This window comes from Dermacentor albipictus, unplaced genomic scaffold (genome assembly GCF_038994185.2).
Source record: "Dermacentor albipictus isolate Rhodes 1998 colony unplaced genomic scaffold, USDA_Dalb.pri_finalv2 scaffold_30, whole genome shotgun sequence".
Taxonomy (NCBI): domain Eukaryota; kingdom Metazoa; phylum Arthropoda; class Arachnida; order Ixodida; family Ixodidae; genus Dermacentor; species Dermacentor albipictus.
The window spans coordinates 350,458-494,636 of record NW_027225584.1 but is presented as its reverse complement, the minus strand read 5'-3'; the positions used below and the strand labels follow the sequence as shown (position 1 = coordinate 494,636).

General features: G+C 46.9%; 1 protein-coding gene and 1 long non-coding RNA gene across 5 annotated transcripts in view; one reads left to right on the top strand and one right to left on the bottom strand.

Moving 5' to 3' along the window:
• Window positions 1–45,110: 45,110 nt before the first annotated feature.
• On the bottom strand, window positions 45,111–116,367 carry LOC135908442 (peptidyl-prolyl cis-trans isomerase-like 3). 3 transcript variants are annotated; one of them, XM_065440214.1, is made up of 7 exons: window positions 116,226–116,367; window positions 116,032–116,106; window positions 114,755–114,848; window positions 87,077–87,144; window positions 79,294–79,414; window positions 61,773–61,891; window positions 45,254–45,274 (listed from the first exon to the last, which is right to left on the bottom strand). In XM_065440214.1, the coding sequence occupies exons 1-7, from the start codon at window positions 116,226–116,228 to the stop codon at window positions 45,266–45,268; spliced, it is 489 nt and encodes a 162-aa protein (XP_065296286.1). In that variant the 5' UTR covers window positions 116,229–116,367; the 3' UTR covers window positions 45,254–45,265. The 3 variants fall into 3 exon arrangements, with proteins under 3 accessions (XP_065296287.1, XP_065296286.1, XP_065296288.1); XM_065440215.1 differs by lacking the exon at window positions 79,294–79,414 and having other exon boundaries at window positions 45,111–45,274; XM_065440216.1 differs by lacking the exons at window positions 45,254–45,274; window positions 61,773–61,891 and adding an exon at window positions 73,508–73,579.
• A 25,308-nt stretch (window positions 116,368–141,675) lies between these two features.
• LOC135908441 (uncharacterized) overlaps window positions 141,676–144,179 on the top strand; it is a 7,541-nt gene continuing 5,037 nt past the window's right edge. For both annotated transcript variants that reach the window (XR_010566333.2, XR_010566332.2), the window contains exon 1: window positions 141,676–141,855. This is a non-coding gene — a long non-coding RNA (uncharacterized lncRNA). The remainder of the gene's footprint in view (window positions 141,856–144,179) is intronic.

The window sequence follows — 144,179 nt, the reverse complement described above, 5'->3', positions numbered from 1 at the left end:
ACTTACGAGCTGGTGAGAGAGAATCTCAATTGTGACAAAGTTTGGGCCTCATACCACTGAGCTTGCTATCTGTTGATAGAAATAGCTCATATTCGAAAATATTTGCTGCTGTATGCATCTCCATTTAATTCATACTTGAGAATGTCCGACTCGATTAGAAATTTTGTTCGAAGACATTTTATTTGTTCTGCATTTTACTAACCCCTCCCTTCTATTCTCTTTTTTGAATAACAACAACACTACACCTTAGTATTCAAATTGGATTAAGTCGTCTTTTTTTTTCGCATGCTTACTAGAGAGTGACAGCTTCGGGCGATATGGTTTCAGCCCGTCTTGACATAAATTATAGTGCTGCATCACTCAGGGAATTCTGCAAAGGCACTCAGGGAAAACCTGGAAACTCAGGGAATTTGGAAATGTCAACTTGGTAGACACCCTGCTAAAGGAAAAATTCAGCTTCGAGCTATGGCACTTGCCGCATAGATGTGGGGGGCCTTGCATCAATAGCTGTAGTTGCCATTGCATTTAGAAATTGAAAGCATTCATGCAGACAAGGATGATTCCTTATATTTTCGGTTACCACTTCAAGTGCCTCCACCAAGTGTTAAAATGCTGCACGCATCCATACTAAGGATCTGACAGCAACACCTACAGGTAACCTTACACCTTTGACTGCAAAAGCAGTCAAAGTGCTGGTGTATTCTGGACACTACCTTTGAAAACTTTTAGGCAATAAGAGTGCAAGAAGCAGACATAAGAACTGCATTTATTTCCATAATTCCCATTTGAATGGCCTTTTCTTTCTGCTTAGACAATGCCCACGCCTAGCCACAGCAGCTCCCTCATGCAGACACCGCAAGCCAGGCACGTACCCAGGATTTTTTTTCGGGGGGGGCCCACCACCTCCATCATCATCATCATCATCATCATCATCATCATCATCATCATCATCAAGATCAGCCTGTTTTATGTCCACTGCAGGACGAAGGCCTCTTCCTGCGATTTCCAATTACCCCTGTAGTGCGCCAACCGATTCCAACTAGCGCCCACGAATTTCCTAATTTCATCGCTCCACCTAATGTTTTGTCATCCTCGATTGCGTTTCCCTTCTCTTGGTACCCATTCTGTAACCCTAATGGTCCAACGGTTATCTAACCAGCGCATTAAATGACCTGCCCAACTACATTTTTTCCTCTTGATGTCAATTAGAATATCGTCTATACCCGTTCGCTCTCTGATCCAAACCGCTCTATTTCTCTCTCTTAACGTTATGCCTAGGAATCTTCGTTCGATCGCTCTTTGCGCGGTCCTTAACTTGCTCTCAAGTCTCTGCCCCATATGTCAGCACTGGCAAAATGCACTGATTGCGCACCTTACTTTTCAATAATAGTGGTAAGCTTCCAGTCAGGAGCTGGCAATGTCTGCCGTATGCGATCCAACCTATTTTTATTCTTCTGTGAATTTCCTTCTCATGATCAGGGTTCCCTGTGATTAATTGACCTAGGTAAACGTATTCCTTCACAGTCTCTAGTCCTAATCTCTTGTTTCTTTGCCCGGCTATTTATCATTATCTTCAACTTCTGCATATTAATATTCAACCCCACTCTTACACTCTCTCTGCTAGGTCTCCAATCATTTGTTGTAACTCGTCTGCATTGTTGTTGAATAGAACAATGTCATCGGCAAACCGAAGGTTGCTGAGATATCTGCCGTCGATCTTTACTCCTAAGCCTTTCCAGTTTATTAGCTTGAATTCTTCTAAGCACGCAGTGAATAGCTTTGGAGAAATTGTGTCTCCCTGTCTGACCCCTTTCTCTACAGGTATCTCCCTGCTTTTCTTTTGCAGAATTAAGGTAGCTGTAGAACCTCTGTGGATATTCTTACGCGAAGGACGAGTCAGTAAGACGAGAAACTATTTACAGAATATATTTACAACAACGGTTGCAGCGCTGACCGGTTAGATTCACAGCGCGAGCCCAGTTCGTTCTTCCTCCTCTTTTCTGGAGTGATGGCGCCTACGCGCCTCGTTCAAACAAACAAATACCACACGCATGTAGCAATATTTTCCAAGCTTTTTACGTAAGCGTTCTGTACTCCTTGATTACGTAGTGCCTCTATGATTCCTGGTATCTCTACTGAATCAAATGCCTTTTCGTAATCTATATAAGCCACATAGAGAGGCTTATTGTACTCTGCAGATTTCGCGATAACCTGATTGATGACATGGATGTGATCCATTGTAATGTATCTCTTCCTGAAGCCAGCCTGTTCCCTTGGTTGTCAAAATCGAGTGTTGCCCTTATTCTATTGGATATTGTTTTGGTAAATATTTTATAAAATACTGGGAGCAAGCTAATGGTCCCATAATTTTTCAGTTCTTTAACGTCTCCTCTTTTGTGGGTTAGTATAATATCTGCATTCTTCCAGTTTTCTGGAACCTTTGCAGTCGATAGACACTTCGTCACTTCATCCGCCAGTTTTCAAAGCATTATGTCTTCTCCATCTTTGATTACATCAACTGTTATTCCACCTTCTCCTCCCGCTCTTCATCGTTTCATGTCTTGCAGGGCCCTTCTGACCTCATCGCTAGTTATAGGAGAGTTTCTGTATCCTGTTCATTACTAAAGGGAAAATGAGACATCCACCTGTTTGTAGCAATTGCTACAAACAGGTGGATGTCTCATTTTCCCTTTAATGATTACTTCTCTCCACCTTGCGGGTTTCCGCAGAACTGCTACGTCAAACCTGTTCATTACTGTTTCTAAGTGAACTATCGTGACTCCTCTGGGTACTGTATACAGGCAAGCTTAGAATTTTTCCCCTGCTTTTACTATATCTTCGAGATTGCTGATGATATTATCCTTCTTATCTTTTAGTGCATACATCATGTTTTGTCCTGTGCCAGGTTTCTTTTCTACTGATTTCAGGCTGCGTTCATTTCTTACGGCTTCTTCAGTCTTTCTCATGTTATAGTTTCGAATATCAGTTATTTTCGCCTTGTTGATCAGTTTTGACAGTTCCGCGAATAGCGTAACGCTCTCCCATACAACCGCATAGAGCGCAGGACTCTGCGATTCTAGACGTACTGCGCTCACCGCGAAAGGTTAGAAAAACACCCACATAAGCACAGCAGAGAAGTGGCTACGTGAGGCGGTTCCACCGATAACTGTAGAAGCGTCATTCAAAATCAGTTATTGTTCTCCACTTCCGGCGGCGTTTTCCCTACTTCCTTTTTAAAAAAAAAGGATGTTGATCCATAAATATTCTCATAAACAACGGTTGACTTTTTTATTATTCGCTTTTGCTTGCAGTTTGGTTGTTGCCTTGGCTCTCTCCCTTAGTAGATCGCCTAATTTCTCAACTCCTTGCGATTTTTGTTTCCAGTTGCCAATTTTGCACGAAAAGTGCTATACAATTAGGGAAAAACAGACGAGGTAACGGGCGACAGCCATGTTGCTTATGGGTTTAAGGGTTATTGCAGGGTTTCATGATGGACGCTCTTTCACATTATTTTATTTCCCACCTTACCTAACCCATATCACGTGTATATGATTCCGGGCATCTGCCAGCGTCGCGGCGAGCCGTAACTCAAGGAAACAATGAAGCAAAGGGATAAGTTAAACGGAATTGGCGTTTTCTCCGGCCGCAACTCGTTCCATGAGAGTACAGGCCAGCTGAGTAACAGCCGCATCCCTCTCCTGGTCCCAGGATCAGCCTAGACAAAGAAGGTTGAACTAACAAAAGCAACAGCTATGCGCGTGACGGTTGAATAGATGGTGACAACTGAACGCATCTCAAGTTAATCGCGCCGGCGCAGAATTTATGAGAAAACTGTCCTTCACATTACAAGAGATGCCGATAACTACCACCATCTAAAAGGAGTGAAAAAGGCAGCATAATGCTGACCGATGAACAGCTGCCAAGTCTCAACATTGATCTGGCGGCGCTTTAGGAATGTGTGAGGAGTGGTGGCGTGGTTGGGAAGGGGGGGGGGTGTATGCCATTTGATTTCGGGGGGGGCCCGGGCCCCCCCGGGCCCCCCCCTGGGTACGTGCCTGCCGCAAGCCAAGAGGGTGTGGAGGCAAATGCAGGTAAGAGGCAAGAAGCAATGGCACTCGTATTGACATTCATCTAATTTCTTTCTTTTTCTTTCGTTTAGGCAGCCAGCACACCTCCAACAGCCACCTTGACTGCGGGTGTGTCACCTTAGTCGCCAAGGAAAGATTTGAGCGAAAGCGACAGGCAATGTCAGGACATAGAAACATAGAGCATAGAACAGGACACATAAGAAGAAGAACCAACTTATAAAGCCCCAGACACACGGCTGCACGCACATCACCTCACCACACTACACGCGAGACGCCATGCTGCTACGCTGCTACGGTTGCCAGATTAAAACTGACTACTGTCACCAAGTCTAGCAAGCTTCTCAGGAACTGGCAGCCTCGGCGCGTAGTAACATGGCGGCGCTCTTGCGGTTCCCGATTTCAATGCATGGCTGCAGTGTACTAGAATAGGGGCAATGAGTTCAGACGGCGGAACGCGCCACGCACTGCTTTGAAGCCAGGAGCGTGGACAGGTCCCGGATGTATGCGGCGGCGCTGCAGTCGCACGGCCTGTACGGACGCGTTCTGCATGTGGGGCTGCCCGTTGCAGCGTGCTTGGTCTGAACGAATTCGTCGAGTTTCTGTCTCGTTGGGAGTCACATGCAAAAGGTCTTTGCGGCTTCTTTAGCCAGTTGATGGCAGATGGGCTCAGTGTGACATTGTGCAGCACTTGGGCTCTGTTAGAATACTTGTAAGGAGAGGGCTTTAAATACCTTTTGACATCTAGACTATAAGCCAATATAAGTTGGAGAACTTCTTGTGCGGTAGTCGTGCGGATCCAACGGTCACCGAACGCCGTCTCAATTTTTTATTGTTGTGAATTGCCTGTATTTTTATAACTTGGCGAAGGCAATGCAAAGAGGGAACACAGAGGTCAGTAAAGATTTCGTATCCCTACTTCACTAACCTGATAATTCTGACAAGGAAGGGGACAGTGCGCCACTTGATGAAGCTGGAAATGTGACGCTGGTAGAGCAAAGGGTAACAGTACTCCGGCAGAGCACCGGGCTTGTGTGGAGGAAAGGAGAGATGACCGCCTCATCCACTGTATATGGCAGGGTATGTCGCGCAGAAATTTTTGCTCGCAACAAATGTGAGGACTGCCGTTCCCTTCTTTAGCAGAACTCTTGTGTCAGTAGCAGAGTCTCAAAATTCACGAAATTTGTGACAGGGAAGGATTGCTGTATTGCTGCAAGTTGCTTTTTGAATACACTAAAGAAACTTCAGGGATTATGTTTACAACCTTCTTCAGCAAAAAGGAGCTTTACAGCGACAGCATAGTTGATGTCATGATTCTAGTGAAAGCTTTAAATTTGGCTGTGCCCTAGGCTGCAAATTGCATGCTGATGACTTCACATCAGGAGTTGTGCGTTCTTATATCCTAACAAGGCTGTACTTTTACGATAAAGGTCTTAATCAGTGAAGAGAAGCACGACGGAAAAAGAAATTGCACTTTAAAGTTAGCTATACTGTTCTTAGCAGGCTGATGCAACATATGTATGCTGACCCTTCTTTGTCTTTTTTATCTGAATGCACAACTTTTTCTGATGCATTCATAAAGCTAACCTTGTGAATATGATTAAGAAATGAATTAAGGTATTCGTTTGCGCATAATTCCGCTGTAGCTCTCTATTGCTTGGGATGGAATGTACTCGCACTCTTTTTCTGTGTTTTGGCATACTGTGTGTAGTTTTGCAGAGATGCGTTTTACCTGGCGTCTTTCCTACCTTGTTTATTCCTTTCATAGAAATGTAGGATATCAGTGTGTCTCATACTCGCACATGAGCCTGACGTTCGGGAGCACTTCATGATGTAAATAAAAAAATTCACGAATAAACTGTGGCAAATGTAGTTGCGGGGGGTTCGCGAAACAGAATGAGAGAACGAGGGACAAATGTTCATCGCGAAGGAAGGTAAATGCCAAGCAGGGAATCTTTTTGGCTTTGGGCTATATACGTACATATTGCTTTGCCTTCTCTTCTACAACAGCGGCTGAGGAATTAACGAAGCGCTTGACGTTGGGTCGCGGATGCCGCGGCCGCTTATTTATGAATGCGAACCGCAAAAGAAAATGTGTGCACCTGGAATCCGAGTTGGTTTAAATCAATTCGATGGCCTTTACTTTCGGCGTTATTTCCAGCCGAGTTTTCCGTCCGAATAATTTCTGGTTACGTGGCAGCGTGGCTCAAAACAAATTTAACGGCTTTACGCCACTACTTCGGTGTCTGCAAAACCTTTGCTGTCGGGTTAATAAATCCGTCTAATGGGCGTTGAGATGGGCTAGGAGTGCACATATAATTAATCTGTTATATGAATTGAGTTTCGGGGATGTATCATAACATCCGCCAAGCTATATGATGAGTTCGCGAAACAACGTCTATTTGACTGCGACAGAAAATTATTATCAAAACATCAACATGCAGCGCTGGCACTGCGCCGTCCGTTCCATACAGGATGGATGGATGGATGGATGGATGGATGGATGGATGGATGGATGGATGGATGGATGGATGGACGGACGGATGAATGGATGGATGGATGGACGGACGGACGGACGGACGGACGGACGGACGGATGGATGGATGGATGGATGGATGGATGGATGGATGGATGGATGGATGGATGGATGGATGGATGGACGGACGGATGAATGGATGGATGGATGGATGGATGGATGGATGGATGGATGGATGGATGGATGGATGGATGGACGGACGGACGGACTGATGGATGGATGGATGGATGGATGGATGGATGGATGGATGGATGGATGGATGGATGGATGGACGGATGGATGGATGGATGGATGGGTGGATGGATGGATGGATGGATGGATGGATGGATGGATGGATGGATGGACGGACGGACGGACGGACGGACGGATGAATGGATGGATGGATGGACGGACGGACGGACGGACGGACGGACGGATGGATGGACGGACTGATGGATGGATGGATGGATGGATGGATGGATGGATGGATGGATGGATGGACGGATGGATGGATGGACGGATGGATGGATGGATGGATGGATGGATGGATGGATGGATGGATGAATTGATGGATGGATGGATGGATGGATGGATGGATGGATGGATGGATGGATGGATGGATGAATGGATGGATGGATGGATGGATGGATGGATGGATGGATGGATGGATGGATGGATGGATGGATGGATGGACGGACGGATGGATGGATGGATGAATTGATGGATGGATGGATGAATGGATGGATGGAGGGAGGGATGGATGGATGGATGGATGGACGGATGGATGGATGGATGGATGGACGGATGGATGGATGGATATATGAGCGTCCCCTTTGGAACGGGGCGTGCAGTGGCGCCACCGAGCTCTTGCTATTATTCTGCCTAATGGCCTACTTAAGTTAAACAATAAAAAAATAACAAAAATAAACACTATGAACTTCCACACCCAAATTTTCTGATCCCCTATTGCAAACTGTGCTTTTGTACGTCTCCGTTTTTTTGTCGTTTCCCAACTAGCTTTTCGTCCACCAATCCTCCAGTCCCCTCTTACTAATGCCTATTGCGGACATGTTTACTTTTCCGCTGCTCCCGCTGAACCCAAGGGCTTCAAGGAGGCCAGTGGTGCCTAAATCGAACGCTGGGTAGACGTCATCACATTTTAATAAAACATGCTCCATAGTTTCCCTAGCTTTACAGCAGCAAGCACATGCTTCTTCTTCCTTCTTATATCTCGCTTTATAGTTGCGTGTTCTAAAGCATCCCGATCTTGCTTCGAAAAGTAATGAGCTTCCCTTTGAGTTATCATAAATTGTTTCTTTTCTGATTTCGTTTTTTCATCTTAAGTAGTTACTCATGACAGGTTTCCTTTCCATTGCCGCCCCCCATAAGATTATTTCAGCCTCTCTGACGTTCCGCTTGACCGTCTTTGTTGCTGTGTAGCCCACCCTACAGGCCACATACTTGCTGGTAAGCTTCCTAGTTCTTTTCCTCCAATGTGAATCAATGTTTTTTCTGTACAGATACCTGAACACTCTCCCAGCCCATTTACTTTCTTCCATATTCCTCAGCCGTTCTTCATACTCAATTTTACTGCGAGCTTCCCTCACTTCAAAAATTGTCCAGCCCATATCACCCTGCACAGCTTCATTTGTAGTCTTCCCGTGAGCGCCCAATGCGAGGCGACCCACTGACCTTTGGTTCCCATCGAGTCCTGATTGTACCCCTGATTTAAAGCAAACAACCGCTTTTCCAAAAGTAAGTCCTGGAACCATTACACCTTTCCACATACCTCGGAGGACCTCGTACCTATTGTATCCCCATAGCGCTCTGTGCTTCATTATGGCTGCATTCCTCTTCCCCTTTACTATTATGGTTTTTTCCTGTGTTTCCATATATCCATTGCCTTCGTTTATCCATATACCAAGGTATTTATATTCTGTTACCCGAGGTATTTCCTGGCCCTGTATCTCCACTGTATGTTCACTGTTTTCAATGAATACTATAACACCTGATTTTCTAACACTAAATTTCAAACCTAAATTGTTGCCTTCCTGTCCACAGATATTAGCCAGACGTTGCAAATCACCTTGCTTGTTAGCTAGCAACAGAATGTCATCCGCATAAAATAAACCTTGGAGCTGCTGCTCAACTACTGTACCCGCCTGTTTGTATGAGAGATTAAACCCGATATTACTTCCTTCTAGCGCCCTCTCCATCCTCACCATGTACACCATAAACAGCAGCGGGGATAAAGGGCACCCCTGCCTCAGTCCCTTGTTGATATGAACTTTCTCCGCGCTCCTCATCCCTTCCCAGTCAACGCAAACGGTATTTTCTAGGTAAATCTCTGTCAAAAGCTGTAGACAATCGTCACCTAAGCCTTCCACCTTTCAGAACATGCCACAAGATGTTGCGGTCTGCGTTGTCATAGGCTGCTGTAATGTCTAAAAAGGCCACATATAACGGTCTGCTTTCTACTTTTGATATTTCAACACACTGACTTCTTCTTAGAAAACTGTGTTTTCGGCCATTCCACTTTTATGTAGCTTTTTAATACTGTGTGTACACAGTGATCGCGTCATCCTTCGGGATGGTGGGCACACGTCCCGTGCAGCATCCCGTCGACACAGTCGACCCAACTGCTGCTCGGCTGGTTGATGCCTTCTATGCTACGGCCGTCACCGACGTGGAGCTTCCAGATTCGTCAGATGACTCCACGGTGACTGAGATGGATTCCGACGGTAGCAGCTTCACGCCTGTTGAATCGCGCCGCCTGAAAAGGAAGTTGCGCCGGACACCGACAGCTGGTGAGTCGACTACAAAGACTGTTGATAAACTTAGTGCGTTACGCCGGACATCAGCAGCGAGGGAGTTGCCTACAGAGAATGTTGACGCACCTGACGGGTTCTGGGTGGCTTTCGTAGCCACAGCGGAGACGGCTAATTTGAATACCATCAACAGACAGCGGCTGTCCCAATTTTTCGACCAGCTGATTCCGGGACAAGTCCAAGAGGTCAGAATCAACGCTTGGAAGAATGTCCTTACGGTAGATGTGAAATCTCGGGCGTCCGTGGACAAACTGAAAGAAATTGGAGTGTCCGCCTCTATCTCTCTCACGGAAAACGGACTTTCGCTGGAGTTATTACAGATGTAGACCCTGAAATAACGGACAGCGACCTGCGGACACTCATCAATTCTACGGCCAGGATAGTCGACATTCACCGTTTCGGCCGATCAGAGTGTGTTAAAGTAGTTTTTGAAGCCGACTCTATCCCATCCCACGTCAAGGTGGGCTATGTGCGGCATCCTGTCCATCTGTATGTTCCCAAGCCTGTTCAATGCCACAAATGCAACAGGATTGGCCATGTGAATGCTGTTTGCAGAAATGAAATATCCTGCCGTCGATGCGGTGGCTCACACCAGCATGACACTTGCAAGACGGAGACAGTCAAATGTACGAACTGCTTCGGCGCTCATGAGGCGACGGCTAAGGACTGTCCAAGGATGAAGAACGAGAGGCTCATCCTGAAGAAAATGGTAAAAGACAACTCAAGTCACCAACAAGCGGCCGCGTCTATTTGTCGCCGCAAACGTCGTTCCCGACGCCGACGCCCAGAGTCACAGCAACTCTTAGCTCCGTTGCCTCAATGTCTTGAGCCGCAGAATGATAAGACGCCGCCTGCTGCAGCGCCCCATGTTACCACGGTGGTTCAGAAAGATGCGGGTATATTATCCACCTCCTCTGATGTGGAATGGCCTGCTCTGTCATCCAAGGTGGTAGAACCAACGCGTCCATCATTCCGTGCCGTTCCAGCGGACAATAAGGAGAAGCCGGAAGGCCAGCAGGTGAACGTTCTTCTGAAACAACTTTTACATTCCATGCGCACGCTGCTTGCAGGCCTCAGTACGCCAACAGCAAGGGTTGTTGTTCAGTTTTTGGACGCAATTGAGCCGCTCTTGGCGGCACTGCAGTAATTAATTATGGCGCTACCACACAACCCCTCCACTGTGTCGATGCACATACGTCACAGTGTAGTGATGCAGTGGAATGCCCGAGGCCTGCGTGGTCGCCTAAGTGACTTCCGACAGCGCGTCCAGAAATACCGCTTCCCCGTGATTGTAATACGTGAGTCCAACATGCCTTCTGCTTTCCGCCTTTCCGGATATGTATTGCTGTGGTATCGAGAAGCTGATGAAAGCAGCAAAGTATTAGTGTGCATACGCCGAGATATGCCATGCTACCGCCATGTCCTCCAGCCCCATAACACGAACCACTACATTTGCTTGACGTTAAAGCTTAAAGGACGGGTCTTCTCGATACTCAGCGGCTACATTCCACCCAGAGATCACATTGATTTCTCGTACCTATCCTCAGCAATCCAGAGTTGCACTGCTCCTCATATTATTGTGGGTGACTTCAATGCTCATCACCCCCAATGGGGAAGTACAGTAATGAATAACCGAGGCAAAGCCTTGTCCGACTTTATGCACTCACAGGATTTCGTCAATATTAACGATAGCTTTCCTACGTTTCTGCGTGGCACGTCCTATAGTAGCTGCTTGGACCTGACGTTTGAATTTCCTCACGACTACAGTCCTCTATTAGCTGGTTCAGTGATGTGGAAACACATGGCAGTGATCACATACCAACGTATATCTGCGTAAAGTGGTTCGCACCTACCACTTCGTCTCATGTGCGGTGCAGACTGGCCCACTTTTAGGACATTCGTGGAGAATTCCTGTGCGAATCTCGAGTCACCAACCCAAATAGAAGACGATCTCGTGCTCCCTCGTTGAGGCCACGCAGAACATAGGTGCACCTACACCGGGGTCTCCTATCGACGTGGAATTCGAGAGGTTGCGCGCAGTCCGACGGCGCGCTGAAAGGAAATATAGAAGGACGAAATCCACGTACAATGTCGCCCTTTGTCGCCGAGCTCAACGACAAATAAAGCGCCATGTCGAGAAATTAGGAAGGAAGCGCTGGAGAAAGTTCTGCTCATCACTGGATCCTCGCAAGCCGCTGTCACGTATTTGGCATGTAGTCAGGAGCCTACGTTTTCCCCCACAAGAAAGGTACCCTTTCAGTGTTCTGGCCCTTTACCAACGCCGCAATGATGTAGAGGTAGCGGACGACTTCTGCAAAATGATTGTGGGCACAACTCAACCAGCCTCAATCTAATTCGAAGTTTTTGCGCCACCTTCCTCAAGTGACCACTACGACTTGCTCTTTACGATGCCCGAATTAGAGGCTGCTCTTGCGTCATGTCGGCATTCATCTGCTACTGGCCCTGGCGGGATCTCGTACTCGTCTCTCTTTCACCTTGGCAGGGCTGGTCAGGCTGCGCTGCTCAATTATTACGACGACACATGGATCTCCGGTATTGTTCCGGAGCAGTGGAAGATCAGCCACCTGGTTGCTTTCTTGAAGCCTGGAAACTTATGAGCTTACCTCATACCGGCCATTTGCATTAGCCAGCTGTGTTGGAAAAGTTATGGAACGAATGGGGTCCTGGCGAGGCTCGAATGGTTTCTGGAGAAAAATTATCTTTATCTGAACATGATGACCGGTTTTCGGCGGCGTCGTTCTTCGATTGACCGCGTCATTTACCTCGTTACTGGAGAACACGAACGACAGTGGAACATGAAAAACGTCGACGCCGACTCGTCCCCGCTGTTTTCCTAGACATAAAAGGGGCCTATGACAACATCCTTCATGAAGTCATTCTCGATGCCCTAGATGATTTGGGTATTGGCGGCCGGCTCTACCTTTGGATTGTGAGCTACCTCAGCGGCCGTTTCGTTTACATGTCCACGCCTGACAGAGAGACTAACCGTCATCAGGTATGCCGTGGAGTTCCTCAGGAAGGAGTTCTCAGCCCAACATTATTTAATGTGGCATTGATTGGCCTGGTGAGCGAACTGCCACCTCACATCCACATCGGTGCATATGCAGATTACATCTGCATCTGGGCTTCTGGTACAACACGCCCACAACTACGTGCGAAATTACAACGGGCTGTGTCATCTACTTCATGATACATACAGAGTCAGGGTTTGCTCTTAGCTGCCGAAAAATGTGCTGTGGTTGCATTCACGCGCAAATCCGTCTGCCGCTACCCGATCTCCATTAACGGTGTCATAATACCTTATGTCTCCCACCACAGATTCCTGGGCATTATCATCGACCGGGGTTTGTCATGCTCGAGGCATGTTAATATGTTGAAGCAAAAACTTAATCTGTTTTACCATGTTCTTCGCTTCTCAGCAGGCATGAAATGGGGCCCCACGGAAGGCTCATTACTAAGACTTTATCAGTCTCTTTTCATAGGCTACAATCGATACAGCCTTCCGATACCCTCAAACTTGAGCATTTCCTGCTTACGGACATTAGAGAGCGTTCAAGCGCAGGCACTCAAAATATGCCTCGGGTTGCCACGGCGTGCCTCCAATAAAGGCACAATTGAGGAAGCCCGCGTATGCCCATTATCGATATACCTGTCCCATGGACCACTTCGTGTGTATTTACACTTACTGACACGACACCATTGCCATCCATTGACGTCGGTTCTACGTGAACGGCCGGACAGCAGTTTCGCAAGTGCACTCCGCTGCCATCTACCCCACATAACATCAGGCTATGCCGTTCCATATCACCCCGTCAATTAAACCACCGTGGGTGATGGTTCAACCTTCCGTATGTGTACATGTCCCCGGCATACTAAAGAAATCATTGGTTCCCGTCAGTGGACTACAACAACTTGCTCCTGCGTACATCTGGTCAGAATACCAGACATATGTTCATGTTTTTACACAGATGGCTCTGCGTCACCAAAGGTACCGACAGCAGCTGTGGTGATACCAGCCGAACAGATGACTCGAGGTTTCATACTAGACCATAATTCTACATCAACCGCTGCAGTGCTTGTGGCTATTCGGGAAGCGATTCGCAACGTCTGCGGGGAAAGACATCAAGAGTGGTGCATTTTCACGGACTCAAAACCCGCGCTGCAAATTTTGGGATGCCTCCTGCGCCACACAGCATATCAGGTTCTGGCACTGCAGATCACCGAGCTACTTTCATGCGCTCAAAAAAAAAAAAACGCCACCGCATAGTGTTCCAATGGATCCCGTGACACTGTGGGCTCAACGGTAATGAGATGGCCGATGCTGCAGCAAGGCGCTCCCGCAGCAATGGCCTGCGAACTGTAGTGCCATTCTCCAGACCGGACATCACATGCCTCCTGTCGGAATTAATGAGGAGTGCGACGAGAAGATACTGGGCCCAGCCACACGCTCGTCACGTCCGCCTTAAATGTCTAGATCCCGATATGAAATTTCCTATTCTGCGTGGAATTCCACGCCCTCATACATGCCTGATACACAGACTGCAATTAGGCGTCGCCTTCACGCGCAAATATTTGCACATTATTGGACGGACAGACTCCCCGAACTGTTCAGTGTGTGGCGCTGTAGAAACTATAGAACATGTGCTCGTGGTGTGCCCTGAGTATGCGCGCGAAAGACTGACAGTGACAGATACCTTGGGACATTTACACAATGGACCACTGTCGGAGGACCTCTTGCTAGGCGCATGGCCACAGAGTTGGCAGACGACAGAGACAATGCGTGCTCTTTCACGTTTTCTAGGTGACACGGGCCTGGACTCACGCCTGTGATACCAGTTGTGTAATGTGGCCTTCACCTCGTTCCTCCCATTATCATCCCCCATTGTGACCCTTTTTCTTCCCCTCTTCCCTTTCCCTTACGTAGAGTAGCAGGCCAGATGCTCCATTATCCGGCCGACCTCTCTACATTTTCCAGTCATTAAAATACTTCTTTCAATACACTGAGTAAGAACAAATAAGTTATCTAAACGCCTACCTATTCTGAAGCCATTCTGAAGTTCTCCCAAAATGCCATTATTCTCTGCCCAAGCTTGAAGATTTAATTTGATTGCCTGCATTGCTAGCCAGTATATTACCTATGTAATGGTCAACGGTCTATACGAGTGAATTCTATCTTTCTCCTCCTTGCCTTTATAAATTAAATTCATTCTACTTTGTCACCAACTGTCTGGTATTCGTCTATCTTTTAGAGTTTGTTCCACTGCTTTCACCAGAGCTTCCTTACTTTCTGGTCCTAGTTCATTAATCAGCCTAATGGGAACCTCGTCTAGCCCTGTGGCTGTGCCCTTTTTTCTTCCGCTTTCTTCCAGTTGAAATTTGTCAGCACGAGCTCCTTTTCCACTTGGGTCTCTTTCATGCTATTTTTACAACCTCGTCATTGCCTTGGAAAGATTCTGCTGTTATTTTTCGGATGTATTTTATTGCCGCTTCTCCTTCCAGTCTGTTTTCATCTTCGTCTAGGATATGTTGTATTGTTGTTGACTTCTTGCCTAATAATTTTATGTGGTTCCAAAATATTCTAGGTGCGGCCTTTTTTTCTCACGTATTTCTGACAACCAATGTTCACTTTCACCTCTTAATTTTGCTTGCACCAGCATTTGAACCATAGACTTTTTTTCTCCCGGTATATTTCCCATTTACTGGTTACTTCATCCTGCGACAACTGCGCCTTCTTTGCCTGCCTGTGCTATCGAGATGCTTTCTGTCATTCTGCGATCGCTTCTCGTATCTCCCTGTTCCACCAGCTTTTTGGTTTCTTTCTTCCTTTCCACCGAATATGTTGTTTCTCTTTCCGTATTTCTGTCGTTATTACACTTAGAAGCTCACCATATTCCCCCTCTTTACTTGGCCATTTGCCAATTTCTGCCTTGACACTAGTCACTATATTTGCTATTTGTTCAGCCTTCAAATTTGGACTGGCCTTATTGCGCTCCTTACTCTCTTTCCCAACTACATATCCCATTTTTAAAATGATGCGTTTATGGTCACTCTCATACCCTTCCTCATCAATGACCATTCCTCTCAACTTATGAATTCCTTCTGTCATCAGACAGTAATCAATGGTCGATTGCCGGTTTCCCACTTCCCACGTGATGTGCCCTTCACACTTAGGCCCTATGTTCACGATAACAAGGTTATGTGGCTCACAAAGGTCTAGCATTTACTTCCCATTGTTGTCAGTATAGTCATCTAAATCCTGTATGTGGGCATTCATGTCACCTAATAGGACAATTTCAGCACCATTCCCGAAACCCTTAATATGAGCGCTTACGCATTCCACTAACTCTTTATTCTTCTCTGTGCAATTATTTCCGGTCCACAAATACGTAACGCCCAGCCAAGTTTTTCTCCCACTCATTGTACCTGATAACCAAAGATTCTCTTGACATTTTGAATTTATTCTTTTCCATTTGGCTCCCTGATGGATGAGCATTCCAACTCCCCCTCCCTTTCTTTCCGACTTAGTTCTGTTGCACCCTTCCCAAACATAATTCTCAATAACTGGCGGCTCTTCTGAGTCTCTAAGGTGCGTTTCTGTAACCGCATACACCCCTATTTGTTCTCTATTTAACTGCTCCTCAATCTCTGCCGACTTTTCCTTTCTTGTTCCTACAGCCCATGTTCCTACAGCGCCATCTCATGCTATCTACACAAAGCGCATCAACGGCGAGCGCTTCCTGAACACACTGCCCCTATTCTATAATTATAGTACACTGTAGCATGGGCCCTATGGCATAGAGTTTCGTACAATAATTACTAGAGGGAACTCTGGCGCTGCAGTCGTTGTACCACCATGGGAATTATGGGATGTACATGGATTTGTCTGATCTTCGTTCTTGTGAATTCAGACGTTCTTGTGGATTTGTATATTACGCTATGGGCGTCTTGCGCTGGAGTTTAAGGTATAGTAGCGGCGCCTGGTAGCGGCGCGCGAAACGTTATCTGGGTAGTACCGGCTTGGGTAGTATTGAGCCCTGGCTGTGGCGAAGCACGTTTCTAGCCCGAGTTTTGCGTCGATTCGCACTTTTTTCTGCCCTGTTGCGAGTGCGAAAAAGCTCGTCACTTCTCACAGACCATGCCAACCACGCTGCGAGCTAGCCGCAGCCTATAGTTTAACGAAAACGGACTCTCCGTGAGACGTAATGCTGGAAGCAGAAGGAATCCGGAGAGCCTAAAAAAATCGTCACCGTCGTTACTTCTGCGTCGTGGGCTGCCATGAACAGGAAGGCCTGAATCCCCAACATCAAATTCTACTGTTTTCCTTCAATGCCTCACGAAGCGGAGCGTCGGGCGCGCTGGATAGCTGCAGTTCGTTGCGCTGGGTAAGCGAAACTTCGCGCCATGCTGACTGCCTCGCCTGTCTTGAAGCTTGCTTGATTATCTGCTTTTTAAAATTCGGTCTGTCGCACGTACAGTCGCGACGGCAGACCGACATAGCAGCAGGCGTGGCTGGTGATTCACGATTCGAGACCCTGCCACAGCGACAATTAACAATTCGACTGGTGCGAAGTGGTGAAGTGACCAGGTGTGTGCATGCAAATGACCACAAATGGTCGAGCTGATTCGGTGACATTTCACGACCCCACTACGAGCAGCACAGGTAAGAGAGTTAAATGTGCTTATCCTTGACCTCAAGCCAGCACGTTGAGGCAGCGCAGCAAGGTAGTATTGATTGCAGCACATCGATGTTCGAGCGCTGTCATTAAAAGCTACATCAAGCGAGCAGCGCACGAGCTCGCGCTGCAGCGCGATTCGCACGTACAGTCGCGGACAGAATAAAATGGACCACGGGATCTCCGAAAACGTTCAATTCCCGAGCAGCCTGTAGCAGTAACCAGTAAAACTGCCCACGACAACATTGTTAGCATATTCTAGACGAGGTCCAAAATGCAAATACCAGATTGCGTTGTGAGGTTGCGGAGATATTCAGCTTTTTCTTAGATTTCATGGTCCATAATATTCTGTCCGCGACTGTACGTTACTGCGAGCTCATATGCATTGCATCAGTTATTTATCAATTGCTAAAGAGACAGATGGCCGTTACTACAGTGCAGCAGGCATAACTACTTGTCTATAGCGGCATGCAGTCAACAATGACTGCAGGAGGCCCGCCGTTTCGCGGCATGTCGAAAGACCGCTGCCGTCGCGGCGCGCACCGTCGTGCGCTCGAGCAGTTCCGTACACATGACGTCTGCTTATCGCAGCGGTGGATTCATTTATAGCAAGCATTTCGTCGCGTTTGTGCGCGTGGATCTAGCAGCGTGCAAACCTTACTTGACGTTCAACATCGTACGCGACTCGCTTCACTTGCGATTGACACCGCGCTGAAACTTCGCCGCTTATTTCTTGAACGGCGTACACGTATTCGGCGTTGCATAATTTATTGCCTTTACGCAGCGTGCCACCCCTGACAAGAGTATTCGGCGCCCGATATTCGCTGCAAGCCGTGGTACAACAAAACCGAGAGTGGCGTGTCCGTATTGTAAACGTGCTTTCCAAAGCAGACGACCGAGCTTGGTACTATACCCAGTTCAGGACAGAGGGCACTTTTTAGCACCATTTTCGCAGCGCCCCCTGGGCAACGCGAGAGCCCCATATAAATCTTATTGTTGTAAGTTTCAGCGCAATCTATACTCTTCCAAGTGCAGAAGACGACGTGAACACGCACAATCGCTATTATTTGCAACGATTGAGCTTGTCCAAGTGGCCAAATCGAAACGTGCCAAGCGTCTCAAGACATGGCATGCCCGCTATAAATTCATAAGGGCGTTTCATTCTCGTGTCGATACATGCGTCCGTGGCTTAAGGGTTTCAATATCAGGCTTCTGTTTTAGAGTTCCTGTATTCGAATCCTGCCTTCAGGCAATTTATAGATGTTTATTTAATTGTGTATTACGCAATACACTGTTGAAAATGACGAGTTTACAAAGTCATAAAACCGTTTGAAGCCAAAAGAACCAAGGGTGCTATAACGTAAATTTATTCCAAACTTTTCTATTCCAATTCTGCTATCAGCCCTCCACGATTGGTCAAAAACTTTTTTCGACCACACCCACTTCACCTGTATGTCACGCGACCTCACGAAAACCGCGATACCTCCCCATCTGATATAATATGTACACACTGATTATGCATGATTTGACAGTAAAAAAGAAAAACAGTTGTTTCTGATTCAACCCCTTTTCACCATTAGCCCTCGGCTATTGGTAAAAAGCTTCCGGGCTGCACCCACTTCACCTGCCTGTCACGCGACGTCACAAAACCGCAAGAACTCACCGCGTCAAAGTGACGTGTACGCAATAAAGATGCATTAATATGCCGAACAAAACTGAATTTTGTTCGGAATAGCCGCAGGCTGCCCCGTTCCGAAAGAAATAAAAGATGGCTGCCACCGATCGCTCAGACGCTGGCTACTCGCACCTGCCGGAGAGCATGGGTGTTTTTGCGTATAATAAAGCTTCCTATGTGGCCGTGTAACGTTTTCGAGCACTTTCGGCACGTTTACCCCCTCATTCTGCCAACTCTTCTTTGCTGAAGGTCTGTTTTAGCGTCATTCTTGAGCTTCCGTTGCATACCACCGCGATTTTCGACCGGCCACCGCAAGCTAAGTATGGGAAAGCCGACCAATTGTAGACGCCGGCACCACCCTCTTCATCCGGTTATCACCTTTCAGTGCAGTGGCTCGGCCCCATCGAACCCCCCTCCGCTTGAGCGTTCTCCTCGCCTCTTGTCAGCCAATTAGATACGACAAGCCGCTCAGTGTAGGCAATGTTATTCGTTTTTCAAGCAAACAAAAGTGACCGCCTATGAACGAGGAAAGTGTTTGATTGGTCTGTTCAGATAATCCTGCGGGTGACCGCCCAGTGCTTGCGTTGGTGGTTGCGCAAATTTGACGTCAGGAGATTCGAATAGAAACATATTGGAATAGTTTTACGTTATAGGGCCCCAAGTTCAGGCAAATCCATGTACTTACCATAATTCTATGGAGGAAGTTTCCTTCCTCCATGCATAATTACCATGCTGGAACACCCAAGGTTACTAGATAGGATGGGTACAACCGCTCCCATTGCAACTCCCGTAGACACTAGCGCCAGAGTTTCCTCTAGTAATTTGTGTAGGAAACTCTATGCCCTATGGGTCATGGAGTTTCCTACAAAAATTTTTGTAGGAAACTCTATGCTATGGGTAGCTTATGCTCTAGAGTCAGTATTGTAACGCTATGGGAGAACCCCTGTCGACACTAGCGCCTCGTTTCCCTCTAGGGTATTTATTGAGAGACTCTATGATTGTATCTCATGGAGGAAGGAAACTGAGGAGAGGCCATGGAGGAAGGAAACTCCATGGGAGAGGCCCTACCCCATGCCCTACTTGCCCTACCCCTTCGGCGCGCTAGGAGTAAGTGTGAAGGAAATGACGTAGTAGTTTCTCCTTTTCTTGCTGTCTTTTAAAAATTTCTTTGCTGTAGCGGCCACGCTTTTCGGGCCACAATGGCGGCTTTGTTATGGTTCTGTGCGTTCACACGTGTTGCTCCGTAGGTTTCGTACCGTGGCAAAGGCACCGTGCCGCCACGTTTGCGTCGGTCTCCGTGTTTTGTTGCGCTGTGTTATCTGGACCGTTCTCTCCCGGATGTTGCTGTGGCCAGGTGGGATGTACGCGCATGCACTGCTGTACGCAATGTACCACGCCACGGCAATGGCAAGGCATGAAGGAATATCTGTGGGAAATTTTGCCCTCTTTGGCGGAATCATGCATGCTAACGTGCCATCGCAGGCCGAAAGCGATGCGTTTCAGAATCTGTACAACGAACGCCTTGCAGGTCAGCGATTCCTGCTTTTGACAGTGCATGATGCATTTGCGGCACGTCGAACGTGCGTTATGAATGCTTAGTTCGTGTTCAGTAACAACTTGCTTCTCAGTTCGTGTTCAGTAACAACTTGCTTTTGTGCAGCCTTAAACACATGTTGCTTAACTGTTGCTTGTTTCTCTCAGTACTCGCGACAGCACGAAGTCTTTTAAGCACAGCGCGTTCGAGGTCCATGCACACCTGCACAGGTGTACCTCAATACACGTGCTGATAGAGCGTTACGCAGAATATGTGCATTTTGTTGCCCTCGGCACCGTGCGCCGGCCAACCGACGTTTCATCCTGGAAGATGGGAAAGAAGCGGCTGCTTTGACTTAAGGAACGAATCCTCCCTACCGCAGGCGTATCTTATCTGTGCGCGCGAGAAGCGCAGGGAAGTGAAGGTTAGCGGAGGCAATGCAAAAGTCGGCAAGGCTCACAGAACGTACGTACGCCCGCGAACACATAAAATGGCTGTTTCATGGTCGCACGTAGGCCGATTCTATGCGCGCGTACTGTTCTGCACCGTGCGGCAGAGTCTGAGGTCTATAAGACCTCAGACTCTGCCCAGGCGGCGCTGCGGAAAAACCCGTCACCAGCGCCCCATCGCCGCCTTGGCGCGAACTGAGTAGTGCAAGGAGAGCTGTCCGCAAGCGAAGGTGCATAGGCCACAATGGAACCTTCTCTTTCGTTTGTGTTGAGGCACGGTTTCCTAAAAATCAAGGACCTGGAAAGCTTCTTCCGCCCGTCCACACTTCCGGAAAGGAAGCTCAGCAGGGCGAAGTACGTGTACAATATACAATAATGTCTCAGGTGTTATTTCGGCGCGCTGCAACTCGCAAGTACAGAGAGCATCAGGTTTGTCTATCGGCATATCAACCTAAAAATCTAAGCATTCCAAATTGGTTCATATTGAATAATGTCTTGAACGCAAGACTTAAGTATCTCCTATATTTTTATGTATTTTATCGTAATGTTTTCTCTCGCAATTATTTAGAGAGAGTAAATCCTTTGATAGCCTTTTCCAGGGCAGCAAACAGAAAACGTTTTCCAAGGCAGCAAACAGCGTGCGATCATAACGAAAGTAAGCTTCCTACAGTGCCTACGCACTGCATCTTTCTTTCTCGCAGGAGCTACAGCATCGCTCAGTACCTTAATTTGAACTTTTCGCAGACGCTTCGAGCAACAAGCGCGCACAAATAAATGCAAATAAACGCGACACTTTTTTCTTTACACACGTGCGTTACTTCACAATTAGTCATCCAGTGCTCCTACAGCAACTTTCTCGCTCACATTTTAAAAACGCAGTCGAGCAGGCTCAGCACATTGCGAAGCATGCTTGTTCTGTCAGCGCAGGACATACAAAATACCGAAAGTAGAAATGAGCTCGCGATACAACGATGCTCTAGAACAGGATTTGGAATTCATAAACGAGCCAAAATATTTGGTTAAGCTGACCTTCCAAATCTGTCCGTTCCACTTGTTGAGTCAAGCGGAGACGGACGTCTGTTAAAAGGTGGAGATATCGATGGCACATAAGCAGGATGCAAAAGGATAGACAGTTGGGCGAGTTGGTGCGGTAACATGATTTTGGCTTCTAGCGCGAAGTGAAACACGGTCACAGAAAGGAGCAGACAGGACGAGCGCTAAAAGGCGCTCGTCCTGTCTGCTCCTTTCTGTGTCCCTGTTTCACTTCGCGCTAGAAGCCAAAATTAAGCAGGATGGTTCGCAACGTTGTTTTTTCTGTTACCAACCAAGTGGCGGATGCAGGTTCTTGAGTTTTCGCTTGGTTACCACGGTCCTCCGTCAGGGCTACGCAACACAATTACAGAAGAACAAAACTGCCGCACTTTCTCATGCGAGCCGCTGTGTTGTGGGGAATGCAAGTAATTATATTACCCAACAAGATGAACGGCCCGTATCCAGCGCTCTCGCCTTTCCCCTTCATACGATCGCTATGGAAATCGGTAAAACTGAACGTTGTTATTCCGTCATTCACGCTCATTGCAATTTACAACACAACAGCAGCGTCGATTGCGGCGTTTCTTCATATATCGCGCGGAGCTATTGCGGCTGCTGTCGTTCCCGCCATCAGTCTGAAGAGTGAGCCAGCAAGCGCTTTATGGCAGTTCGGCGGCGCGTCCGACTATCGCAGAAATTCATAGCTCTCTGTCTGGGTGTTAAATGCGCAAAACACTCGCAATATGGACCAAAATCTAGTTAAACTCTCGTTTCGCAGTCGCCAGCTGCATAGGCAACTTAGCAAGGGAGTCGGGCTTCGCACTACTCAATTACTGCCTCTTCGCACCGGCAGGTGGCGCTACGAGTCTTGCAAACCTCCAGAGTCTGACGTCCATCGCAAAACTTGGGTTCCGTGAAGCTTCACACACCGCGGGAAGAAGGCACCCCAGGTCGCAGTCAAATGCTGAGTTGGAAATGACATTCTGCCTCGTCGCCGGCGCGCTGTCGTAGTGATGCGCGGCCACCCGAAGTTTGTTCAATAAAGCACGACGATTCCTCAAGCCACAGCGAGAATATGTATTTGTGCTCATAAACTCCAAATGGATCGATGTGTCGTACGTGTCTCCAGTGCGTTCTTGCAGTGCAGTGAGAATGCGCACATTTTTTTTCGTATCGCCAGACGTCTAGCTCGCAAGACCATCTGAGAGCCCCAGGAAGCCCAAGCAGAGAAAATCAAGTAGAAGGCAGCGATAAAGGTGACCTTTCTTTTAGAACCACGCAAGAACTGGGCAGCGGCCCGTACGTGCGCTTGATGAGAACAGTTCAGTTGGCTGGCCTTATAAGGCATGTTTATTTTCATAAGAGCAGCCGATTCAACCTCACGGCCCAATTTGCGAAGTTCATTATGAACTTCTTCCAACATGACTTCGGCAACGGTAATGCAATGAGACATCGCGATTGTTTGTATTCCTACGGAGCGCGCACGTCCGAGCAGCCAGGTGGCGCGCAGCACGGCGTGCTTTCGCGAGAAATGTAAAGAAGAGAGGAGAGCTAGTCCGTCAGCTGGAGCAACTCCATTAGTCAACACCCTCTAGAGAACTTAAGGCCTTCTGACTGTACCCTCTCCTCTTGAGCAAGATCACGCAAAAGAGGCCCACACGCGCGGCCTCCCCCGCGCGCGTCGGAGGCCGCGGAGGTCGGCAGTGTCGACAGAAGCACGGCCGCGGTCGAGCGCAGCGTTGCAGTTGCATTCGAGGATGGCCGTGCCTGGATTAGCCGGAGCCACGCAGTCAGATGGATCGCGTTTGCAGTTTGCTTTCCTTTTTAAACCATGTGTGCGTGTTTCACTCTGTTATGAGATAACGAAATGCAGAGCTCATATTCCGAATAAATGGGGATCATGTGCAGTAATGGGATGAGGTACAGGGATAAATGAATTGCGAGGCATAATTAGGGGTTAAATAAAAGTTGGCAAACATTTGTTTTCCTCCTTTCTCAAGGCGATATATTGAATGCTAACAAAATTTCCCCGATGACCTAATAACGGCATCAATTTGACATTTTGGGAGAATGTGGGTCACATTATTCGTTAGGTGCGGTACATTTTTCGTAGGTTAATTGTGTGTCTTGAAAATATTTACGGAATAGTCGTTTCCTTCCCTATGTGTCATACGTACGCCTGAGATGTAGTTGGTTTTCCAGCTCCCCTGGGTGAATAAAGCAAAACACACTGTTTGTATTTGCATGGATTAGGAAGCATGTTATCGGTTGTCTATGTCTTCGAGCTCACGCAGGTTTCCATTGTCACATGCCTCCAATCTGAATGACGGTTCAACTGAGAGCGGGAGCGTTGTCTTTCATGACCGGCCTTCATCTGTTGCATACAGCGCTGGATTAAGGCGGGGGGGGGGGGTCTAAGGGGGCTGCAGCCCAGGGCCTCACCTCGGACAGTAGGAGAAGGTGACCCATTTATTCTAGCCTGCTTAGTATATGGAACCATGGGCAACGGAACTTCAAGCGACATGTATGAACGAGAAAACCAGAACGAACAGACGGGGCCCTCCGTCTCATGTAACAGCATGCGTTAACCTGATCATTTGGGGAGAGCTCCAACGAGGAATTTACCGGCACACGTACAACTACGATCAAAGTGCACATTAAACATCCCCAGGCGACCTAAATAATGTTATCCGGAGCCATCGACTACGACCTCCCTCATATCTTCAGTCGCTTCGGGACGTTAAAAACGTTAGTCACCACAAACCAAATCAATACACTCGGGCGTACATTCGAAGCTAAACGACGGCATCCGTTAGTCGTAGTGAACCTTGCAAAAGCGTCGAGAATGTGCTAACTTCTGGTTGAGCTCAAAACAGCATGAAGTCGCTTTTATGTCACAGGCCAGCTGCAGATGCGTACTTTCACCGCAAGACGAAACTACATGAAACAGAGAGCACAAACGAAAAAAGAGTCAACTTAAACGCACTAAAAGCACGCACAGCATGAACACATACACTTTTTCGAAGCGGCAGGCTTGAACTAAGCTCAAAAGAGGAGGTTGTGAGGAACCTTGGCACTTTACAAAGCCGTGCGTTTTTTGCCACTTTCTCGAAGTCAGCCCGCCCGATCCTGTGGATCCACACTTTTCTTCTTTGTGCGTTGCGCTCGCCGGAGGGTAAAGAAAGAAGCCTTTTGCCGTCACAGTGTTGGTTGCGGTAACCGAAGGCGCAGCAGCACGGCATCCCAATTAAGTTCTCATCCCTAACACATTATATTCCGCTAACGCACTCGATCAGTCCGTCTGCCGTACTTTCGTCGCGCAGGGCCAACAATGGTGGTCGGAGCGCGCTGGAAAGAAAAAGATATACAAAAGCGCGGCGCCTGCTTTCGCGCTGGGAAGAAAAAATATACAAAAGCGCGGCGCCTGTTTCCGCGCTGGAAAGAAAAAAATATACAAAAGCGCGGCGCCTGCTTCCGCGTTAGAAAGAAAAATATACAAAAGCGTGGCGCCTGCTTTCGCGCTGGAAAGAAAAAAATATTCAAAAGCGCGGCGCCTGCTTCTGCGTTGGAAGGAAAAAATATACAAAAGCGCGGCGCCTGCTTCCGCGTTGGAAAGAAAAAATATACAAAAGCGCGGCGCCTGCTTCCGCGCTGGAAAGAAAAAAATATACAAAAGCGCGGCGCCTGCTTCCGCGCTGGAAAGAAAAAAAATATTCAAAAGCGCGGCGCCTGCTTCCGCGCTGGAAAGAAAAAATATACAAAAGCGCGGCGCCTGTTTCCGCGCTGGAAAGAAAAAAATATACAAAAGCGCGGCGCCTGCTTCCGCGTTAGAAAGAAAAATATACAAAAGCGTGGCGCCTGCTTTCGCGCTGGAAAGAAAAAAATATACAAAAGCGCGGCGCCTGCTTCTGCGTTGGAAGGAAAAAATATACAAAAGCGCGGCGCCTGCTTTCGCGCTGGAAAGAAAAAATATACAAAAGCGCGGCGCCTGTTTCCGCGCTGGAAAGAAAAAAATATACAAAAGCGCGGCGCCTGCTTCCGCGTTAGAAAGAAAAATATACAAAAGCGTGGCGCCTGCTTTCGCGCTGGAAAGAAAAAAATATACAAAAGCGCGGCGCCTGCTTCCGCGCTGGAAAGAAAAAAAATATTCAAAAGCGCGGCGCCTGCTTCCGCGCTGGAAAGAAAAAATATACAAAAGCGCGGCGCCTGTTTCCGCGCTGGAAAGAAAAAAATATACAAAAGCGCGGCGCCTGCTTCCGCGTTAGAAAGAAAAATATACAAAAGCGTGGCGCCTGCTTTCGCGCTGGAAAGAAAAAAAATATACAAAAGCGCGGCGCCTGCTTCTGCGTTGGAAGGAAAAAATATACAAAAGCGCGGCGCCTGCTTTCGCGCTGGGAAGAAAAAATATACAAAAGCGCGGCGCCTGTTTCCGCGCTGGAAAGAAAAAAATATACAAAAGCGCGGCGCCTGCTTCCGCGCTGGAAAGAAAAAAATATACAAAAGCGCGGCGCCTGCTTCTGCGCTGGAAAGTAAAAAAAAATATACAAAAGCGCGGCGCCTGCTTCCGCGTTAGAAAGAAAAATATACAAAAGCGTGGCGCCTGCTTTCGCGCTGGAAAGAAAAAAATATACAAAAGCGCGGCGCCTGCTTCTGCGTTGGAAGGAAAAAATATACAAAAGCGCGGCGCCTGCTTTCGCGCTGGGAAGAAAAAATATACAAAAGCGCGGCGCCTGCTTCCGCGCTGGAAAGAAAAAAAATATTCAAAAGCGCGGCGCCTGCTTCCGCGCTGGAAAGAAAAAATATACAAAAGCGCGGCGCCTGTTTCCGCGCTGGAAAGAAAAAAATATACAAAAGCGCGGCGCCTGCTTCCGCGTTAGAAAGAAAAATATACAAAAGCGTGGCGCCTGCTTTCGCGCTGGAAAGAAAAAAATATACAAAAGCGCGGCGCCTGCTTCTGCTTTGGAAGGAAAAAATATACAAAAGCGCGGCGCCTGCTTTCGCGCTGGGAAGAAAAAATATACAAAAGCGCGCCGCCTGTTTCCGCGCTGGAAAGAAAAAAAATATACAAAAGCGCGGCGCCTGCTTCCGCGTTAGAAAGAAAAATATACAAAAGCGTGGCGCCTGCTTTCGCGCTGGAAAGAAAAAAATATACAAAAGCGCGGCGCCTGCTTCTGCGTTGGAAGGAAAAAATATACAAAAGCGCGGCGCCTGCTTCCGCGTTGGAAAGAAAAAATATACAAAAGCGCGGCGCCTGCTTCCGCGCTGGAAAGAAAAAAATATACAAAAGCGCGGCGCCTGCTTCCGCGCTGGAAAGAAAAAAAATATTCAAAAGCGCGGCGCCTGCTTCCGCGCTGGAAAGAAAAAATATACAAAAGCGCGGCGCCTGCTTCCGCGCTGGAAAGAAAGAAAATATACAAAAGCGCGGCGCCTGCTTCCGCGCTGGAAAGAAAAAAATATACAAAAGCGCGGCGCCTGCTTCTGCGCTGGAAAGTAAAAAAATATATACAAAAGCGCGGCGCCTGCATCCACATGACACAGATTGACCAATGGGGGAGCGGAGGAGGCTGGGGTGACAGGAGGCGTGGAGGAGGAAACGCCAGGGTGAGCGGGCTGGCGGAAAGATCTAAGAATTACTTTTAGAAAATATCGGGGCTTTATACCGGTCACGTGACAACCACCGGCACACAGCAGCTGCCGACGAGAGCATCGCGGCTTCACGCTGCTGCCTACACGCGCTGTCAGGCCGTCGGTCGGACGAGTGGCGCGCTGAAACCCGGTTGCTCTGCGGCGAAGTTTTGTGCGCAGACAAACGAACGGCCATCAAAATAGCATATTAATGTTGCTCACACGATGCATTTATTCCGGGTTACAAACGATGCACAGGGTTTCGTGCTTTTTTTAGGGTATTTCGTTCACGCGTTTTTCTTCATTCTTTACGTGCGGCAGCCCGTTTAAGAGCAGCCATGAAATAAATAGTCATTGATAAATTCTGATGCCATGCTTTTTAAAGAGCACTTTATCTAGATCGGCAAATGCGGCATTGGCTGCCTTATTACAGGGAAGATAGGTCACAGTGCGTCTATTGACAATACTAATGGCGTGGAGGGATATCAGCGTTATGTAGGAGGCTTCCGGATAAAGCGATTTAAATAGTTATGAGAAGCTTGGAGCATGCGCTTCGCACTGTTACATTTCCTAAGGCGCCAGGAAGTATATTTACTCGAATAATAGCGCGCTTAAGCCCATGAGGAACAAGAAAAGAAAGATAGAACATATACACAGCGTCTGTATACATTTATTCGGGGTAGGTTGAACGAAACACAAAACGAAGAAAATAACACTAAGTGCACATAATCACCCAGTTGTGATGTCGCGAGAATTTATTGCACGGCCCAAAAATCGTTCCTAAGGAGAGCGCTGCGCTAGCTCAGCAATGTTCGAAACTCGACCACATTACTCGCATCTGCTCGTCATAAAAAGCACACGTTTATATAACTCATGCCAGATATTCTTTTCTGATTCATCGCAAGCACATGATGACGATCCACGCACTTTGATGCAGAAAATGGTTAGCGATTAAAGCAATTAAAGTGTGGCCTGGTGCCTCGTGAACTGCCACAAAAAAAAGATGCACTGCAATTGTAATACTTTTCTCGACAGGGGTTTTTTTCTCAAGAAGCTTGACCACAGCATTCGTGTCCGTTTTTGCTTGCGCATAGTTGGCAAAAAGTGGCTTAGTGAAATTTCTTGCGATGAGTTCCAACAGGCCCTTGCGGTGGTCTGAATCACTGTTGCCGCAGGTCAAGATGGGCACACTCGTGAGCTCTGGCACTGTCCTCTGCACGCATACTTCGAGAGGCTTCTCGGCTGACCGTCGCTGCGAGAGTATATGCAGTCCGCAAACCTGCGAAGACCTATTGGCCTCGAGCTCCACCACTGGTAAAGCTGGCGCCACCGTCGGCGTGACGTGCTAGGAGGGATCACGTGGACATAGCGGCCACGTCGGCTGCTTCGGGAGCGCCGAAGCGAGCTGAAAACAAGAGTTTAAATTCCCTCGTACGCAGCGGTCCTCATTTAGTGGCGAGATTTTCCCGCTTCGAGTGTCTCCTTTACAACACTTGAAAGCACTAGAATAGGTAGTGGCTGCCTTTGAAGGCGCGCAACATGGTAGGCTACTGCTCGGTGCCGCAGTGTCGGACGTACGCAACGGAGCCCGGTGTCAGCCTTATTCACACGTAGCCAAAGGACAAGAAGCTGCGTGAAGCTTGGCTCACGAAACATAAAACCGGTAAACAGTCATCGGCTACAACTCGGGTATGCAGCAAGCACAGACGCGAGGAAGATTTCTGCTACGGCGCCGGGTCTGCGATGTTCCGAAAACGCGCACTGAGACGCTCACCCGAGTCCGCTGCCCGAATAATGTCATGACAATTTGGTCTATGAACTTGTCGATGCTATAGATATGGGCAAGTTCACTGGAATGGAAAGAGAGCGGTAAGACGCAACCCCAATGGCTGCCCCAGCGTCCCCCGTTATCCTACAACAACCTCGGGACCCACCGACCTTCCATGGAGCAGCGACTGAAGACCCAGAATCCTGGCTGAAGACCTACAAACGAATCGCGACTTTTAACAACTGGGACTCCGACGACAAGCTGCGGCATGTATACTTTGCCTTAGAAGATGCCGCCAGAACGTGGTTTGAGAACCGCGAGTCGACCTTGTTGACATGGGACCTCTTCCATACCGGCTTCCTGCGCACCTTTACGAGCGTCGTGCGCAAGGAAAGGGCCGAAGTCATGCTGGACGCCCGAGTGCAGCTACCTAACGAGAACGTTGCCATCTTCACGGAAGAAATGAAACGTCTGTTCCGCCATGCCGACCCGGATATGCCCGAGGAGAAGAAAGTCCGCCTTCTCATGCGTGGTGTGAAGGAAGAACTTTTCGGCGCAATGATACGAAGCCCACCGAAGACCGTAGAAGAGTTCCTTCGCGAGGCCACCAACATCGAGAAGACACTCGAAATGCGGAACCGGCAATTCAACCGCCGTACAAGCTCTACCCACTACGCAGGAATTCAATCACTGGCCACGGATGATCTGCGCGAGACCATCAGGGCCATAGTGCGCGAAGAACTGCGCAAGGTCTTGCCTTCGTCGCAGCCTCAAGTGGCCTCGATCGCCGACATCGTGAAAGAAGAGGTGCACCGATCGCTTGGAGTTCCTGAGGTGCAACCAGAATCACCACAGCCCCAGCCGGAAGCGATGACCTACGCCGCCGTCGCACGCCGTCAAGGTCCCCTCCGCGACCGCGCCAGGGCCCTGTGACGCCGCAATTCCGTCGTCCGCCGCCGCCAGCACGCCCACCCGTCGCCCAGCGCACCTACGCGAGGAAGACGGACATTTGGCGAGCCCCCGACCACCGCCCGCTCTGCTATCACTGCGGAGAAGCCGGCCATGTGTACCGCCGATGCCCATACCGCAACTTGGGAGTGAGAGGGTTCGCGGTCAACGTGCCACGTCCACAGCTTGGCGAGCGCCCACGCAATATCGCCGATTACCTCGCCGCTACTCAGTGGAGCTCTCGACGACCGTCGCGTTCGCCATCACCAGGCCGCTACCTGTCGCCGCAGCGCCGACCATACACTGGCCCAGCACGGGGCCGGTCAGCGAGCCCATATCCGGAAAACTAAAAGCAGCAACCGATGGAGGTGCGGTTGCTGTTCGTCGAACTAACGAAGATCCTCCGCCGCCGACAAAGACACCGAAGAAACTACCTCAACGACATAACGACACTCCGCCGTCCCGACGAAATCAGAAAGCCAAGACTACACCGATGAAAGACGACTTGACGACGCGACGTTCCAGCTTCAGTTCAACGCGACGCAGCCGTGATCCGACGCCAAGACCCAACTGCAACGCCAGACAAAGAACCACCGACCTCGACGCACTTCTCGACGGCCACGCAGTCACTGCCTTAGTCGACACAGGGGCCGATTACTCCGTAATGAGTGGACACATCGCCGCCCAGTTGAAGAAGGTTAAGACTGCATGGGAGGGCCCCCAAATTCGGACCGCTGGAGGACACCTCATTACGCCGACTGGAATCTTCACGGCAAGAATTACCGTTCATGACCGGACTTACCCTGCCACCTTCGTTGTCCTCCAACAGTGTTCACGAGACGTCATTCTCGGCATGGACTTCCTGAATCAACATGGCGCAGTCAACGACCTGAAGTCGAAATCGATAACGCTGTCACAAGATCAAGCGATACCGCCGGAGAGCTGTCGTAGTCACCACGCCTTCAGTGTGCTCGACGATCAAGTGAGCATCCCGCCGCGCTCCAGCATTATTATTTCCGTCGGCACTGAAACACCCGCTGACGTAGAAGGCGTCATCGAGGGCGACCAACATCTACTGCTCGACCATGAAATTTGCGTCGCAAGAGGGATCGCTCGACTCCACGGAGGGCAAGTGGAAGTTATGCTAACCAACTTCAGCCAGGAGTTCAAGCACATCAACAAGGGCACGACGATCGCGTACATCGAGGAAATTCTGGAAACCAACAATGCCTTTGTCCTCTCGGATTCAGCCGCATCTACCCCGATGAGCATTGTCCCCGAACCAGACTTCGACGTGAATCCAAGTCTTTCTATGAGCAAGCAGCAACAGATCAGAAGTCTTCTTCGACGATACAAAGACCGCTTTTCGACGTCATCGAGGATTCGACAAACACCAGTCGCAAAGCATCGCATAATAACCGAAGAGAGCGCTAGACCACTCCGCCAGAGCCCTTACCGAGTTTCGACGCGAGAACGTGAAGCTATTAGGCAACAAGTCGACGAAATGCTGCGCGACGACATCATCCAGCTGTCGAAAAGCCCGTGGGCCTCACCTGTAGTCCTGGTAAAGAAAAAGGATGGAACCCTACGCTTCTGCGTCGATTATTGTCGACTGAACAAGATCACGAAGAAGGATGTGTACCCCCTTCCACGGATAGACGACGCATTGGATCGGCTCTGCAACGCTAAATACTTCTCGTCGACGGACCTCAAGTCTGGCTACTGGCAAATAGAAGTCGACGAGAAAGATCGCGAAAAGACTGCCTTCATCACGCCAGACGGCCTCTACGAGTTCAAGGTCATGCCATTCGGACTGTGCTCGGCGCCTGCAACGTTTCAGCGCGTCATGGACATGGCGTTAGCCGGACTGAAGTGGCAGACGTGCCTTGTCTACCTGGATGACGTCGTTGTCATCGCCGGAAATTTCGACGATCACCTTAGGCGGCTTGCGACAGTGTTAGAAGCCATCAAGTCATCAGGGCTCACCCTGAAGCCGGAAAAGTGCCGCTTCGCTTACGATAAGCTTTTGTTCCTAGGCCACGTGATCAGCAAATCAGGAGTACGCCCCGACCCACAGAAGACAGCTGCCATCGCAAAGTTCCCGCAGCCAACCGACAAGAAGGCAGTGCGCAGATTCCTTGGCATGTGTACCTACTATAGGCGCTTTGTCAAGGGCTTTTCACGCATCGCGGAGCCGCTAACACATCTAACCAAATGTGGTGTCGCGTTCAAGTGGGAAACGCCGCAGGCCAAGGCATTTCAAGAACTCAAACGACGCATACAGTCGCCGCCGGTACTTGCACACTTCGACGAGGACGCCGATACCGAAATCCACACTGACGCCAGTAGCCTAGGCCTCGGTGCCGTCCTAGTCCAGAGGAAAGAAGGACTTGAAAGGGTGATATCGTATGCTAGCCGGTCGCTGTCAAAAGCGGAAAGCAGCTATTCTACGACTGAAAAGGAATGCCTCGCCATAATTTGGGCTACAGCTAAATTCCGCCCTTACCTCTATGGCAGGCCATTCAAAGTCGTCAGTGACCATCACGCATTGTGTTGGCTAGCTAACTTAAAGGACCCTTCAGGACGGCTGGCGCGGTGGAGCCTCAGACTACAAGAATATGACGTCACGGTAATATACAAGTCCGGAAGAAAACACTCCCACGCCGACTGCTTATCGCGCGCCCCCATCGATCCCCCGCCGCAAGACGACGAGGACGACGACGCCTTCCTTGAGATAATAAGCGCGGAAGACTTCACTAAACAGCAACGAGCCGACCCGGAGCTAAAAGGCCTCATCGAGTATTTGGAAGGGAACACCGACGTTGTCCCTAGGGCATTTAAGCGCGCGTTGTCTTCGTTCACGCTACAAAACAACCTGCTCGTGAAGAAGAACTTCTTACCAGTCCGCGCCGGCTACCTTTTTGTTGTACCGTCAGCGCTCCGTCCAGAAATACTGCACGCCCTACACGACGATCCAACCGCTGGGCACCTCGGATTCTCCCGGACGCTGTCGAGAATACAGGAAAGGTATACTGGCCGCGTCAGACCGCCGACGTCGCCCGTTACGTCAAGACATGCCTAGACTGTCAACGACGCAAGACACCACCGACAAGACCAGCAGGATTACTACAGCCAATCGAACCACCTCGCCGACCATTCCAGCAGATTGGGATGGATTTGTTGGGGCCGTTTCCGATATCAACATCCGGGAATAAGTGGATCGTCGTGGCGACGGACTATCTCACCCGTTTTGCTGAAACTAAAGCTCTACCAAAAGGCAGCGCAGCCGAAGTGGCGAAATTTTTCGTCGAGAACATCCTGCTGCGACATGGTGCCCCAGAAGTCCTCATCACCGACAGAGGAACGGCTTTTACAGCAGAGCTCACCCAAGCCATTCTGCAGTACAGCCAGACGAGCCACAGGACAACTTCCTACCATCCGCAGACGAATGGTCTCACGGAGCGCCTGAACAAGACCCTCGCCGACATGCTAGCAATGTACGTCGACGTCGAACACAAGACGTGGGACGCGGTCCTGCCGTACGTAACCTTTGCGCACAACACGGCGGTGCAAGAAACAACACAGATCACGCCGTTTAAGCTGGTTTACGGCAGGAACCCGACGACGACGCTTGGCGCTATGCTGCCGCACGTAACTGACGAAGAGAATGTTTACGCCGCTAGCTATCTCCAGCGCGCCGAAGAAGCACGACAGCTCGCCCGCCTGCGAATCAAGAGTCAGCAGAGGACCGACAGCCGGCACTACAACCTCCGACGACGCTTCGTCGAGTACCAACCTGGCGACCGTGTTTGGGTCTGGACCCTGATACGAGGACTCAGTTAGAAACTACTCCGACGCTATTTCGGACCCTACAAGGTCATCCGACGTATTGGCGCTCTGGACTATGAGGTCGTTCCAGACGGCATTTAGCATTCACAGCGGCGCCGCGCACGATCTGATGTGGTCCACGTGGTGCGCCTTAAACCCTTTTACGGACGCTGACGAACTTCGCCATTTTTGTTCTTTTCTTTGCTACGAGTGCTTTTGTTTATTACCTTCGTTTGTTTGCAGCATCGGGTCGATGGTTTTTAAGAGGGGGGTATTGACACGTGTACTTATCTTTATCGGGCGACCACGTTTCCCCGCTTAACAAACTGTAATCGCACAGCGAGGGACACGCCTGCATGTATCCGACGTTTCTGGAAAGTTATCGATGCTTCTACCCGGCTGTCTGTTGTCGCCGAACCTTGCGTTATCCGATTTTCTCGCGTAACGCGAATGGTGTAGAACTTTGTGGAATGCACGCGGGTCCGAACGATTAGTCTGGAACATTCGACGACTGCTCTATTGGCCTCGAGCTCCACCACTGGAAAAGCTGGCGCCACCGTCGGCGTGACGTGCTAGCAGGGATCACGTGGGCATAGCGGCCGCGTCGGCTGCTTCGGGAGCGCCGAAGCGAGCTGAAAACGAGTTTAAATTCCCTCGTACGCTGCGGTACTCATTTAGTGGCGAAATTTTCCCGCTTCGAGTGTCCCCTTTACAACGCTTGAAAGCACTAGAATAGGTAGTGGCTGCCTTTGAAGGCGCGCAACATGGTAGGCTACTGCTCGGTGCCGCAAGGCCGGACGCACGTAACGGAGGTCGGTGTCAGCCTTGTTCACACGTAGCCGCAGGACAAGAAGCTGCGTAAAGCTTGGCTCGCGAAACATAAAACCGGCAAACAGTCATCGGCTACAACTCGGGTATGCAGCAAGCACAGACGCGAGGAAGATTTCTGCTACGGCGCCCGGTCTGCGATGTTCGGAAAACGCGCACTGAGACGCTCGCCCGATTCCTCTGCCCGACTAATGTCATAACGGTTTGGTCTATGAACTTGTCGATGCTATAGATACTGGCAAGTTCACTGGAGTGGAAAGGGAGCGGTAAGAAGCACAATAAAGAAGAGCATGGCATATGGTCATGTTTGTGTTATGAATTCATGCACTGGAATACAAAAAAAAAAGCGGGAAATCGCAGGCTCAGAACACCGATAAATATACAGTGCGACGCAACTCGAGAAATAATATTGAAAGGTCAAATAATTTAGAAGAAAAAAAAAGATTGAATCGTCGCGACGGCACATCACAGTCCCCGTAGGCATCGAAGTCTCTACAATAAAATTATTTTTGAACAGCTCTCATAGCGCCCACGCAACAATGGTTGCTTGTATACTGTCAAATGCTCGTATTCTGCGGCCTAAAGCTCGTGGCACGGTGCGAAAACGCGCGCGGAGAAAGCGAAACAGTGCGCGGACAAGCATGCAGACGCGCAGTCGGTCGCTGCGAATCTGCGCGATCACTTCACTGAGGCTTCGTTCTATTACGCTCCACTTAGTTATACAAACACTATAAGAACATATTTCACATAGTTTGCTCTCAGCGTTTACCCACGTTTCACGCAAGAAGCCAGTTCGGGGGACTCCATCGCGGCGACCGCGCGCAGTGGCGTTCACTGTACGTATTCGGTAAAGAGATAGCGTCTGTAAACGATCGTGTGCTTTCAGTTTGCCCAAGATTATTATTTAGACAGTAAAAAAATTCTCTCGTTTCGAAAGTACTTACAGAAACGTCCGGGAGAGCTCGCGCGGGGTGTTTTCAGTGAGCGCTGACAGCAAAACCTATGAGGAGCGCGCCGCATGATCCCTCATACTACGCCAGCGAGGCGCTTCCGATAGATGGCGACTCCGTAACTCCTCGCCGACAATAAAAGCCGACGCGCTTGACCCGCTGATCAGATTTTCGACGATCGCCGACTGTGTTCGCCGCTATCGTTGCGCTTTAAGTGTAGCCTGTTTTGTGGGCACAGGTTCGCCCAATAAAAGCTAGTTTTGTCTTTCACAGTACTGCTACTGTGTTCTTTAACGTCACTACCACGTGACAATATATATATTCTTATTTACTTTTATTATATATTCACCTACATATATTCTTATTCACCTTTGAAGTTTGGCACTACTGCATAGGCCGAAAGAAATCACGACGCTTATCACACTAACTTGCTCCCAATAAACAGCATTATTATAACATCATCAATGTTTACATGAAATAATAAGCACATGAATAGCGTTTCAATGATATACTAGTGCATAACATGCATAATTGTTTACGTGCTAAAAAATACTACGTACAGTATCGCCACACATTTCTGGTGAACACAAGCTGTCCGCCGCTGAATGAAGAAACACATCCGACCACATAATGCCGTCACACGCTGGTATGTTGCTAACATTCCTTCACTTTTGTAGCTGAAGATGTCACGTCACTTCGTTCACAATATTCATAAACTGCAACTTGATTTGAGCCAGTGCTTCCTGTTTGAGCAGAAACACGTAGCTTTCAAAAAGGCAAATTCTGTCGCGACTGTTCGACTTCTGGTCCAGAATGCCTGCTGTCTCACAGTTAACCATTCGAGAAGTTACGTTATAAAAATTTGCAGCGTTTAAGTTGAATTTGCTTCGAAAAATTTATAATTTCAGATAGAAATATTTTTCTGTACATGCTGGTGTGATACGTTGCAAATAAAGTTTACATAATAAAGGCTTAGCTGGCGTTTCGATTACCGCTGCCGGCGGTGCGCTGTCGTCGTTTCGATGGTGGCGCCACCCCAAGGCTTGGACGTGAAACACACCACATGCCACAGGCTTGGCTGCGGTCGATGCAAACGAAATCAAGATTCTTTGTTTTTTTTTTCGCTTTCCTAAGCGCGCGCGCCTTTGGAGCCCGCCGTATTCTTCTTTCTCGTCTTGTCCGCTCCCATGAGTTTCAACAGCTTCCAGCCGAGAAAAGTTTTCTTCTGATCATTCGAAGCATCCTTCAAGTGTGTAAAGATGTCCAGGTCTCCAGGTCCCCAAACGAGTCTTTTTTTCGTTTTTAAGAGACAGGTGCGCAGCTTCGCGTCGACTCCAGAATATGCTTCAAGTACCTTATCTTCTTCTTTTTCTTCTTAGACTTCCATTTATTTTTGAGTTTTTTTCTTTTTGGATCGTTTCTTTTTTTTTACGGCTTTCCTTTTTCTTTGCGTTATCTTTCACGACATACGCAGCAACCGTTGTCCTGAGCGGGCCGCCTGCGCTTAGAATGTTAGCTTTCGCACTGGCGAAATCATTGTTTACAGTGTCTTGAACAAGTCCTGTTCTTGGCTCCAATAAGACAGGTAGAACGGAGATGAACGACTTCCGGCCTGCTGACTAAGCCAACAATATCAGGCCTGTTGACAGCTACTTCAACTCTTGCATTGAGGCCCGTCTTGCTTTGAACTACATCGTCCATTACTTGAAAGCAGTCGTGGGCTATTCTCGCTACAGTTTCAGCTCCTCGTACCTTGCTGTACCTAGGCTGCGCTGAGCATACTTCGGTTTTAATTACGTCATCCATGACTTGGAAACATTCTTGGACTATTTCAACTACTGTTTGGGGCCTTGATGATTCGTTGTACTTATATGGTGCGGGCATGCTGGACGTGTCCTCGTACATGGTGCCCACTTTGACAAATGACAGTGTTCGTCGACGACGACTCCTGTCCCGAGATGTCGTCCTGATGGGAGTCATCAGCATCGATACCAGGCGCAGTCGCAAGGAGATTAAATACTTCGCTTTTCGGCTGTTCTATTGAAGTTTTCTGGATTACTTGATTAATGTTTGATGGTGCAGGATTGAACAATGTGACGTTAGATAGCGCGGCTTCTTCCGTACCTTCAACTGTATGAATGGTTGGCTTTTCTACAATGGTGACGACGGGTGGAGCTGTTGTGAGTCCTTTCCGACTTCCTTGGAAGCTCTCTTGGCCGAATGCGCCATCCTCGTTTCCACCCAGGTAGTCTTCAAGAATAACTGTTTCTTCAATAGATTCCACGTTTTCTTTCCATGGAAGTCTGACAGAATATCACTTCTTTTGAAATTTTAAGTTCCTCTTGAAGTGCTGAATCACTTTTTCTTCTCTCTCGGTTTCTTTCTCAGGGCATTTTATGCCTAGAGTTTCGATATCCCAGAAATGTCTGAGTTCTGTCTGTATTTCAGAGTTATCCACGTTGACGTTGAGTACCATTACGGTTGACTTCTCGATTATTGTTGCTGATATCTTAGCTTGGCCTTGTACTGTCCAGTCGAATATAGTTTCTGTTGCTGTCAACCTTTCTTCTAGTCTTCGGATCCCACCTTTCATTACTTGCCAGTACTGGTCTGATCCAATAGGTAGTCCGATTTCCATGCATGATGTGCTTCTACAAAAACTGTCAGCCAGCTTGAATCCGTCGTCTTCATACTTCTTTAGGAATGATATAGGCAGGAACAGTAATCTTTCTTTTGAAATTATGTCTATCTCCAGTACTTCCAATAACACTTCTTCACTACTATAGGCACTTTTCAGTTTAACTTCAACCGAATTCATGACTCTTTCATTTTGACCTCCTCCGAATGAGCCTATCGTGAGTCTTTCTTTTCTTTTAACTTTACAGCGAAGTTTCTCAGATAAGCTTTTCAGTATGAATGATCTTTGGCTGCCAGTATCCAGCAGAACACGACAGTAACATGACTGCCTTCTACCTTCTGCTAATGCAACTGCAGTCTGCAGAAAAACACTTTATGAGAGGTTCATAAAATGGCAAGTAGATGTTTTCTCTTTCTGATTTTCAATTTCACCAGGAGTAGATGCCGTACACTGTGCTGTCAGTTCTTTGCTTCGGCACATAGACGTCGCATGCTACTTTTGACATATCTTGCACCTAATGTTTGCTTTACATATTTTAGCAATATGGCGAGGCCTGGTACAGCGGAAACATCTGTTTGCCTTTTTGAGCTTCATTTTCTTATCTTCATAAGGCATCGTTTTCCTGCAATTATCAGTATATTAAGTAGTATTCTCGCAAAATATGCAAAACTTTGCAGCTGTACTTTGAAAATTAACAGTTCTTGTCTGCTGCTTACTCTCCGTTCTGTTGCCGTAGCTTTCTCTCCTTTCTGTTGACAATTCCTCTCTGCACTCTACCTGATCTTCTATGTATTTCATCAAGCGCCTAAGAATACCTTCTTGACATAAAGCCACGTTTTGATCTTGTGCTGAAGATCTAGTGATCCCTTCTCTTTGCCTTAACTGGAATCCAATGTACAAATCCACTGGCAAAGCTCTTTTCAGGATCGGAAGTAACATCGATGCATAGGACTTGCTTTTCAATCCTAAGGATTCCAATCCACGTATGTGCACTTGCACCTTTTGTGACAGCTTTCTTAAACCATCATGGTCACTGCAGCTTGCCAGTGTATTCAAGTTAGTTAGTTCTTTCATATGCATTTCTACCAGCACGTCATCTTTTCCGTACTTCTGCTGGAGTAGATCAATGGCATTCCCATAGTTACTGTCGGAAAACTGTAGTCCCTCCACGGCAGCTGCCGCTTTTCCAGTTAGTGAGGACAGAAGGTACGTAAATTTCTGATTTTCGTTCAAGTTGGTTTTTTCATGCACGGCTGTTTCAAATTGCCACCAAAATCTCTGCCATTTCATTTTATCGCCGCCAAACTTCATTATTTCTAGCTTTGGTAGCTTCGCTATTGTTGCTTGCTGCAATTGTCTAGCTTCGCCATTAAAGTTGGGTTGCTCCCTCGCTGTTTCCCATATTTCTTGTCGAGAAAGGTACATGTTGATGCTGTGCAGAGCACTTATTATCTTTAACTCGTACTCAGTGGTTTTCGCAAACTCCGAGTCAGCTTTTTCGGGTGTTATGAACTGCTCCATCTGCTCGTCAGCTTTCTTTAGCAAGTCTGCAATACCTTTAATCTGGCTGGCTATCAGCGACATCGCTGTAGGATTCTGATTTTCCTTCAGTTTCTTTTCAGCATCGCTCACTAAGTTGGTTATTTGTGTCCTCAGCGTTTTTCGCTTTTTCAATATCACTTCTCTGTTCCTCTTGACTAACTGAGGAAGCTGCTGGTCGCTTACAGATTCTAGCGGCAAGTCGTCATCTGAGCCTTGGTCGCCCTCTGTGTCCGTGTCGCTCCTTGCTGTCGATGTCTCGCCTGGCTGCCATTGGTTCGCCCTCAGGCCTCCTCTTCGTTCGTCTTCTGTGGCCAGTCCGTCGTTCTAGTCCGTGGCCAGTCGGAAGAGGAGTAGCCACTATCCTGGTCATGGCAGCATGTCGCAGAAACAAGATGAGACAGCTGCGTTTGATGCGAATGAAATCAAGATTCGTTTTTTTTTTTGCTTTCATAAGCGCGCGCGCCTTTGGAGCCCGCTGTCGTCTTCTTTTTCGTCTTGCCTGCTCCCATGAGTTTCAACATAACGGTTGGACTATTAGGGTTACAGAATGGGCACCAAGAGAAGGGAAGCACAGTTGAGGACGACGGAAGACTAGGTGGCGCGATGTAATTAGGAAATTCACGGGTGCTAGTTGGAATCAGTTGGCGCAGGACAGGGGTAATTGCAGATCGCAGGGAGAGGCCTTCGTCCTGCAGTGGACAAAGAATGGGCTGCTGCTGCTGCTGATTTTATTCAATAAAGGTGCATTAGAATCATGCAAATATGGCAATTGAGAATAACACAATTTACAAAGTCACAAAGTTGTTAAAAGCCAGAGATTTAGGTAAACCCATGTAGTCCCCATCATTTCCATGCTGGCTGAACTGACATACTTGTAGCTCCCGCAGACACTAGCGTCCCATTTCACTCTTGTAAATTTTGTAGGAAACCCTCCAGCATAATTCTGCTGCCTAGATCTTGCACACACTGCCCATCATGGTGGCCACCGGTCTCAAATCTAATACAGGGTTGTCTTCAATTTTTTACATAAAACAGCATACATAAAAACTAGGAGGGAGATAGAATGTCACACACCACCTAGTTTATGTGGGCTGTTTTATATCAAAATGGAGCATTACCAACTCACCAAAGTCACAGTTTTAATGCAGAGCCCAGCTGGCATAGGAAAGTCACGGCATTTCTTCTGCTTGGGCTATAGGCGCTGTGTTAAGATAATCACCTGAGCGACAGAGAAACGTTTCAACATCTGCGTATTCCATGGATTCAGAATGTCCCGTTTTGACTTCCTGCCCAGAAATATTGATGTCACAGTGCTCTGCTAGAGGCTTTGCACAGTCACACTTCTTTGCTGTTGCTTTACGTAGTATAGGATGTTAAAGCGACTACAAACACAAATACTAAGACAGTCTGGATTGGTAGAGCAGCCCTTGTTAAGCAGACAGCAAAAAGAGACATCAAATTAGTTTAGCCTGATAGGGTATCCTTCGAAAACTCCGTGTACATTTGTTAACGAGAGGAAGTTTAATATTAGCGGATAAAATAAGGTCGAGCTTTTCTTTTCAAATTTCGCCTCCAAACTGCAGTGCCGATGATGTCTGCACCACATCACAAATTTCATGGCAGTTTCGCGTAGAAATTTGTGTTTATTTTTATTATAAAGGAGAAGTCCCTCAAACCTGCCCGGAAGAGAATTCGCTTACAAATGCAGTGTAGTATTTATTAGCAAAGAGTTAATGAGTTAAGAGCGGACACTGACAAAATATCTGATGTCACAGCAAGCTGGTGTGGGAATCTCCAGGTGGTGCATCACCACCAGTCTTTTGTTTTCGCATCCTTTCTTGATTATGAGGGAGGCAGCTTGGGGGGTGAGGGGGGAAGGGGGATGCACATGTGGCACATGCCTCCCCCCCTTAATTCCAGTGGCAGATCCTCAAGGCCCTCATGGACCCGAGCAAAAACAAATCTGAAGGCAGCAAGTCGATACAGAGGCTAGTCCACCAGTACGAAGGCACGGATGAACAACTCCTTGAGGAAGTCCGGGTCAAATGCTACGGCAAAGAGCAGGTCGAGAGCTACAAGGAAGAATACCGCGGCGAAGAAAACCCTACCACGGACCGACCCATCATGAGAGAAGAGGTCGTCGAGGCGATAAGATCGGCTACCAAGAACCTGGCGGCGGACAAAATCCGGAACTCGCTAATCAGAAATGTCAGCGACGAGGCCATCGACCAACTGACGGCCTACCTCAACAAGCTCTGGCAAGAAGGAAGAGTTCCGGCGGAGTGGAAACACGCCGTCGTTGTAATGATTCAGAAGCCAGGGAAGAAACTCCAAATAGAAAATCTCAGGCCGATATCCCTAACGTCGTGCCTGGGCAAGCTGTACGAGAAAGTGATCACGAAGAGAATCCAGTCGCACTTGGAAAACGAGCGATGGTACCCGGACAGCATGTACGGTTTCAGAGCCAACCTCTCAACGCAAGATGTGCTGCTCCAACTCAAGGAGGAAGTGCTCGAGACGATGCCGAAAACGGGCAAAAACGACGTCGTGGCCCTCGACATAAAGGGGGCCTTCGACGTGAGCCACGCGGCCATCATGGAGGGCATCAACAACACCAACTGCGGGAAGAGAGTGCACGATTACGTCAGGGACTTCCTGAGCAACAGAACGGCGACGGTGGGGCTGGGCGAGCTGAGAAGCAACGTCTTCCCCACGCCGTGCTAGGGCACACCCCAAGGATCCGTCATATCGCCCGTCCTCTTCAACGTGGCAATGATTGGCCTGGCAAGAAAACTTAAGGAGATCCGAGGCATCCAGCACGTGATATACGCCGACGACGTCACAATCTGGGTCACCCAAGGATCCCTCGGAGAGAAGCACGAAAAACTGCAGGAAGCGGCGACCTGCGTGGAAAACTACACCAGAGAAAGGGGACTGCGATGCTCCACGGAGAAGTCGGAGCTCCTCAGGGTCCGCAAGCACCCAACGCAAGCGACACTGGAGGTGACCCTCGAGGGACACAACATCCCGGAGAAGAATATGATTAGGATCCTGGGCATGTGGCTACAAGGCAGCCGGAAGTGCAGCCACACCATTAGCCTGCTGAGCAAGGCGGCAGAACAGGTGGGCCGCGTGATCAATAGGGTATCCCAAAAGAGATACAGAATGAAAGAAGAAGACACTCTGAAGCTAGTCAACAGCCTAATTGTCAGCCGAGTCACGTACTCCCTGCCGTACCACGTGACGACCAAGGCAGAAAGAGAGCAAGCAGACACCATCCACAGGAAGGCGTACAAGACGGCTCTGTGTCTACCGAGAAACACGTCGAACGAGAAGTTGCTCCAGCTGGGCATCAGCAACACCTTCAGCGAGCTCGCCGAGGCTCTGCTGGGTACGCAAACCGCGAGACTCAGAGGCAACCCTACGGGACGAGCGCTCCTGAGGAGGTTGGGTCGGGATACGAGCGTACTGACAGACAGATACGCGGACGTACCGGACCACCTCAGGAAAACCATTAATGTGGGACCACTGCCAAAAAATATGGATCCCAACTTACACGAAAACAGGCGAAAAGCTAGGGCCGGATATGTTGAGAGAACGCTAGCCCAGCTAGACAATACAGTATACACGGACGCCGCCGTATATCCACAAGGAAGAGAATGTGTGGCCGCGACGGTAGTGGTTAATAGGGAAGGAAACCCGATCACGTATGCCACAGCAAAGGTCGCTGGCACAGCGGAGGCCAAGGAGATTGCCGTAGCGCTGGCGGCAGCGGAAGGTTATAGAACAGGCCGATCTCTCAACATACTGACGGACTCAAAAGAGGTGTGCAGGAACTACACGAGAGGCAGAATCAACAGAACTGCCCTCAGAATACTCAGCGGAGCCACCTCCGCCGAGAAGGAAAAGCCCCGGCACAAACTAATCTGGATCCCGGGTCACGTAGGCATAGTGGGGAACTAAAGGGCAGACAGCCTAGCTCGAGGTGAAGCGTTCCGAGCTGGGTGGTCGAATGCCCCGGAGACCCACCTACAGGCTTGCGAGGGGGGATACGCAGAGACCCTGAACTTACATAGAGGAACTAGAATTAGATATCCGCCACCACACAAAGACCTCTCAAAGGAGGAATCGACCAGCTGGCGCAGACTACAGACAAACTCCTTCCCCAACTTACACGTGCTCAATAAGATGTTTCCGACACAATACAGGGCCACCTGCCCTTGGTGCGGTGCCAAACCTACACTCTACCACATCACCTGGGAGTGCGAACGCAACAAGGCATTCCACAAACACGAACACCTGAGTGCGGAGCAATGGGAGAGTCGGCTCACCAGCAGCGAGCTCACGGCCCAAAGGGCCCTAGTGCAGCACGCGAGCGATGCAGCGCGACTCAGTGGAGCCTTGGAATAGGGGCCCACCCTTGCTGAAGAGAAGTCTCAAGTCGCCAGCGCCAAGAAGATGAAGACGACGGAGACCTCGTAACCGCGAAACTCTCGAAAGACTCAAAAGTTTTCCCTCCCTCCCTCCAGTGTATCAGGGATACCTGGCATGAAACAATGTGCAACAATATCCACCTGACCCGCCTCCTTCGCCCAGTCAAGTGCTTGCACCTCCCAACAAAATTTCCTGGCTATGCCACAGTGGCTCACCGAGCATCCGCTGATGCTAACACTGATCTAATTGTGTTCTTGATGTGTAAACTATCAATTTAGATTAGTATTTTCAATTGTACTTTGTTTCACACTAAGAATGCAACCCTGTGGGAGGCGACGTTTGTGGAAGATAAAGTGATTTTTCATAACACCTGCACAGACGACCAAAAAGTTGTGCACTGCATTGGTAAGCAGACCACATGTACAGAACACATTATCAGCGTAATGTTCACTCTGTACGTTAAAATGCTAACACATGCTTATATGATTTGATACATGCCACCACAGGTCTATATACTAAATTATTCATGGCACGCTGAGGCTTTTCACTACTTTAGAATAGGGTTTAGAGCTCTAGGGCCTTATTTGATGCAAGAAAATGAATGGTCAAAATACCATTTCCAATATAATAGATAATATAAAGCTACCCCTATATAAAGGGGTATGTATATATCCCCCCTCAAAGGGATACATAAATACCCCTTCAAGTTTTTATTCAACAACAACTTACAAAGAAAATCAGTGACAGTTTCGTTTAATGAAAGGCACAAACTACCTACTGTGCAAAAGGATTAGCATGAATAGTGATAGAATTCAGTTTGATATCACGAAGAGGCCGGTAGTTCTTTGGATTCACAGGCACCTTTTCAAGCTCTTCAAGCGTGTCCATGCCGTCAATGACCCTGCGAAGCAAACAATTTATGCTTAGAAAAAAGGTTACATCTCTTGACTTCCACAAGATAATCAAAACCATAGAACAACCTCTACCTCCAAATAGCTATGTCAAAATTAATTAAATTTCGGTGTTGCATGTGCCAAAACGTCTGTGGACTGCTGATAGAAGTTGCCAATGCCTTACTGGCCCTAGACTGGTAAATGATGGTCATATTTTCCAGGAACAATTTAGGTAACAGGTAAAGGTTTCGCAGGCTGGGGAGAAGAAATGGAGGACTGTAAAGTTTTCCTACAATGTCAAAAACACCTTTCAAATAGAGAGAAATAAGTAATGCATGGAGTTTATTATCTGTAAAGTGCTCTAAAGTTTTTCAGAGTCTGCATAAACCAAAGGGATGCACTCTTCCCATAAACACCAAATTGGCGAGAATGACAAAGATTATGAGTGTAGGAAGTACTAATAGAGGTGGGAATGAAGTAGACATCCTACAATTTTGTCAGAAAGTGAATTCATTAGAATAGGCCAGTAAGAAGAAAGCAAATCAGTCATGCAATTAGGATTCACTAAGAAGATTAGACTGCCCTAGCACCAAAAAGAGGAAAGTGGGTCAGTTTTGAACAATAATTAAAGAGGAATAGGGAAAAGGCAGGATGCAGAGATTTTTGTCCTGATTGAGGTGCATTTCATAATCGGCCAAAGCATCGTATTTTTTAGGTTTGTAAACTGCACAAAATTAGGGATCAGTAGACATGAAAAGAGCAATATAACGCTCCGATACATTTACAGTAAATGCTCAAATGGAGTGTCCACCAAGAATTGCTACAGCCTTGTCGTGGAACAACTTGTTGCAAATTTATTTAGCATCAATGGCAGAAAAGGAGGTAGAACTTATTAAAAAGAAACTGTAAAGTGTTTTGAGAATAAATGGGTGTTTGCTGAAGCAATTTAAATTAATTAGAGATTGATTCCTTCACGATTGCAATCACGAGTGCCTGACATGAGTATCAGACCTGTCTGCCCATATTGACAACGCTAAATATAGCTCCAGACAAAACAATTTTGTTTTTTTGTGGAAAGATATGCAAAGTGAGAGTAGGAATCAAAGCGAGGCGTAAATCATTGACCACTGTAATGAGTTCCTTGGCATCACCATCGAGCCCTGTAGTACTGAGCTGGGACACCGGCTTAAAACTTACAAAAATGATAAGAACATACCAATGATTCTAAAGCTGTCACATTTCAAAGACAAAGAACAAACTTTCACCAGCCATGATATTCACGGGTACTGGATACAGCGTTAGCGAAGCCTATTCCCCCAAAACCCATCTTGCCCATAGACAGTTAATTCAATTCAGAAAGGCAAATAACATGAACTTCAATCCACATTACAACAAACCAGCAGCACAAAACAAAATTTTCGTTTACGACCACTTTGCAAGGCAGCTCGCTGAACTTGAGTCACAGCAATCGCGCATACCACAGAAAGCAAGCCAAACCTCTCAACCACCCTTATCTTCCTTATATCTAACATTCGCAGCATCGTCCCAAAACATGATGCCTTGTGCAGTCTTTTGTCTTTTTGTTGTTGGAATATCATACTTTTAACAGAAACATGTCTCAATTCATTGATAAATGACAGTGAAATCTTTATTTTTCTCATTTCTAAATATTCCACAAAGACAGGTACGCTGGCACACATAGCGGTGGGGTTCTTATCGCCACCAACCATGCTCTCGAATGCACACTCATAAATTTACCCTCAATGCTGGAAGAGCTTTGGCTGTGCTGTAATGTGACCTACCTGCATTTGCTGCAGATTCCCGAGTAGTGATAACTTCTTTATGCAGTTGTTCCATGACTGCGTCACAGCCATTACCACTACTTATCACAATACCTCTATCCTGCTTTTTGAAGATTTTAACCTTCCTGGAGTAACATGGTCTGACTTATCATGCATGTTAGAAAGAAATAACATCAATAGCGACTTTGTCGACACATGCCTTACATTCAGGCTATCTCAGTTGATCACTGAGCCAACATGCATTACCGATCATTCAGCCAATATTCTCTACCTTGTCCTTATGACACCTCTGAAATGTTTTCCCTTCTTACCTTGTTACTTGGTCTAAGTCGTCACAGAGTAGTGCATGGTACGATTAAATACAACGTACTTGAAAGCATAAAGGTAAAGAAAATGCTCACCTTATAAGACAAGGGAGACTATGCTAGCATGATTGAAGAACTTACTTTTCCTGTGCATTTTGCCTCTTCCTATCAACAATGTAATGTTAACTCTAACTGGCTACATTTTAAAAGAGAACTTCGATGCCTTATACAATCGCACATTCCAACCAACACAGTTACCGAAAATAACCAGTCACCCTAATTTAACACTAGCATGAAGCACTTAAACAATAAGAAAAAGCAGCTACTATTTCGTCCAGCCAAGAAAACTAATGCAACAGTTACTTGGGACAGTTACTATACATTTGCAGAGGAATACAAAATGCTTACCACATCTACAAGACCCCCTTCGTTCCTCTTGCACCAGCCACCAAAGACGCACCCTTCCAGCCCCCCTCACTTTCTCCCCATCAGTGGCTCCCAACATCGAGAGCAGGCGGCACACAAAAACACCGCAGACAACTTTCAACCATGCAGTGCTACAAGTCCCTCTCTCAATGATAAAATAAACTCCGTTCCTTGTTCTGGACATAACAGTGGCAATGAGGCAGTGGATTTAAAGCTCATGTTGACCTGCACCTGTGCTATGCAATGGCAATGCATGCATCAGGCTGACTATCGAAGTTTTGTGGCTCATCGTGGACATCTTGGTTTGGACACCTCCAGTTTTACTTCAAGGCTAACGGCATCATGGACTCCTATAAGACGAGGGCACAGCTACTGCCACTGTGCAGTGAGCAGACGTACGACACCATCTGCACCTTGGTGCAGCCAGGCAGCCCAGTTGAAGTGGCCTATGACAACATTGTTGCGGCACTTCAGAAACACTATGACCCGAGGCCATCCAAGGTCTTCAGCCAAGCTTGCATCTAACGAGACCAGTTGGAGGGAGAGACAGTAAGCACCTATGTCGCAGCACTAAAGAACCTGGCCGCCGACTGCAACTACAGGACACTACACACAAAGGATATTACACCAGCAGCTACCGGACAGCAAACAGTGCCAATAACGTCACCTGCCAATGCAACATTCAGGGTGTCTACCAAGTTGACATTTCCAAATTCCCTGAGTTTTCCAGGTTTTCCCTGAGTGCTTTTGCGAAATTCCCTGAGTGATGCAGAACTATGTTTTATGTCAAGACGCGCTGAAACAATATCGCCCTATGCTGTCACTCTCTAGTAGGCATATGAAAAAAATGTGAAAAAAAAACGACTTAATCCAATTTGAATACTAAGGAGTAGTGTTTATGTTATTCAAAAAAATATGAGGGAGGGGTTATTAAAATGCACAGCAAATAAAATGTCTTCGAAAAAATTTTCAAATCGAGTTGGACATTCTCTAGCACAAATAAAAAGGAGATGCATACAGAAGCAAACATTTTCGAATACAGTGGAATCTCGTTGATACGATTCTCACGGGCACCGAAAATAAAAACGTATTATCCAAAAATCGTATTATCCAAAACGGACTCCAAAAGATCGCGAATAATACATACTTGGCACAGAACTTGCTTTTATTAAGGGGGGAGGCTACCCTGGAGACCGAACTTTCTTATTTTTTAAGATATCCAGATGAAACTTTCAGGATATGTTCACACCACCGAACTATGAGGAACTGCAAAGTTTCATGAAGATATGTTTATTAGTTCCAGAGTTATTGAGGTTTAACTAGGTGATTCATGTATATGCCTGAGGAAAAGCCTGGAGAAATGCCAGGACATCGTAGGAAGCTGAAATTCACTGTGATGATTCCTTGATAGATATCCCAGGGGGCTAAAGAGCCCTTTTCTTTAATTTCCCCTCCAAAAAATTTTAAGACAACTTTGAATTTGATGTAGCCAGTAATGACCACATTCATCAAAAATTAATTGCTTATTATAAATTAACTGCACCAACTTTCAAAAAAAGAAGCTTGTTACCCCCTGGCAAAGTCACTCAGGAACAGAATAAAAAAAAACGGCATACAAATCTGAAAAGCGGTTCTTGAGATATCGCCTTCCCTAGCACCACTACTAGCGAAAAAATACATTCCGAGAAAACAGGCCTTAAAGTTGAACACGTGTTTTTTTTTTTTATTAGAAAGCTCCTGCGGAGCTTCTAATTAGCTCTTGCGGCTCCAGGCACACTCAGTGTGTCGGATTTTCGACTGGCGACAGCCGAAAGCACAGTTTCGCCGCTGAAAAGCGTCTACGCAGTCGGCACTCGCTGCGGAAGATAGGAAGTTCGATGCTCGTACAAGACGCATATCGCGCTCCCGTGCACCGAACATCTGCACTGTCTTGGGCTTTGCCGGCATCGCGTGTAGCGAAGAACTAGCGAAAAAAAAAGAAAGCTGAGCAAATAATCTAAAAGATAGCGCTAGGCGATGAACAGCTCGAAAGCAGGCGAGCAAGGGACGCGAGCGCGCCATCACAGGGAGGAGCCGCCGCCGCCCGCGCAGCAGCCAATGGCAGGCGCGCTTTAGCCCGCGGGATTTGAGCAGCCGCCGCCGCCGGCGCAGCAGCCAATGGTAGGCGCGCTTCACCCCGCGGGATTTGAACGCGCTGCTCCGGCCAATCAGCGCTCCGCATCACATCGCGGAAAAACGCCAATAGCGCCTCAACCGCGCCGACGATGCGGTGCGTTTCGTGTGCGAGCTTGCGAAAATTGCTCCCAGAGGCCGCCACACTGCTGCAGGCGCTGTGCAGAAGCACGGCCGGACTCTAGCCGAGCCGAGCCAGGCCAAGCCTCGAGCATACAAAGCGCGCGTCGCCGCGTCTTTAGTCCGCCGTGCCTGTCGTTTTGCTCGATGTTAATTTCAGTAGCTCTGCCCACCCGCTTCAAAGGACTGGCTCTGATGTTATCATCATACAGAAGACGTTTCCGGGATCGTATTATCCAAACCGACGTGGAAATACGATCGTATTAGCCGTACAAAAATGCATTTACCTCTATAGGGCATCGGCCGGGAACGAAAAAAAAACGTATTATGCCGAAAAACGTATTTAGCCGAATCGTATCAACGAGATTTCACTGTATAAGCTATTTCTATGAACTGATAGCATGCTCAGTGTCATGCAACTGTCCTGACATACTCTCAGCTCGCACAAGACGCCTCAGTGTTGTGTTTCACTGCTTTAAAGAGTTTATATTGGTTTGGATGAGGGACACCTGCATCTCAGCATCAGCCAACAATTTGTTTTTTGAGCGCAGGCTCCTTCAAAGAAGTGGTCGTTCATTCCTCAGTGCGTCGATCTTTTCTGTTCTCGTCCTCCTTTCGCCGCGCGTTCGCCCCACGGACCATTTGAAGAATACTCTTGGTCAATTTACAGTCAACGTCCAATTTTTCAGACCCCCTAGGGGCCGCGAAAACTTCCGAAAAATCAGGCAGTCCGAAAAAATAAATTCATGTCTTTTACTGCCCTTAAGGGCTAAAATCGACACATGTACGTCTGAAAAAGCTCTGAATGCCTGTCAGTGCACTTATTAGGTATATCGGTGCTCCTACTGTGACAGGTGAGGGCGAGTGCACACGTGTAAAATTAAGAAGTACATACAGTGTCCCGCGACAATTGCCCCTTCCTACGCTTGTACGCTTCACCGCGTGACACGACTGTAATGAGGTGAAGCAGACTTTCGGGAAAGAGCATTATGCAATGCGCCGTGCTTTCCGAGCTTCGAAGACAAAATTATTGCTGTCAGCGGAGAAATGAAGAAACACGGCACCGAACGACAAGAAGCTTAACAGCGAACGTCGAAGCAGCTAGGCCTACCGTTGCCGCAGTGGTGGCCACGGCTGCCAGCGCATCTGCGTGCGAGAGCACCGGTTCAAGGCGGCGAGGTAATCAAAATAGCAGCGGTGGTGGTTTTCAGTAATGCCGTCTCGGACCTGCGATCACGCAAAACGTTCAGAAAATCGGACGGCGAAGAGTTCTTGCGTCTGAATTTTCAGACGTTATGATACAATGACTCTTTGCGGTACGTGGTGGTGCCGCGAAGCCGTCCGAGTTATCGGGAATCCGGAAAGTCGGTCGTTGACTGTACACTGGCAACTCCTCCAGCCGACGACGATTCGTTACGAGTCCTGTCTGTTTCTCGAGCCAGCATTACCGCGACTTTTGACCCTCTAAAAAAATTACAGCTAATTTTCCCTGATAGAAGCACAAATTCCCCGAGTTTTCCCTAAGTTTTTCCAGACTACTCAAAATCCCTGAGAATTCCCGGTTTTCCCGGTTGGTAGACACCCTGAACAATGCTTCCCTTGGACATACGACGGATTTGTGTACGGACTACAGGACACTCTCCTGCAATAAAGACTATTTGCTGAGAGTGGCCTGAAGTTCACAAAGGGCCAAGGCATCGATGTTCGAGCAGAAAGCGGTGGCCAACAACAGTAAGACATCTGAAAAAACATTGAGCCGGTTCTCCAGGCAACTCGCTAAGTTCGTCGTGACCAGGCAAGTGGAGACGGATCTTCTAAGCCACAAACAATGGGCAGCACAGCCCCCAAACATACATGTACCAAACAGGTACATGTAATTTCTGCCATAAGCGTGGCCACATTGAGAAGGCTTGCGTCACAAAGAAACAGGTGAAGGGGCCACCATGGCGACACAAAAATGTGAATGCCCCAAAAACGATAACGCAAGTTGAAATGCAGCACAGTCCACCAGCATCAAAGGCGCTGTATGGTTTACATAGCATCATCAACCTTGGCATGCGATTTAATATCATGGTCAACTTGCAACGTTCAGACTGGACCACACCACTGGTCTTTGCAGGGACTACCATGCCTCTGCAGGGATTACCGGTTCACCATAAACTTGGCGACCAAATCGTCCTTGTACTCACTGCCAACACAACAGGAAGGCTTCCCTATACTATGTGGAGGAAATATGTTCAGCCCCCTGGACCTAACCCAAGCATACTAGCAGCTGAAGGTGAGTGAGGAAACTCAAGTGCTCACTGTTAACACCACTAGAGGACTGTAAAGGGTCAAGCAACTACTATTTGGAGTAGTGGCAGGCCCAGCCATTTTCCAAAAGTACATGGGATCCTAGCTTAAGAAAATCTCTGGTGTATGCGTGTACTTGGACGATGTAATCATCAGTGGTGCAACCAGTGAGAAACATGTAGCTCACCTAGAGCTTGCTGTACTGGAAAGGCTTGCTAGCACGAACCTATGCTTGAGCATGGATAAGTGCTGCTTCACGGTGCCTGAAGCAAGATTTTTAGGTCACGTGATTGATGCCAAAGGCATCCACCCAATTAGCAACAAGGTGCAGGCCATCACAGAGGCACACGCTCCAACCAACAAGCAGAAGCTGCAATTCTTTCTTGGGCTCCTAATGTTCTATGACAATTCCTAGAACACCGAGCAATGGTGGCCAACATTCTTTACAACTTGCTGAAAAACTACGTCCCCTGAATTTGGTCGCCAAGCCATCAGAAAGCATTTGAAGCGCTGAAGGAGCTGCTACGTGATAGTCTAGTGCTGAGTCACTACGACGTTATACTGGCTTCACTCTTGGCATGTGTCAAGTCACTCTACGCATGGCTACAGTTCTCTCACAAAGTGACAATCAAGGTAAAGAAGCAGTGATCGCCTTCACTTCCTGCAGGTTATCCCCACAGTTAGTCTCAGCTAGATTGCGAAGGTCTGACCATCGTCTATGGCGCCAAAAATTTTCATCAGTATATCACAGACAGACATGTGACCTTCCTCACCGATCGCAGACCCCTTTTGGGCATCCTGGGGCCCCAGAAGCAGATTCCATAGACACTGTCACCCTGTATGGCCCTATGGCGCAATAATATGTCCGCGTATGGCTACGACCTCGTGTACTATTCCGGAGGCAAGCACTAAGACGTCAACACACTGAGCTGCCTTCTCCACAGTGAAACCATTGAGGACCTGTCTCAAGTTGGCTGCATGTTTGTTGATGTTTGAAGCACTACCAAGGCCTTCGCTAACAGCTAACATGGGGGTCAGAACGGCCACGCAAGATGATCCAACGTTGTCCAAGCTGCTCAGAGTTATGCAGGAAGGCAGTGTTCAAAAACTCAAAGACAACTTCAACGCTTTTCGCAACAGAGCTACAGAGTTGAGCTGTCATCGTGGTTGCATCATGCTGGGATCATGAGTTGTCATTCCAGGCCCACAAGCCATGGTTCTCAGCCACACCAAACACCAAAGCGTGGTTGCAATGAAGAAGTGCGTCCGCAGCCTCATGTAGTGGACGGGAATAGACAAGGATATTGATGCACTTGCGGCAGAGAACACAGCTTGCCAGACCAATCAATGCGCTCTGCCACGGGCCCCAGTTTCTGATTGGGACTGACCGCGCACACCTTGGTGCACCTTGGCACACCCTGCACTTCGATTTCGCAGGCCCATTTGACGGGTCCACATGTCTGGCAGTTCTGGACGCCTACAGTAAATGGGTTGAAGTTCGCCATATGAACAAAAGAACATGCCCTGCATTCATTGTTTGCAACATTCGGACTGCCCCACAAAGTGATACCAATGGAACAGCATTTGTGTTGGCAGTAATCCAGAAATTTTAGTGACAGCGGCATCACAGCGGTAACACCTGTTCCGTAGCACCCAGCTACAGATGAACAGGCCGAACGCCACATTGGCGAGCTAAAACACGCTCTTGCAAGAGTTCACAAAGGTTGCAATGTGGGCTTGTTGGTAATGCATCGCGCTACCGTACACCCCTTGAAAAATCTTGCAAGAGCCCCTACAGGGTCAGTACAGCGGCACATCATACACTTTCTGTTCAAACAACACACGACCGTGCAGAATACAATGAGCCAGACCCCAAAAAAGCTCATGTTTTTCTGCCAACTGCAAACACACATTTTGGCTGTTCTGCCAGAACCGCCTTGAAAGGCCACACGAGAAATCCAAGATACTCCATGTGACCAGAACTCCAGAAAGGACAGCAAGTGCTTGCCTGCCAGTTTCAATAAAAGCCCAAGTGGGTCTCCACCACCATGAAGAAGTGCATCGGCCTGAGATCACGGCTTATCGACGTCAGCGGGATGGTTATCCGCCGACACCCCAATCAGCTACGCCACTTAAAAGCACCCTCCCTGCCGTCTGACACTGCCAAAGGTAGCCACTCTCAGGTTTCTTTTAATATGGCTTGACTATTATCAAAGGAATATGACACTTCAGAATGGACACTCCCAACACAGCAAGCAGCTTCAGCGGAGAAAACCAACCAGCTCCAGAAAACACGGCAACCACCCAGTGAAAGTCTATGCGGCAGCGACGACTTCCGGATCACTACCATGCGCAATAACTAAGGGAGGAGGAATCGCCATGTCTATGAGACCCCCTTCGTTCTGCTCGCACCAGCTGCCAATGACGCACCCATCCAGCCTCGCTCACTTTCACCCCGTTGGTGGTTACTGACAGACATGAAAAGCAGGCGGCACACAAAAACACAGAAGACGACTTTGGACAGCACTGTATACAAGTCCCTCTCTCGATGATGAAACTAACTCCGTTCCTTGTTCTGAACACTTTTTATTGCGGCTACCGCAGACATAACACTGAGTAATCAATGAACACATCATTTCACTCCACCCTACCTTCTATGTTGCATACCAACCCAAAGCGCTCTTGAAGAACTATAAACCTGACCAGTTCTAATACCATTTCACCGTGTGATACAAATTAATGTAGTGTCACTGAATTTGATGTCGCAACTGTCCTAAATTATACATTCCGTTCGGTTTTTATAACTGAGCCTTCTAATTCATTCATTCACAAAACTTTATTAGTGTCCTGAAGCCCGGTCTTTTCAAACCGAGGCGGGCCGCGTCCACGTCGGCACCACCAGGCCGAGCCTTATGGCATCATCGTGGACCCTCTGGACAGCCCGTAGCTGATCTTGATATGAAGAGCTTGTTATCAACTTGTGCCAGTAAAGCCATTTTTCTTCGGGGTCGGCGAGAGTCGCGGGACAGCCCGCCAGCATGTGTCTGATATCAATGATGCCATCGCACACGTTACATTCTTTCCTAATTTCTCTTTCGGGGTGAATTTTATTTATGAAATACGGAGTGGGGTACGTCCCGGTTTGCAGTAAACGTAGCGTCACTGCCTGAGCCCTGTTAAATTTTACGTGTGGCAGAGGGAATTGCCTACGCCCCAAGTAGTAATATTTAGTGATGTCGCTGTAAGTTAGTAACTGATCTTTATGCTCCCCGGAATGGTAGTGGGCGTCGGTTCGGTTCTGACCGGCACGGCAAGCAAGTCCTCGTGCCAGGTCGTTCGTCACCTCGTTGAGGTTGGGCCGAGTCTCGTCCACTTGTCCCATATGTGCAGGAAACCATCGGATTTCAGTTTTGATAGTTTCGACCTTGTCGCTAATTTTAGCCGCAGTCCCAGCTACATAGCCTTTGTCAAAGCTCTTAATGGCTGCTTTGGAATCGCTATAGATGAAAGACCATTTACGGTTCCTGATGGCTAGAGCAATCGTGGCTTGCTCCGCCACCGTGAAATCCTTAGTGAAGATGGTGATGGCGTCCCGTACCTCGCCCCGGCTGTCGACCACCACGGCGGTGTAGGCCTCTTTGCCTTTGACCCAGGCAGCATCTACAAGGGCCGCCTGTTGTCCTAGCTGTTCAATTTCTTTCAACAAAGCTTTCTAACAACAACAACAAACCTTCTAATGACTTTCCAGAGTTTTCACATTATGAGCTTCCACCAATGAATCACATTGAATTCAAACCAAGTGGCATTGCCAAGGTGATCGACTCCCTAAAATATTCGTCTGCTATGGGTGTAGATGGCATTAACTCAAAAGCGCTTAAAAACACATGAAAAACATCACAAGCTTATCTTGTCACTCATATTTGAACAGTCTATTGATGCATTCCTTTCGCCTAGCACTTCGGGAAGATCGTTCCATTCTTCAAGAAAGGTGGCCGTTCCTGCCCAGGCAGCTATCGCCCCATTTCTATTACTGGTACATGTTCGGAAATCATGCAGCACATAGTACACGCTTCAGTTCCCAGGTTGTTGTGGTCTGTTAAATTTCTCCATCCTAATCAGCACTGCTTCTGGAAAGGACACTCCTGCAAAACACAGCTTGCACTATTCCTACATGGTTTAATGATTTACACTTGAATCTTGATATTAACATTCCTCTTGATGCCCTTTTCCTCGATCTTGAAAAAGCCTTCACCAAATGCCTCACTACCGCCTTTTGCTTAAACTCTGATGACTCAATTTGCATTCATCTGTTTTTTGCCTGGATCCATTCATTCTTAAACGACCACCAACAATTTGTTACAGCTAAGTCATATTCATCGTCCCTTTCTGCTGAAGTGTCAGTTGTCCCTCAAGACCGTCTTAGATCCACTTCTCTTCTTTAACATATATTAATGATTTCTCACATAGTTCAGATCAGGTTCTTCGCCAATGACTGTGTTGTATCTCGCCCAGTAACCAGTGCATCTGATGTTCTTTCCTTACAAAACGACCTGCTTTTATTACAACTATGGTGCGAAAAATGGCTAGGGTTTCTTAATGCTAACAAGACCTCATTATTATCGTTTCACTGCCACCACAATTTTTCTGCCTTTACCTATTATATATACAATTGCCCTGTAGCCCCTGTTCACTCATTTAAATATCTTGGGCTTCACCTTTCCCCCAATCTAACATGGACTCGTCACATCAGTAAAATGACAAAATCCACTAATAAGTACTAGGATTCCTTTTCCGTGACCTCATGCTTGCACCCCCTCCAGTTAAACTCTTTGCTTACAAGACTTTCAAATTACCCAAATTAGTATACAGTCATTCTTTGATCGACCCCCCACCAAGCCAACTAGAACAGATTCAAAACCATGCCACTAGATTCATTCTCAGCAATTCCTATCATGTTAGCATCTTGACCTAGGAAACACAACTTAAAACAATTGCCTCTTGCCGCAGGATTGCACGCATATGTCCATAACACGAATTATTTCATGCCCCACCAGCCGAAAACAACCCCATCCGTCCAACGCATTGTGCTTTGCGCCACAACCACCCGACTGCTGTTTACCCTGAACAATCATACAACCACTTTTCAGCAGCCCTTCTCTTTGTGTACTGCCAAAAAAAAAACTGGAATGATCTTCGAGCCCAAATTGCTGTGCCGACCGACCACCCTCTCTTCAAAGACTCTATCATTATTGACGGTACCAAATTATGTATCAGGTTCACTGCCAATACCCACCCCTCATGTAATGCCCTCGGGCCTTTGAGGTATGAATAAAATAAAAACAACAAAATTTTTAGCACTCAAAGTTTGATAAGGCGGTTTTCATAAAGATGCGCTAAAGACGAAGACGAAAGGAAAACATTCAACAGGACAGGTGCTGAACTTCCAACTGGTGTTTATTTCAAATGATCATCTATTTATGCACTGTGCATCAGGTACACCCGGCCACAAAAGTTTATGGACCACAGGATCTCAACAAACGCTCAATTCCCGACCAGCATGTAGCAATAGCCAGTAAAATTGTATGCGGCAATGGTGTTAGCATATTCTAGTCGAGGTTCTAGATGCAAATACCAGGCTGTGTTGTGAGGTTACGGAGGTATTCAGCTCTTTGTCAGATTTCATAGCCCATAATATTTTGTGGCCGGGTGTACATCAAGCACACATCATCAGACAAGAGATTGTATAGTCGATCAGTTCATGTTCCTAGATACCTCAAAAGAAATTTCACTACTTTTTCCTGCAACGCCAAAGTTGGACGGCTGACGCACTTGTCATCTGCCTTCCTTATAATATACGCTTCAACTATTCCGCGTTCTGTTCTTGTTCTTTTTCTTTCCTCAAGAAAGCTCTGTTGCCAAACGTGGGTGTGCATGTGCACATTTTGCAGTGTTCAGCCAAAAGACTACCGTATCCTTTTCTAACGTCATTATTGTACTGTCTAGCCCTGTCATTGAAGCACTGGCCAGTTTGTCCTATCAAACACGTCCACAATCTAAGTGTATCCGATATGCAACATCTGAAGTACATTTGGTGTAATTGGTCCGGCGATTGTGGACGTGTTTATATAGGACAAACTGGCCAGTGCTTCAACAACAGAGCTAGACAGCACAATAATGACGTTAGAAAAGGATACAGTAGTCATTTGACTGAACACTGCAAAAAGTGCACATACACACCCACGTTTAGTGACACAACTTTATTGAGGAAAAGCAAAACAAAAACAGAACACGAAATAGTTGAAGCGTATTTTATAAGGAAGGCAGGTGACAATTGCGTCAGCTGTACGTATTTGGCATTGCAGGAAAAAGAAGTGACATTTCTTTTAAGGTATCTAGGAACGTATGTATGAACTGTTTCACTTATACAATCTTTGGTATGACGATGCATACATGATGTACCTGATGCCCAGCGCATAAATTGATGAACGTTTGAAATAAACTCCAGTTGGAAGTATAGTGTCTGTCCTGTCGTACGTGTTCTGCTCGTCTTTGTCTTTAGTGGGTTTTTATGAAAATTGTCAAGACGAACCAACTTGCCTAAACCAAGGTATTGTTGGTAATGCACTTTTTCTGAGGTGAGGTAAAATTTGGTGGAGCTGCTGGGTTTCTCTTCTACATCTTGGAACTCCGCAGCCGAACGCTACCACCAGCTGTTGCAATGGATGAACCAGGACCGTCCCAGGCTGCTGCTCCCGTGCCCCCCACCATCGTCTGTTCTGGCGTGATCCGGCAGCGCGATCCGGCTATATTTAGCGGCACCGACGACCACGACGTGGAAGACTGGCTCGCCGAATATGACCGTGTAAGCGCCTATAATAAGTGGGACGACCGCGCCAAGCTCACAAATGTCATCTTTTACTTGATTGACGTGGCAAACCTATGGTTCCGCAATCATGAAGCCGATTTTACCACCTGGTCGGCTTTCACGGCGACTTTGGCAGAGGTCTTCGGCTGTCCCGCCGTTCGCCGGCTTCGCGCTGAGCAGCGCTTGCGTGGTCGAGCTCAACGCCAGGACGAGACCTTCACCAGTTATATTGAAGACGACCTCTCGCTATGCAAGCGCGTAAACTCATCTATGGACGAAGCTGACAAGATCAAGCACGTCATGAAAGGTATCGACGACCATGCCTTCCAGATGCTCGTCGCGAAGAGTCCGCGGACGATTGCCGAAGTCATACAGCTATGTCAGCAGTACGACGAGCTGCGCAAGCAGCGTGCATCAACACGCGCGGCTCAGCAGGACACCACAGATCTATCTCCGCTGGATTTCGGCCGCGACGCTGCCGACATCTCTGCTTTAATGCCGGAGATAAAGCAGTTTATCCGTCAGGAAGTTGCCCGCCAACTCTCTCTGGCGAACAGCACACCCGAGCCATCGACAACCTTGGCTCCTTCACTTCGCCACGTCATTCACACCCAAGTGCCGCGGCGCTGCCATCTGCCCCTCCTCCTCAGCCTGCAGCTGGGCCGCTAACGTACGCTGACGTCGTCGCCCGGCCTTACGCTCCTCCGGCTCCTGATGTCTACCGGGCCACTGGCACATTCCATGTGCCGCCGCCGCCACCTTCACGCCCGATGGTCGTCCCTTACTCGGCCGCTGGAGCCCCTGTCGTCAACCCGTGGCGTACATCTGACAACCGGCCAATATGCTATTTCTGCCATTTTCCGGGCCACGTAGCATGATTTTGCCGCCGTCGCAGCCCCCATCTGGCCTTCCTCCGGACTCGTCTTACAGGTGAACACCCCTGTTGCAGATAATACAGTTCCGTGAATTGCATCTAATGGTACATCTAAAGTGGACAAAATTGATTTGTTACACATGAATCTAAAAAAATTTAGTGATGTGGAAATACAGCTTTTGCAGAACCCTTGTAAACAATGTAACAAATCCATGTAAGATATAAAATGACGTATCGAATTTGTCCACTTTCAATGATCTAATGGATTCCGTTTACAGAAACGTGATATCTGTTTATTATGCAAAGCTATGAATCTGTAAACTTCATGCTTCTATTTTTTTCAAACTTTCAAATTTTTGAAGATCTTTTTAACAAAATTCAGTACCTAAATCGAAATTCCGCTTGCAACAGTCACTAGAATTTAACTATCTCTCTCAAATGCAACAGATTTCATTAAAATCGGTTCAGGGGTTATCTCAGATAAAAAATTTTGCGTTTTACATGTATTTGAATAGGCCGCGTCGGAGTTGGGCCTGAGCTAAATGTTCCTCTTAAGTTTTTTTGTTACCCTCCAAATTTCAGCCACATAGGTTTATAGTGGTAGAACGCACAATTTGTATTGCACTTTCCTTCAAGGATATCAAAAAAATGAATATGGAAAATCGCCAACTTGCTCTACCTTCTACCTTAGCCCACAATGAAGACGCGGGCAACTTGAGGACAATCTCTGTTGAAAACCAAGAAAAAAAGACCATAACGTGCAATACACAGGTGACGGAACTTATTTTCTGAGCTGCAGACTGTAATGTGTCCAGCACCTGCACTTCTGACCTCCCGAAGCAGACTCCCCTTAAAAAATAAACTGTTAAGATGAATTCTCTTATAAAGAGAACACCTTACAGACGTTGGTTTAGTTTCACATAAATTCAGTGAAGTCCTGTCCCGCTAACCTTTTGATAAACTGAGCAGGTTCCCAAGGCCCTTTGTGTACGTCTTACTGGAAGTATACCAATACTGAATATTTCAAGCACTTGTCGGAGGAAAGGGAATGCAATAGGACAAAAGCAATGTTACAATAATCAACTTGTGCTCCAATGTACCAAAGTGAGGGAGCTCACTAATTCAGCTATGCACTGTAACAGGGTAATTGCTTGGGTTGGTAGGTGCAACATTGTTTCACCAAGGAAATAGCATCACTTTGTGCACAATTCACAAGGAAGAAAAGAAAGCGCTCATCATGTCACCTTCCTTGTGAACTGCGTGCAAAGTAACACTATTTCCTTGATGAAAGAACAGCTATACACCAATCTGTAGCCTACATGCAGTACAAATCACTATTGCTGTGCATAAAGTCATGACTTCGATTTCCATATACCATGGCCATATACCAATTATGAGAAATTAGAAATGTTTGTGTACTTGAATTTCGGTGCGCACTAAAGAATCGCAGGTGGCTGAACTTAGTCTAGAGTTCCATGCTACAGTGTCCCTCACTGTCTGCATTAAACCCCATCATTTCATTAAATGTAACAAGCACTACAGTTGGGTATTGCAAGATCTCTGATGAAACAACATGCAAGAAAAAATTATAAGGCTGCAGTACAGCCTTTGAGCACAGCTGCTCGGGGATCAAACTGCGCAAGAGCGTACTTTCCAAAGATGGTATACTTGAGGTCTAGGTGTGGCTGCTTGGCGTATGTGATGAAAAACTGCGACGCATTCGTATTGGGCCCATTGTTTGCCATGGACACAACTCCTCGTACAGAGTGCTAGAAAAAAAAAAAACACACACACACAACAGGTCAGCCGATCACGTCCGTGGGTGCAAAACTGCAAGCAACACATTCAGTAATCCTCCAGCAGTGCAGATAACTTACAGTTCTGCAATACATCGAGCAGTTCACGAGCCAGTTAACAGCACAGGTTTGATGAGCAAGAGGACAGAAAAAAAAGAACCAACTGAGAAATATGGCTCTCATCTTTCCTATCTTGCTAAAGTGGCCACTGTACTAGCTTGGCAAAAAAAGTCCCAGACTCCAACTCACTGATTCCCTTATAACTGACTGATTGATTTGTGGGGTGTAATCTCTCAAAGCAATACTGGCACTATGAGAAATGCCATAATGGAAGGCTCCAAGTTCATTTTGATCTTCTGGGATTGCGCACCTAAAGAATGAGCACTTATGCATTTCGCACCACAGAAATGCAACCACTGCAGCTGTGAATCAAACTCATGACCATGTGCTTAATAGCAGCACACTATAGTCCCCATGGTGGGTGCACTGGGCACCTACAATAATTACTGTAAACAGCGCTTATGTCCAAGACTCTTTCAAAAAAGCTTTCTACATGCTTCTCCTGTCATTTGCCAGATATCGTTTCTAAAATACATTATGTTCAATATAACTTTTCACTATGGCCAAGCAACATTCCTTCATTGTATCCCATGCACAGTCCTGGCTTTATGCAAGCATACACAAAACAATTTTCCTAAAGCTATTGGATCATTCCACTAGGGTGTCCTGGACGCGTTGCAAAACAATGTCAGATTTTCTTTCTTTAAATCATGGCACCTTAGTGCACTGGACAGAGCCTTCTCCCAAAACGTTTTAGGCAAAAGACGTTATCTTGTCACACAAAGATGATTCCAAGTCTGCTGATGTACATAAAACATTGTGTCACAAGAAAGTTAAAAAAGTTACTTTTGTGTCTAGCATTAACAATTTTGCCTGCAAAACTGTGAAGATGCTGGAGACTGTTGAACACTTGCTCCTATGGTGCAGCCTGTTAACGACACCGTGGGAGGAACATGTGAGCTGCTATTACACGCACAACCTACTAGCTGACAGTGCCACGGCACTGCTATCAACAGGCAGTGCCTGGCGTACGCAGGGGAAGTGTCTCGCAAAACTCTTTGTGGCTTTCTAGAGCAGTCAGGATTTGCACCCCACCTGCTCTACAAGCACATTACATAGCAATGGCATATGAGGCAGTATTACAGACACTCAGTAAAGTGACACTGCAAGCGAATTATGGTTGATGAACTACTTTGATGGAGCAGTCTGTATATAATTGCATATAGCCTTTATCCTACGTACTATTCCCCCCTCTCTTCTCCACTCCCCCCCTCCAATTCCTTTACTCCGATACCCCATTCCCATCTGCTGGAAGCTGTTCAGGTACAGCCATTTACTGCTAGACAGTCACAGTGCAGCCAGCAGTTATTTCCTTTTACTACAAATCTATTATAAATACCAAGCAAATACTATATTCATCAATGTGTGGAAGTGCTTACTGGTAATGTTGTCAGTGAAATACTTCTAAATGTCCCCAATTTCGATAACAATGTGCTGTGTATGAACCACAAAAGCATGACAAAACCAGCAAGAAAATTTGGCCTATTTCCTAGCTCACAGTTGCTGCTCACAATAAGAACAAAGGAGTTTGCAGCATCATCTACTATTAGCACACTCTAATCACACAGCAAGCAAGCATAGTGCCACATGTGAAGAAGTCACTTGACATCATCATGTCACCACACTCGTCAATATAGCTTGCACTTGGTACACTGTCTGCTGTGGAAAGAATTGTTGACACCATTCATTCTATGGCTACTGCAAATACATTTCGGAAGTTAAAACCAAATCTTATATAAATGCATACCGGGAGGAAAAAAACAAGGGATACGCACACCGTACCGACAGCATTTTTAGCACACTGAAACTTTGCAGTGCCAAAAACATGGATGCAAGAAACAAGTTAGAGGACAAGCACTGGGCATGTCCCGTAAGCTGTCTCATTAAGTTCGGGTTTTTCCAACAGCAAAACTTTACCACGCTGCCACACAAGCTGGCCAAACTTTTGCATTAGTATCAACGCTCCGGTGGACATTCGCTATGACTACACCTAAACCACAGCAACAGCTTGAGTGCCTTCATGTTGACCAAACAACGCTGAACAAAACTCAAATCAACGTTCAAATTGCTGCCTTTGCAGCACATTCCACAATGTGGCTTCTGGCTGTAGCCACAAATGCCAAGATGGGATCAACTTGGGTTAATTTAGAGTGGGAAAGCATCCTGATGGAGGCAGGACTAAAAGAATATGTGTGCATTCAGATTTCCTTTGAACACCAGATAGGTCCAAATTAATCTAGAGCCCTTCACATGTCTTGACAACCGAAGTGTAGCTTTGGGATGTAAAACTCCCCTAGTTATTATTGGCATATTATTTTCATTTAAACCACTGCAGTTACTTTTTCCCATCTTCAGGTCATCCCAGCAAGCAACAGTTTCTCACATTTTCATGCTGCAAAGGATTTTCAGTCCTGCACTAAAAAATGCCCTTTGAAATACAAGCACCTTCCGTTACCTTGATAAGTCATATGGTCATGTTGAAAAGTCCCCAAAAGTGACTGCAAGCTTCTTCTGACCTGCCATGATTGATCTGTTAGCCATAGAATTACTGCTGCTGAACATGAGGTTGCAGGTTTGTTTCCTGTCATCATCATCAGCAGCAGCACCAGCCAATTTTTATGTCCACTGCATGACAAAGGCCTCTCCCTGCAATCTCCAATTACCCTTGTCCTGTGCCAACTGATTCCAACTTGTACCTGCGAATTTACTAATTTCATCACCCTACCCAGTCTTCTGCCGTCCTTGACTGCGCTTCCCTTTTCTTGGCACCCATGCTGTACCTCTAATGGTCCACCAATTATCTACCCTACGCATTAAATGGCCTGCCCAGCTCCTTTTTGTCTGTTAATATCAGTTAGAATAATTGGCTATTCCCATTTGCTCTCTGATCCTCGCTGCTCCCTTCCAGTCTCTTAACATTACGCCTAACATTCTTCATTCCATCGCTCTTTGCACAGTCTTTAACTTGTTCTCGAGCTTCTTTGTCAACCTCCAAGTTTCTGCCCCACTTGTTAGCACCGGTAGGATGCATTCATTGTACAGGGCCTCATTTCGACAGAAGCAGAATACAAAAGTGCCAGTATACCAGCTGCACATTAGAGCAGTACTGCCACACATTTGCAGGGTTGTAGAAGCTCTACCATACACTTCTCACACATAAAGGGATCACATTTATCAAGCAAGAATGTTTAAAAAACATCAGATATTACAATTTCATACTAAACCTCTAGATGCCAGACTTGGCGTCAATGACATTAAATTATTACTGTGATGCCACAAGACAGAGAAAAATTTGTTAGAGCTAAATTTGCTGGCTTTGTGCAGCACTAAGGCTAGGCATGATGGTGTTGGTCATAAAAGAACATTAATGTAAGTACTGGAAGTGCTTCTTTTGGCTGTGCTTGCTTGTGACAGCTGCAGCAATCCTAGGAGCAGAGCAATTGTGATGTCAAGACACATCCACCGCCTGGGTGGATGTGTCTTGCATTCAATAAACCAAAGCCAGTTCAAAGAAACAAGCATTTTAGTGAATTTTTTATTGCACTCTGGCACTTGCCAGTGCTTTTTTTTTTCCTTTTAGGCTTATAGAATTCAGACGTTCATTTAACAAAACAACAAAAAATGATAAAAAATCTCACATCAGTACTCCTCTAAGGGAGACAAGGCACTTTAAGTTACCCTTTTAATTTTTAAGAACAATTTGGATGAAATTTGTACAGTTAATGTATGTTTACTTAGCCATAAGAAATGCCCACCTTGATATTTTTCTATTATCAAGGTAGGCATTTTTTAAGACTAAGTTCGACAAGCTATAACTTCACTTCAAAATGGCCCAAAACAATTATTTTAACTTACTACAGACTGGACAATCAGAATTGATTCTGTGTGCTTATGTTGCTGTGCAAGTTGCTGTTAATTAGCAAATTAGGCCCTATACAAAGAACATCCTGTTTTGGATATAAGAAATATTTTATCATAAGAAACAAAAATGGATTTCTGAAATCAGCTGGTAAGAAATACATTAATTGTGCAAATTTCATTCAAATTGTTTAAGAAAAAAAAGGTAATGTAGAGTGCCTCGTTTCCTCTTAAAAAACTGCAGGTGACCCAAAGCCTTCCACTATGGCTCCTCTCACAGCCTGTGTCACTCTGGATGTCCAACCAACCACTCAATCAGTAATACAGAGCAAGTGATGCGTCTACTTGTACAAGAGTTGTGCCTTGTGGCCTGCTTGTATATACTCAAATACAGGAACTCAGCCATGACTGACCCAGTTCTCTACAAGTGGCAATCAGCACTCACTAACATGCAAGCCCAAGATTATTCCTTTGCTTGCACTTATAACTGGAGGCACACAAAGGCAGAAGCACGTGATGAAAGCAAAGCCCATGCTGTATTGCTGCCAGAAAACACAAGATAAACCATCTTTACAGTGAAAGTCAGTGCCCTTAAATATATTACACTTGAAGTGATCAACAGCAGCCAAACGAAGGAAGTCTCAGGCTGCAGCAAACGTTTCAAAATTCCCTCTGTCAAAACATAGGCTGTACATTTGAGACATGCCTTGTTCAACCACTCTTGGTTGAACCCTTGCTTTTGTTTCCTTTATTTCAAGTCTATTTTGGCCCCAACTGCAAGCAGCATGTGTACTAAAGCAGATTACTGAAATTTATGCAGTTGCCAACTATGCTTGGTATGACAACTTAGATGACAAAACTGTTGGACCCAAGTTGAAGACCACTGACAATCATTTGTTGGTTGTCTGTTTCACTCTTCCAAGGCAAAGGGCACTGTGAACGTTGTACAGCTGTGCCACACTAATTCTTTTCACTTTATCACACGCTGGAAACTTCGGGCCTTCATCACCTTACTCAAGACTTGGGATGATAGAGAGTGCACAAAACCAGAATATTTAAAAGCGCATTACACTTTCACCTTGACCGAATATAATCTACGTAAATGATTACATTTCAAGGGAAAGCAGGCAATAACTCAAAGGACAACAGTCAGAATTTAAATAATCTAGGAAGAAGAGTGAAAGCGATGGAACATCTCTCTCTCTCCTGTTGATTTCAATGAGGCATTCAATGCAGAAAACTTTAGCAATAAGCAAGTCTCGATTTTATCAGCAGTGAGCAGGTGAAGGGATCACAGCAAAAATATGGTGTCTACTCGTGCTGAGTAATAACTTGGAATGTGTGTAATTGACCTGGCTACATGAAGAAACTGTTTACAAGATTTCTGAGAACAAGAAATCCAAAGGCCTGGAAAGTCATCACTGTAAACAGGACATGGCATAAAATGCCAATCTAACTGCTAAAAAACTGCAAAATTCAATTGACCGAACAGGAAAATATAGTGAACACAAATGGCTTAGGGTTGTGACAACATACTGCAGACTGTTCCAAAGAACTAGATGAGTGAAATGGCTGCTAGAAGGCAGTCCATATTTTATCAATTGGCCAGCTCACAAAGCCAGAAAGACCCAAGTCGGGCTTCATGAGAATGCACCAGGTAGGCCACTGGTCTCCCAATTTCAACCTGCTACAAGCTATACAGCTACAATACTACGTCCGGAGGGAGGACATGAAAACGAAGGTGGGCAAAAAATATTGCACCACTAAGAACACCCAAATGCCCATGAACATGAACGGCAAAAAGGCCTGCACACATCCTAGTCACCGAGTCACTTTAATGGGTGATGAAAAGGTCACTTTATCAACAACAATCAAACTTTATTCATCTCAAGAAGAGAAAGGGGATGGTGGGAAAGATAAGCTTAACTGCAGCTTGACAAAGCCCAGTTCCCTGCGTTAGAATTCAGCAGTGAGCAGCACTGGCATATGAACAAGGCAGCTTGAAATAAATCTAGGCACCGTACGAGAGACACAAAAAAATTTGAAGAAAAAAATTGCAATACAGTAACAAAATGCACAGGTAAGAAATAGGTTCACTTAAAAAAGTACAATGCTCGATTTAGAAAAAAAAAGATGGAACAGCAATAAACTGAGGCGCTGACGAAATTACACAAATAAACTACAGAAAAAAATTGCAAATGAGAAAAAAAAATGAGCACATCAAGATAAGTCAGTCTTGAGATATAGAGCGAGCGGACGTAGTATCCGGGTTCAGTCCATTAGTAGAAAGGATGTTTAACAGAGCAGCAAGGCGGTATGAAACCGATTGCCACCAATAATTAAAATTAAAATTATGGGGTTTTACGTGCCAAAACCACTTTCTGATTATGAGGCACGCCGTAGTGGGGGACTCCGGAAATTTCGACCACCTGGGGTTCTTTGACGTGCACCTAAATCTAAGTACACGGGTGTTTCCGCATTTCGTGCCCATCGAAATGGGGCCGCCATGGCTAGGATTCGATCCCGCGACCTCGTGCTCAGCAGCCCAACACCATAGCCACTGAGCAACCACGGCGGGTTCACCCATAATTTATAGGACAAAAACGTTCCAACCAAAGGTCTGTATGTCCTGTATTAATATATGGAATAGTGCGACCGTTCAGGCTCATCTCTCTCCTACTGTTTAACATCGCCATGAAGGGCCTCTCGGACAGACTGGCCACAGTAAGAGGAACGGGTCACGCCCTCCACGCGGATGATATTACCGTGTGGTGCATGGGAGGGTCTGATGCTGCAGTTGAGAGTGCGCTCCAAGAGGCGCTCGACATCACAGAATACTTCCTACTAGACACGGGCCTGAGTCTGTCACCAACCAAGTCCGAACTTCTATTGTATAGGCCCACCTGACGGGGGGTTAGGTGCTCCACACCCTTAGATCAAGTTCCCATAGCCCTTTATACGAGGGACGGACAACAAATCCACAGAGTGGATACCATCAGGGTCCTCGGACTCTTGCTGGAATCTCGTGGGGGCAACTCACAGACTATAGCCCGCATTACCTCCAAGACGGAGAATATGCTTCAGCTTATCCTCAGTATCTCGAACCGCAGAGGGGGTTTAAGCGAGAGCAATCTCCTCAGACTCTACCATGCGTTTCTGATGAGCCACGTTAACTATGTAGCCTCCGCGTTGCGCTGGTCTAAACGGGATGAGGCCAAAATCGACGCCCTCATGCGCAAAAGCATCAAGCGCATGCTGGGTTTACCACTCCCTACCAGCACCGCGCGTCTCATGCAACTAGGCATGCACAACACCCTATTAGAGGTGATCGAGGCTCAACGAGTGGCCCAAATAATACGACTCTCATCATCACGAGCGGGGAGACGCATCCTCGAATCCGTTGGGTGAGGTCACCAGGAAATCACGGAGCACAACGTGACCCTATCACCCGTGGTCCGAGATTCGTTCAAGGTAGATCCCATGCCACGTAACGTCCACCCTCAATACAATGTAAGGCGCTGGGTAGCCAGGGCTCGTTTCCTGTTAAAAGCGGCTACGGCCACTCCGAATCTGGCATGTTTTGTTGGCGCCGCCCAGTACGAGCGCTCTGATCACTATGCCGTAGTTTCGGTTGACTCCAATGGCACTCTTATTAACTCAGCATCCGTGCGGAAGGTTTCTGCAACAGTAGCCGAGCAGGTTGCTATAGCTATAGCACTGAAGGACCCTCTAAGTCCCAATATCTTTACAGACTCCAGGTCTGCAGCCCGAGCTTTCGCCTCCGGCTCGATCTCAAAGGAGGCGGCGGCCATCCTCGGCAGCGAGGGGGCTGCTGGTTTTCATAGCATCAAATGGTTCCCGGCCTATATGGGAATCAATGTGCACTCTGAGGTTGTTAACGCCAATGAGTTGGCCCATGACTGTGCGCGAGGTCTTACACACCGCGGTGGTTCAGGTGGACTCCCGGGCGGTGACTTAGGACTGTACAGGGATTCACTTCTTACCTTCCATGAAATCTTGGCACATTATCAACTCGCTCGACGGGCCTTTCCGCTACCACACCCTAAACTTAATAGACCACAATCGTCGGTATTTCGCATGCTACAAACGAGGTCATTCCCCTCCAGGGGCCGATTCAGTCACTTTGTGCCTAATGTAGAACCCCACTGTCCAGACTGTGGGGAGGTGTACTGCTCCTTATCCCATATGTTCTGGCAATGCCCTGCGTTACGCAGCTCATCGCTAACCACTCTAACCGACTGGGAGGCAGCCCTTAAAAGTGGCGACCTCTCAGAGCAACTACGGGCTGTCCAGAGGGCCTGCGACAGGGCGGAGGACCACGATCTTCCTACCCCAACGTGGGTGCGGCCTGCGACGGCTACGGGGACTCCCTGAAAAGGGAGGTACCCTAACGCTGTTCCTCAGGACCATCAGTAAAGTTCTTTGTCTGTCTGTCCCTTTTGCAATGCTGATTTGTACATACACACCAGATAAAATGAGTAAATAAATGCAACTCACATTACTTTGTATTAAAAAAAAATATTCAGAAGTGTGTCCTTTGGAGGAAATATTTGCTACAGCAGAGGACTAATACACACGAGAACGCACTGAGATACATGAGAGGCAACAATGTACACTGCAAATGTTTTTGAGAGCTTTCCATGCCTAAGAAAATAAAGCTTCTTTTCATAGTTTTGTAGCAAGTTCCATGCCAAGATATGGTTATGGACTGATGTGGTGTGGTGTCCAAAGCACTCGCCTGAGTAACAAAGATGACAATACGGGGCCAACTGTGGAACCATTTGCCAGACTATGGTGAATGGTTCCGCAATCTAGTGTCAGCACATGAATTAACCAAACGAACACCCCCCCCCCCCTCCCCCACTACTAACCTTAGCAAAGCAATGCATGCTCGACCATGCAATAATAATCACTCGATCTCTTGCGGAAAAAGTGAGCACCTGCAAGTCTCCTCCACAGCTATTCCTTTGAATGAAACTGCAAAATCAACTTACAAATGTACCATCCCCATTGATAAGGTCAGGCTCAGCCACAACAACTGAACCTTGGGCCCTCGCAACACTGTTGTATGTGGACGACACTGTACTGGTAAAGGTAACAAGCATGGGTGAAAGTAAAGAATGCCAATGCAAGTGCTGAACGTTCAACGCTAAAAGTCTATATGCATGTCATCCTTCTCTTTCATCTCCACCTGTTTCCACTAGTACCATGCATATTCTCAACAAGGACAAAAGAGGCCAGCTTGCTGCCTGTGCTAAACAAAACCTGTGAAGTAACAAATATGGTTGACTGATCAGTACATCGAATGGCTTTACCACTGTGAGAACAGAGGGCTCCAGAGCAATCGTGACCACTTTTAATGCGCTCTTTGATGTGCAACCAAAAGTCGGCCCACAAGCGTTTCTGCACGGCACTCTCATGTGAATGCAACCACCATAGCTGGGATTTAAAGGGGCCCTGAACCACCCCTTGGGCTCGGTGAAATACCATAGTCCACAGGTAGCATACGCTGCTGTGAACATCTCAGCCAAGTTTTGCTCTCGTACATGGTGCATGGAGCTCGCAAGCAGAACGCAAAGTCGCCTTTCTCTCAAACACTCTTTTTTCAACAGAAGGCCCTGTCCTCACTCTCTTCTAGATGCACTATTTCGTCATTCCCTTAGATGGCTGCTGTTGGCTGACAGCTGACATCAAGCTGCTGTCGGCTACATGGTGCAGATACCGCGTCTGCTGCGTGGTGCCACTGTGAGTCTACTGGCTAAGCGCACTGCGAGTCGGTGAGAACCGAATTTGGCTTATGTTAAGCGCATTTGTGGCTGCTCACCACGGTGACCTCTAGAAGGCATATTGTGGGCATACTGCACTGCAACGTAGCCTTCGCAGTGCAAGGCAGTGAAGAAGGAACAGGAGCACACCGGAGGCCGTGTTTGATTGCCAATAACTGCTTCTGCTGAACACATTGAAGTACTTTTTGTGGCAAAGTATTTCTGAAACAGCCTATTTTTACTGCAAATGCCTTTCTCCACTTCGATAAAAAGTGGTTCAAGCCCCTTTTAAAGCAAGAACCTTGCGCTCCGAGGCAAAAGAACTTCTCAGCCACTGAGCCATTGCGATGGGTGACAAACTGGTTACGTTATGGACAGTAGAGGAAGAAATTAAATTGTGGGGTTTAATATTCCAAAACAGCACAGTGAGTTACGAGAGATGCCGTTGTGGAGGGTTCCGGATTAACTTTGACCACCTGAGGTTCTTCAATGTGTACCCATGGCACGGCACACAAGCGTTTTTAGATTTTGCCCCCATCGAAATGTGGCCACTGAGCACGCAAATCAAATCCGCGACCATGCGCTCACCAGCATAGCCCCTCCCCTCCCAGCATTGCCCAGTGGCGGGCAGTGGAGGAAAAATACACACCAGGGCTGCGATTTTGTAGTAATTCTATTGCTTTTTTTATACCTTTTGCTGCATTCACCGCGCTGCCATTGGTCAAAAATGACCGGGCCGCGCTCATTTTGTCTGTCAATCACACGACGTCAGGAACCCGCAAAAACCAAAAACATTGAAGTGACTTGATGCACTCATTATGCAGAGCATAAGGCATAAATTTTTCGCACGGCCAGTGGCAGGGTCATTTCCAAAGGAATAAAAAATGACTTCCCCTTTCATCGCTATGGCAGTGGCTCTTTGCTGTCGCTGACGTGGACGCGGAGAGCTAGATGACACGTTTGACATGCCGGATTACCATTCTCAACGGTATTATCGCCTCTCAAAGGAAACAGTGCGGTTGTTGTGCGAGGGACTGGCAGGCGAACTAGAAGTGGAGCGAGCAACGGGACTGTTGGTGGAGCAGAATGTGTTATGTGCGCTGCGCTTCTTCACCACCGGGAGCTCCCAAGTGTCCGTAGGGAGCGAGGAGACGATCCGCGTGTCGCATTCTACTGTGAGCGAGTGCATGCGATGCATGGCAGAGCCTGTTTTAAACGCAGGGGCCCATAACAAGTGGGTCTATTTTCCGAAGACGGCCAAGGAAAAGCCACCTGTGAAGGAGGGTTTTCTTCGGCGCGGTGCTATTTCCAGCGTCATCGGATGCATGGACGGCAGCCTCGTAGCCATTATCGCACACAAGGGTGAGCGCAAGGCTGCATTCATGTGCTCCAAGGTATACTACGCCCTCAACTGCATGTTTGCAAGTAAACCACACGTTTTCTAGTGCCGATTCTTTTTGACAGTTATGCTGCTCTTGTCAACGGGCACTGTCTCTGTTCACATTTTACCTCAGATATGCGACACGGACATGAGGATCCTGGCTGCGGACCTTATGCAACCGGGGAAGGACAACGACTCATTCGTATGGCGGACGGCATGGCTGCGCCGACTCTTCCAAGCAAAGCGCATCACCAATCTCGGGGAATACCTGCTCAGTGAGACGAAAACTTTTTTTGCCACAGTCACGCTTCAGTGGCAAACAGAACGCCATGTCCGCTCCAACACAAACTTTAACGAAATTGCAAGCACATCAGTAAGTGCCAGAAGTAGAAAAAATGAAACCATTTACTGTCACCATTGGCAATGTTCAAAGTTTTAACTTACAAGCAGGTTATCAGGTATTTGCCAGAAGCAAATGAAAGCAACACGTATTAGTGCTGCTACTGCGCCCAGTGCCTGCCGGAAGCAAAAGAAATGAACACACATTAGTGCTACTACTGTGTTGTTTAACGTTTAATGTCTCTCTTTTTATGTGTTAGTAGAATGTTTGCATTCTTTCAGTTTTCTGTGACCCTTGCAGTCGAAAGACACTTCGTATTGAGAGCCGCCAGCTTTCCTAGCATTATTTCTCCTTCACCTTTGATTAAATCGACTGTTATTCCATCCTCTCCTGCCGTTTTTCTCCATTTAACGCCTTGCAAGGCTCTTCTGACCTCATCTCTATATATAGGAGGAGTTTCTGTACACTGTTCATTATTGTTTCAAATGGAGTACTCCCGAGTCCTCTGGGTACTGTACAGGTCAGTACACAATTCTTCCGCTGCGTTTATTATACCTTCAAGATTGCTGATGATATTACGCTGCTTATCTTTCAGTGCACACATCTTGGTTTGTCCTATGCCAAGTTTCCTTCTCACTGATTCCAGGCGGCGTCCATTTTTTATGGCTTTTTTACTTACTAGGCACATAGGTGCTCGTACTGTGACAAGAGACGGTGGGTGCATGCGCGCATAATTAGGGAATACGTACTGTGTGCCGTGACAATTGCCCCTTCCCACGTGTATTAAGCTTCACCGCAATTCTTAATGTATGTTTCACGGCATAACATTTCTGTGCTGAGGCAAAGTTGTCAATCGCGAACCAGCATTATGCAACGCACTGTGCTTTCTAAGCTTCAAAGTCAATCGCGAGGATTACAGAAGTGCTATTGCTCGCAACGGCGAATTCTTTCAATGAAAAACACGGCACCGAACTGCAAGAACCTTAACAGCAAATGTCGAAGCAGCTAGGCCTCCCCTTGCCGCGGTGGTGTCTACGGTTGCCAGCGGATCTGTGTGCGAGGGCGCCGGTTCGAGGCGGCGAGATAATAAAAACGGCGGTATAGGCTTTGATTAATGCTGTTTCAAACCTGCAGTCATGGCAAGAAGTCCGAAAAATTGAACAGCGAAGAGTTCTTGGGCCCGAAATTTCAAACGTTCTTGTACATTGACTCTATGGGGTACGTGGTGGTGCCGCGAAGCCGTGCTCATTATCGGGCATGTCCTAAAAATCAGGCATCTGGAAAATCGGTCATTGACTGTGCACTAGCAACTCCTCCAGCCGACGAGATGGCATCAAAGACGATTCATTACAATTCCTGCCTGTTACTCGAGCAAGCATTAAGGCGACTTTCATTAACTTTCAATAAAATGACAGTTTATTTTCCCTGACAGAAGCGCAAAATCCCCGAGTTTTCCCCGAGTATTTCCAAACAATTCAAAATCCCTGAGAATCCCCAGTTTTCCAGGTTGGTAGACACCTTGCATATAGAGAGGCTTATTGTACCTTGCGGATTTCTCGATAACCTGATAAATGACATGGATGTGATCCATTGTAGAGAATCCCTTCTTGAAGCCCGCCTTTTCCCTTGGTTGACTAAATTCCAGTGTTGCCGTTATCTTACTGGAGATTATTTGGTAAATATTTTATATAATACTGGGTAGTAAGCTAATAGACCTATAATTTTTCAGTTCTTTAATGTCTCCCTTTTTGTGGATTAGTATAATGTTTGCATTCTTCCAGTTTTATGGGACCCTTGCAGTCAATAGACACTTCATATAAAGAGCTGCCAGTTTTCCAAGCATTATGTCTTTTTCATCTTTGATTAGATAGACTGTTATTCCATCTTCTCCTGCCGCTTTTTCTCGTTTCATGTCTTGCAAGGCCCTCCTGACCTCATCGCTAGTTACAGGAGGAGTATCTGTACCCTGCTCATTACTGTTTCTAATGGAGGTATCCCGACTCCTCTGGGTATTGTTCAGGTCAGTATAGAATTCTTCCACTTCTTTTACTATATCTTCGAGATTCCTGATGATATTAACCTGCTTACCTTTTAGTGCATATATCTTGGCTTGTCCTACGCCAAGTTTCTTTCTCACTGATTTCAGGCTGCGCCCTTTTTTGCTGCTGCTTAGGTCTTTCTCGCGTTATAATTTCAAATAGAGTCGAACACGGATATATCGAACCCACATATATCGAATTATTGTCTCTATCGAACTCGTAAATTATCCCCTTGAAAATTCTGTGTAAAAGTATAGAAATTCATACGTTTATATCGAACGATATTTTTACCCGCCATTGGATATATAGAACGCCGTGCGATCTCGGCACTCGCTGCACCCGCGTGCTCCGCGCCTCCCCCGAAAGGCTCGGAAAATGTGAGAGCGAGAGGGAGGGAGGCTCAGACGGTACTCCCGCTGCGCACGCTCTCCGACTTGCGGCAACACCCTGCTTGCGGAATTGCTTTTATTTTTCTCTCTTCCAATGTCTCTCATCCTTCCCCCGCATAACCATAGTGATCTGCTCGGAAAAGGTAGCCAGGAAAGAAGGCGGCAGTGGCCTCCTCCTTTTGCCTTTTTTTTTGTTGCTTTTTCACGAGTTTTGCTCAGCCAACCACAGCTCGTGCATTTCGTACGTCGCTGTTGCCCTCGGAAGTGGCCATCGCGAGCACTTTGTTGGCGGTGGCTGCGCACGTGAATTCTTGTTTTGTGCGCGTTCTTGTGTTTTGTGTTCATTATTGTTTTGCGTGCGTCTCACGACACGTGTGACTGGATCGTGGTGAGCTGACGCGGAAGCAATGGCCGCAGCAAGCACAAGCAGCGTCAAGAAGTGCAAGAACCCGGACTTTGCGACAAAGCTGAAAGCCATTCAGCGTGTTGAGGCGGGCGAGAAAAGTGCCACGGTGGCAGACGACTTCGGGATTCCTCGGAGCACTCTAAACACCTTGTTAAAAAACAAGGCGGACATAAAGTCGAAAGCGGCGGAGTTACGAACGTCGGGAGCTTGTCGTGTGCGCGCTCCTGCCCACGAGAAAGTTGAAAAGGCCCTCTATGCGTGGTTTTTAGAGGTGCGGGCTAAGAACATTCTGGTGGATGGCCCAATGCTAATGGCTAAAGCCAAATGGTTTGCCGCTGCACTCAGTGATGACAACTTCGCCGACAACACAAGGTGGCTGCAGAGGTTTAAGAACCGCCATAAGATAGTTGGCAAAACCATTTCTGGGGAAAGCGGAGCCGTCATCAGCCAGGATATCCAGCAGTGGATTTCGAAGGAATGGCCGGAAATTTGCGCGAAGTTTTCATCCGCGGAAATCTTCAATGCCGACGAGACCGGGTTGTTTTGGCAGATGCTGCCCAGCAAGACGCTCGACGTCCGGGGCAGCACGTGTCACGGGGGCAAGATGAGCAAAGTCCGCGTGAGCGTTCTGCTCGCTGCTAACATGGATGGCTCTCAAAAGCTCCAGCCCTTTGTGATTGGCAAAGCAAGGGCACCGCGCTGCTTCAAAAACTGTAAGCAGCTCCCCGTTTGCTAAGGCGTGGATGACGCGTCAGCTGTTCACAGAATGGCTGCAAGCATGGGACGCCGAACTGGGCAAATTGGGGCGTCACGCTTGCCTCCTCGTCGATAACTGCTCGGCCCATCACACCACCTGCAAGCTCGAAAACATCGCGCTCAAGTTTCTGCCGGGGAACACGACAGCAAAGTTGCAGCCGCTCGACCAGGGCATCATTAAGTCGTTCAAAGTCGGCTACAGGAGGCGACTCATTGATAGGCTTTTGGTGAACCTCCGCATGGGCACCGAGCTTAAGGTTGACCTGCTGGGGGCTATTCAAATGATGACGGGCGCCTGGAGAGACGCGAAGCAGGATACTGTGGCCAACTGCTTCCGGAAGGCAGGCCTCGTGACAGCCAAACTTCCTGAAACCTGCGAAGACGGCGACGGCGACAACGAGTGCATGGACGACGCGTTTCGCGAGTTGTCGTCCCTTTTCCCGGCTGCCGTTCCAGCCGAAGTGTCTGCTGACGATTATGTGAACGTTGACAGCAATGTTCAGGCTGTTGCGAGCCTCGCCGACGAGGATATTGTAGCTGCAGTCGGAGGGACCCAGGCTGACAGCTCGAGTGGCGACGAAGATCGTCCGGACGAGGGCGCGGCTACAGGCTCGTACTCCGCCGCTGAAGTGGCGGCAGCGTTCAGCTTGATTCGCCGTTGTTGCGGCGACATGGAAGGAACTGGGCTTTCGCACCTGAACAGCCTCAATAAGATCGAGGTTGGCGTCTTTAATTTCATTTGCAAGGCGAAGAAGCAGACCAACATAAGCGATTTTTTTTCACGCAAATAAAGCATTACGTTGCGTCGTGTGTGCGGAAATAGTTGTCATTCTTGAATGCGCCGATCGGTAGGTCATCGTCCGCCACAGGTAAAGTCTCTGGGCCTGTATTTTTTATATTGAATTTTTGATATATCGAATTAATTCGCGATCCCCTTCAAGTTCGATATATCCGTGTTCGACTCTCTCACTTATTTTGGCTTTGATTAGTTTTGACAGTTCCGCGAATTCTATCTTATCTCGTGAGTTCGACACTTTCATTCTTTGTCGTTCCTTTATTAGGTCCTTTGTTACTTGGGAGAGCTTGCCTACTGGTTGCCTTGGTGCATTGCCTCCCACCTCAATTGCTGCCTCTGGAGCCAGACTCATTACGGTTTCATTCATTACCTCTATGTCATCATCATCTCTCTGTTCTAAGGCTGTACATTTGTTTGCAAATACCAGCCTAAATTTGTCTGCTTTTACCTTTACTGCCTCTAAGCTGACCTGTTTTTCTTGACCAATTTTACTTGTTTTCTGTTCAAATTGAGGTGAATCCTAGACCTCACTAACCTGTGATCACTGCTCTTTACCCTACCTATCACTTCTACATGCTGAAATCATTTCTATGCTGGGATCGGCACAAAGTGTGAAATGAATTTCATTCCTTGTTTCACCCCTAGGGCCTTTCCGGGTCCATTTTCTGTTGCTACGCTTCTTGAAAAAGGTGTTCGTTATTTTCAGCTTATTCCTTTCTGCGAATTCTACCAGCATCTCTCCTCTAGCGTTTCTAGAATCGATGCTGTAGTTGCCAATAGCCTGTTCACCCGCCTGCTTTTTTTCCCCACTTTTGCCTTGAAGTCGCCCATCACTGCTGTATACCGAGTATGCACTTTTCTCATCGCTTATTGAACATCTTCATAAGGATGACCTACTTCCTCATCATCGTGATTGGACGTTGGAGCGTAGGCTTGTACTACCTTTAATCTATACCTTTTATTAAGTTTGATTACGACTACTGCTACACTCTTGTTAATTCTGTAGAATTCGTTAATGTTGCCCACTATGTCCTTATGGATTAGTAATCCTACCCCATATTGATTCTTATCAGGGGGACCTGTATAGCAGAGGTCATGGCCATTATTTAGCAATATGTAAGCCTCACCAGTTCTAATCTCACTAAGGCCGATAATATCCCAAACTATGTCAAACAATTGCCAGGAGCAAATGAAAGCAACACGTATTAGTGCCACTACTGCACCCAGTGCCTGCCAGAAGCAGAAGAAATGAACACACATTGGTGCTGCTACTACTACTACTGTCATTGATAGCACCAACAAGTGTTGATTTCTTCTGCTTCTGGCAGGCACCAAGTAGTGCGCTTGTAAATTCGTTAACAGTTTGTGTTGGGTACGGACATGCTCAACTCATGCTTTTACTTGGGACTCACAACCTCTCAATTCTAACTTTGTTGAATGATGCTGTAACTTTCCTCAGTTGCCAACTTGCCTCTCGTCAGAGTAGTACTCTACGCACTATTACCATCTTCGTGCAGGTGACAGTGACTGCCCCTTGCAGCCGTGGCTCCTGACCCCAGTTGCCAGCCATCCTCCAGTGCAGACAGCCGAGGGGCAGTACAACACAGCACATGGCGCCATGCGTTCTGTAGTGGAGAAGTGCATCGGGCTCTTAGAGAGCCATTTCTGCTGTCTGCAGCGGTACTGCACCTTCCTATACGAGCCGCAAATCTCCGCCAACATTGTCACAGCATGTGCTGTGTCGCACAACCTTCGCTTTTCTGAGGGCGATATAGAATCAAACAAAGATGGTGATGACGACAGCAGCAGCAGCAGTAGTAGTGAGCTTGACGGTAACGGTGACCCCATTCCACACGGTCTGCCCCAAAACACGGGGTCTAGAATGCATTATTTGAGAGGGCGGGCTGTTCAGGACACTGTTATTGGCATGTACGGCACAACCTGTGCGCAGCAAATGCATTACTTGAGGACCGTGCGGTGGCAGTTGCATCGTCAACGGCAGCACCAGCATTGTTGGGTGCATAGACACAGTTGCAGTGTCAGTAAGATGTGATGGTCTAACAGATGCCAAATAATTGCATTGTGCATTTAATGCTGTGAAATTGCCGACACATTTTCCATACTCAGTTGTAGTTGATGTCTACGTAATGCAAAGCATTCATGATTTGTTGAGAAATGTAAATGTTGTGTAGTGAAGGGTTATGTAAAGCCTACATTTATATTAAGTGAAATGTATCTTTAGTAGTGACTAATAGATGAAAGCAAGCTAAAAATAAATGCACTTTAAAAGTGTCTGCTATGATTTGCTTGTTGCTGCTGTCGTCACCTAGATGCCCTGTGCGCCATGCATGTAGCCTGCAGTTTTGGTTTCTAACTTTTATTCTTACTCGTATCACTGAGAGTTTTCTAGTCCCCTTGCGCAATGATGGACATAAGTGCCTGACTCCTCGCTTTATACTCGGGCAGCAAAGTTCACAGAAGCCAAAACGCGCAGGGCACGTCACACCTTCCGCTCCATTGAACTTGCTGTTACACGCACACCTTCTAGTTCCTCCACCATTTTGTCTCACAACAACCGCAATGTTCCTTTCTAGTGACGAAAATGCCGTCAGACTGGTTATCTGACATGTCAAATGCTGTGGCTTCTGCGAAGTGTGTTCACTCATCAAAAGTTGCTAGATTTCAACAAAGGGTTCTCACTTGTAAATAATGAAACTCAGTAACTGGAATGTACGCAGCAATATTTTTACAGTGCAAGCTAGCCCCACAAATGCAGTAGTGACGTGTAAATAAAAGCACTAGAGGAAAACGGCAGCTTCCTATATTACTTCAACCTTCAACATACCGACCTTTTTTACAGTAAAACTTGTTTATGTACGCATCACGTGCGAGAATCTCTACATTAAAGTGTGAGAATCATGAGTACTGCAAAAGTAGAGACATATGAAACATATCACAGACACATTGAAATAAATATTGAATTACGTTGTGCTTGCATTTAAAAGAGCAACCAGCTTAAACTGCACCAGAAGAATAATGTACAGGTGCATAAATCCTCATGCACCATCAGAACTATATAGGTACATCACTACATGTGAAAGGAACACGCCGTCATGGAGTTCCATACAGAAAAAAAGAGCCGTAACATCATACTTTGACATTCACTACGAGAAACTGCTGCATAAATATTGCACACAAACTACACCACAAGGGCTGAACATACAATAGATCACAACTTGTCAAAGATGACTGAATGAAAACAAAACATGTGGCAATGAAAGAGTTGCACAAGAAACAAAAACGAGACATTTAAACTTTGTATGCATGTATGTGGCTCAGGAGTAAGGATCGACGGCGAATATCTCAGCAACTTTCGGTTTGCCAATGACATTGTTCTATTCAGCAACAACGCAGACGAGTTACAACAAACGATTGAGGACCTTGACAGAGAGAGCGTAAGAGTGAAGTTGAAGATTAATATGCAAAAGACAAAGATAACGATGAATAGCAGGGCAAAGGAACAAGAGTTCAGGTTCCCCAGTCAGCCTCTAGTCTGTGAAGGAGTACATTTACCTAGGTCAATTAACCACAGGGAACCCTGATCATGAGAAGGAAATTCATAGAAGAATAAAAATGGGTTGGATCACATATGGCAGACATTGTCAGCTCCTGACTGGAAGCTTACCATTATCACTGAAATGAAGGTGTACAATCAGTGCATTTTACCAGTGCTGACATATGGGGCAGAGACTTGGAGACTGACAAAGAAGCTTGAGAACACGTTAAGGACCGTGCAAAGAGCGATGGAACAAAGATTGCTAGGCATAACATTAAGAGACAGAAAGAGAGCGATTTGGATCAGAGAGCAAACGGGTATAGAAGATACTATAATTGACATCAAGAGAAAAAAATGAAGCTGGGCAGGTCATGTAATGCATCGGTTTGATAACTGTTGGACCGTTAGGATTACAGAATGGGTACCAAGAGGGGAAGGGAAACGCAGTCGAGGCTGGCAGAGGACTAGGTGGAGCGATGAAATTAGGAAATTCGCAGGTGCTAGTTGGAATCGGTTGGTGCAGGACAGGGGTAATTGAAGATCGCAGGGAGAGGTCTTCACCCTGTATTGGACATAAAACAGGCTGATGATGATGATGAAACTCTATGCTGTGAGAAAAAATATAAATATGTACAAAACAAACAAAAAATACACATTTCAAATGAAATGAAGGAGCAACAAGCTTGGTTTTCCCAAGGCCTGAAATCCCACGCCAAACCATGACGCTTTTGGGGAAATGGGTTTTCTCCACTCTAACATTTCGAGGAGACCCGATTGGCAGCAATTCTCGATGGTTTTGTGAATTCCAGGCCGGTTCAACAGTGAGAATCTTCTCATCTGAGAAGATAACCCGTTAGAGGGCTTCGCCGCGCCTCAGCTGCCTCATTCTGCAGCACTTTTCCAATCTGGAGGCCTTCATGTGGTCCGTAAGCAGCTGGCGCACCTGGTTTACGCACCTGGTGTTCCAGATCTTTTACAAGTAATTGCATGGTGGAGTTGCTAACTCCATGCTCGCGGGCGAGTTTTCGCAAGCTCCTCAGGGGATTTCGCTTGACTTTCTTGCTGACAGCCACTTTCAGTTCCCTGGTTCTTGCAGTTCGAGGCCTTACACTTCGCGGCCAGTCCTTGACACCTCATGTCTTCTGGAATCGTTTGACGACACAATGCACTTGGACTCGGTGCAATTTAAATACCTTTGCAATTTTTGGAATAGGCATGCCCAGCATGTGGTGGGAAACAATGGAGTACCACAATTCTTCAGAGACCATTCTTCCTGGAAAATAATGCACCAATGGCAGTAAAAATAGTAGTTCAATTTTAGAAAAACATGTGACATGAAAAAATCTGTGTTTATGCTCAAAAATGCAAACAATAATAAATGACATGAAATTCAACGCACGTTACAGTATATTTTGGTCACCCTGTATAAGGCTACGGCTTCAAAAATAGGAGCACTTGCATTTGCATTTCTTTAAGCTACGACATCTTTTGCGTTGAAAGGTTATAAAATGAATTTGCTTTACACAGCATGGAAGTCCACTTTTACTAAGTGTTGTTTTACAAGATAAATTAGCTATACAGCCTCTGAAAAGGAGAACACGAAAGAAACATCCGGCCAATGAAGGGAGCTTTTGATTGGACAATCCAAAAAACGTTGCGCAGATGCAACCACCATTTCCGAAAGCGCTGATGTCACATGAAATGGCACAACGCATGAAAAAAGTCATTCCTACAAAATCACATCCCAGGAAACAACATGGAGATGCAAGGCAAGTGGTAATGAAACCTGCAAATCTTTTAAACAGCTTCACGTGAAATCAGAGGCTTTGGCAACAATTTGTGATGCCATTTAATTTCTCACTATTATTGAAGTGAATTGCATCTGAAAATGAAAATTCAACCTTTTGCACTGTTTCTGTTCTTAACATGATGTGTCAACTAACCCAACAACAAACTATATCCCTATTATGCTTTTCCTGTAAAGATAAATGACCCCGAGTCTATAAGAAAACATTGTTGCTGCTCTGATTTCAGCAAGAGCACCAGGAGAGGAAAATACGGCCCCCACCTGTGATTTCCTTGATTCTATGGCAAGTGAGTTCGCCGTAAACTTACAATGGCTAGAAGCTTTTCATGATGTTCACTTTTCTTGTGCCACAACACAGAACTGACAAATGAAAAGACAGGACAAGCACTACTACCGATTGAAGCTTATTTCAGACAAACATGCATTTATACCTTAGCATACTGGCACATGCGGAAAGGGGATTACTTAGTATGACAATACAACAAAATGACAGCAAGCATTCATCCACGATTACAGTGTATGGTTAAAAAAACTTCATCTCACTTGTATACAATGAGATGGATGGGTCACTGATACAGTTGGTGCCCTTCTTTTAGATGGATTATGCCTCAAGTAAATCATGTGCTACAATGTGCTACAATGTGCTGACAAGAGCTTGTCCTGTTTTTTTTTTCTCTCTCCTTTTGGCAGTTATCTAGTGTTACGGCACAGCAAGCAGGACTGCCAATTTAATGCATCAACTAGTCCTACAAGTACCATTCTAGAGCTTCTCATCAAAGAAAAAAAATTATTCATTTCTTCTCCTGGACAAGGCAAAATTTAGCATCAACTACTCATAGAACCCCCATAGGTTTTCCTTGAGAGCATCCAGCAGGTTTGCCAGATCGCTCCAACCACAGGTAGCCAAATTGGCATCCGCAGTAGAGCAACCTACTGCGGATACCAATTGGCTGCTTTTGGGCAACCTTTGAGTAGCCCAAAAGTAGCCAAAAAGCTTCGTCTGTTTGGGAAGACATTTCTTAAGCATATTGAATTGATTTTCGGCAAGGATACCTACATATTAGTTTTTCCACACTTGACCACGCATGACCTCCGCGCGCATCGTCACGGAGGCCATGTGGCACGGAAAACAGATGCTGCACAAGCACAGGAAGTGCAGAAACACAGGCATGCAGGCAAATTCATGATAAGGCAAATGCAGTCTTCATTGCAAATGCACTGTTTTATTTTTCCCAGAGCATTAAAAAATTATGCACTGAACAACTGACCAATAACACCGCACAATACACACGCTAAGCAATGGCAGACAGCTCATGATAATTTCGCTTAACACCACACAATGAACTAAATGAAAAACTACAAAAATTTACAAGACAATGTCTAACACAATAGACGGCAGTTGGTACAACATCTAGTACGATATATAGACATTAAAAATGTATGCTATGATTAAGCATCACGAGCTTTTTACAAAGTGGAACTGCTTGGTCCGTACAAAATTTCAGAGCTGAAATGAGACAAAAGTTCTTGGCTCGATTTAAAATCCTTGCAGCAGCCTCAGTTCCTGGCCAGGGCAAACTTTACGTGGAGGTGCGCTACCAATGTTTTGTTTGACATTCTATTTCAAAGGTCGGTTTAATGAGCGAGACCTGGCTGAAAACTCGTTCGATGGCGGCATTTGATGCGGGTAGTGATAGCAAAGACAGGAGGGGGTTCGGAGTTGAGTAGGGAACGGATGGCTGTGGTGGCTGTGGGGCACCGAAAGAGATAGGTTATATGTTGGCATTGGAGCAGCGGCAATTGGGACAGGAAAGGTCCGAGCGAATTGCCACGTAGGCGCCATGCGGCAGGCAGAAAATTCGGCAACTTTCGGTTAGGTTCAGCTTCGTGTTCTCCCTCCGTTCTAGCGCCGAGGTCACCCGCGATGCACCGTCAACGGGAGCTAAAGGCATCTCATGCTTAAAACGTAGGACGCCGAAAGCTCACACGTGGAGGCGGCAACAGTTCGCTGGCGCGCCCGGGTCGCGTTAGTGCGCAGATTCCAGAGGCCAGCTTACTTATATTAAAATCAAAAGGCCGCAATCCTTGACCTTTTGACACGCATATGTGTTCTCTAAAATAGAACTTGCAAATTTTGACTTTGTAGCAGAGCGCTCAATTTCTTTAACCTGCTGTCGTCTGCATTTTGATTCAGCGTGCTTTTAATTTGTGCTTAACTATTTTTATTTTTTTTTTTACACAGGAAAAAGATGTAGCCCACAAATAGCCACATAGCCAAAGGGAAAATTCTGACGCCAACTCGGACAAAAAGTAGCCCAATTTGGCTATTAATAGCCCAAACTGGCAACCCTGGCATCCAGCTACAAGCAGGTGGATGACAAATTTTTCTTTGTAAAATACCAACAGATTTCCAAAGGTGTAATGTGCCAGTCTAGTTGCGTGTCAAGTGTTTATCTTTAGCTTCTATTTATGTTAACCACTGCAACGAGTTCAAAGGCTGCAAGCCATTCTTGTGAAAGACCATCCTTTGTTTATGTACAGTACAGTGCAATGTAAAAGAAACACACAAGCATAAGGAATGTGTAAATAGCACTCTTTCGCGAGCCTGGAAGTGCCCAGCTTTGCAGCAGAGGATACTGGGCCAGTGTACCCCTACCTCCCCTCTAATTACCTGTCCAATGCACTGACACAGTCGCTTCCCCAGGTACCTATGCACTGGTTCGCACCTAGGGTTAGAACCACACGCTCACATGTTCCCTTACACAGTTGACAATAACATACCATTACTGCAAGCTGCATCTGCGGTGTTTTAGAAAGACACTCTTGCTCGATGTAACAACACAGGTCATGGGTCAGACAGCTGGGCTGATTGCATCTTGAAGCATGACAGCGCCAAACACATGCAGGAAAGATTTATAAAAGACACAGTGCTGGCAGTGGCCACACGCATTTTTAACATTCCCTTTCTTCAAAATAGTTGGTGTGCATCCTTCTTGAAGAAGTCTGCTCACAAAACAATGGACAACTTTCTTTCTCAAGGGAGTTGTTTCTTGAGGGAGACAAAAAAGTAATGAATAATGCCAATTCAGCTACGGAACTCCAAGTGTAGATCATGGTTGTTCAGAAACCTTTTTCCGCAGTCTGACTATGTGGCACTGAGCGATGAAGTTTAACACCCAAAGACCACACAAAGGCAATATGAGAGATGCTGTAATGAAGGGCTGTGGGTTATTTTGACCAACCTGCATTCTTTTATGTGTACCAAATGCTCGGTACACGAGCGTTCTCGTATTCCACACCATCAAAATGAGGTCGCCAAGGTTGAGAATTGAACCTGCAAGCTCAGATGGAGCAGCAGAACACCCATGGCCATTAAGTCGTAAGGTGGGTTGAGTAAAATTATTCACTGCAGAATATGGGCACTAAAACTCGCAATGAATTATTTTCCTTTTTGCTGCAACATCATATCCCTATTGTTTGGTTTTTACCCTCTGTGTGTTATGTGCATGTGCTGATGTGCATTTATTGCCTGCATGTCTTTCTCAAGCATGCTGTGACTTTCCTTACTATTATGATGTCTGGTGCTGATGGAATCAAGCAAGTGAAAAAGAAATTTTATGAAAAATAAATGCAGGAGTGAGAACTGCAGGCATTAAATGTTTACAGACCACGAGATCTCAGAAAACACTGAATATCTCTGCAGCTTAGTATTCAGATTATCTGCCTGTACTAGTACCAATATGCAAACAACATAGTGTTGTACCATTTTACTGGCTGCAGTCACAAACTGCTTGGCAATTCAAAATTTACTCGTATCTCATGGTCCTTGAACCTTTGACACCAACTATACAGCCCGCTTTCTTGTTCACTGCGAGACCAGATGACTTTCCACACACATTAGGCAATTCAGAAATCTGCCCATACCTTCAGCTCGTCCCGAATCTCGTCAGGAAACTTGGCACCCCAGATGCTTTCACCTCCTTTTCCCGTACCTGAAAATAAAAGAAGGGGTGGACAATGTCAGTCATGAAGCACCACCACCATATCATGTTTTCTACTACAGTTAATATCTCTTAATTCAACATTTTTACTCAACCACATTCCAAAGTACCAAAAGGCATCTACAGTCTTAAGACATTTCTTTTGCTCAAAGTTTCACTTAACCCAAAGTGATTTCATTACCTCATTGAAGTAGAAAAGACAACTGCGCCAGATATGAAGCCACTGCACAAATTCACCTTGGCTGAAAGCCTCAAGTAACACTGTTAGGCCACTCATCTCTAGAACATGCAGAATGGGCGGTGTAGGGCTGCATGATTGTTTTGTATATACTTTCGCAGTGCCGCGAGTTGCCCGCGTGTTTTGTGAATAGGGGGGCGTCCACTCCCCAGCGCGCCGGGCAGCAACCGTTTGTTTTTGAGGGGTCAGACGGCCCGCGTGGTTTCAGGTGACGAGCCGCAGCGCGCGCCGGGGGGGGCGCAGTGCGGATGCGGAGAACAGATTTGAAGAATGCGCTCTTACGCACACTGGGTTGGCATTTCGCCGATGGTCTTAATAGGTTCACGCAGACAAACCTCAAGTCGGACTGCTTCACATGGTGTTGTGGCGCCGGCTCCCGAGTCCCCTGCTGGATAGAGACGCCGCCGAGGTTTAGAGGGGCCTAGAAATGTTGACCACGTGTTGCGCTTACGGAGTGGGGGTCCACGCCCCTACGCTTCCAGGCGGCAACCACATGTATCTTGTTTTGAGCGCTGAGAAGAGCCCGCGTGGTGTCAAGTGACAACTTGCAGTACGTGCCGTAGATAGAGGCGCGGTGCACATGCAGAGATCGCGTTCGGAGAACATCGTCTTGAGAACACCGAGTCCGGATGCCGCCAACGGCCATTATTTTTCCACGCAAAAAAACCTGGAGGGGGACTGCGGTACGCAGTGTTGCGACACCAGTGCCCGAGCCCCCTGCTGGCTAGAAACGCCGCTGAGGTTCGAGATAGCCTCAGTAAATCGTGCGTGCCTGGCGTTTGCTGAGGCTGTCACTGACTACGTGGAAATAGGAGAGGGAAACGAAGTTGTCGGAAGAAGGAAAACAGGGTTGTTTTCCAATACATTTAGTTTTGAGAGTAAGGCCATACCTTGAGGTTGTGGCTTAACGAACTTTCAACTCTCATTGGCAACTGCTTCTGTGGGATGGGCTAACGGTCCTATCGCCCTTTTTCTTTGTCTCTTTCACCTATAACAATCGAGATGAGGTGCTTGTTCCTCAGTCTAGGCTGTAATCACTAAACCTGATAGACCAGTAAGACTCCGTACGATGCAAAGCTAATCTGGGCCATAACCACTTAGTGGAAGAACAGTGAGACTCGGTTGGTCGTATGTAGTGACAGTTGTCCTAGGCTCTAACTTAAGAAAAAGTAGAAGAGTAAGGCGCTGTTTACTTGTGTGTTTTGCAACAGTGTTCTTTTGCTAACACTGCATTTGACTGTGTAAATATTTCTGTTGCAATATATCTTCAAGTTTTGTTACCTCCAACCTGCCCCCTGCTTCATCAACGCCGATAATTACCTTGAAGAGACTTTGGTCGACTTCAAGGAGAAAAGAACAAACTTAACTAACACTTTAAAATTTTACACACACAGAAGGTTTTGAAAGCTCACACTAGGGCGAAATGAAACTCAAGAAACTTAGGCGAAGACAATTCATTGCTGGGTGGCCTGGTGCAGGTTGCTCAGCATTTTTATGACACACTAAAGTTGCAACAAACGAAAGAACGGCACACATATGCACCACTACCCAGTTGATTATTAAAATGTGCGTGAATGTCATATTAATGTAATTCTTTTCTATTCACACACTCTGCATACATATAGTGCTAAGCAGCTGTCGTGTAAGTGCATTTTTTTATTGTTTCTTTCAAGCATTATGGAAGTCCTGGTACAAAGGTCCTAGCCAAAGATGTCAACCAGAGTAGCCCACAAACACATGGAAGCTTCTCAAATTAAAAATATGAAAGAGCAAGCTCATGTCAATAAGAGAGCTCTGACACCAAGTTCAAGGAAATAAAGTTGCTCACAGCACATGCTTGAAATAAATTTCATTAAATTGTAGGGTATGAGGTGCCAAAAGCTTGACCTGATTTTAAAGCACGCTGTAATTGGGAACTCCTGATTAATTATGAACACCTGGGGTTCTTAAAGTGCCCCTAACACATGATAAACGAGTGTTCTTGCATTTTGCCCCCATGAAACTTCCACCATGACTGGGATCGAACCTGCGACCTTGTGCTCAGCACTGCAACGCCATAGCCACTGAGCCTCAGCAGCGAGTCAAAGAAAAAAAGAAATGTTAACCACAGACTTGGTTGACAGTTTTTGTGCGCACACAAATTGTACAAATGTGACAATTCCTGACCTTTCACTATGCATGGCCTGCCACACAGCATATTCCAGTCATGCAATAAATGTGTGCAGGCCTACATTGGGCAGAAACAGCAGTGAGGCCTCGTGAAAGTGATTGTTCATCTGTAACTGTATACAGTTTTCAGGTTAGTCTGTCTGCATTTCGGCTCCTCTAAGCAGCCTATCTCAAGCGGCCTTTGTCTCTAAACACAACCACAGCATCTGAACATCCCTTCCTTCACCCTTCTGTCAAGTCCTTTACGAGTGATGGGAAGTATGCTTCACACCTGCTACATGTGCATAACAAGGCTGTGGGAAGCATTATTCCCACCTACAGGACTGTGTTGTAATCCTAAATAAACTTCAAAAAAATTTAGTGCAGTGGTACGCCCTGTTGCTGCAAACATTGATCTACAGCACTTCCCACACACTGAGCCGATTTCAGCAATGCTGTCTGCTTGATCATTTCACGTAAAATGTGGCTTCAGAAAGTGTGTAAAAGGTTTGAAAAAGTTTTCTTACCAATGAAAAAGCATATCACTTATTTTAAATTTTCTGCGAGGATGCTCTGTTATGAATATATGCCAGCCCTGCAGCATGAGTGTAGCAGAGAAGTAGACATAGTACATCTGCCAGAGCAGCACGGTGCCACTTTGTGCAGACTCCTGCTTCAGGCAGAATGACAGAAAGTGAAGAATGGCTTGTAATTTTTTTTCTTTTCAGTGCACACTCATTGAGCAGTGGGAAGAGTACTTTCATAAATGATATGTGAAAAAATCTGATATTTTTAGAGAACATTCACGAACATGTCTTGTGGAAAGAAAACAAAAATATATTCCTGAGCTGTTTACAAAAAATTTGCCTGAGAAGGGGTTAAAGGCTGACATAAATTGAGAAATGAAACGGAAATATTGTGGTCCACCTGAGGGTAGCACAAAGCTACAAAGGAAGCTATGCCCACCACCTAGTGGATTCCCATAGAACTGAGTTGTCACAACTGAGGAGGTTACCTTTGCTAACTGTGAATGCAATAACCACACATCCAAGTTTGCGTGAGCCACAGTGTGACTTCCATACTACATCTCACCAGCTCAGCACAGCTAAGGGTCACTTCGGCCAATGGGGAAGAGAAACGGCCACATGCCTCATGGAAACAAGAAAGGATTGTGCATTGTTTGCCACTAATCCCTCCAACACTAGTAAATTAGCATCAGCTGCTTAACCCTTTCAAGCAGACATTTTTTTGCTGTAAGAAAATTGAATATTATTAAACAAAATGGTACAAAAGACAAAGAACTGTACAACGGAGAGGATAAGCCACAATACCTGAATTAATTGCCGAGGTCCCTGTGGTGCTTTACAAAACAAGTTTGCTTGAAGATAAATGTTTGAAGCGATCAACTGTGGACGAACAAGGAATGTCACCGGATCCAGTGTATTAACAAGAGGATCAAGAGAAGTCGTTTTGTCTATATGCTACCTCCAGCAATACTCCTTGTTCGACCACAGTTGATCATTTGTTATCCTGTGTTTCGTAATAAGCAGAGAATGCTGCAAAAGCTACACAAGTAGCGCAGTCATAGATGACTCACTTCACAAATTTTGCAGTGTAGTTTTTTTTTTATCTGCAATGTTTTCTCAGAAATAACTACCATAATATCTTGAGGGATAGCCCACCTAAAATCTGGAGCAAATCACGTGAAAAGAGAGAGTGGGCTAACTTTCGGCATAAAATCAAGAAATGTTGAAAAAGAAACATCATTGTAGCCAAGCAATGTAGAGGTTTCTTTATATGCCTTTAAATAAATCCATAAACCCATTGCAAGCACACCCAGTGTTGGCGATCCAGATGCTCACTTTGCCAGTGATGTGGTTGGTCCTTGTTGGCAGTTCATACACCACTGTTCGGTCTATGATCGTGATGGAATGGTCGTAGTCGTGCTAGAGGGGAAGCGCTCCTTTACTCCTTTGAAAAGCCGCCACCGCATGGGCAAGATCAACAGGAAGCTTTTGGCTGTCACTCATAGCCACGCAGAGTGAAATGCTAAACCGCTGCTTTCACCATGAGAGGTACTAGTGAAGCCTGGGATACATGAAGCGTACTTTCATGGCAAACTTCGCCCAGCACAAATAGACGCGGCGGGACGAAGCCGATGGTTCACTGGCATCGCTTACATTCAGCAAAAAATAAGCGGAAGCCGCCGCGCAATCGCCACACTTTTGTCAGTGTTGCCAGACTCTAGGAATGTGTTTTTGGATAAGAAACACTTTTTAAGATAGGATAAGATACACTTTTTATTGTATTATTTCTTGTTAATGACAAAACAATTTGGAAAAAAGTTTCATAGAAGCGCTTATACAAACGATTTCTACGCATTTCATTGAGCTTTAAGCATTTTAGCAGGCTGGCTTTGCGCCGTCTGGCTACGTTGAGCGGTGGTACCATGGAGCGCAGGCGTTGCAGAAGCTTTTGTGGTTCTCCAACAGCGACTTTAGTTTACCTTGCGTAAAAACACATTGTGGTTATTCATGTTTACTTCAGTTTCAGTTCCCGTTTGAAAGCCTCTTCCAACAACAAGCATTTAGTACTGTAGCCAAAGAGGACAGAATTATCGGTATTTGGTGTGAAGCACTCTTTCTTTCCTGTAACCTTTTTACTGCCGCCTTGTAGAGGGGGCCGCGAGCGCCTGTCAAGCTGCTGTTTGTTCGTGCAGCTTTTACCTGCAGCCTCCTCCATCTTTCTTGATGGGAAATATACAGTATTATTATTATTATTATTATTATTATTATTATTATTATTACTATTATTAATTGGACCTGTCAGCAGCTCTCGTTCTTGATGCCGTAAGCATTCCGTGCGCCGCCTGGGCCCACACAGATGCAAACAGCCAGAAGACCAGGCATAGTCAGCTTCTAACTATAATCTGTCGTCGCTCTTTTCCCTAGGCAGTCAAGAAGAAGGGACTCATAGTTGTTGTAGAGCAGGGGTGTTTTCTGACCGAAGAAGCACAAAAGTAAACCAAGCTTTGCCAGCCCGCGTGCCAACAGCGAAGAAAAATAAACTGCTTCGGTCACCGCGAACGAGAAACCATTTTGTCCCCTATACCCAAACCCATATGGGCGGCACTACACACACACAAAAAAAGACAATAATAAGAAATGCAGCACAATGAACACACTATTTTGCGGCATCAAACCTTCGTCCGGGTTGCTAATAAAACTGCACCACAATTAAGCCCAAACCCCATGAGCGCGATTTTGTGCGCGACAGCTTCGTGCGACGGATCGAGCCGTCGCTTGAACAGATCACTCGGTCTTGTTGTACGATTGCTCAGTTCTGCAAATCTAGAATTCGTCGCTCGTTGCCTGGAAGTGCTATGAGCGATTAGCCAATAGTAAGGAGCCGGAATGGGATGTACATTAGTGACGTACTACCGGTTTGCGCACGTGCGCGCTACTCAGTATACAAACAGAACGAGCATATATGTAAACAAAATAAACCTATTGCAAGACCTTCAGAAATACTTTATGTTGCTTTGTACAGCCACAAACAAATCAACTTAAATAATTATAGCAAGTGCCACGCCAGGTTTGGCGCTAACTCGATCCCCTAATACCGGCAACACTGGAGAGCTGTCGCGCGAAGTGGTCGCTCGCTTGGAGTTTGACTTCTGGGCGACGAGCGAACGCGACAGCCATCTCCATCGCGTCGCGCAAGAAATTGCTTGCATGGGGTTTATACTTTATAATTATTATCTCTTTCGTGAGCACCTCATAGATGACAAATAGGTTTACACAATTTTGTACTCTTATGCATTTAATATCCGACTCTAATGATCAACGGTGTCCCTTTCACGTGCAGAGAGCCCGAAAATGCATGGCCAAACTAGCCCAAATGCCTCCATTCCTTCGCTTGCATTCGCCTGCATTCCAATGCTCCGATGGGAAAGCAAAAATCCACGCAAACCAACCAGCTGCCGGAAGCAGGAGGGAAATCGATCGTCGCGACGCCTGGTGAGTATGCGAAGCGCTGCCGCCACTTCCGATGGCGATTTTCGTCGGGCGGCGTTTTTCCGATCAGATCGGGTAGCCAGCTGGAGTCAAATTTTTTGACGCCGAGGGGCGAGCGTTCGCCACCGGGCATATTTTGTTGCCTGGACGCTGGTTTTCCGCTCCATGTGTCCTGGGCTTGTGTAGTTTCCCTACTTCGCTTCCAATGCGAGCTTCAATGCTTCCTCCTGGAGCAGATGGTCCTTTATGGCCCTTCCTAGCACTCTATCTTCTTGGACCAACTGAAAAAGTCCATCATCAACCTCCTCAGAAAATAAGGGCCTTCCCTATAACACTTTCCCATACCTCAAGCTAACAAATAATAAAAGCTCAATTTTTGTAGGGGGACAAACATTAAAGGAGCCAATACAGAATAAGGGCTTCACAGTGCTGTTAAGGGGGGATGCGGAGCTAAAGTCACGATTTTCGCCAGAGAAACACTTTTTCCAATTCTGTTTATTTTAGATTCCTAGATGTATAAAGAAGCTTATCACCAAGTTTGGTTGCAATCTGCATCGTAGAAAAGATGATGAATTCTCTTCTTGTGATGGTGACACGCACTCACCACCTCGAGTGCCGATGAACACTGTATTGAAGACATGGCCACAGAGTGGACAAGAAACCAAATACTGAGTGAATGCTCATGTTAGAATGTTTGTTTTTCATGCGTTTTAATCATGGGAGACCTTCCATCAACAATACAACAGACCGCAAAGTAAAACTAATAAATAAAGACATAATTTTGTCTGCGGCACCCTAATATATGAGCAGAGACAGGGGTGCTGGACTGCTCTAAGCCTGAAAAAGAAGTCGGGACAATTTGAAGCAATTGCCACAGAGGAGGTTCGAATTGAAGAGGAGGCTCAAACCTATGGAGCATTGCACTTTGATTGATTACTTTAGGTCTTAAAATAAAATAGTGCATTGTGAAATCTTCAAGCTCATTTTTCGCAGTTTGCACTTGTTGACTGAAGAAAACCTTTAGGAAAACTACCATTTCCAAACAGCTTCACCAAAACAGGCTTTCAAAGTAGTTTCTGGACTAAAATTTTGTCAAGAACAAGATAAGGTACTTTGTATAGTTCTAATGCTTTATTAATACAACAAAAGTATTACATATCTGACATATAATGACAATGAAAAAAAAAACTGAATTTAGCCTTAAAGTCATATTGTTACAGACACGTAATGAAATATACCTGACTGGCCTTATCCTGCACTATAATCCCCTAAACCGTATCTAACAAAACAAACAGTGGTGCCTTCATTATTCCTAGAATGATAGTTTTCCCAAGGTGACATGCCTAATTGGTTCATATAACAGCCATAATTTCTTTTCTATTTGATCTGTATTGATGAAATTTAGAATATGCACTTAAAATAAGATGATACATAAACCTATAATGTTTTATAAATATTTGTGCAACAGTTCAAAAGTTGATTTTCAGCCCCGCAACACCCCTTAAACAAAGATATGCAACAAAGCAGGAAGGTGCACAATGTTCAATCGACAACAGCTGTTTGGATAGGCCAAAATAACAGAAGCAAGTGCTTCAGCACTCGACATTGTTCTGAGGCGCTCTGTGAGTAATGTGTCAGAAGGACACTGAACATGCATCACCATGTCAGCTTGTCAGCCAGATCAACACGTACGCAGAAAGACCTAGGTGTCGTAAAATTGGCATATCTTATGTCGGCATAATGCAAGCATTTCAACAGATGGCGAATACTCCTGCCACTGATCTTGTGAGGGTTTACCTGTGCCTATTAAAAGCTACTACACCAGGCAATCAATTTGAGTTAGCACGTAAGCCACTCCATAGCAATTCAAGTCAGGACCAACATCACAACAAATCACACCAAGGAGCATCTGTGATTTATCAGAGCACATAAGGGCTTCGAAAAGTTTTACCATTGAGAATTACACTAGTATTGGATGTTCCACATGTACTCTTAGAACAATAAGACATAAGCGAAAAGGATGAATGACCATATAACCATAATACTCAAGCTGAAGGAAGCACTGTTGGCATAGTTGCTACTACATATTGCCAAAAGAAATGGTTATAAATCATCATTCCTTTTAGTACTGCACCGAGACTCAGTTCTAACCAAGCCATTTTCACAGTCAATCACATCCCTTTTTCTCTTTGTGTAGTTGATTCTTGACATAATAAAAAAAATTTAAGACAAGAGCATTTGGTGAAAGGAGTTTTCGATCACACAGGCCTCCACTAGCATAGGAATCCTACAATTATTGAAGCCTAAGAAAGCACGGGGAAATTAAGTTATGTTTTTTAAATGAAATGTAGGATATTTTGTGAATGATAGCTAAATTAGCAATTCCACTGGTATTCTTAATAAAGGAAAGTGGAAATTAAGACAATATGTCACCAGTGGGCACCATACCTACAACGTCAGCATGACCAATACATTGCTCTACCAATTGAGTAATGGTGGCAATGGTCCTCCACCCCCATCTTTTTTTGGTAGTTGAGTTGTGTACTAAACCTGGCCATGGAATGGTAAGCGAGCACCACTCATAACCATGGCAGTGGATATGGAACATTGTTTCAACCATAGAGTTTCTTACAAAAACTGCTAGAGGGAACATTGGCGCTAGTGTCTACCGCAACCGCAAGCATGACGGTGGAATGATGGTTAGTACATAGATTTGCCTGTCCTAATGACTTCAAATGGCTTTGCGATTGAGCAATTTCATTATTTTCAATAAAACATTGCTTTATACATGCAATAACTCACAGTGATTATGCACGTGTAGAGTCTGCTTACTTTCTGCATTTACAAAGATACGGTTGCTTCAACATTTAGGCTAGTGCAAGTACTGTGGCATACCAACTGACCATGACGCCTTCGGTACTACTGCTTAGAACAGTCAATGCACAACAAGTTCAGCCAGTCACTACAGGCACTGCCACCATGCTGATTCGTGACATATTATATTAGATTGATTTCTTTGTGTTAACTTGTCGCTCCCACAACGTGATTTTCGGCTGGAACTTCCTGTTGCGCCATCATGCAGTCATTGACTGTGCAGGTGCTGAGGTTCAGTTCTCCGTTCTGTGCAATTTGCGATCTCACAACTTTCAAGTTCATGATGTTTGCAGCATCAGTGTAGCTTCAGATACTGACCTTCCTCCTCACATTGCTGTATTTGTACCACTTTCATGCGCATCCCTTGCCAACGCAATGGTCATGTTTACACCTGCTGCCGCATTCCGTCGCTGCCACCCAATATTGCTGCCTTTCGTCCTCCTCATGGTTCGCCATGGTGCTGCAGAAATACTGGTTTCTAATCCAAATTCGTTCACTTCGGCTTTGCACTGTGGCGAGACTATTGGCGCCATCAAGACTGTGGATGCTGATGTCACTGTGCATTTCCCTGTTGCCAACGGCGTGGCTACTGCTAACGCAACAGCACTGACGCCTCATGTGCCATCTGAGCGGATATCACCGGACGTTTTTTGCTGCTATATTGCCCATGGCTGCAATCCGACACAACGTGAGCGGCTACTTACTCTTTAAAACGATTTTCATGCCTCCTTTCAATTGAACCAAGCGTCAATAGCTCGTACAAGTACTGTTTCTCACCAAATTATTATGGGACATCACGCCCCATTACGCCATCATCTGTACTGCGTGTTATCCACCGAGCATCATGTCATCACCGAACAAGTTGATTACATGCTGGAACGTGGTGTTATCAAACCCTCCTGCAGTCCTTGGTCGTCTCCCATAGTAACAGTTAACGCTTTCAGCGCCGTTATTTTTCGGAGGTGAAACACCCTCAACGTCATTTTTCTCAGATATTATAAACAAAACACAACGGTTTATTTTTCGTCGTGCTGAAAGGAGAAAAATAAGATGTCACCGATAATAGCACATGTTCTCTTGGTGTGGTCCTCAAATTCCTGTCCAACAAAAGGAATGTCAAAGCAACTCTTGTGGGAAAAAAGCAGAAACGTACTGGTACATCAACAGCACTGAAAGGGTTAATAAAAAAAAAATGGCTCGATTTGTTTCTGTGAGGACTATCGTTGCCTGAACAAGATTACATGAAAAGAAGTTACCCTCTACCGCACATAGATGACGCCCTGGTTTGTCTACATGGTGCCGAATTCTTTTCTTTTTTGGACTTGCAATTGGGCTATTGGCAAGTCACGATGGATGAGTCCGACCGCTCGAATGCAGCTTTCATTGCGCCTGACGGCCTGTATGAATTTACAGTAATGCCATTCGGCCTATGCAATGTGCCCGTGACATTTGAAAGGATGATGGACAATATTCTGCAAGGCCACAAATAGAAGACGTGCTTGAGTTACTTAGACGACGCGGTAGTTTTCTCCCCTGATTGCACCATTCACTTCTATCGTCTACACAAAGTTTTTACTTGCCTTGCCACCACCCGCCTTCAATTTAACTTGAAAAAAAAAATCACTTCGGAGCCTGCCAGCTGACCATACTTGGCCACATCGTTTCCAAAGACGACGTCTTTCCCAACCCTGACAAGCTTCATGCTGTCGCAGAATTTCCACGGCTGGCTTCAGTGAAAGACCTCTGAAGTTTTGTCGGTCTCTGCTCTCATTTTAGTCACTTTGCGCGCAATTTTGACTGCATCATTGCACCCCTGGCAAAGCTCCTGGCTGGCCCTGGTGACCTTCACGATTAAACTCCAGCATGTGACCAAGCCTTCACTACCTTGTGTCGTCTGCTTACCTCACCACCCGTTCTACGTCACTACGACCCGAGTGCTCCAACCGAAGTTCATACGGACACCAGCGGCGTTGGTCTTGGAACCGTCCTTGCGCAATGGAAGCCTGGCTTCCTGGAATATGTGGTTGCATATGCGAGCCGTGCCTTCACAAAGACAGAAACCAATTTCTCTGTCACACAAAAATTTTTGGCTATAGTTTGGCCTTGAAACAAATTTCGCCCTTACTTGTATGGCCATCCCTTTGACATTGTGACAGACCACCACACGCTGTGCTGGCATGAGCCACTGAAAGCCCCGTCAGGGTGTCTTAGACATTGGCTTCTTCGGCTCCAAGAATTTGACATTCGTGTCATCTATCACCTCAGGTGTCAACATTCTGACGCAGATGCGCTCCCCTGATCACCCATGCAATCTGACGAAATACCACCCTCATCCATGGAGTGCCTGGCTGCTACGCTTACTGTTACTGACATTCCGTTTGAACAGAGAAAAGACCAGCGGATTGCGTCTCTCAATGACACTCTCACCAGTTTTTCAACGGCTACGTGCCCTCGAGCCCTTCGTTGTAAAGCTACCCATTTCGTGCTTTGGGACACCATCTTGTACCAGCGAAACTATCAGTCAGACGTTCGCAAATGGCTTCTAGTCATTCCTTGCCATTTGCACATATTTTCACACTGACCTACAAGCTCATGCAGGCATCCTGAAAACCTACGAGCGGCTCCACCAGAAGTACTACTGGTGCGGCATGTATTCTTATGTCCGCAAATACATTCAGTCATGTGCAGCCTGTCAGCAACGCAAGACATCTCCTCATACGACAGGCCCTCTGCAACCTTTACTATGTCCTGCATGTCCTTTTGACCAGGTTGGCATCGACCTTGATGGGCCCCTTCCATGCAATGCTAACGGAAATTGTTAGATAATTGTAGCAGTAGACCATTTAACAAAATACACCAAAACTGCTGCACTTGTTTCGGCTGCTGCTCACAACGTAGCCACATTCATCCTACAGCATGGCGCAGCACAAGAACTGCTCAGCACAAGAACTGCTCAGCACCTGAGGCCGTACCTTCTCGTCTAAAGTTATTAATGAGCTATTAGACGCGTGCCGAACTATTCACCGTGTCACTATGGCGTATCATCCGCAGACTATAACGGTCTAATGGAACGGTTCAACTGCACTCTTGGTGACATGCTCACAATGTGTGTTGCGTCTGATCATTCTAATGTGGATAACGTCCTCCCATTTGTGACATACACATATAAAACCACAACTCAGGCTACCACAGACTTCTGACCATTTTTTCGTCTTTATGGACATGGACCATCCTCTACCCTTGGGACAGTACTACCGTATCATCTGGATGCCTCTGAATTCACCCCTCTTTCCAAAGTTGCTGCTGAAGAGTGTCATCAAATGGCTCGCTCAATCACGTCAGATACCCAAGGCATGCAAAAAGATCATTGCGACAATGACCAGTCCACACAGTCCTTCGCCGTGGATTCTCATGCCTGGCTTCGGCTGCCCTTCCAATCTCCAGGCTTTAGCCCAAAGCTTAATCAGAAACATCCAGTGTACATCGCCTGCAAACTATGTGTTCGAACCGGTGACGCCACCTTCAGACAAGCACCGCCGTGGCCATGAAATAGTTCATGTGCGCCGCCTGAAATTGTACCACGACCCCCTCATAGTGTCATCACTTTAGGTCACCAGGATGGCTCCTCTTTGCTGTGGGGGCAATTGTAGTGGGGAATATGCATATAGCACTGTGTGCACTGCCATCACTGCGGGGTGAGACCCAAGCTCGAGCTACTGATACCAAGAGAACTGGTCACACAGAGCTACATGCAATCGCTTGGATGAGCTTCAATAAATCCCCCTTTCAATATATACACAGTGAAGTAGACGCGCTTATGAAGCTATTTATTGATGTTTCGGCCGGGCATCAGCCTTCCTCAGGGAGCTATATATATATATATATATATATATATATACACACACGCACACATACATATAGTTGAAGAAATGAAGGCACACACTTACGAAAATAGCATTTTTAATGTTTTTACGTTTCGGCCGTGGCACAGCCTTTGTCAACTACCTATGCACCGAACCTACACTTTTCCTTGAAGTGTGTGTGTGTGTGTGTGTGTGTGTGTATATATATATATATGTATATATATATATATATATATATATATATACACATATATATATATACGTATACATATACGTATATATATATATATATATATATATATATATATATATATATACACACACACAGAGAGAGAGATTTTAGTAATGAAAGCAGGACTCCAAACCGAACGTTGGAAAAAAAATTAACGCTTTGCACATTTGTATGTTCCTTTCGTATGCTTCTAAAACGACTGGATCATCCAGAGAAACATCAATTTGGTATATATATATTGCTACACGTATGTGGTATTTAATTGTTTGGAAGAGGCGCGTGGGCGCCATCACTCGAGAAAAGAGGAGGAAGAACGCTGCCTGGCTCTCGAGTTGTCAGCTGAACTGGCCAGCGCTGTATTATTCCTTGTAAATATATTTTGTAAATAGTCTCAAGCTTTAATCCTTTGTTCGCATAACGTTTGAGTGGAGGGTGCCATTCCCCGTCCTCGCCACAGAGCTCTGCAGTGGCCGCACCGTCCTGCTTTCCGCCATGGCTCCCGGTGATGACACCTCATCTACAGTGTCATCTACTCCTGCGACCCCGACAACAACGTACGTTATGGTTACCAATCCCCGCAATCCTGGTATATTCTCCGGTCAAGATAATGTTGACGTCGAAGACTGGCTTAGCCTGTATGAGCATGTTAGCCGAAACGACCACTGGGAACCTACCATTATGCTAGCGAATGTCCTATTCTACTTGGGCGGAACTCCTCGTGTCTGGTTCCGGACACACGAGGACGAGATCTCTAGCTGGGATGCTTTCAAAGAGAAGCTCAGCGACCTCGTTGGAAATCCCACCGGTCGGCAGCTGGCTGCTAGAAAAGAGCTTGATACCCGAGTTCAGTCTTCTACTGAATTGCATGTCTCGTACATACAAGAGGTGCTCACTTTTTGCCGGAAAGTTGACAAGAAAATGGCCGAGGTTGACAAAGTCGGCCATATACTCAAAGGCATCGTGGAAGAATGCATCAAACTTTTGGTCTTCAACAATTTGTCCACCATTGATGTCATTGTCAAGGAATGCCGCCACTTTGAGCTCGCGAAAAGCCGCCGCGTTATTGCACAGTTCTCCTGGCTCCCTAACACGGCTGCGACGTTGTCTTGCGTCGACCTTACCACTTCATAGTAAAGGCAAGGTGCAGAAGACCAGGACTCGAGAAGAAGAACACAAATGACAGGACCGGCGCGGTTCCTGTCGTTTCTGTTCTTCTCGAGTCCTGGTCTTCGGCGCCTTGCTTTTACTACTTCAAGCATGAACCAACTAGCCCAAACAAGAGTTTTCCTTACCACTTCACCACCTTTAAATGAGCACGTCACACGTATTGTTGGCTGCAAGCTCGAGGCCACAAGTCCTGCGCCATTCCATCAATGCCCTCTTGACCCCACCATTGACCAACCAGCCCCAGCGATCTCTCTCATTCAGGCAGTTGTGCGGCAAGAATTTGCAAACCCAGGTGTTCCTGCTGCCTGTTCCCTCTCCCGACCTGACATGCGACCGGTGCCGACTGCTACGCCTCACGGCAATCTGTATTCCCCTTCCAGATACCGTAACCCTACCGAGTGGAGAACTCAGGACGTCAAGCTCCTTTGCTTCTGCTGCCTCCGCATTGGCCATGTCGCTCGCCACTGCTGCACCTCCTGGCCGTCGCAGTATTCAAGCTCCTATTCTCCTTCACCTCGTCTATATGGCGATCGACGCCGTTACTAACCTCGCCGTATGCCTCCTACCTCTGATGTATCCGTCGATGTCAGTCGTCCTGCTCGCTTGCCGTCACCTCAGCGCCGTTGGTCGCCGTCACCCCAGCCATGCCACTATTCATCGCCAACCAATTATGGACCCTCCCGGACGGAAAACTAGGCCATGCAGCTCTTGGAGGTAGTGCTGCATCACGTTCATCCTGTCTAAATCCTCTATTGACGTTCCTCACCAACACGAACCTAATTGAAGTAGACGTAGATGGTGTTCCGTTGATGGCATTAATTGATACTGGAGCCCAAGTGTGCATAATGAGCGCTAACCTATGTTGTCGCCTCAAAGAAGTTCTTACACCAGATGGCCTCTACTAATTCAAGGTTATGCCGTTCGGTTTATGCAATGCCCCCGCCACGTTCGAACGGATGATCAACTCTCTGCTTTAAGGTTTCAAATGGTCAACTTGCCTTTGTTACCTCAATGATGTCTTCGTGTTCTCTCCTACATTTCAGACGCACCTTGAGCGCGTCGCAGCTATCCTTGACGTCTTCCGCAAGGCTGGGCTCCAATTAAACTCATCGAAGTGCCTCTTTGGGCGCCGACAGATTACAGTGCAGGCCATCTCGTTGATGCTTCCGGAGTACAACCCAACCAAGAGAAGGTTCGAGCAGTAACGGCTTTTCCTATACCTCAGTCTGCCAAAGATGTCCGGAGTTTTGTGGGGCTCTGTTCTTATTTTAGACGGTTTGTGAAAGATTTCGCAGCAATCGCTCGACCCCTCACTGAACTTCTGAAGAAAGACGTGCCTTTTACGTGGGGTTCCCCTCAGGCTGCCGCATTTTCACGCCTTATCACCATTCTCACCAAACCACCGGTCTTGGCCCACTTTGACCCGTCCGCACATATAGAGGTCCGAACCGATGCCAGTGGTTATGGGATCGGTAGCGTCTTATCGCAACGCCAACACAGACATGACCGCATTATAGCCTACGCTAGCTGGCTCCTGACAACTGCAGAGCACAACTATTCGATTACCGAGTGTGAATGTCCTGCTCTCATCTGGGCTGTTTCAAAGTTCCGCTCAAATTTAAATGGCAAGCCCTTCTCAGTAATAACAGACCATCATGCGCTCTGTTGGCTTTCATCGTTCAAGGATCCTACTGGCCGGCTCGATCCCCTCCGACTACAATACCCCTACACAGTGACTTCCAAGTGGGGATGCCAACACCAGGACGCAGATTGCCTCTCTCGCTACACAGTCGAAGACACGACCTCTACATCTGATACTGACACCAACACCTGTGTTCTCTCTGTTTTTCCACTGCTCCATGTCGCCGAGGGGCAGCGCCGTGACCCGTCCTTGCATATCGTCATTGACCGCCTGGAATCATCAATTGCCGACAGTTCCCTTCGCTCATTCACAATTTATGGCATGATCTACCGCTACAATGTTCACCCCAATGGCCCTGCATTATTCCTTGTGATCTCTAAACACCTTCGCTCGGCTGTTCTCCATGAACTTCACGACCTCCCCACTGCCGGTCACCTGGGTGTGTCATGTATCTACGACCGGATCTGCCAACGCTTCTTTTGGCCAGGGCTTGCTCACTCCATTCGAAGATACGTAGCTGCATGTGAGAAATGCCAGCAACGCAAGACACAATCGACGCTCTCTGCTGGGTACTTTCAACCACTCGACATTCCTGCGGAACCATTCTTTCGGGTTGGTTTGGGCTTACTTGGCCCTTTTCCTCTTTCTACCTCTGGGAACAAGTGCATCGCTGTGATCACAGATTACGCCAAGCGCTACGCCATCACCCGAGCGCTTACTACAAGCTGCGCCACAGATGTCGCCGATTTTCTACGCAAAGTGATTTTATTATGTGGAGCTCTGCGACAACTTCTCACAGAATGCGGCCGGACATTCCTATCAAAAGTTATCACGGACATCTTGCAGTCCTGTGCCACGAGGCACAAGCTATCCACGTCATACCATCTGCAAACAAATGGCCTCACAGAGCGTCTCAATTGCACTCTCACAGACGTGCTCGCGAAATATGTCTCTTCAGACCACACTGACTGGGACCTCGCTCTACTATTTGTCACATTTGCTTATAACTCCTCGCACCACGACACAGCCGGTTATCCCCCTTTGTCCTTCTGTTCGGCCGAGAACCAGCACTGCCCCTCTACACAACCCACCCTGTTCATGCGGCACCGACCAGTGAATATGCACTTGACGCCATCGCCCGCTGTGTCTACGCAAGGAAAATCACCCGTGACCGCCTTCTGAAATCCCAGGAGTCAAAGGTGTTTGTACGACCAGCGACACCGAGACGTGGACTTCCCGCCTGGTTCTTTGGTGGTTCTATGGTCTCCGTCGCGTCAGGTCGGCCTGTCCGATAAACTGCTGTCTCATTACACAGGCCCATACCGACTGCTTTGTGCCGCGACTCCCGTCCCCTACGAGATCACCTATGACACCCCATCTGCTTCCCAGTCCAGTAATATCGTGCACTTTACACGATTGAAGCAGTATCGCCTTCCCAGTGATGACATTTAGATGGTCCGGGGAATCGCTTCTGCCGCCAGGTGATTATGCTACACGCGTGTGGTATTTGACATTGTTCGAACGAGGCGCATGGGCGCCATCACTCGAAAAAAGAGGAGGAAGAACCTCTCTGGCTCTAAAGCTGTTGGCTGAACTGGCCAACCTTGCATTATCCCTTGTAAATATATTTTGTAAATAGTCTCCAGTTTTAATCCTTCATTTGCATAACAATATGTAAGGTTTGCAGTTTGGAAACTGATCTTTGTAGTACATGCTGCCTGAGATTGCTCTAATGTCACTACCCTGTTGGCATGGATGCCATGCCAACAACGGAAGCCCCACTGCTGGAAACCTGTATATAACTTTCTCTTTGACTTTGGCAGTACGCGTTTGCTTTTCGTGTTCTTTACCACAGAGCCTGACAGAGGGCTCCTGTCAAGGGGAGTTGAGCAAGCCGGCGCGCAGCACGGGTGGGAGGGGGGATAGATAGATGCCCCTTTAGAGGTCGCAGACCAATAAGCAATGACATGTTTTTTTATTTAATGTGTTAATGACACAATTTATTGTAAAATATTCATTGGAGGTTATACAGAAGCTTATGTTCATGACTGGATGGAGCATACTCCGCGCGGGCCCAGCTGTCACATACTGTAAAGATCGCCTCCCTTGCGGGTTACCTGATTTCCATTGCAATAAAAGAGATTGTAGAATGCTACAGTGAAAGTTATCTGTGTCATTGACAGATGTGGTTATCAGTCACACATTACAATCTAGTATTGCCAAAATTTTCTGAAGCATGTAGCTGAAGTGGGACCAACAAAGTCACTAAAGTTCTCGCTAGAATTGTCAAGTGGATATTAATATAGAGGCATTGGAACAGTCTAATATAAGCTAACGTGAAGTAAATCATCTACCTTGACGTCTCATGTTGGTCTAATGTCCGTGCAGGTGAACGAAAACTGAATTTACCAGCAGCGTATAGAGGGTTTTAATTTCACAAATGTATTTACTATAGGGCACGCAAATATTCAAAGTTTCGAACACGAATTGTTGTCGTGTAATATTTTACTCATATTTGAAAATGAACTATTTGGCATTTTCAAATATCAAAGCTAACCAAATATTGTGCAACAACCAACTGTTCAAGTCAGGTTACTGTTCTCTACCTGTTGAACAAAGTACTGCAAATTATCAGAAGTAAAAGAACACAGTTTTTCAAGCAATATAGAAACAAAATCAGTAATGCAAGTTTTGTTTTCAGTATTGCAGTGGAACTGCGGCACTGGTTAACACTCCTTGGGTTAGACCTTGTGCACATACATAAACATCCAAGAATGTGGACATGGGAACTGCCGGTGCCGTTGCACAATCGGTAGTGCAACATGCATGTAATGCAGAGGTTGTGGGTTTGGGTCCCACTATAAGCAAGTTGATTTTTCCTCCATTTCCCTTGATCTTCCAACTTTTACATTTCAGTCAGAAACTACAAGCAATTTCTTCTAATCATTCCTTTTCTTCATTATCTCCATTACCTCCATTACTCCATTAGCTTTTTTTTTTCCATTTCCATAAAGGAGTACTGACACAAAAATTTTAGATCTTGTTTTTTCTGCTGCAATAAGTAGCTAATGGCCCAGTGATCACGGCACGAAACATCATTTGCTCCAGAGTGTGACAGGTAATTATTTGGAGTCTTGTTTGTAGCGACCGTCCAAGTTTTGGTTTCAGAGAGCAACGAGACGGGCCAAAGCAATGTAAACACAACTGGCCACATGATCGCACAAAACTGCGACATGCACACACCAGCATGCTCGCTAGCGCGCGAGCTTCGTGTTGCTAGTTCATCTGCTATGCCTGCACATGCTTTGTGATGCCCTCACCATCATCGTCGTCCTTGTTTTCGTCCTCCAGCAGCGACTGTTTCCTGCAGGCAGGAGTCGCCGCCGTATTTAGACATGGCCAAACACTTTTGAATGGATCCACTACAGAGCTGTGACTCGAAAAGCTCGGCCAGTGATAGCTATTAATATGCGTATCACGACCTCCTCTATAAACTCGTGATGCATACGCACTGCTACAAGTAGTACGAACCATTCGCCGAGGACGCTTTGGGAATGAAGCATATTCCGGAGCAGGACACAAGGTGGGGTAAAATTTGGCACAGCATGAGGCGTCGAGGTACCTAGTCCTGGTGGAAGATCATCGGAGCTCGGCGGATTTCGTTTATACCAGGCGCGCTCGAAATGAAACAAGCAAATCTGGCTGCTCTTCAGCGGGGTCCATTCTAAGCGTCCAGTGGCACGCACGAACTCCGACCACTTCTGCCGCTTATCGACCCCGACGGTAGCGAACGAGCAAGCCAGGTAAGCTGGTGATCGCTGGGACATCGAGTTAATATAACCAACTCTAGAGGAAAAACTGGGCCGGAAAAAAGGGAACTGCTAGGGCACCACCCTGTTGCTACTTGTCAATGTGGCCAGTGCAATTACTATTGAAAGAGCTGAAAACAAGTACAGGTCGCCTTATGCTTTGTCATTAAAATATGCATACCTGATGGCTTTATTTATTTATTTTTTATACATACTGTAGCCCGTTAGGGCTATGGCAGAAGCGGGGTGTACATGGGAGTAAAACTGATTATGATATGCAGAAACAGGAACATAGAAATAGAAAAATGTAAAGGAACTATACATCAGCAATAGCATTTAAAAATTGAGAAATGGGTAATAAACGAACTTCAGCAGGTAACAAATTCCACTGTTCAATCATGCGGGGGAAAAAACTGTATTTGAAAGTGTTAGTGAGTGGATGGAGTGGTCTGATATTAGAGGCATGATAAGCTCTAGTTGAAGACGGGCAAGCAGGCGTTAAAAGGGAGGGAGGATCTGATAAGTGACAAAGAGAGTTCTTATAAGAATAGAAAATCTTGAGAGATTCTATGTGCCACCGTCTAGAAAGAAACTGGAGGTTTAATTGAGCAAGAGCAGCTCACGGTAAAAAGTCTCAGTCGAAGCGACGGTAAACAAAACAAATAGCCTTCCTCTGGACCTACTCTATACAATTAATTTGGCCTTGTTTATACGGGTTCCATACGGAGGAAGCATATTCTAAAATTGGGCGAATCAGTGTTTTGTATGCTACTAATTTAGTGTCCTTCGGAGCAGCAGACAAAGTTTGGCGGATGTAACCAAATTTTTTTAACGCTTTACTACAAATGTAATCTATATGTTTGGACCAAGACAAGATGGATGTAAAAATGACGCCTAAATATTCATATTGAAAAACTCTTGTTAGTGGTACACCATTGCAAATATAATCAAAACATATGGATGTGTGTCTGTTAGTAAAAGACATAACAGTTTTATCAAAATTGATGCTCATTTTCCAGATAGCACACCAGTTACAAAATGAAACAAAGGCATCCTTGAGGCACTGATGATCAGCGAGTGAATCAACTGGGCTATACATAACACAATCATCTGCATAGAGGCATATTTTTGAAGTAACATGGTCTGGAAGGTCGTTAACAAACAATAAGAATAGTAGAGGGCCAAGTACAGATCCTTGTGGGACCCCTGAGGTGATGTCGACTACAGACGAATCCGCAGGATCATAGCATACGATTGGGACCGCAAAGAAAGGAAACTGGAAATCCAAGACACCCATTGAGGGTTATTTAGAATATTATGGAGTTTCAAAGGCAATTTAGAGTGTAGTATAGCATCAAAAGCTTTGCTAAAGTCAATGAAATGAGAAAGGTCATGAGTAAATTTCGCAAGTTGGGTTACAGTACTAAAACCGCGCCTGAAGCCGTAAACTTCGAATGATTGCCGGCGTTTTTTCGACTGGAACTATGAAATTCACATCTCAGAAGAAGCAGGAAGACCCAAGGATCACCTGGGCACCTAATCAACCAGGTGGGCCATTTCCAGAAATCATTTCAAACAGTTTGTCACGCCAACCGGGAAGCCTAAGCTTAGCGAGAGCATCCCCGTTGCCATGCATCACCAGCCACGGCGGCTGACGTGCTGAGCCTAATGCCGCAATCAGAGGCGGAAAAAACCCCTCTACCCGGCTATCGCAGAGCATTAACATGGAGGTGGTCAGTGTAGACAGCGAAGATATTCAACCAGAAGACTCGGACCAAGGCCATTGGTTCGAAATAAAAAGAAATCATCGAAGTGATAAAACACCACTTCAGCGAGATCACGAAGCTACTTGGAACAAGAAAAAGGGCAATTGGCAGATTCAACAATTAATAGTTGCAAGCCGCATGCCACACTTACCAGTGGACAATTACAGGATCATTATTAGACCAAGAGGCGGACTCAACGTGACCGAACATGGTGTAGACCGCATCTACCACAGCGTACGACGTGCTGCAAATGTTGAACGCACAGCGGATGAAAAAGATAATCTTTGCCTCAACCAGAAGCAGAACATTAGTCCTCAGCACACCATCAAAAGAAAGAGCCCAAAAATACGTCGCAATAACCAGCCTGAGCATTGGCAGCAAGGAATATGAAGTCTGTGCCTATCGCGCAGCACTGGAGAACACCTCGAAAGGAGTCATCCGAGGTATCTCTGCCGATGAAAGCCTGGAAGACATCGTTAGGAAGCTGGTCACTCCACGCAACCCCAGCGTTCTCTACGCCAAGCCTATGGGCAATACAAACAATGTGATCGTAATTTTTGATGGGTATTACGTCCCTAGCTATGTGAACTATGGAGCTGCGCTCGTTCGATGCACACTTTACAAGAAACAACTTGACATCTGTTACGAATGCGGAAGACTTGGTCACCGAGCGGACGTATGCCCCAATCCTACTGATAAGATTAACCGGAGTTGTGGCACCAAGAATACAAAGCAAGACCACGAATGCAAAGCAGAATGCCAACTATGCGGAAAAGACCACCCGACCGGGGATAAACGATGCCAAGCAAGGTACCGCATCCCATACCTCGTCAAAAGACGAATATGGGAACGTGCCCGGAAAGAGGAACAAGTGGAATATGAAAACTACGGCAATAAACAAAGAAAACCAAGTACAGCCAGCAAGAACAGAAGAGCCAGAAGCAGATCATGCTCCGGCAACCGATCAAGGTCAAGGTCCCGACCACCCAATGGCAGCGCAATCAGACCACCACAGACCATTGGCAACGGCAAGGGCACTACCGGCGACTACACCACAGGACCCCCATCACAGGTGAGCTGGGCTGACGTAGCTTCCGGGGCGCGTGCGGAGGCAGAGGCTGCACCTAACACTAGAAATAGAGATTTAAAAAAAGAACTAGCAAAGATGAAACAAATGATGCTCGAACATCATTAGCGGATTGTCGCTCTAGAAGAAGAAAACAGTAGACTGCGGAAAGAAAACATTACTCTTAAAAACGGGCGGGGTATTACACTAGATAGTATTGAGGAAAGAGAGACAGATATGGAAGAAGAGGCTAACACGCCAGCCAAGCGCAAAGCCACGGACGATAACGAGGCGATCACAGTTAAAAAGACCAAGTCCGTTAAACCTCTTGAGGAAAGACAGAATGAACTTGAAAGCAAAATTGACATTCTAGAAAACAAACTAGACATCATAGGTCACGCTTTAAAGACCTGGGTACGCAAATTACCCAGCAAGTCACACAGGCTATTATGACGCAAATACAACAACAATTTAACACAATCGCTACAAAATTTACTGACATTGAATCTTGTATGAAGTCATGGGGACCACAAATCAGTGGAGGCGGCCCCATCAAAACAACCAGTAAACCATATAATAAACCCTCGACACCTACGGTGGAAGGAACCGGAAAACTGTAACTGCCGCCATGGATCGACACGACCATTATACTTTGCCAGATAGTATATCTGGCAAAGGAATTGTCATGGATACAGTAGAAAAAGATCCCACTTACATCAACACCTAATTAATAAGGAACATCCTGATGTCATAATGCTACAGGAGCCACACTGTAAGGCCAAATTATCTGGGTATAGATCATTCTGTAGTGCCGGCAGGGAGACAAGAGCTGTCAGCACTCTAGTCAAATGTGCCTACATGGTTGTTCAGCATGATACAGGCATTGCAGATGTAGACAATATATTAATCGAGTTAATACCTACCAGAAAAAACAAAGTCTATTTCTCCTTAATGTTTATAGTAACCCAAGAAACAAACCTCTCAATTTCCTATTACATCTCCGCAAGACTCTCACTATCACAAAAGGCAGAGCCTTAGTGATTGGGGGGGGGGGGAGGGATTTCAATGCTCAATACGCGGCATGGGGATACAAATTTGAAAACCCCAAATGTAGACCCCTATGGCTAGACGCACAACAAGAGGACCTTACCCTCACCACAGACCCGTCAACACCTACGAGGCGGGGGTCTAGTGTTAGTGTGGACACTATGCCAGATCTCACATTTACAAAGAAAATTAGGGATGCGAAATGGATTAACACTCAACAGGATCTAGGCAGCGATCATAATATCCTTAAAATCACTGTTAAAGCAGGGCCACGTAAACCTAAGGGCAAACAACTCAAAATTGTAGGCTGGAACAAACTCAGACAAGTTTGCAAGAAAAATGATAATACTATCACAAACATAGTGGACTGGAGCATGCAGCTTAAGCAGGATGTTAACGCAGCCACACAAGTAATCCCCCAGGACGCGCAAATAGAACAGGTAGACAGTAAACTCCTACGTACGTGGAAAGCTAAAGAAGGTCTCTTGAGGAGATGGAAAACTCAGGAGACACAACAGGACGCTCCGACGCAGGCTGGCCCGGCTTAACAGAGATATAGAAGCATACGCACAACAGCTCTGTAACCAACAATGGGAAGCAACATGCACCAATATGGATAATCAATTAGGATTGGCCAGAACGTGGAACTTCCTCAGGCACCTTTTGAATCCAGAGGAAAGTAAAACCACGTACAGACAAAACATAAACAAAATCTTACATGCATATGACAAAACTGAAGCAGCTGTTTCCGCCCTATATGTCAACACCGGTAAAATGCACTAATTGCACACCTTCCTTTTCAATGATAATGGTAAGCTTCCAGTCAGGAGCTGGCAATGTCTGCCGTATATGATCCAACCCATTTTTATTCTTCTGTGAATTTCCTTCTCATGATCAGGGTTCCCTGTGATTATTTGACCTAGGTAAATGTACTCCTTCACAGATTCTAGAGGCTGACTGGCGATCCTGAACTCTTGTTCCCTTGCCAGGCTATTGAGCATTATCTTTGGCTTCTGCATATTGATCTTCAACCTCACTCTTACACGTTCTCTGTTAAGGTCCTGAATCATTTGTTGTATTATACCAAAATAAATATACCTGCTAAAAAAATGTGCATCGGCATTTGTCTATTCGAAGTGGATTCGATATTCATACTTACTATTTCTATTTGATTCGTATTCGAATATATTAATATTTGCCCACATCTAATATTTATTACGTAACCAATGATGACAGCTTAACTTTTTCATTACGATCAGATGGGAAGGTTACAAATATAGCACGATCCAAAAGCCCACAAGTAACGTAGTATTCCTAGCATAAAAATGCACTTATAGTCTACATTATCCCTAAATTTCTTGTGGTTCTTGAATTTTCATGGTAGGACAACTAAACATTGCAGAAAGCACTTGACCGCATATTGTTAACACGGCAATGACAATAACACAAGCATTATACAGGTCAAACACTACATTTTCACACTTGATCTACCTAAGATCCGCCATTAAGTATTGATTAGTCCAAAAGACATGAGCAACGGAAGTGATTTGTTCAAACGTGCGTAAAATGAGCTCAGCCGTTCTGATATCTACACCTTTTTTATGCAGTCGACAGGTCTTATTTACTTACTGTGTTCATAAAATTCATTACGTTTGGTTTTGGTGACTGACGTGCTTGAGCGCATCCACCAATCAAATACATTTAGTGACACCACTGAACCCGCAGCATTTAAACACATTGAAATAGGTTTGTAAATAATAAGGAAATGAGAATTTTGTGAGCACAATGTGAATGCTATGATGACCACCGTGTTGTAAAGCACAATCACAACCTGAAGGCAACCGTTGCTATGTAGTAACAGAGCCTATGCACCGTACAGAGAGTTTTGGCTGCTTACATGCTGCTTTTGTATAATAAACTGCATTCTAGAAGGCCATTTTTGAAGCAACTTTACTATCTTGTAAGTCGCTAAAATACCACCAATTGTTCATTCAAATCACTAAAAATGTTGCTGATTACAAAATAGAAAACTTTACATCAACATATGAAAATGTCGCTAAATCTAATGACAATATCACTAAAATGGCAACCCTGATTAAATCCAAGTCAACTATTGAAGCAAATAAGATTTGTGTTTTCAAAGATGGCTAGGTTTGACGGCCCCAACAAACACTGGATGACGCAAGGGATGGTACTTTAAACTTGTTTTGGATTGCCCATTTGCAAGCTGCCTCCCGTAGGCTGCTCGCATCTCAAAGTACTGTACTCTTAACTGCTTATTGCAGCTGGCTGAGCACCATCTGCTACAGCATGTGGCAGCGAGGCCCGAAAGACAATCCTACCTGCCCAAGCAAGGGATACGTAATAAAAACACCTCCCTTATGTGGGCACAACCACATACTCTGTGTCTGTGTGTATGGGGGGGGGGGGCAGGCAAATGGCCTACTTAGCCCTCCTTCGAACTGTGAGGGGGCAGCATGCGCACCCCTCCCCCCCTCCCCCGCCCTGGTAGATCACACAGGCACATGTAAACATATTTCACCTGTTGAACTACTATCACTCGATGTCACAACGCCGGCGTGAACAAGAGCGCCGGCAGCAAAAAATGAATGCTTTGTGCTGCCTCATTTCACTGCGAGAAAACTTTTTATGGCCAAATCAATGCAAGTAGTCTTCAAAGTACTGGGAACCTCAATGGTGCTATTCAGTTTCCCAGTATGACAGAGCAGTTAGACCAAATCAGTACCTTGAAAGTCTTGAAAAGTCTTGAAAGATTATCACCAATGTATGGAGGTGGGGATATTTACCAGCTGGAATGGAGGAGACTGTGTGCACATACCGGTGACGAGTGCTCCGAGGAACCAATGTGGCCAAGTCTCTGCCTGCAGCTGAGGGAGAGGCCAGACCCCCATTGGCAGCGCTTCAAGCTGCTTTCTGTAGACTCGGGAGATCTTGGTTGGGACTCCTGATGCCATATTTCCAATTTTGAAAAGTGGGGGGGGGGGGGGGGGGTCAAATGGCCTACTTCTCCCACCCACTTTCGGAAGTGCGGGGTGGGGGGCAAATGCTCTCCCCTGCCCGTACATAGGCCTATGTACAGGCAGGTAAAGCATAGAAATTAAAGTCACAAGGACATGTGAACACATAAGCATGAAGATCAGACGAATCCATGTAACCACCTGTCATTCCCATGGTAGCTAAACAGACACAGCACCCGAGTTCCCTCTAGTAATTTTAATAGTAAACTCTATGGTTTCAACCACAGGTGTCACATAGTGCATGAATTGAAACATCAAGTCGGCGAGAGTGGAGGTCCATGCAATACAATGAGTAAAAAGAATCAGGGGAACAGAGGGGCTTGATTTTTTTAGTAGAACCATATTACCCACATGCTTTCCTTGGCTTTATCTGATGGCTTCCTATGGTTGCTACCAAGCATGCGAGCCCCTCGATACCACATTGTTCCTAGGTTCAAGGGTATTCACAAGGCTTTTCTTGCATTGATTCATCAGTAAAACTAGAAGATGGTTGAAGGACTTATTCAGCCTATGGTGCATTCACTTGGCGGGTCCAGTGCCACAGCAAGCCCTTGGAGTGCACAATTGAAGTAAAAATACAACACATACAAAAAAAAATCCACTTTATGTGAATGCAAGGGCCTTGAGAAAAGAGTGCTCCCTGTGGCAAAGATTTTAAGTTGCCTCAATGACAAAGTATATTATTCTGAAGTTACCTGTAGGGTCACCTGTCTGTACCATAAAGCCCTTGATGTTTCGGTGGAAGAGGCAGCCGTTGTAGTAGTCGGAAGCACAAAGTGCCAAGAAATTCTGCAATATACAACATCTTACTAAGAATGAGCATCTTCAGCCTCACGTTTTTCAGAAAAGCGAACAGCCAGAATACAAATATAAACAAAGATATAACTGACACCTTTAGCGGGAATGCCCAAACCACTCGGCGTTTCCGACAGCTCGTTTCGTTTAATGTGACTTCCCGTCGAGAGCTACAAAGCGAAGCTTTACCGCTCGCATCAGTAAGCACCGCTCAGGCTTTGACTTATCAACGTTTAAAAAAAAATTGGGTTTTACGTGCCAAAACCACGATCTGATTATGAGGCACGCCGTAGTGGGGGAACTCCGGAAATTTGGACCACCTGGGGCTCTTTAACATGCACTACCTAAATCTAAATACACGGGTGTTTTTGCATTTCGTCCCCATCGAAATGCGGCCGCCGTGGCCGGGACTCGATCCCACGACCTCGTGCTTGGCAGACCAACACGACTCATCAACGTATTCACAGTTAAACCAGCTAAATTTTTTTATGCGAAGCATACTAGCCGCACAACCACGCTCTTCCTTGCTGCGCCGCGCACGGCCGCGTAGCTACCATATGACGTCATAACAGCTGCAAAAGCGGAGGCTCAACTCGTGCGCTCGCTTGCGGCCGCGTAGCTACATAGCCGGGTCTCAGCTCGTGCGCTCACCTGCATGAGTTGTTTCTTCGTCTAGCCGAACCAAATATAGCCAAGCAACAGCAGTTCACCAGGCTAAACAGTGGTTCAACAACTAAAATAAAAGCTAGTATGCATCGCATCCTGGGCTTAACCTTAGCTAAGCCACAGAATTTTTTTTATTGAAATCCTTAACGTTCCTTTACCGAATTGACCAAACTGTGCATGACCAACGCATACAACTCGATTTATACTTTAATCATACCGGCATCGTGACAGAGCTGCTTACGGAAGTCTGTTGCTTCAACAAATAAAGAAAAAAAAACGAAAGGTACAATGATTACGCGGTGTGAGCGGTAAGTTAATACTAACGCTATAAAAGTAAACGAATTATATTTGATCCCAGTCCAACGTAGGGTATTTCAGTATCAAGTGCACCTCGACTACTCCAACAATGCAGACTGCTCTTCTTTCACTGGTGCAAAAATTTTAATGTCCACGTCCCTTGTGCATGAAAATAAAACACTACGTGTTGGGTGCTGATCTCATACAAACATACCTCTGCTGCCTTCGGACATGCTTCACAGAACACCTCGATCTTTATGTCCCCTAGGTCCGTGTGCAGTGTAACCGACTGAAATGCAAAACATTTTGACGACATTAAATGTTATCGCATTTACTAATAGATAACTAAATGCGTATTTCAATGCAAAGGAGCACAGAGCCTCGCTTCGATAGGATCAAAATGCGCACCATTATAGCACCATTCTAACCGCGGTCCGCGTGCACAGCGCCATATTGCCCATGGTTGCTGCTTGGCAACGCCTCCCATAGAATAAAGAACCAACTTTGGCGCCGCAAACGCGCTGCCCTTCTCTCGCCTGTACTCTCCTCCTTTTGGTATGGTTGGGAGCGCCTGTCGCGGCCAGCCTTTGTAAACACGCCGGCGGCGCCACTACTAGTACACTGTAGCGCCACCGTTTGTAAAGCTTTTTTTTTTTTTTAATCTATAAATGGTGGGCGGCGCGGCCAAGGTCGATTCAAATAGGTCGCGAAGCTTCGGGCGAAAAGCGGTTCAGTACAGATTGTCACCGACATCAACATGGGGGGTTATGGGAGCAGTGATTGAAGCGCGACTATGTTTGGAGGGAACAAACATTGGGAAAGAAAAACGCGTTTTTTAATTCAAACGAGGCACAGTTAGATTCATTCAACGAAAATAAAATTCCTAGTCAATTTTATATATTCGTGATGAGTTAAGAAAATACGTTTAATTTTAATATTATTAATAAATGCATTTCTTTTCAGCGCCCATCGCTACAGGGGGCGTTGACGCCACTATCACTCGCAGTGCAATGCACGTCTTGAAATGGGCAGAAAGGCGCACTCGTATCACCTGTTGAAATACGCCCCCCTCACAATTTGTGCTTTCTTGCTTGTCGAAGTTTGTCTGAATTTCGTGACGCAGGTAGCTTCATTGCTTCTTAATCTGTTCAGTCAAAAGTAGTGAGTTACGACCGCCAGATAATTGTGTAGTTGTTTTCGTGCGACTGCGCTGGCCGACGGGCTTGGCATCCGACAATAGGATCAGCACTCTACACCTAAAGCTTTCGTCGGCCTCCAAAGAAAGTATGTTCTGTGCAGGGATGTGATTTCGACAACCGTACGGCTGGCCTTTTCCTGCATCGCTTTCCACGCTGAAAGCTCGAAACGCCCATCAGGTCGAATGGCGGGGCATTTGAATATATAGCTCCAAAGGAAGAACAAGAAAACAAATTTCGCGCCTTCGACAACAAAATGACGTCACTTCTGCTTTTAACGGACATGGCGTCACGTTATTTTTTCTTCCGCCGGAAGTGTTCCCACCACATACAGATGGCGCTAAGCCCCATGAACCGGCGATGGACCGCCATGTTTTGAACGTATGGGCTCCTATGCAAGCTTCGCTACCAGGTATATTTACCTTGGCGCGGCTACCGGGAGAGACGTCGGCAGCCAAGCGGCTGGCGCAAGCAGACGACATCGCGCGTTGTCACTGTTGCTGCAAGCAGACGACGACACTCATGTGACGTTTTTTTATTCCTGCGACGAGACGAAAAATTGCTCAATAAAGTAAATTTCGCTTGAAACTTTTTTTTTATTGGAAACTGAGCCACAGGCGAATGGTGGCAAGTTCGTGTGCTAAGCCCGTCAGCTTTGCCTTCGTTCGCGTGATGTTTGCTCGCCGTCTGTTACTGCAGAGCCGGTATTTTTATTTTATTTAAGTGCCCTCAGGGCCTACAATTCTGTTGCAGAGCCGGTAGGTGTTTACTGTATGTATGTGTCCGCCTTACCAAGTAACTGAGGCATTTACACGCGTACCGATGCGTTAGTTTCTGTTGCGTACCAGGCTGCCCGTCAAGTTGGGGACGGAAGCAACCGGGGATGTCCTTTCACGAGGTGCCAGTCAAAAACGCTTTGCGTGCAGAGTGGTTGAGAGCTATACCAAGAAATGACACTTTGCCGATCATAACTATCTCGGACTGCTCTGTTGTGTGTAGCCTCCACTTCCGTCCTACGGATTTCAAGAACTTCATTCACGAAGCGACTTCTGAAACCCCGTACGGTACCCAGTGTGTTCGCTGAACAGACGCCGTGCCTCTCACAAAGCGAGAGCGCGACGGAAGGCAGGACGCGAAAACGTAAGCGTGCCCCTTCGAGTGCTTCGTTGCCTTACGAACCACTGGAATGCGCAAATGAAAGAAATCAAGGACCAGCCACGCCTCCAGGGCACGAAAGTAACGAGAGCAACACTGAAGGAAGCGAGCCAACGTGCTATGCCATTCAACCTCAGCGAGAGGAAACCACGTTGGAGGATCCAACAGCCGAGAATTCCGATAGCTTGAATACGGCACATACAGGGATTGTACATGCTAAACGCTCGTACAAGACACAGACACCATTTAATTTGTATTCCTCGACTTACTTTGTCCAGCGCACGTGGTGGCGCGAATAAGAACGGGTGCTCAAAGCGAAAAATGAGAGGCTGAGTAGGACTGTAGAATCGTACAAACAGGTACTATTCAAGCTAAAAGAAGCAGCACACGTTAGTACATTTCTGGAAGTGACGTCCGATGCCGTCAAAGGAGATTTAAAGGCACTCTTAATCATTGACCTGGTAAAGAACTACAGAAAGAAAAGGCCACAGTGGTCAGAAACAACGCTGCGACATAGCATCGTACTCCAAAATTTGTCAACGAAGGCGTACGAGTACTTGCGCTCCGAAGACCTGCTGAGGTTGCCCTGCAGCAAGACCCTACAAAAATACATCGGCGCGGTTTCCGGAGAAGTTGGCTTTACTCAGCCAGTCCGTTGCCGCCTGGAAACAGAAATATTAGCGCATGAAACACCACAGCCAAAAGTTTCTTCACTCATCATAGACGAAATGAGAATTCGCCAGAAACTGCAATGTCACAAACGAAGGGACGCGTTCATTGGCGACATCAACATGGGCACGGAGCTACAACACCTTGTCCCAAACTCTCAGAATGAGTGCCTGGCAAACTCAGTCCTCTGCTTTTTGCTCTGCGGGCTCCACGGTCGATACAGGATACCTGTCGGGTATTTATTCACAAAGGGATGCATAGGGGAGCAGCTAGCAGAAGTCATGCGCCATGTTATCCAGAAAACGTCGGAGATCGGCGTCGATGTCATCCGCGTTGTCACGGACAATCACAGGATAAATGGGACAGCCATGCAAATTTTGTGTGATGGAGCCCTGCGTATACGTGCTCCGCACCATGCAGATCTCACTAAGCATATCTTTCTTGCTTTTGATCAGAGCCGTATAATTAAAAATAGAGATCGCAGTTTCTGGGAAAACACATCAGCGGAAAAAAAATATCATCAACGTACCTAAACATGGTGCACAAAATGCAGAAGAACTTAACAGTAAAGCCAATCAGGTTACTCACGCGAAAGCACCTCTACCCGTCCAATATTCAAAAGATGAGCGTGAAAGTGGCCGTCCAGTTGCTGTCGGCCGTAGTAACTGGAGCCTTCAAATATTTGAAAGATCAATCAGGGCACATTGCGCACATTGAGTTTGCATCGGCAGGGCGTACAATCCACTTTCTGAAAGCGATGCAGAAATGGTTTGCTCTAATGGACATAAGCAATTGCCAGCAGTACATTCATTGTAACAACGATGAGTGCCGCCCGTTGAGTGATGTGGATCATCCGAGGCTCGACTGGTTGGAACACGCTTTCGTCTCGTACATCGAAGATCAGAGGAATGCCAGCAAGGCTGAAAAATTCTTGAGCAAAGAAACGTGTCATGCTCTGATATTCACAATACAATCAAACGTTGCTTGTATGCGTGTCAACTGCTGACTGAGAAGCAATTTAGCTTTGTTCTTACCCGCAAGATGTCGAGTGATCCTATCGAGGCTATGTTTGGATTCTTACGGTGTAGTGCTGGATATGATGGTGCCGTAGTCGTCAGGAGCACAATATGCGGTCTCGAAAAAATGTTGAAAACAGGCATCATAGCCGGTTCCAGTTGCAGCAATGTGCAGATTTCGGAAAGTTTCACATCAAAGCAGCTTCTTCTAATACAGCATGAGCGCCATACGACCGTAGGCACCGCCGAGGGCGCACTTTGAACACAGCAGCAACGAGTCTAAGAGAGTATTGCTTGTCAGAGAGAGCACTTGTCTCGAACCCCGACGTTCGCAGTGGTGGTCATGATGGGAGGTTCCATTGTTCGAGCTGTAAGCCAGCGCATTCCGTGTGTTGACTGCGTCGCAATGCTTCAGGCACCAAAGAGCAGTGCTCCCCGCTCATGGCCTCATCGCTCACCAGGATCGCGGCGACCTTTTCCACCCGACGCAGGAGCTCGTCAAAGTTCTTATAGGTGAAAGCAGCATTCCGGGCACGTGGCAATCCATTATACGCAAAAATTGCGGAACAAAAAAGACACGGACGTAAGAGAAGAAGAACACACACCAAGCGCAAACTCTCGACTAAATTTATTGTGCCACTGAATCGGTTTAAATACGTGGAGCAGTATAGACTGCGCATGCGCTTATACGAAGAAAATGAGCTGCGCTAGAGTAAGTGTTGTACCCTACATGCACGGGGATATCCCATAGCTTGAAAAAGATGGCCCAAAGTGCAAATGTAAAAGTTGTCTTTTCTGCTCGCAACAAGCTCGGCAAGCTTTGCAAGTTGACGGATCCAAGTGCCGTCCTGTCTAATAAGCGCACTAAGCATCACCGAAAAATTTCGTCGAGTGTATTCACCGTATGGTTTACAACATCCGCTTTCATGTGGGAAGCAATATATCGGGCAAACTGGGCGTTGCCTCAATGACCGGCTCCGCGAACACCGCAACAACGTAAAAAATGCACCCGTGGGTTCTTGGCGATTCATTGTCGCGATCATGGCTGCAAACAAATCGAGGACGACTGCACGATTGTGTCCCGTGGCTGGACCCAGCTCATCCGTGAAATAACCGAAGCGCACATGATTGCAAAATTGAATGATCAGTGTGTTAGTTTCCCTTCATTGGCTCTCACAGAAAAAGAACTAAGTTTATTGGAGGCGGCATCACATGACTCATAACTATGTTACATGAATGCGCAGTTCGGTTTCTTCATATAAGCGCATATGCGCAGTCTATACTGGTTCACATATATAGACCGATTCAGTGGCACAATAAATTTAGTTGAAAGTTTAGTTGAAGTTAGTGCTTGGTGTGTGCTTTTCTTCCTTTCCTTACGGGCCTTTTCTGTTGCGCAATAATACTTCAGTTCTTATTGGCGGCGAGGAGTTACGGAGTCGCCATCTATCGGGAGCGCCTCGCTGGCAAGTATGAGGGATCACGCGACGCGCTCCTCACAGGTTTTGCTGTCAGCGTTCAAGCCCAGGCCGCCGCCGGAAGTCAACTGATTCCGGCCGACGTCTAGGGGGGAGGTAGACGGTGATAGGGAGAGCTGCGTCTCACCCGATCACCCATACTCTCTGACGGGTGTAAATAAAGTGCTATCTCTCTCTCTCTCTGTCAGCGTTCACTGAAAACACCACGCGCGAGCTCTCCCGGACATTTCTGTAAGTACTTTCGACACGAGAGAAGTTTTTTTACTGTCTAAATAATAATCTTGGGCAAACTGAAAGCACAGAATCGTTTACAGACGCAATCTCTTTACCGAATACGTACAGCGAACGTAGTTGCGCGCGGTCGCCGCGATGGAGTCTCCCGAACCAGTCCCGAACCGGCTTTTTGCGTGAAAGGTATGTAAACGCTGAGAGCAAACTATGTAAAATATGTTCTTATAGTGTTTGTGTAACTAAATGGAGCGTAATAAAATGAAGCCCCAATGCAGCGATCGCACAGATTCGCAGCGACCGACTGCGCGTCTGCATGCTTGTCCGCGCAGTTTCGCTTTCGCCGCGTGCGCGTTTTCGCACCGTGCCATGAGCTTTATATAGGCAGCAGAATATGAGCATTTGACAGCACACTAGCAACCATTCTTGCGTGGACGCAATCAGAGCTGTTCAAAAATAATTTCATCTGAGCGACTTCGACGCCTGGGGGACTGTGATGTGCCGTCGCGACGATTCCATCTTTTCTTTTTCTTCTAAATTTTTGGACGTTTTCATATTATTTCTCGAGTTGCATCGTATAGTATGTTTATCGGTGTTCTCAGCGCGCGATTCCCGCTGCTTCTTTTCTGTAATCCAGTGCATTAATTCATAACACGTACAAACATGACCATATGGCCTGCTGGTGTTGGCTCCCCACTTGGAAGTCACTGTGTAGGGGTATTGTAGTCGGAGGGGATCGAGCCGGCCAGTAGGATCCTTGAACGATGAAAGCAAACAGAGCGCATGATGGTCTGTTATTACTGAGAAGGGCTTGCCATTTAAATATGAGCGGAACTTTGAAACAGCCCAGATGAGAGCAGGACATTCGCACTCGGTAATCGAATAGTTGTGCTCTGCAGTTGTCAGGAGCCAGCTAGCGTAGGCTATAATGCGGTTATGTCTGTGTTGGCGTTGCGATAAGACGCTACCGATCCCATAACCACTGGCATCGGTTCGGACCTCTGTATGTGCGGACGGGTCAAAGTGGGCCAAGACCGGTGGATTGGTGAGAATCGTGATAAGGCGTGAAAATGCGGCAGCCTGAGGGGAATCCCACGTAAAAGGCACGTCTTTCTTCAGAAGTTCAGTGAGGGGTCGAGCGATTGCTGCGAAATCTTTCACAAACCGTCTAAAATAAGAACAGAGCCCCACAAAACTCCGGACATCTTTGGCAGACTGAGGTATAGGAAAAGCCGTTACTGCTCGAACCTTCTCTTGGTTGGGTTGTACTCCGGAAGCATCAACGAGATGGCCTGCACTGTAATCTGTCGGCGCCCAAAGAGGCACTTCGATGAGTTTAATTGGAGCCCAGCCTTGCGGAAGACGTCAAGGATAGCTGCGACGTGCTCAAGGTGCGTCTCAAATGTAGGAGAGAACACAAAGACATCATTGAGGTAACAAATGCAAGTTGACCATTTGAAACCTTAAAGCAGAGAGTTGATCATCCGTTCGAACGTGGCGGGGGCATTGCATAAACCGAGCGGCATAACCTTGAATCAGTAGAGGCCATCTATCTGGTGTATATATATATATATATATATATATATATATATATATATATATATATATATATATATATATATATATATATATATATATATATATATATATATATATACATAGCTCCCTGAGGAAGGCTGATGCCCGGCCGAAACATCAATAAATGGCTTCATAAGCGCGTCTACTTCACTGTGTATATATTGAAAGGGGGATTTATTGAAGCTCATCCAAGCGATTGCATGTAGCTCTGTGTGACCAGTTCTCTTGGTATCAGTAGCTCGAGCTTGGGTCTCACCCCGCAGTGATGGCAGTGCCCACAGTGCTATATGCATATTCCCCACTACAATTGCCCCCACAGCAAAGAGGAGCCATCCTGGTGACCTAAAGTGATGACACTATGAGGGGGTCGTGGTACAATTTCAGGCGGCGCACATGAACTATTTCATGGCCACGGCGATGCTTGTCTGAAGGTGGCGTCACCGGTTCGAACACATAGTTTGCAGGCGATGTACACTGGATGTTTCTGATTAAGCTTTGGGCTAAAGCCTGGAGATTGGAAGGGCAGCCGAAGCCAGGCATGAGAATCCACGGCGAAGGACTGTGTGGACTGGTCATTGTCGCGATGATCTTTTTGCATGCCTTGGGTATCTGACGTGATTGAGCGAGCCATTTGATGACACTCTTCAGCAGCAACTTTGGAAAGAGGGGTGAATTCAGAGGCATCCAGATGATACGGTAGTACTGTCCCAAGGGTAGAGGATGGTCCATGTCCATAAAGACGAAAAAATGGTCAGAAGTCTGTGGTAGCCTGAGTTGTGGTTTTATATGTGTATGTCACAAATGGGAGGACGTTATCCACATTGGAATGATCAGACGCAACACACATTGTGAGCATGTCACCAAGAGTGCAGTTGAACCGTTCCATTAGACCGTTATAGTCTGCGGATGATACGCCATAGTGACACGGTGAATAGTTCGGCACGCGTCTAATAGCTCATTAATAACTTTAGACGAGAAGGTACGGCCTCAGGTGCTGAGCAGTTCTTGTGCTGAGCAGTTCTTGTGCTGCGCCATGCTGTAGGATGAATGTGGCTACGTTGTGAGCAGCAGCCGAAACAAGTGCAGCAGTTTTGGTGTATTTTGTTAAATGGTCTACTGCTACAATTATCTAACAATTTCCGTTAGCATTGCATGGAAGGGGCCCATCAAGGTCGATGCCAACCTGGTCAAAAGGACATGCAGGACATAGTAAAGGTTGCAGAGGGCCTGTCGTATGAGGAGATGTCTTGCGTTGCTGACAGGCTGCACATGACTGAATGTATTTGCGGACATAAGAATACATGCCGCACCAGTAGTACTGCTGGTGGAGCCGCTCGCAGGTTTTCAGGATGCCTGCATGAGCTTGTAGGTCAGTGTGAAAATATGTGCAAATGGCGAGGAATGACTAGAAGCAATTTGCGAACGTCTGACTGATAGTTTCCCTGGTACAAGATGGTGTCCCAAAGCACGAAATGGGTAGCTTTACAACGAAGGGCTCGAGGGCACGTAGCCGTTGAAAAACTGGTGAGAGTGTCATTGAGAGACGCAATCCGCTGATCTTTTCTCTGTTCAAACGGAATGTCAGTAACAGTAAGCGTAGCAGCCAGGCACTCCATGAATGAGGGTGGTATTTCGTCAGATTGCATGGGTGATCAGGGGAGCGCATCTGCGTCAGAATGTTGACACCTGAGGTGATAGATGACACGAATGTCAAATTCTTGGAGCCGAAGAAGCCAATGTCTAAGACACCCTGACGGGGCTTTCAGTGACTCATGCCAGCACAGCGTGTGGTGGTCTGTCACAATGTCAAAGGGATGGCCATACAAGTAAGGGCGAAATTTGTTTCAAGGCCAAACTATAGCCAAACATTTTTGTGTGACAGAGAAATTGGTTTCTGTCTTTGTGAAGGCACAACTCGCATATGCAACCACATATTCCAGGAAGCCAGGCTTCCATTGCGCAAGGACGGTTCCAAGACCAACGCTGCTGGTGTCCGTATGAACTTCGGTTGGAGCACTCGGGTCATAGTGACGTAGAATGGGTGGTGAGGTAAGCAGACGACACAAGGTAGTGAAGGCTTGGTCACATGCTGGAGTTTAATCGTGAAGGTCACCAGGGCCAGCTAGGAGCTTTGTCAGGGGTGCAATGATGCAGTCAAAATTGCGCGCAAAGTGACTAAAATGAGAGCAGAGACCGACAAAACTTCAGAGGTCTTTCTATTGCGGAATGTGTCTGCATCCGTGCCATCGCCGAGCAACAGTCCGGTCCGCAGTCGCAATCGCTATGTTCCACGGCAGGCGCCACGGAGCGGCGCGGTGTTCTGCGCATGCGCTACTCCAGCTGCGGCAGGGGCGCGGCGTTGTACTGTAGGGGGACGGATTTACGCCTGACGCGGCGTAGCCAACCTGGCGTGACGTAGCGCAACCACCGCGCGCGCTAGCGCCGGGTCACGTCGAAGTGTATTGGCGCCTTAAGAGTGGACGAGACTGTACATGAAGCGCCCCAGCGGCGAGCGCTATGTGAACACACGGCCCGTATTTTAGTACACTGCATCCATGCACTCACTTGACGCCGAATCTTATAACGGTTCGGTTGGGGAACCGGTCATTTGGCCTCATCTGATTGGTCAAAATTTTGCTTACGTCACAGGTCGTCAGAGGCAGCGGGGTGGTATCGCAATTTATGAATACGTCACGCATCTGTCAATCATCTTCAAAGCGAACCAGTCGTAGGAACCGGCGAAGGGGTATGTCCGCTTTGGGTTCCGTTGCTGTGACTTGGCTGTTGGCTTGTGACCCTGGCCGCGCGCGACGGTCACCCGTCCTCGGAGACACGCGGGCGTCGCGCGCGCCTGAGTTGGTTGCTTCGGAGGCTATTACTTGCCTTCGTCGTCTGCTTGGCGTTGCTCTTTCGGTGTCGACCACGGCTGGAAGTGTGATACGCGTTCGGAGAAGTGACGGATAATGAGTTGCACCGCCCTTGCCGGCTTTCTAAGTAAACCTTTTGCAGGATACGCTATCAAATGGAGGAGACTCGGGTGCAAGCGTACCAGTGGTCATTCCACGCAGAGGAAAGAATATTGCACGCTGCGGTTCATCGCCACCGGCCTGCAGCTTCCAGAGGTCGGGCGGACGGGAAGCATTCATCGGAATAGCCTAGATCTCTGCTGCCGACACTGTCCCCAAAGTTGCTCTCGCAATTACCGTGTTGGCGGGTAGAAGGGCTGGGTCAGCTTTCCCGTGACCTCCGCTTCAATGCCAAGGCGATATTTGCATGGTGAGATCGAATTCCCAGTGCTATCGCCAGCGTGAATAGCTCGCAGATCACCGTTCAGCAATCATAAGGGTTCAACCTAGGCTGGTGCAGCGCTTCCTTCGTTAGGCTGGTAAAACTATACAGTCAGGATGGGAAGATATTGTGGAGATATCTTATTTGGCTGCCCTTCTTTTTCTATTTCGGGAGTGCCATACTTTGTTCCTCAATTTCACGGCAGAGCGCGCACCGTCAGCGCCACACTCTTCGATTTTACTTCGCGCAGGCAATGGAGGGCCCGTATATCGTAATGTTCGATTTCAAGTTCCATTACTTGCATCCCGCGACGCGCCGTGGCGCAGATCGCAGGATAGCGGCAGCGCGGCGGCGAGCGAGTCATGTCCGAGCCGATGACGAAGGGCGAAAAAAGAAGGAAAATTGATATAGTCGGCTAGTAAAGGTGTCCCTAAGAACCATTTCACGGTTTTGTCGCGCTCGCTACTTAAGAAGTGCTGGCAGTGCATGCGTTCCTCTTGCGTGCATCGTGCGAGCGCCTGGTAGCAGACGACATAGCGCTGCGCTCTGCCAACTCATTTACGCTTGCGATACCGCCCGCCGGCTGAGAATGAAAAAGAATGACATTAATAAATTACTTCTGCATTGTGTAAACGCCCGGCACCACACTTTTATACTTCAGAACTTGGTGTATAATATTTAATTTATATTTCACATTTATTTAGCAAGCAGAAACATTCTGCAATTCCTCGATTAGCTCGTCATATAATGACGTACACTTCAGAGGTGGCACCCTCTCATCTATTGGTCGCGTCCTCCCCTTCTTCCACCACCGGCTTGGGAGCGGCACATCTAGCGACGTAAGCGGCGAAGCAGACGGTTCGTATTCCGAACCGTTATAGGATTCGGCCATTGGGGTACAGTTTACTAGATTACTAGTCCACTGTACCTGGGGTGCTTTCTGGACATTCCACCATTTTCTTCGAGGCATGACGTAGACGCGACGCGTTCAAAATGGCGCTGATAACCCCGTTTTGCTTTCGTAACGTGACGCAAACTTGGCGTTTTGCCGAAGAAACTGAAATGAAGACACCTAACTTAACGTTTTTGATAAAACAAAGCAGTTTTGCTCCCCACTAAAAATGAAGCAGCTAGCTCAAAGCGTACGATTATTCCGTCGAAAACGCTTCTCGCTTCCATCGTCTGCTGCGTACAAGCCGTCGTCTTCTTCATTAGAGAGCTTTAGTCTAGGGGACGCAAGCGGCTTGCGTACGCAAGAACTAGGGGCGACGGTACTGCGCATGCGCAGACCCTTACGTCAGCGTCTGCGCATGCGCAGTACCATCGCCCCTAGTTCTTGCGTACGCAAGCCGCGTGCGTCCCCTAGACTAAAGCTCTCTATTGGCTATTAGCTAGCACGCATGTCCCCGGGAAATTGGAATGCGCCATCGTACGTTGGCGCCAACGCGCTTGTTTTCTGCCTTCGTACAACATACGCGACCTACCAGAGGTGATACGCGCACGTTCTAGGCCGCGTTATCGCTATCTCGCGAAACACAAGTGACTCAGCCGGGCTCGGCTGGCTCAGAAACGGCCGAATATCACCGATAACGTTGCGCACGCCAGAGGTATCCGCTTATTACGCGACGCAAGCGCCGGCGCTGCCATCTTTTATTCAGTTTGCTGGTTACTCGCACCGCAGGAGGAAACTCCAAGGTGCCGCCGTATGTACAGGCGCCGACAAAAGTGGTACGGCCGCCCAATGGAACGCACCAAGTGCGTTTCCATTGGTTTCCATTGAGCGGCCGTGAAAGTGGTATGGGCGTCTTGCGCTGGAGTTTGAGGTATAGTAGCGGCGCCTGGTGGCGGCGCGGGAAACGACATCTGGGTCGTACCAGCTTGGGTCGTATTGAACCCTGGCTGTGGCGAAGCACGTTTCTAGGCCGAGTTTTGCATCGATTCGCACTTTTTTATGCCCTGTTGCGAGTGCGAAAAGGCTCGTCACTTCTCACAGACCACGCCGACCACGCTGCGAGCTCGCCGCAGCCTACAGTTCAACGAAAACGGACTCTCCGTGTGCCGTGGGACGTAATGCTAGGAGCAGAAGGAATCGGTGACGCCGATCCGGAGAGACCTGGCCCAGCCTCGAAAAGGCGTCGCCGTCATTACTTCTGCGTCGTGGGCTGCCATGAACAAGAAGGCCTGAATCCCAACATCAGATTCTGCCGTTTTCCTTCAAGGCCTCACGAAGTGGAGCGTCGGGCGCGCTGCATGGCTGCAGTTCGTCGCGCTGAGTAAGCGAAACTTCGCGCCATGCTGACTACTTCGCCTGTCTTGAAGCTTGCTTGATTATCTGCGTTCTAATGTCCGGTCTTTTGCACCTACAGTCCCGACAGCAGACCGACATAGCAGCAGGCATGGCTGGTAATTCACGATTCGAAACCCGGCCACAGCGACAATTGACAATTCGACCGATGCGAAGTGGTGAAGTGACCAGGTGTGTGCAAATGAGCTCAAATGGTCGGGCTCATTCGATCACAATTCACTGCTCCACTACGAGCAGCACAGGTTAAGAGAGTTAAATGCGCTCATCCTTGATCTCAAGCCAGCACGTTGAGGCAGCGCAGCAAGGCAGAATTGATTGCAGCACATCGATGTTCGAGCGCTGTCGTTAAAACCTACATCAAGCGAGCAGCGCACGAGCTCGCGCTGCAGCGCGAGTCGCGTACGTGCGAGCTCATATGCATTGCATCAGTTATTACCAGTTACTAAAAGGGACAGATGGCCGCTACTACAACGCAGGCATAACTACTTGTTTAGCGGCATGTCGAAAGACCGCTGCCTTCGCGGCGCGTACGACCGTGTGCTCGAGCAGTTCCGTACACATGCTGTCTGCTTATCGCTGCTGTGGATTCATTTATATCAAGCATTTCCTCGCGTTTGTGCGCCTCAATGTAGCAGCGTGCAAACCTAACCTGAAGTTCCACTTCGTACGCGACTCGCTTCACTTGCGATTGACACCGCGCTAAAACTTCGCCGCTTAATTCTTGAACGGCATACAGGCATTCGGCACTGCATAATTTCTTGCCTTTGCGCAGCGTGCCACCCCTGAAAAAATCTTCGGCACCGGATATTCGCTGCAGGCCGTGATATAACACAACCGAAAGCGGCGGGTCCATATTGTAAACGCGCTTTCCGAAGCAGACGACCGAGCTTGGTACGACCCATTTTAGGACAGAGGGCGCTTTTTAGCACCTTTTTCGCAGCGCCCCCTGGGCAATGCAAGAGCCCCATACTCCACGCGGCGGAAGCCGGAGCAGCGACGCACTATAGTGTTCCTGTACATATACAGGAACACTATGTCACACTGCATCGCGACGCCATCTACAGGCGGCATCTGGGATCGAGACAGAGGCAGATAATCGGGGCAGATAATAAAGGACACCCATTGGCTGTCTCGATCCCAGATGCTGCCTGTAGATGGCGTTGCGATGCAGTTTGCCGTTGCGATACAGTTTGCCGTGCTTTTCGGGGCTCCGTGGCGGCGACGAAATCATAAGTTTTTGTGCATGCTTTGAGCTTGCTTCTCTTTTTTATTTGCTGATTTTTTTGCCTTTAAATAGTAATTGAGTGGTTTTCTTCTTCTTTCCTTTTTTGTCTCTCGTATTTCGGGTGCGCGGGTGTGCTTCGTGTACATTTGTTTTACACGATGGTTAAAGCGTCCTTTCGTGCCACGTGCTCCAACACGTGCAGCCGGGTGGGACGTTGAGTGTTTGTAGCCTTTAAATGATAGCTTGGGAGTGGCAAGACAAATAGCTATTAGTGGTTTTACTGTGCGTGTTTTGGTAGGAAACTGAGAGCGTGGCCGCGTGGTTGAGCGCGTGCGAGTGCGTGTCGTACCTTCGGTCTCCGCGGCATTGATTGTTTTTGAAACAGTCGTGAGAGTTGCTTTGCGACCTTTTGAAAATTTGGATCCTGTGCGTATCGGTCTTTGCTAAAAGGCACGCGCTCTGCATTGATATAGTATTATAGTATTTTAATCAGTAGTAGCATTATTATAGTATTGTAGTATTTGCAAAAAGCCGTGCAATACATGAGGAGAAAGACGGGAAAGCAAGCAGTACGCGGGGGGGCCCTCAAGGCAGATGAGGAGACAGATGAGAATGGAGAGGGCGTCGAATTAACCGGCACACAACGTGATGTCGCTACTAGGCTGCAGAAAATGGAGGCTTTCCAGGAAGAGCTTCCCAAACAGGTGCAAGAGCTCAAAAATGAGCTAAACAGGGGGCGTGAGGCACGGAAGGTAGTTGAAAAGAGACTTGAAGCAGCCGAGGAATAGCTCAACAGGACCGCCATTGTTAACGATAATGTGCGTGACAATGAAACACGGACGCCCCCACGCGACAGGCGAGGGAGGGTCAGCGAAATAAGTGGAACGCATGCTGGGTGATGAAGGGTCAGCTGCAAAGAGCGGCACCTATCTTGAGGCCGCCACGCGGAAAAAGCAGGAGCCCAGGGGACAATAGCCCTTGTCGAGTCCGAATCACCCGGAAAAGGACAAAGGCAAGCAGGGAGAGTTAGGAGAGAGTGCAAGGGTGATTATCGCTAGCGACTCAAACCTGGCTGGGTGCTCAAAAGCAATTGTGGGGAGGGTGAAAGGCGACAAAAGAGTGGCGGTAGGTACATTTCCAGGACGGACACTGGGTTCTGTCATGTAGCGAGCAAAAGAAAAGCTCGCGGAAAATGCCCACGTGCGCAACCTTGTCATAGTAACAGGTGGGCTAAATGACGTCCTAAACCGGAAAGGGCCAGGACTAGCCCAGCGCTTGTCGAAGGGGGTGGACGACTTGCGCGAGCTACCCCTCCGGTGCAGATCGTGGTGTACACGGTGCCTGTACGTGACAGTCACGTACAAAGAGCCGTAGTGGCTGCTAATGAGGCAATATGGAAAATGAGCCGAGAGAAAGGCTTCGAGGTTGTCGAAGTAAACAGGGAAGTGAGAAGTTGTGGTTGTTTTAAACGAGACGGGATCCACTTCAATTACAGGCTGGCACGAGAAGTGGGCTGGCGACTTGGTGGTCGCGCTGTTGATTTTTTACGGGGCCGGCGGGCGCTCAGGAGGTCAGAGTAGATAGTAATGAAGAAGGTCCCCTCGGGGAACACCAGAAGAGCATCGCCGTCGATAACAGAAAAAGGAGGATAGCAAGAAAAACAGCTCGCCATACAATAGACTACATAAACATTCAGGGCGGCAGAAGAAAGGAAAAGTGGACAGAGATTGAGGTGCAGTTACATAGAGAACAAATAGGGGTGTATGCGGTTACAGAAACGCACCTTAGAGACTCAGAAGAGCCGCCAGTTACTGAGAATTATGTTTGGGAAGGGTGCAACAGAACTAAGTCGGAAAGAAAGGGAGGGGGAGTCGGAATGCTTATCCATCAGGGAGCCAAATGGAAAAGAGTTAATTCACAATGTCAAGAGCATCTTTGGTTATCAGGTGCAATGAGTGAGAAAGAAACTTGGCTAGGCGTTACCTATTTGTGGACTGGAAAAAATTGCACAGAGAAGAATAAAGAGTTAGTGGAATGCATAAGCGCTGATATTAAGGGTTTCGGGAATGGTGCTGAAATTGTCCTGTTAGGTGACATGAATGCCCACATACAGGATTTAGATGAATATACCGGCAATAACGGGAAGTCAATGCTAGACCTTTGTGAGCAACATAACCTCGTGATCGTGAATACAGGGCCTAAGTGTGAGGGACAGATCACGTGGGATGTGGGAAACCGGCAATCGACCATTGATTACTGTCTGATGACAGAAGGAATTCATGATAAGTTGAGAGAAATGGTCATCGATGAGGAAGGGTTTAACAGCATAGGGAGTGACCATAAACGCATCATGTCGAAAATCGGATATGTAATTGGGAAAGAGAGCAAGGAGAGCAAAATGGCCAGTCCAAATTTGAACGCTGAACAAATAGCAAATATAGTGACTAGAGTCGAGGAAGAACTTGGCAAATGGCCAAGTAAAGAGTGGAAATATGGTGAGCTTCTAAGTGTAATAACGACAGAAATACGGAAAGAGAAACAACATGTTCGTTGGAAAGGAAAAAAAGAAACCGAAAAGCTGGTGAAGCAAGGAGATACGAGAAGCGATCGTCGAACGACAGAAAGAATCTCGAGAGCACAGGCAGGCAAAAAAGGCGCAGTTGCCGCAGGATGAAGTAACCAGTAAATGGGAAATATACCAGGAGAAAAAGTCTATGGTTCTAATACTGGTGCAAGCAAAATTAAAAGGTGAAAGTGAACGATGGTTGTCAGAAATACGTGAGAAAAAGAAGGCCGCACCTAGAATATTTTGGAACCACATAAAATTATTAGGCAGGAAGTATATACAACAACATACAACATACCCTAGACGAAGATGAAAACAGACTGGATGGTGAAGCGGCAATAAATTACATCCGAAAAGTAACAGCCAACTCTCTCCAAGGCAATGACGAGGTTGTACTTGAAGAAAAAAAGAGCATGAAAGAGACCCAAGTGGAAAATGAGTTTGTGCTGACAAATTTAAACTGGAAGAAAGCGGAAGAGAAAATTCCTAAGCGCACAGCCACAGTGCTAGACGAAGTCCCCGTTAGGCTGATAAATGAACTAGGACCGAAAAGTAAGGAAGCTCTGGTAAAAGCACTGGAAAAAACTTTTAAAGATAGATGAATACCAGACAGTCGGCGACAAAGTATAATGAATTTAATTTATAAAGGTAAGGGGGAGAAAGACAGAATTCACTCGTATAGACCGTTGGCCATTACATCGGTAATATACAGGCTAGCAATGCAGGCAATCAAATTAAAGCTTCAAGCATTGGCAGAAAATAATTGCATTTTGGGAGAGTTTCAGAATGGCTTCAGAATAGGTAGGCGTTTGGATGATAACTTGTGTGTTCTTACTCAGTGTATAGAAATATGAAAAGCAGAAAGCAGACCGTTTTTGTGGCCTTTTTAGATATTACAGGAGCCTACGACAACGTAGACCGCAACATTTTGTGGCATATTCTGGAAGGGGAAGGCTTAGGTAATGATTGTCTACAGCGTTTGAGAGAGATTTACCTAGAAAATACCGTTTGCGTTGAATGAAAAGGGATGAGGAGCGAGGAGAAAGTTCATATCAACAAGGGACTGAGGCAGGGGTGCCCTTTTTCCCCGCTGCTGTTTATGATGTACATGGTGAGGATGGAGAGGGCGCTAGAAGGAAGTAATATCGGGTTTAATCTCTGATACAAACAGGCGAGTACAGTAATAGAGCAGCAACTCCCAGATTTATTTCATGCGGACGACATTGTGTTGCTAGCTAACAAGCAAAGTGATTTGCAACGTCTGGCTAATATCTGTGGACAGGAAGGCAACAATTTAGGTTTGAAATTTAGTGTTATAAAATCAGGTGTTATGGTATTCATTGAAAACAGTGAACACACAATGGAGATACAGGGCCAATAAATACCTCGGGCAACAGAATATAAATACCTTGGTATATGGATAAACGAAGGCAATGGATATATGGAAACACAGGAAAAAACCATAACAATAAAGGGGAAGCTAAATGCAGCCATAATGAAGCACAGAGCGCTATGGGGATGCAATAGGTACGAGGTCCTCCGAGGTATGTGGAAGGGTGTAATGGTTCCAGGACTTATTTTTGGAAATGCGGTTGTTTGCTTTAAATCAGCGGTGCAGTCAGGGCTCGACTGGAACCAAAGGTCAGTGGGTCGCCTCGCATTGGGCGCTCACGGGAAGACTACAAATGAAGCTATGCAGGTTGATATGGGCTGGGCTAGTTTTGAAGTGAGGGAAGCTCGCAATAAAATTGAGTATGGAGAACGGCTGAGGAGAGAGAGAGAAAGCAGGGGTAGGGAAGGCAGGGAGGTCAACCAGAACAGCATCCGGTTTGCTACCCTACACTGGGGGTGGGGGAAAGGGGAATAGAAAGAGGAAGAAAGGGAGAGAGTCAGCACTGAGCACATGTGGGAGGGACACCTTACACAATGACACTATAAGCGGTCTCTTAAGCCCGTGCACTTTAAGTACCGCACTAGTGCACGAATCGCTTTTCGAGCCAGTGATGGTTGTGGCCACGGTCCGAGTATCTTTGACTCGGTGAACGGTCTCGAGTCTAGTCTGTGTAAAGTTGCCCGCAGAGAGAGGCGTTGGACATCGTAGCGAGGGCAGGTACACAATATGTGCTCGATGGACTCCGCGCACCCACAGGAGTCGCACATAGGGCTCTCGGCCATTCCCATACGGTAGGAGTATGCGTTCGTGAACGCCACTCCCAACCACAAGCGACACAACAAGGTTGCTTCGCCGCGGGAGAGGCTAGGTGGCAGTTGTAGCCGTAGTGTGGGGTCCAGTTGACGTAATCTGCAATTGAAGCCACTTGATGTCCAGAGATCTTGGGACTTCTTGCGCGCAAGTAGGCGAAGTTCTCTGGCAGCGTCCGACCTCGCCAAAGGTGTTGGACGCGTCTTTGTATCTTCGTGGGCACACCGGGCAGCCTTGTCAGCTAGGTTGTTGCCGATGATGCCACAGTGAGCAGGAATCCACTGAAATACAATGTGGTGTCCTCTTTCCAGAGCATGGTGGTGCAGTTCCCTGATTTCAGATGTCATTTGCTCGTAAGTTCTGTGACGTAACGCGGACTTGATGCTATGAAGGGCTGCCTTAGAGTCACAAAATACGACCCATTTCTCTGTTGGCTCTTCGGTGATGTACATCATAGCGGCATGGAGAGCTGCAAGTTCTGCCGATGTAGATGTAGTCGTGTGCGACTGTTTGAATTTAACTGTAACGTTCTTGGCTGGAACGACGAATGCGGCAGTTGAGCTGGTAGGTGAGGTTGAACCATCGGTATATATGTGTATGCGGTCATGATACGTCTGGTGCAGTAATAGGAGTGTAAGTTGCTTCAGAGCCGGCGATGGATGATTTGACTTTTTTGTAATTCCAGGAATATCAAAATTCACTTGAGGCTGTCGCAGGCACCACAGGGGGGAGGAAGGCTTCACCGCCGGTGTAAAACTTGCTGGTATGTACTCTTGATGAGCGTTAATCACTCGTGAAAAGGTCGCTTGAGGTCTCTCGGCTGGTAGGGAGGCCAAATGGTGGTCGGGGATCCTTGACAGATGGCGAATGTGCGCTCTGAGAGAGTCGACAGCTACATGTGTCTGGATTGTATGGTCTCCTGCGATGGCAATTGTTGCTGCTGTTGACGTGCACCGAGGCAGCCCCAAACACGTGCGTAGGGCTTGACCTTGTATGCTCTCCAAGGGGCGAAAGTTCGTCTTGCATGCATTTGACAACACTGGTAGGCTGTAACGTAGGAGTCCGAGAAACAAAACCCTGTACAGCTGCAACATAGAATGGACTGGTGTACCCCAGTTTTTCCCGCATAGAAATTTGAAGACCTGAGCAATGGCGACTAGCTTCTTCTTCAGATAGACGCAGTGAGGGCTCCACGAGAGGTTGCGGTCAATGATGACGCCCAGAAAGCGATGTGTCTTAACATAGAATACAGCTTGACCATTGATGGTAACAGGATACGATGACATTTGTTTCCGCGTAAAACCAAGTAATGCGCACTTCTCAGTAGACACACTGAGGCCTTGTTCTCGGAGATAAGAAGCCGTCATGGTTGCCGCCCGCTGAAGCCTGGCTCTTAGCTGAGGGCGAGTCACCGCAGAGGCCCAGATGCAAATGTCGTCGGCGTATATTGAGACATGTACTGTCTGCGGTAGGTAATCCGCTAGTCCTACCAGGACGAGGTTGAACAAAATAGGGCTCAACACTCCACCCTGCGGCACACCACGGCAGATGTAATGGTCTGAAGTTGGGCCGTCTTCGGTCTGTAAGAAAAAACGCCTTTCAGTCAAATAGTCTTGAATCCATTGATACATCCGGCCACCAACTCCAACAGCCTCAAGTGAGTTTAGTATGGCCTCATGGGTGACGTTATCGTAGGCGCCTTTTTATATCCAGAAAAAGTGCCGCAGACAGGCGCTTGAGGCTTTTTTGATTTTGGACCCATGTTACGATGTCAATGACGTTGTCTATGGACGTGCGACCTCGACGGAAGCCTGTCATGGCGTTCGGATAGATGTTGAATCGTTCTAGGTACCATTCCAATCGGGCAAGAATCATTCTTTCCATCACTTTGCCGACGCAGCTCGAAAGCGCAATCGGACGATATGATGAGATCTCAAGCGGTGACTTTCCAGGTTTCAGAATGGGGATCAAGCGGCTCGATTTCCATTGTTTAGGAACGGCGCCGTTCTGCCAAGACTCATTGTAGTAGTTGAGAAGCTCATCACGTGCGTCATGTCCAAGGTGGCATAGGGCAGCATACGTGATGTCATCAGGTCCTGGTGACGAAGAACGCCTGCAAGTCGCCAACGCAGCATCGAGCTCTTCGAGTGAAAAGAGCACGTTGATTTCTGGTACACGTGCCTCAGGGATGTCATTCAATGCTGCGTCAGTAATGACGGCCACGGACCCAGCAATCCGTGCGCAGAACTCTTCAGCCAATTGAAGTTCCGAGCGAAGTTGGTAGAGGGCCAGAGCAGCGAAGGGCTTCCTTTGATGCGAAGATGAGCGAAGACCCCTAACCGTTCTCCATATGTGCGAGAGCGATTTTCGGGGATCAAGCGACTGACAGAATGTTTTCCATCGCTTATCTTCCAATTTATCCATGCGACGCTGGATTTTTTTTTGTATGCGTCGTGAAGCCCTCAGATCCAAGACGGACTTCGTGCGCCGATACCCCCTCTCCGCCTGTCGGCGTGCCGCACGCAGCCTATCCAGTTCCACGTCCAAGTCTGTTCGCCTTGTTGACCTTGTAAGCGAGCACACGGACGTTTTCAATGCCTCTGCGATTGTTTCTTCGATAGTGTGTGAGAGGCCTTCCCGACAAGTGTCATCCATATCCCTCTTAAATTTTGTCCAATCAACTGTACGCAACACAGTAGAGGAGCGTTGCTCAATTCCTGTAATCGTTATGAATGTTGGAATATGGTCGCTTCCATGTGTTTCTACGTCTGTAAACCATTGGACGCTCGAGGCAAAGCGCCGTGACACCAAAGTCAAGTCTAAGCAGCTACTGTAGGTCGTGCCTCGCAGAAATGTAGGGCTGCCGTCATTTACACAGCACAAATCATGGTCGGCAGCAAAGGAGGCAAGGCTCCTGCCTTTGGAGTCCATTTTAGTGCTTCCCCATAGCTGGTGATGCGCGTTGAAGTCACCTGTGATAACCCAGGGACCATTGTTCATTAGTAATATTTTCTTAAGTCGTTCGCCGTCAAAGTGACCCGCTGGGGATATGTAGGCTCCAATTAGTGTAAATGACACATTCTTCTTTTGGACATTTAGGCAGACATATTGGTTGTCGTCATGAGGCTCTATTGCGTTAGCGACATATGTGAAGTCCGTGCGGATGTAGATGATCACTTTCGTGCTCGCACCGCATGTGGACGAGACGAAATATTCATAACCGGACAGTCTGAGTGGAGTTGATGTATTTGGTTCGCAAATGACCAGTATGGGGAAGCGATTTGTGAAAATGAATTGGCGAAAGTCTGATATACGGGTCCTTAGACCCCTGGCATTCCATTGAAAGATCGACGCACTTTTAAGTTCAGTGCGGAAGGGGACTATTGGTCGAGCCATGGTGCTTAAACGATGCTAGCAAGCACTGGATTTAGTGCATCCAGTATTTGCAGAGCGCTTCGAGCTGCTGGTGTTTGCAGCTTGTTCAGTATAATGCGCATTGTAATTATTAGCGATTGCAGCATATTAGCCACCTGCCTGTCTTGGTCGCACACATCGCCGACAGTAGACGTCGGGGGTTGTCCAGCGAAAGTTTGCTGTGATTCTGTTGGTGAATGTTGTCGTTTTGGTAGAGCCAGCCAAGATTCTGCAGATGTGGCCTTTTCAGTGGACTTGCTCTTCGCGGTCCTTTCCACATTGTCTGGCCTAGGCGGGGGAGGAGGAGGTGGTGTTGTAGGAAGTGGCATGCGCCTTCCCTGAGAAGCCTGTCTTGAGGAGCGCCGGTGACGTGAACGTCGCTTCCTGATTTTTTCGGCGGCTTCGCGATGAGATGAATGATCTCTCGCCATCTCTTTCAAGATGGCCATTTCCTTCTTAATATGTGGGCATTTCTTCGATGAAGCTTCATGTGATCCTCCGCAGTTTGAACACTTCACCACAGTCGCGCCACATTTATCTGCAGCGTGGGGCTCTCCGCAGCGGGGGCATGCTGCCTGATTTTCGCAGACGCTGCTCACGTGTCCCAGTTTCATGCATTTGCGGCACTGGAGAGGTTTCGCAATGAAAGGCCGCACTGCATGTCTGAAGTGTCCAACCTTGACATGCGAGGGTATATGTTTGCCCTTGAATGCTATTTTCACGCAGCGTGAACTGCCTAGCCGCTTAACATCAACGATGACCTCATCATTGGCTGGCTTGATAAGAATTGGCAAGTCGTTATTAAGGATGGCGATGTCTACGTCGTAGATAACGCCGGTGACTACGTCAGATCCCAGAGGGATGTAAGAGCGCACCTGAATGCCATCGAGGTCCGTTACGCTGCGTAGAGTGGTCAAAGCAGCCGCATGCTGGACATCAACCGCCAGAAGATTTTTCCGGCTGTTCACTCGAATGTCCGATATTTCATTTGGCACCAAGGCTTCCAGTGACATCGACACAGATTGCCTGTTAAGTAGCTTCATGTTGACGTTGGGAAGCAGGGGTACAAAGATGATGGTATTGGCGTCCGGCCTCTGTGTCTGTCTCACTGTTTGCGTGCTTGACGATGAAGACGTCCTGGTGTTCCGTCGCTTCGCTCTGCGGCTCTGTACAAGCTGGAAGTCGTCATCGGAAGTGTCCTCACTGCTGAGAGAGTAGACATGGGTGTCCTCGCTGTCGGTGTCGCTCTGCTGACCGATCCGCTTCCTGGAGGCGGCCGCCGCTGACGCCGCCGTCGCCGGCAGACGTGCGGGGTCGTCCACTTCCATTACGACTGAGCAGGGAGCGAGGACCAGCGGATGAACTTAGGTTTTCACAGAAATAACCCGGAGCTAGAAAGAACAGCGCTGTATCAAAAGACACTTCGTCGTCGTCCCCAACAGAACGAAAATGAGGAATATGGAAGAAAGTAAATGGGCTGGGAGAGTGTTCAGGTACCTGTACAGGAAAAGACATTGATTCACAGTGGAGGAAAAGAACTAGGAAGGTTACCAGCAAGTATACGGCCTGTAGGGTGGGCAACACAGCAACAAAGAAGGTCAAGCGGAAAGTCAGAGAGGCTGAAATAATCTCATAGGGGGCGACAATGGAAAAGAAACCTGCCATGAGTAACTACCTTAGAGGAAAAAACGAAATCAGGAAAGGAACCATTTATAATAACTCAAAGGGAAGCTCATTACTTTTCGAAGCGAGATCTGGATGCCTTAGAACACGCACCTATAATGCGAGATATAAGAAGGAAGAAGAAGCACGTGCTTGCTGCGGTAAAGCTAGGGAAACGACGGAGCATGTTTTATTAGAATGTGAAGACTTCTACCGAGCGGTCGATTTAGGCACCGCTGGCCTCCTTGAAGCCCTTGAGTTCAGCGGGAGCAGTCGTAAAGCGAACATGTCCGCAATAGACATTAGTAAGAGGCGATTGGAGGATTGGTGGAAGAAAAGTAGGGAAACGACATAAGATGGAGACGTACAAAAGCACAGTTCTCAATAGGTGATCAGAAAATTTGGGCGTGGTAGTTCACATTGTTTCTTTTTTTCTTTTTATGCGAAGCATATTACTAGAGCTCAACCCAGCTCCTCAGGCGCGGCGGTGTCGCCTCCAATACCACGTGACACCGTGACGTCACGACAGAGGAGAAACGGGCTCCAACTCGCGCCGTCGCTCGCGGCGTCGCCTTCAAGGCTGACCACGTAACACCGTGACGTCACGACAGAGGAGAAACGGGGCTCCAACTCGCGCCGTCGCTCGCGCCGTCGCGGCTTTATACACGATTTTACGGAGAGAGCGGGGATACTCTCGAACCAGGAGCACTGCGTTCGATTCGCCGTTTCCGTTTCCGGTAACCCAGAGTGGCCCTCTTGCATTGGGCTGTTAAATTTGCTCGACAGAAGCTGACGCGTGCCTGTTTCAATGTGTTTTCTCCTTTTTGCGTGCGCTGGTTAACAGTAGAAATGCCTTTCACCGCGCCTACGTCGTCCGGTCAGCACTGTGTAGTGGTGGGTTGTGGCAACAACCAGCGAAAACAAAAGAATATCGCGGATAGCTTGTGCGAAAAACACGCTGTGAAGAAGGAGCAATGTGGTTGCGATATGTTTCTGTTGCACCGCTTCCCCGCGAACGTCGACTTGGGTCGTCAGTGGACTTCTCTGATAAACAGGAAAGACTTCGTGCCAAACAGAAATTCACGTGTGTGTTCTGCGCATTTCGTTGATGGAAAACGCACGGAGCAAAACCCGCTGCCGATGCTGAACTTGGGTTACCAGCGAAAGGTAAGTGAACACTTGTTCATCGCTACCTGACCCGTTCTAAAGCACCGCATTTCGTATAATTAGTGCCTTAGACATTGGGCCTTTACAGCTCTAGTGAAAAAGCTTTGAAGTCATGTACCGTAGCTTGTAGCTATTTCTGCCCCTCTATTTCTGCCGAACCTGAATATGAAACCTGCCGCAGTTTCATGCTCGATAGTGGTGCTGTGAAATGTTACAATTGAGCTAGGCTTCATGCTATCGGTGCGGACATATCTAACTGGTGAGACGTTAACTTTTTACATCTTCGTCGCTTCGCTTGTCCGTGGCGATCTATCAGCAATTGTTGCTGAATCGAAGCCTCCGTTCCTGGCTGCGATAATAGATTTGATGCGGTGGCCTAGCGGTTAAGGCGTTTCACCAGGGGGTGGACACTCCCCGGTTCCGGTGGCACAGGAAATTGGCGCCATCTCTGTAATGGGCGACGCAAAAATCCGTTTCCCTTGCATGGCCTCGTAGATCGTCGCGCGCACGCGCGCCGATCCAGGTGGCCAAGCCCTTCCCCCCGCTCAACTCCTCTCCTACGCCCTCTCTCCTAATACCCTCTCAACTCCCTCACCTTCGACTGTCTACGCCCCCGCGCCGCCGTGCCATCCCCGCCGGCCCGGCTGCTGCTTAGTCCGCTACGTAACGCTTTATTTTTGTTATCTACTGTCATCGACATGCGTGCGCTGCTGTGCGTTGACCGACGTGGCTAGTTTCGTCAGTTCCGTGGTCCTCGGCAGCTGTGTGCTTGTGCTCCGCGATGTTTCACCCGTTTCACGACTCGTACCGCTCGTGCATCGTGCAGTGGTGCACAAATACCTCAAAAACAAGTCCTGCAAGGTTGTTCCGGGTGCCTAAAGACAACAGGTGAGCGCTCAGACCCAAGGACATCAGAAGGCGCATGTACACGAACACAGCCCTGTCCATTTGTGTACTCCATGAGGCTCCGGACGTCGTTGCGCCTTGATTGTGCTACACTTGCTTCTTCCCGGTAGAGAAAGCTGACAAATAGATGTTCCTCCTCATTGTCACCTGGTCTGTGACTTGTGTTTTTCTGTGCCAAGTCTCATTCTGCAATATCAGTAACTTGCCCAGCTTTCCATACTGCCCTCAGTGCTTTTTCTGTGTATCACGTTTTGCAAACCAACTAACAGCTGAAAAATTACTGTTAGTGTTTGTGTACTATCTCAGTAACCCCCGATGGGAAAACCGCGCGAACAACCTTCATGTGTAGGCATGATACGCATTTTTTTCCTCTGGAAAGCATGAGCATTGCAAGTGTCCTACATGCAGATTATTGCAGTTCGTGTTTATTATACAAGGGAGAGCCCAGTAGGTACGTCTTAGTGCCTTAAGTGACGTAATTTTATTGCTAAGCATTGCATTCGGGTAGAAAGAAAAGTCGTGTTGGCTTGTTTTACCTGGTCTTTGATTGAGGAATAAGCCTTTCTGCGAATGTTTTCTATGTGCTGCTGCAAAAGCCGGCTACCTTCTGTTCTCCTTGCCACCGTTACTCAAGTTGTGGCCAAGTGCAAAATAATGTGATAATGTGTGTTTCAGTTTTTAGTACAATGTTATTTTTTTCTGCCATGTTTTTTCAATTTGTTCAGCAGTAATGAACGTGTCAAGCATTTCATATACTTTCGTGCAGATTTATAAGTAAGCTTTCTTTTGGTATGGCTCTCAATCAAACAATGTTAGCATTTTATTCTATCTTTCAGGTATTTTGCGTGTCATTGTCTTTGCCATTACCACTGAGTTTTCCCTTTTTATAGTTGTCATGACTATGTCATGCACGTCGTCCAATTTTGTGCAATATCTTAGTGCACATATCAGGAGCTCGTCTACATTTAGGTCTTGAGGACGTTATATAAAAATCTTGTTTTTATATGTGTGTACATGAAATAGCCTTCGCGTTTTCTAGCACTTTCTTTTGTTATTTCACCATCTGTGAACTTTTGTCTTTAGTACTCTTGTATATGTCATGCACCTTCACTTCACTTCACTTCACTTTATTTCCTTAAAGACCCCACAAGGGGGTGTTACATAAGGGGTGGGTTGTACAGAGATGTTACAAATGCCACAGGTATTTAACAAGACAGGTATATGGATACACTTTGAATAAAACGTGATGGACAGGTGATTGAAACAATGTCGTGGGGAAGGCCATTCCATTCTGAAGCTGCGCGGCAAAAAAATGATGCAGAAAAAGTAGTGGTGCCAGAACGGGGTCGGGTGACTTGAAGTGGATGGCCCGTGCGGGGGGATGTGCGAGCGGCGGGAGCGATGTAAGGTGGATGGCTGAAAGAACTGTGATAAAACTTGTGGTAAAGTGATAGTGTGGCGATCCTGCGGCGAGACGAAAGAGTAGGCAGACCAGAGTCATTCTTAAGGGATGACACGCTGATATCATATGAATAAGAAGAATGAATGAAGCGAGCAGCACGATTTTGCACTGCTTCGATAGCGTTAATCAAATAAACTTGGTGAGGGCTCCAGATTGGTGATGCGTATTCAAGTTTGGGTCGAATTAACGATTGGTAAGCCAAAAGTCTTACGTGGTAGGGTGAGTGACGTAGATGACGTTTTAGAAATCCTAATGATCGGTTAGCCGATGAAATGATATTCGTGACATGGGTGCGCCAGGAAAGATCAGGAGTTAATGTTACACCAAGGTATTTATAGGATTCACTTGTTCCAACTGGTATGTTAGCGATTTTATAAGGAAATTGGAGTGGGTTTTTGCGGCGGTGGAAGGAAACTAATTTACATTTGTTAGGATTAAGGGTCATTAGCCAGCGGTTACACCAGTCTAACACTTTATTAAGATCATTTTGTAGGGCTGTTTGGTCAGATATGTTAGTTATTTTGCGGTAGATAACACAGTCGTCAGCGAACAAGCGGATGTTACATGATAAATTATTAGGCAAGTCGTTGATATATATTAGAAATAAAAGTGGGCCGAGGACAGATCCCTGCGGCACGCCGGACGTTACAGGGAGCGAGTCAGACTTGACATTGTTAAGGGAAACAAACTGAGAGCGGTTAGTCAGAAATTGGGTGATCCAGTTTAGAACGTCGTGTGGCAGATTTAGTTGAGAGAGCTTCATTAGTAGACGCTTGTGTGGTACTTTATCAAAAGCCTTGGTGAAGTCAAGAAAAATGGCATCTGTTTGTAGGTTAGTGTCGAG

Excerpts from the sequence above, each read along its gene's own strand:
- LOC135908442 (XM_065440214.1), bottom strand. Across the intron at positions 87,145-114,754 it reads ACAGACAGGTGACCCTACAG|GTACGGGAAAAGGAGGTGAA; the intron begins GTAACTTCAGAA and ends TTTTATTTTCAG. Across the intron at positions 61,892-79,293 it reads CTGTCACCTGCACGAAGATG|CACTCTGTACGAGGAGTTGT; the intron begins GTAATAGTGCGT and ends TTTTTTTTCTAG.